Consider the following 144,179-nt stretch of genomic DNA (forward strand, 5'->3'; position numbering starts at 1 on the left):
AGGGGCCTATAAGACCATCGAGTTCAACCCCCTGCTCAGTGCAGGAATCCAAGTCAGAGCATCCCTGACAAATGGCTGTCCAGCCTCGTCTTGAATGCCTCCAGTGTGGGAGAGCCCACCACCTCCCTAGGGAATTGATTCCATTGTCGTATTGCTCTAACAGTCAGGAAGTTTTTCCTGATGTTCAGCTGGAATCTGGCTTCCTGGAATGTGAGCCCATTATTCTGTGTCCTGTCCTGCATTCTGGGATGATGGAGAAGATATCCTGGCCTTCGTCTCTGTGGCAACCTTTCAAGTACTTGAAGAGTGCTATCATATCTCCCCTCAGTCTTCTCAAGGCTAAACATGCCCAGTTCTTTCAGTCTCTCCTCATAGGGCTTTGTTTCCAGTCCCCTGATCATCTTCGTTGCCCTTTTCTGAACCCTCTCCAGTTTGTCTGCATCCTTCTTAAAGTGGGACATACATCCCTATATACATTCCTATATGTATATAGGAATATAAGGATCTCCCTTATTTCATGTCTGACTGTTGGCTCATCTAGCCCTGTATAATCTGGCAGTCCTCTCTAGGGTCTCTGGCAGACAATTTTTCATTATCAAAAAGCAACAGTCTTTATATATACACCAGGAGCAGTCAACCTGATGCTCTGGAGATGTTTTGGACTGCAACTCCCTTCAGCCTTGGCCAGAACGGTCAGGGCTTATAAGAATTGTAGTCCAAAACATTTGGAATGCTCTGAGTTACCTACCCTCACTTTATATAATAACACAAGATGGTTGTCTCCCGAAACCCATAGGCATCAGGTTCAATAAAAGCAAAAGGAAGTATTTCTTCACACAGAACCAGCTGCTACGGATGGACCCATTGATACAGGATGTTTGGACTCAACTAGCATTCAAGCTGTTACCTGAAGTGATACACTCTTCAAGTGATAAACACACACTAGGAACTGGTTTAATACCACAAGACCTCATGCTCTGCTCAAAGTCTGAGGCACTGTTCACTTTCCTATTCTGATCTCATTTGTCACAGTTGCTGGAAGGGTACGGTTGTTTCCGGATCCTGTGTGAGTCTATCGAGTCATTTTAAGTCTGCAATAGAAACTTCTTCAAACAATAAAACCCTGGACATGTGGAGTGATTGTCCACAGGGATTTAATGTTTCATCTTTGTATGAAAAAGCCTCATAGACTTCCTCCCAGCTCCTTTTTAAATCACTTCTTTAATGTAGCCCTTAATAGAGAGGACTGTAGTAATCTAAGCACATTTTTAGAAGCATTTAATTTAGATTTAATATGGGAATTAAAAAACACATTTTTGTAAAGAATGGAGTACTTACTATGGTGTAAGGAGTACATGGGACAAATCTGCTGGAAACAAAACTGAGTGTCTTTCTTGTTTCTAAGAAATGCACTTGAGTGATTTACTTTTATAATTACGCTGGCAAATGACACCATGTTCAAAATTCAGATTGGATCTGAAGACTCTAGTTCTGGGACATGGAGTTAATTCAAGCATTGCTGCTAATCCACATCATTGCTAATAGCTAAAAATGTACGAATCAGCAAAACCCCATCTGACCAAAGTTCTCCGAATTCAGAGCTCATTCTGACGTGTGACATTGTGAACTTATGGGGTTTTTCTTCTTTTCACATGGAACTTTGTGCATATTTTCAAATGTATTTTTCCAAATGCATGCATCAGTTCTGCACATTTTTTGAAATGCATGCATTTTTTCCCATTGATCAAATCATGTTTATATATATTTTTTCAAATGTATGCATTGTTAAAAGCGTTTGTTGTTGTTGTCTTGTGAATCACATCATGAGCTCAGAAATGAACTGGAATTAGTTTCTCATATGTCCCTACTAATGTAATCATTCACATTTCAAGCTCCTGAACAGACAAAAGATTCTTCATTAATTGCCATAAAAAATGTGCAAGCTTGCAAGATCTCCAGGTCTCCTCATCAGACAAGAGGTTACAAAAAGCAGGTGGGGAAATGAGGAAATAAGAGCGCGGGGAGAAAAAGTGTTTTTAGACATTCAGATTGTGCTCTCCTAGGTGATGTAATGGTTTCAAGTGTCACTGGAACTGCCCCTAGGGCTGCTGTGAACAAGAAATAAACTAACAATAGTTCTTCCCCCATTTCTGAACATATAAAATCCAGCTGTTACTCAGAACTAGGGTCAGGATTTATCTCCCAGACAAAATGCAGAGTCCAAAACAATCTGCGGTTGAAGTCCATACATTACCAACCTTGCAATGTGATTTGCAGACCCTCCAACATGCATTTGACAGCATGTGTACATTTCAAAAACATGCATGAAAAAAATATATAGAAAGATGTTTTAATGGGTCAGAGAAGAAAGTAGGGATGGCATGAGCATCCGGTTGGGGCTCGAAGCCCGGCAAGAAGTTGCCGGTTCGGCCTGCTGGACACCAGTTTGCAGACCTGAGGCTGAGCTCTTGCCTGACTCACAGCGTGCTGAGTTGGGCAAGAGCTCGGGAGCCTGCTCCCTCAGCAAGGAGAGGGGGAGAAGGCAGCGTCTCTCCTCCTTCCCGCATCCTTGCTACAGCGGCAGTGGCAGGGGAGAGGCTGGTAGTTTTCCATAAGTTTTCCTGGCCTTACGGAAATTGACCAGCTTGTCGCTTGCTGCGGCAGCTGTAGTAGGTGGGGGCAGAGGGAAGGAGGAGGCACCTATCCTCTTCTCCCCCCTCGCCCCCACCTGTTGGATGCCAGGGTGAGAGGCTGGGGACTGGCCACCTAGGCCCTTTTCCCCCGCACCGGCCCTCGACAGCCGGCGTGAGGAGGAGGGGCAATGGTGGCATCCCAGTGCTCTCACCCCGGCCTCCTCTAGAGAAGGTCAGGGCGAGAGGCTGGGGGTGGCTGCCGAGGCCCTTTTTCCCCATGCCAACTGTCAAGGGCCGGCGCAGGGAAGAGGGTCAGCTCGCACAGCTCGCGGGCAGGCGGGGCGAGCAAGGAAGCTTGCCGTGCTGGCCTGGGCTGAGCAAACTGCAGGGAGCAGTTCATTGAGCTCCCCCTTCCCAGATGGAGATGGGCTCGTCTGTCACTAGAAGAAAGTGTGTGCAATTTTGCATACAGTTGGAAAAATATGCATGAATGTCCATGCCAGAAGATAATAAAGACTGCAAGTCGATACTGACAGAAGTGGGCAGGTTCCTTGATGGGTGGACAACAGTGTACCCTCACATTCCTGTGCCCCTCCTTTGGACTCTTAGGCCTTTCCACTGTGGCAGGCAGAGGAGTGCCTGTGCAATGCATGATCATTACTCACTGGTTCGTTCCCATTGGCAAGGCAATTCACTCAACACTGGAGAGGGCTGGTCAAACAGGAGAAAACAATGACCAAGCTGGAATTATTTATGATCTAGAATGAGTCAGCATTCCGATTTTGTCACCCGAGCTGAGCCCATACAGGGGCTGCCCACCGTTCTTAGCCAGGTTGCTTAGCAATCCCTTGTCATATGTACAAATAAAGGTTCCATAGAGCAAAGTCTTTACATCTGTACAGTACTGGGACATTTGATTGATTCCGTGGAGGGCCAAAACCTGAAATGACAGAGTGCTTTTGAAAATAATACTTAGCATATGTGAAGGTGGCAGGTTATTTTACTTTTAAGAACATGTTCACAGAGGAGACATTTTGGCATGTTTCCGCTGTTCTATGCATTTCATGGATGTGTGAATTCTCTCGCAAGGTGAATCTGTTCCTATAAAAACTAAGTAGCAGAACTAATAAATATAATCACATTTACAGCAAAATGAAAGATGTGGATTATTCTACAGGTCTTATTAGTAAGGCATTGTTAACTTTAACCAGTGGTAAAAACAAACTAAATTATGTTTAGTGGCACTAACTGCATGTAGGGCAGAGTTAACACATAATGGTAGGGCAATTTAAAGTGTCAGAAAGCAATGAGATTGAAAATGGAACCATACCTGCCCAGCACATAACTTTTAACACAGTGCTATATGCTGTAAAAGGACGTACCACATTTAAGGTTCACAAAGTATTGAATAAAATCACAGCATGAAAATGTACATTTTATTCCCCTATAGATCGATGGTGTGACCACACTTAGAATACTGTGCACAGTTCTGGTTACCACACCTTAAAAAGGATATTGTAGAGTTGGAAACAGTGCAGAAAAGGGCAACTAAAATGCTCAAGGGGCTAGAACATTTTCCCTATGAGGGAAGGTTACAACACACAATGTACAACAACCCAAAGAGTCAAAAGTATGCCAGTATTTCCACAACTTTAATGTCACTAATACACTAAAGTGTAAATATTGAGCAAAAAATGTATTTAAACCATGGGTACAATCCCCAGTTATTTAAAAAGTGCAACACAAAAATCAAAGTCTGTACAATACAATGTAATGTATGGCAAATTCTCATAGCTCCTAGCACAGGCTACATAGGAATAAAAAAGGTCAATATATAGGTAACAGACCTGGATACACTGAATCTAGAACATGCAGTGAGCACTGTTGATATTGCTACACCAAAAAAAAAATAAAAATGGATAGCTGGTCTGCATATTAAGAATTGTATAAGCAGCATCTGGATCCAATCTGCCACTGAGGAGGGCCACACAGGCCGAAACGCATTTGGTTTGGTTTTGAGATCATTGAATATTTTTGTTGTTGTTGTTGTTCAGTCGTTAAGTCATGTCCAACTCTTCATGACCCCATTGACCATAGCACACCAGGCCTTCTTGTCCTCCGCTCACTCCCGGAGTGTGCTCAAGTTCATATTCATTGCATTGGTGATGCTATCTAGCCATCTCATCCTCTGCTGTCCCCTTCTCCTTTTGCTTTCAGTCTTTCCCAGCATCAGGATCTTTTCCAGGGAGTTTTCTCTTCGCATTAGGTGGCCAAAATATTTCAGCTTCAGCTTCAGTATCTGTCCTTCCAATGAGCACTCAGGGTTGATTTTCTTTAGGATGGACTGATTTGACCTCCTTGCAGTCCAGGGGACTTGTAAGAGTCTTCTCCAGCACCACAGTTCGAAGGCATCAATTCTTCGGCGCTCAGCCTTCCTTATAGTCCAGCTCTCACAGCCATACATTGCTACTGGGAAAACCATAGCTTTTATTATACGAATCTTTGTCGGCAAAGTGACGTCTCTGCTTCTTACTATGCTGTCTAGGCTTGCCATAGCTTTCCTCCCAAGGAGCAAGTGTCTTTTAATTCCATGGCTACAGTCACTGTCTGCAGTAATCTTGGAGCCCAAGAAAATAAAATCTGTCACTGCTTCCATTTCTTCCCTTTCTATATGCGAGGAAGTGATGGGGCCAGATGCCATGATCTGAGTTTTTTTAATGTTGAGTTTCAAACCAGCTTTTGCACTCTCCACTTTCACCCTCAACAAGAGGCTCTTTAGATCCTCTTCGCTTTCTGCCATTAGGGTGGTATCGTCTGGGTATCTGAGGTTGTTGATAATTCTCCTGGCAATCTTAATTCCGACCTGTGATTCATCCAACCCAGCGTTTCTCATGATGTACTCTGCATATAAGTTAAATAAGCAGGGCGACAATATGCAGCCTTGTCGTACTCCTTTCCCAATTTTGAACCAATCGGTTGTTCCATGTCTGGTTCTTACTGTTGCTTCTTGACCCTCGTACAGGTTTCTCAGGAGACAGGTAAGGTGGTCTGGTACTCCCATCTCTTTCAGAATTTGCCATGGTTTGTTGTGATCCACACAATCAAAGGCTTTAGTGTAGTCAATGAAACAGAAATAGACATTTTTCTGGAATTCTCTTGCTTTCTCCATGATCCAGTGAATGTTGGCGATTTGAACTCTAGTTCCTCTGCCTCTTCGAAACCCAGCTTGTACTTCTGGTAGTTCTCGGTTCACATGCTGCTCAAGCCTAGTTTGTAGGATTTTGAGCATCACCTTGTTGGCATGTGAAATGAACGCAACTGTGCGGTAGTTCGAACACTCTTTGGCATTGCCCTTCTTTGGAATTGGAATGTGAACTGACCTTTTCCAGACTTGTGGCTGCTGTTGAGTGTTCCAAATTTGCTGGCATATTGAGTGCACTTTAACAGCATCATCTTTTAGGATTTTAAATAGCTCAGCTGGAATACTGTCATCTCCACTAGCTTTGTTGTTAGTAATGCTTCCTAAGGCCCACTTGATTTCACTCTCTAGGATGTCCGGCTCAAGTTCAGTGACCGCAGTGTCATGGCTATCAGGGGCATTCAGATCTTTCCTGTATAGTTCTTCTGTGTATTCTTTCCACCTCTTCTTAATCTCATCTGTTTCTGTTAGGTCCCTGCCTTCTTTGTCCTTTATCATGCCCGTCTTTGCACAAAACGTTCCCTTGAAATCTCCGATTTTCTTGAAGAGATCTCTAGTCTTTCCCATTCTATTGTTTTCCTCAATTTCTTTGCATTGTTCATTTAAGAAGGCCTTCTTGTCTCTCCTTGCTATTCTCTGGAACTCTGCATTCAGTTGGATATATCTTCCCCTTTCTCCCTTGCTTGTCACTTCCCTTCTTTCCTCAGCTATTTGTAAAGCCTCCTCAGACAGCCACTTTGCTTTCTTGCATTTCTTTTTCTTTGGAATGGATTGAGTTGCTGCCTCCTGAACAATGTTACGGACCTCTGTCCATAGTTCCTCAGGCACTCTGTCTATCAGGTCTAATCCCTGAAATCTATTCCTCACCTCCACTGTATATTCGTAAGGGATATGATTGAGGTCATACCTGAATGGTTTAGTGGTTTTCCCTACATTCTTCAATTTAAGCCGAAATTTTGCAAGAAGCAGCTCATCATCTGAGCCACAGTCAGCTCCAGGGCTTGTTTTTACTGACTGTATGGAGCTTCTCCATCTTTGGCTGCAAAAGACATAATCAATCTGATTTCGATATTGACCATCTGGTGATGTCCATATGTAGAGTTGCCTCTTGTGCTGTTGGAAAAGAGTGTTTGCTATGATCAGCGTGTTCTCTTGACAAAATTCTATTAGCCTTTGCCCTGCTTCATTTTGTACACCAAGGCCATGCTTGCCTGTTATCCCAGTGATTTCTTGACTTCCTACTTTAGCATTTCAATCCCCTATGATGAAGATGACATCTTTTTTTGGTGTTAGTTCTAGAAGGTGTTGTAGGTCTTCATAGAACTGATCAGCCTCAGCTTCTTCGGCATCAGTGACTGGGGCATAGACTTGAATTACTGTGATGTTGAATGGTTTGCCTTGGATTCGTACTGAGATCATTCTGTCGTTTTTGAGATTGTACCCCAGTCCTGCTTTTCCCACCCTTTTATTGGCTATGAGTGCTACTCCATTTCTTCTAAGGGATTCTTGCCCACAGTAGTAGATATGATGGTCACCTGAATTAAATTCACCCATGCTTGTCCATTTTAGTTCACTGGTTCCCAAGATGTTGATGTTCAATCTTGCCATCTCATGTTTGACCACCTCCAGCTTACCTTGATTCACTGATCTTACATTCCTAGATTTTAGGATCTAGGTTCCTAAACAATATTGTTCTTTACAGCATCGGATTTTCTTTTCACCACCAAATACATCCACAGCTGAGTGTCCTTTCGGCTTTGGCCCAGCCACTTCACTCTTTCTGGCGCTACTTGGAAATTCCCTCTACTCTTCCCCAGTAGTATTTTGGACACCTTCCGACCTGAGGGGCTCATCTTGCGGCATCATATCTATTAGCCTTGTGATACGTTCCATGAGGTTTTCTTGGCAAGAATACTGGAGTGGGTTGCCATTTCCTTCTCCAGTGGACCACATTTTGTCAGAACTCTCTGCCATGACCTGTCCGTCTTGGGTGGCCCTGCATGGCATAGCTTATGGCTTCACTGAGTTATGCAAGCCCCTTCGCCACAACAAGGCAGTGATCCATGAAGGGGAGAATATTTTTCCTGTTTACCAATTCCATGAGCATCCAGCAAGGAGTGATATGAAAACCCTATATGGTTCCGGCCCAGCCTATCTTAAGGAGCGCCTCCAGCAACACCAGACAGGCCGCTTAACAAGATCAGCCTCGGATGGCCTTCTCTCTGTCCCATCAGCCAGGACAGCTAGACTGGTGGGGACGAGGGAGAGGGCCTTCTCTGTGGTGGCCCCCACTCTGTGGAACTCCCATCGGTAGTACATGCCCTGGTCTCCTCTCATTTAGACTACTGTAATGCGCTCTACGTGGGGGTACCCTTGAAGACGGTTCGGAAACTGCAGCTGGTACAGAACTCGGCGGCTCGCCTGATTAAAGGCAGCTGCCGGCGAGATCACATCACTCCAGTGCTGAAGGAGTTGCACTGGTTACCAGTTGTTTTCCGGGCCAAATTCAAGGTGTTGGTTTTGACCTTTAAAACCCTATATGGTTCCGGCCCAGCCTATCTTAAGGAGCGCCTCCAGCAGCACCAGACAGGCCGCTTAACAAGATCAGCCTCGGATGGCCTTCTCTCTGTCCCATCAGCCAGGACAGCTAGACTGGTGGGGACGAGGGAGAGGGCCTTCTCTGTGGTGGCCCCCACTCTGTGGAACTCCCTCCCTAGGGAACTCCGTCACGCCCCCTCTTTAATGAGCTTCCGTCGTGCATTAAAAACGTGGTTGTTCAGGCAGGCATTTGGGGTGGGTTAGGGTATTTTTTTTAAAAAAAAATTATGGTAAAATTTTATTGTTTTAAATTGTTTATGGTGAGTTGTACATCGCCCAGAGTGGCTGGGTGACCAGTCAGATGGGCGATTAATAAATTTAATAAATAAATAAATAAATATGAACCACTATTCCATCACTTTCAGCTTATGGACTACATATTGACTATATATTGACCTTTTCATTCCTATGTAGCCTGAGCTGGGCTCTATGAGAATTTGTCATACGTTACATTATATTGTACGTATTTTGATTTTTGTGTTGTGCTTTTTAAATAATTGGGGATTTTACCCATAGTTTAGATAAATTTTGTGCTCAATATTTACAGTTTATTGTATTGGCGACATTGAATGTGGATAGGGAGACATTTTTCTCCATCTCTCATAATACTAGAACCCAGGGTCAACCCATGAAACTGATTGGTGGAAGATTCAGAACAGATGAAAGGAGGAACTTCTTCACACTTGAGGATGCTGGAGAGATTCAAGATGAGCTAAAAGCAGCTTAGATTTCTAAGAATCCAACCTGCTGAATCCGCTGCGGAGCAGCTCCATGTGGAGCCTGTGGACTTTTGGATTTTTTTTTTTAACTTTCCTAAAATGTATTCATATTTATTTTTAGGAAAATATACAACTTTCTGCTGAGACTGGTGGGAAAAAAGTTGAATGGAATGGGGGATGGTGTGCTAAATGATACGTACAAAGGTAAATTATGTGAATTTTGTTGCCAACCCTGTTACGGAATGATTTGCATATTTTTCCACATAACAAAAAAGCCCTGAATCTGCCTGTGGATGGACGACAGAATAAAAGGTGCCTGACAATCTGTAAAACACAAACAGAGTGGATTTTACACAATTCATACATCCCTATTCACACAGCTCATAGTTAAATTATGGAATTCACTACCACAAGACGTAGTGATGGCCAACAGTTTGGATGGCTTTAAAAGGGGGTTGGACAAATTCCTGAAGGAAAAGGCTATTGATGGCTACTAGTCGTGTTGGCTATATGTGACCTCCAGTACTAGAGGCCATGAGCCTATGTACACCAGTTGCTGGGGAACGTGGGTGGGAGGGTGCTGTTGCACTCAGGTCCTGCTTGTGGGTTTCCTGGTTGAAAGCTGGCTAGCCACTGTGTGAATAAAATGCTGGAGTCGATGGACCTTTGGTCTGATCCAGCACACAAAATTATTATGTTCTTATATGGGATAAATGTTTTGCAAGTGGACTTCTGCTTGTGCAACAGGAGTTCCCCTTGCTTTCCTTCCCTGTGCACCTACCCATATGCCCCCAAATTTGTTCTGGAGGGTCCCCCAAACCACCAGAGCAGTTTTGGGGGCATGTGGGAGGTTGGAGAGGGGAGGGGGTTTCCATTCTGCTTGTAGATGGCCACTGTTGGATGCAACCCTTTACTTTTAATAATAATGTTTAGCATGCAGTGTTCAAAGCACTTCCTATACCTTACAACCCTGTAAGATAGGTCAGCATTATTATCCCCATTTTGTGGATTGTGGGTGATCAAGGGACTGAAGCTGAGAGATACTAGATTGCCTAAGGCTACCTAGGGAGTTCATGGGCACAGCTGAGATTTGTAACTAGGGGTGCACGAAAGTCACTTACCTGGTCTCGCAGCTTTTTGCAGTGGGGGGGAGGCGCTTCTCTGCTCTCCCCATGAAGTTCAGGCCGGGGAGGAGGTGCCTCGCCTCGCCCAGACGCGAAATTAAAAGTAAAAAACAAACAAACACGCCCCCGTGATAGGCTACGTGACGATTAACGTAGCCTATCATGGCTAGATCTGCAACGTCAGCTGTGATAGGCTACGTAAATCGTCACATAGCCTATCACGGGGGCATTATTATTTTCTTTTATTGGAAAGGCGGCGGCAGCAGCCGGTCGAAAGACCAGCTGCCGCTCCCGCCCCGGACGAAGACCCGACGAACCACCAGCCGGACCCGCCGCCGGGAGGGACATTTGGGAAAGGTAAGTCCCGTCCCGGGGGGGGCGGGGGCAGGGGGGCGGATAATTTCTCCCCAAAACTTGTTCGGGGGGCCAAACACGTTGGCGCTCGGCCCCCCGAAGTTTCGGGGAGAAATTCTCCACCATCCCTGTTTGTAACTCGATTCACAAATTAGTAGTTCAGCTCATAGCCATGTTGCCACAAAAAAATGTGAGTGGTATCCTTTGTACTAGGGGTGGACGAAAGTCACTTACCTATCCTCGAAGGACGTTCACGGTGGGGGGAAGGCGCTTCACTGCTCCCCCCGCGAAGTTCCGGCCGGGGGGGGGAGGCTTCCTGCCTCGGCCTGGCCGAAATTCAGGCCAGGGGGGAGGCTTCCCGCCTCGGCCCAGCCGAAATTCAGGTCGGGGAGGAGGCTTCCCGCCTCGCCCGGCCACGAACGTGAAAGTTAAAAAAAAAAAACGCCCCCTGATAGGCTACGTGACAATTCACGTAGCCTATCACGGCTAGATCTGCAAAGTCAGCCATGATAGGCTACGTCAATCATCACGTAGCCTATCACGGGTGACTTTAAAAAAAAAAAAACGCGTACGCTAATGGCGGCCCCCATAGGGAGCCGCCATTCGCGTTCCTTATTTAGTCGCTGTAGTCTACGTAAATGTTTACGTAGACTACGGCGAAAATAAGGGCAATGCAAATAGCGTTGCCCTTATTTTCGCCGTAGTCTACGTAAACATTTATGTAGACTACAGCGACCAAATAAGGAACGGGAATGGCGGCTCCCTATGGGGGCCGCCATTATCCGTACACACTTTTTTTTTTTTTTAAAGTCACCCGTGATAGGCTACGTGACGATTGACGTAGCCTATCACGGCTGACTTTGCAAATCTAGCCGTGATAGGCTACGTGAATCGTCACGTAACCTATCAGGGGGCGTTTTTTTTTTTCTTTTATTGCAATGGCGGCGGCGGCGGCAGCTGGTCAAAAGACCGGCTGCCGCTGCCGCCCCGCTCGAACACCCGCCGAACCGCCGGCCGGACCCGCCGCCGGGAGGGACATTCGGCGAAGGTAAGTCCCGTCCCAGGGTGGGTGCGGGGGGCGGGGGGGTTCGGAGGATTTCTCCCCGAAACTTGTTCGGGGGGCCGAACACGTTGGCGCTCGGCCCCCCGAAGTTTCGGGGAGAAATTCTCCACCAACCCTACTTTGTACATAAATCAGGTATCACCATATTCCCAAGTTTTTCACAGTGAAAAGCAGGGCTGCTCCTCAAGGTTGTCGAGTGCTAAACACCCATGTTTGCCTCTAGCTCTCCATCTGCAGCCAGAGACCGCAGTTCAATGGAAGAGCACCTGCTTTTCCTGCAGAAGGCTCCAGCCCAGGTTCAATCCCTGGCATCTCCAGTTCAAAGGATCAGGTAGTTGATGGGGAAGACCTCTGCTTAAAACTCTGGGTATCCTCTTTCAGTCAGAATATACAATACTGAGCTAGGTGGACAAAGAGCCTGACCCAAGCTGGACCTCAGGGTCAAAGTCCAGGGCACCGTAGCACAGGAGATGGGGCGAGTGACCACTCAGAGAATGGCAGGTGGTGAGGACAGTGGCAAAGAGACCTGGCATCATCACCTTGGCCAGCATGGGTATGCTGGGGTTGATGCTGGTTGCTCCAGCATCCATCCCTCTTTCCTCTCCTCACCTCGCCTCGCCTCGCCTCGCCTCTACTCGCCTCGCCTTTCTTTTCTTTTAAATAAAGTTGGGGTGTTGATACAGATTGTCATTTTTTTGTAAAAAAGAAAAGAAAAGAATAATGTTGTTTTCTATAAGGAGGGATGTCCGTTGCCAGGAAATCCTGACCATTTGGGGCTCGCCGGATGTCCATGGCACCTCCAACTCACCTTGCATTTGTGAGCTGAGCCATGTGTTTCTTCCCGAAATCCAGGATCTTTTTTTTAATTGAAAAATGCATAAAAGTAAATCATGCAAATTACAGCCACAATTTGTGCAAATTATATAAATTGTGGCCAAGATTTGCACAAATTGATTTTACACAAATTTTTTAAAAAAACCCAAAATCCATGAACTGGTCCATCTCAATGCAGATCAGATCAGAACAGCTCATGGAAAAGTGAGCTGAAGTCCGGGGGTGGGGGGAAGCTCATGAAAGCTCAGTGAGCTTCACCCCTCCGGACAGATTCCTTTGACATTTTTAGATTTAAGTCACTTTAAACTGCAAAACTGCACATACTCAGGGTATTTCTTTGATCAGGGTTGGAAAACCTGGTGTGTGTTTTTTGCTCTAATATATCAGGAATGTAGAAGCGGTTGTAAAGCATGGAATAGTAGTTGGTGGTGGAGGGAGAGAAACATTGGCTGTGTGCTTTATGATCAAAATACACATGGCTTTATAAAGGGAGGTCCCAGAAGACCATAAAATCAGGGTCAAAAATTATCTAGCTGCACATCTGGTCTGACCTAGTATAAGCTTCCTGTGCTTCTAGGAGATCTGGATGTGATTCTATGGTCTATGTAGGGATGTACAAATTTTGTTTAATCCATTCCATCTGTTTTTCGTGGATTGTCAAGTTTTCATTTAATTGTCCACTCATTGAGTTTTCCAAACTTTTCCATTTGGAAAAACTACATTTAAAAAAGTAACTGGAATTTACATAAATTTCACTGCTGCAGAATCCATGGGTTGGATCCATAGAAATATGGAGTCATTTGAATCCATTTCAGATTTCTCCAACATTACTTAGTCCTAGGACTAAGGTTTTCAGTTGGTCTCAAAATTTAGGGATGTACGGACTGTGTAAAATCTGCTCCATCTGTGTTTTGCAGATTGTCAGGTGTCTTTCATTTCGTCATCCACCCACAGACGGATGTGAATATTTTTTTTTCATCATGCGGAAAAATGGAATTACTTAAGTATTTACTTAAGTATTTACATAATTTACCCCAGTACGTAACATTGACTGTATTATCCCCTATTCCATCCTATGTTTCCTCGGCAGAAACTTATGTATTTTTCTATGGATTTATATGTGTAAATTTTGGGAAAGTAAAAAAATCATCCGAAAGTCCACGGACTCTGCAGGGCCTAAGGGGGTCACTCTGCAGCACATTCTGCAGGTTGGATTCTTAGAAATCCGAGCTCATTGTAATCTGTCTCAAATTTCTCCAGCATCCCTACCTCAAATGCCTTTGGAACATATTGGATGTGGAGGGATCACTAACAACAATAATAGCAATGAAGGCTTCAGTCATTAGATGCTGAGTAGCTACCAAAGTCAACAATTCTTTGACTTCTTATGTTAAGAAAGGGCCAGATGGCACCTGTTATAGCCCCTGCCATCCTGTCTCCACTGGAGGAATCATCCTCAAAAGAAGAGCTGAAACCTTTAGAGCCAGATATCCTCAGGGAACAAGTCACCTCAGGGGACCTTGGCACTCCCTAAGATGATCCTGGGACTTCAGGGGGTGAAGCCTTCACATCTGTCTCCTTGAGAGGAATGCTGAGTCACCATCTAGCCCCTGAGAATCCTGACACCTTATGATTCAGGCTAGGATGGTGGTCAGGCAAAGGAGTGCCTATTTGCTGAAGAAGACTCCTCAGGAGCAAAGGACTCCTCATGACTATGGCCCTTCTCATGAGGAGGACTTCTTACACAAACCTCTAATGTGATGCAACTGAGTCCAGGGTGGGGCTCTGGAAGTTCCTTCATATAGGCTTCCAGTTGGAAATTACAAGTTGCTGGAAATAATGTCTTACTGCCAGGTCCAGTGCCTTGAACCCTTGCTTCGTGACTCCTGCTTGACTCGGCTTCTTAGAACACTCCTTCTTGCTTGGTAATAGTGTGTTTCACCATTGCCTGTTTACTGACTGCTGTTGCCTTCAACTGCTCTCATGCTGGATGGATACTTCTGTGCTTGACCCTGTACCTGTTTACTGAATTGCCATTGGACTCACCCCTTAATTTGCCCTAGTACTAAGTCTGATCCAGCCACAGCAGGACAGCGCCATTGTCCCCATATGGTGCAGCATACTATTCGCAGTGGACACTGGGATGCTATGGCCTTGATGACCTTTAAGCCCTGATCACATTCTTCCTTCTCCCTTTAGTCTGACCTGGTGTAACATAAGTAGGGGCTCCCCCATTAAGAAATAATCAGGAATTACAATTTCTTTCCTAAATTGTAACTCCATGATGGTGTTTACAAAATCTATCTACAGCAGCTTGTGTTATGACTTTCCTGTCATAACAGTTGGGATCTGATTGAATCTTGTTTTTCCTGCTGCATATCATCAGCCTTCCTAATTTCCTTTCTGAAAATTATGGGCAAGAATAATATTAACCTGGGAGCATTAACATTCAGCCGACTACAGCTTTACATAATGCTGATCATCCTCCTTTGGAATGGGATTTTCAGTGGGGGCAGCAGAGTTCAGCACTGGCCTAATTCTGCTACCACTGCAGTCAAGATCAGTTTGAAAAAAAATATGATAGCTGTATTCCTTTCGGGGAACCCCTTTAGAGAAAGATCAGATAGCCTTTTAAGTTTCAATATGAGACTTGCTGGTTCAGTGCTTCCCTGATTTGCGGAAGTATGGGTAAATTTACCCATTAAGAACATAAGAGAAGCATTGCTGACTGTGCCTGAAGTAGGGATTCCTCAGAAATTTGACCTTTGTGAATTCGGATATGAACAGACTTAACGCTCACTGCTACAGACTTAATGCTCATCACCTCACTGCCTAGACTAAAGTGCAGATGGGAGCACTGGATTTTTCACTTCCTGAATTTTCCTGAGTTCTCGGGACTTGGCTCAAAACCGGTATCAAAATATCTTTAGAAATGCATGTTTTGTAAATATATTTAAATAATGCTGTCATGGACAACACCCTATTCTGTGAGTGGAGGGGAAAACAGTCAAAATAGTGTGCCCACACTCCTTTTTGCACTTTCCTTCCTATGACCTTTTCCGCTGCCACCAGGTGGAAACCTTTATTACTCCGGGTGCCTCCATCAGACCAGCCTCAAACTCCTTAGGTCTCAGGTAGTGTGGGTTGACTATTAGACATGGGGTGGTACCCCCAAAGAAAAACAAATTAGAAACAAATTAGCAAGCAGTGGAGCTGTTGCAGAATTGGTGTAATATGGGTGAACACCTACTAACATTCTAGCAGCTGCATTCTGGACCAGCTGCCATTTCTCAAGACTCTCCTTCCTTCCTTCCTTCCTTCCTTCCTTCCTTCCGTGGTATTTCTATGCCTCCTTTCTGAGACCAACTGAGGTGGTAAGCAAAAACCACCAGAAGATAGAACAATCAAATAATGAAATCAAAGCATAGTAAAATACAAAAAGTAACCTTTTAAAAAACAATACAACAATTTAAAAAGCCCAGTTAAAAAGATGTGTCTTGACTAAGGATGGCCTGGCTCACCCCCGTGCACAGCTGCCCATCTGCCGAACTGCTGCCAGCTGTTCTCCACGTGAGCCACTGCATGGGCCTTGAGTGCCTGGTGGCCACCTGTCCCCTCAACAAGCTGCCATTTTTAGCAAAATGGCAGCCCTTTATGGCTGCCATTTCCATAACATTACATTTACAGGAAAACCCAAGCCACCATTTTTTCACAAAATGGCAGCTTGCTGAGAGAATGTGTGGCTGCCGGGCGCTTGCAGACCACACAGTGGCTCAGCCAGCAGGTCTGGTAAGCATGGCAGCTTGGCAAGCTGGGTCCAGCAGGCTGAGTGGGGCATAGTCTGTCAGATTCCACCCCCTCTTGGACTCCCACAACATCCCTAGTGACCCCCTCCCTAAATACAGAGAGACCAGGGACCAGATGCAACTCCAAAGGGAGTGCTTCCCAGAATTTGGGAGCAAGACAGGCCTCTGCAAGTGAGGCATCTTCAAAAGGGCCTCTCCTACTGATCTTAGTAACTGAGCAGGTTCATACTGAGGGATTCCCCAGATAGCTGGCTCCTAAGCCATTTAGGATGCGATCCTATACATGTTTACAAAAAAAAACCCTCTTATCTCCCAGCATGCCCTAGCCAGCCATGGCTGGAGCATGCTGGGAGCTGTAGGACTTCTTTCTGCCTAAACGTGTATAGGATTGCACCCTTTAAAACCAACACCTTGAATTGGACCCAGAAACAATTGGCAACCAGTGGTGATCTTCCAGTACTGAGGTGACGCAATCATGATTCTGTGCACCGGTTAACAGACTAGCTGCCACATTTTGCACCAATTGAAGCTTCTGGATGCTCTTCAAGGGTAGCTCCATGTAGAGCACATTGCAATAGTCTAACCATGAAGTAACCAAGCCATGGATAATTGTTGCCAGATCAGACCAACTCAGGAATGGTTGCAGCTGGAGCACTAAATGCAGTTGTGCAAATGTGCTCGTCACCACCTCTGTCATCTGAAGTTTCGGGGGCAGCACAAGATCCAGAAGCACTCTCAAGCTACAAACCCCATCCAGAACAGGTTAGATCCCAATCCTCAAGTAGGGATGTCAGAGGAATGTGTGTGTGGTTGGGTACTCGGTGAGTTTTCACAGGCTCAGCCTCCCAGATTCCAGCTTGTTTGTCTGTGAGCTGCCCTGACTTGACATAGGTCAAGTCAAGCCAGCTCGTGAACATCCACCATTGTCGTGCTGTGTGCAAGTCTCTCCTTCTCCCTCCCTGGAAGGGAGAAGAAGACATTCACTCACAGCATCCCCACAGCTGTGTGCAAATGGCACCTTCTCCCTCCTTGGGTGCAAATGGCTCCCTTTCCTTCTGTGTGCAAATGGCTCCCTTTCCTCCCCGGAACATGAGAGGGAAAAGGAGCCATTTATGCACAGCAGCAGTGGGGTTGCTAAATGGCTCCTTTTCCCTCTCGAGTCCCAAGAGGGAAAAGAAGCCATTTATGCATAGCAGTGATGGGCTTGCTAAATGGCTCCTTTTCCATCTCAGGAGGGAAACACCATTTACACATAGCAGTGGCAGGGTTGCAGTGCCTGCATTTCTCCTTTTCCCTCCAGGGACCCAAGAGGGAAAAGGAACCATTTATGCAAATGGTTCCTTTTTCCCTCCAGGGACCCAAGAGGGAAACGGAGCCATTTAACCACCCTGCTGCCACCTTGCACAAAGGACCCATTTGGGCACAGCAGCACCCACACGTTCTGGCTCAGCTTGCTAACACAAGCCAAGCTGGGGGCTTGGGGGAAATCCATTGAGCCCCAAGAGGACTCTATTTCTCTGCACCAGACATCCCAGTCCTCAAGCCATGTTTCTTCTGTTCTGGCCAACATCCTGCACTCTGTGTAGTCTGGATTTAATCTCAGGTTGTTCACCCTCACCCAGCCCATTATTGAATTTAGGCAATGTTCAAGGTTGTTGACTGCTTCCTTTGAGTCAGGTAACAAAGAGCAATGGAGCTGAGCGTCATCAGCATCTTGATGGCATCTCATGCCAAAGCTCTGCATGACTTCTCCCAGCAGTTCCATATAAATATTCAGCAACATAGGAGACAAGATAGAACCCTGTGGGTGTTAAGCAGGAGTCCGCCAACACTATCTTCTGGACATGACCTGACAGGAGGGCCCAGAACCACTGACAAGATGTGAATGCCTTAAGTAGGTCCCCTCCCCCTGCCATCCTCTTCTGAAGAGGCTGCTTTTGTTTTTTTGTTTGTTTAAAGAAGATCAGGGGAAAACGCATGCAACAGAGTGTAAGACATACTTTGGGTATTACTGGATTGTGTTAAAACACAGACCAAAGAACCACCAGCTTAACATGTGACAGAATCATTTCCCAGTGACATGAACCCACCGGCCCTTGCTTTCTTGCTGTAATGAAGAGTAGTGAATCAAAGTACGAAAGTAGCATAGTGTTCTAACAGTGAGAAATGTTTTAATAGCATCTCCTCCTCTGTAATTTCTACTTTTCATTTTGGTGGGAGGATAAGGTATGGTGGGGGCTAGAAATCATAGCCTTTAGTTATCTTTACCACAGGCAATTTTTAAAAATTGGTTAAGGCTCTGAGCGCACCGGCCTGATAACAAAGGTTTACAGCTCTCTTGTGGCAATGATCATATATAACCGTGATACAGATTTACTTCTTTGCCATGGCTGCTACATCATCCACCCTGCATTCCTCATATCTTATTGGAACAAGCCCGTTATCTCTTGCCATGTAACTGAGTGATCCCACATGCGAGGCATTTTAAATCATAAGGCCATAGATCTTGCTCTTATTCATCTTGGGACAAATGAATTCTTCATGCTCATTAGCCACAAAGGTGGGAAGAACATAAAAAGGGAAGCACATTAAATTCAACAGGAGAGGTAGTGGAGAAGAACAACTTCCACAGTATAATTTAGGCAAACCACACCATCATTTCCAGTACCTCGATGCATGCATTAATTGCTTAATGCATTAATTACATTTCTATACTGTCCAATAGCTGAAACTGTCTGGGCATTTTGAAAAAATAGGGCTGCAGAATAGAGTACTAAGATCAGTTCTTAAGATGCCTGGGAGAATAAGAAGGTACCTGGCACTGAAAAGACGATAACATATGTGTCAGGTGAGCCTCTTGGGGGAGATATTCCATAAATGGGGTGCCGTCTCTCTTGCCTCATTTAGTGGGGCATCTTGAGGAGGGCCTCAGACAATTCTCTCAATGTCTGGGTAGTAGGGATGTACGAAAGTCACTTACCTTTCTGCGGATTCTGTTCATGGGGGGGAGGTGTTCTGTCCCTCCCCCCGGAATCTTTAATGGGGGGGAGGCGATCTGGTCCTCCCCCCCAGAATCCTCGATGGCTGGCTGTGCTCCACGGCAGCTCCGTGGAGCAGCCGGCCAGGCCCAGGCCAGGGCCGTCCACAGCTGGATTTCCGGCCGCAGAGGGCTCTGGGTAAAAAAACAAAAACAAAACATTTGCGTTCCTTATTTTTGGCCGTCTTAGTCTACATCAATATTTACGTAGGCTATTACGGCGAAAATAAAGGGGAACGCAAATAGCGTAGTGGGCACTATTTGCATTCCCCTTTATTTTCGCCATTAATAGTCTACGTAAATATTTACGTAGACTAAGACAGCGGAAAATAAGGAACGCAAATGGCGGCAGCCATAGCTGCCGCCATTTGCGTACGCATTTTTTTTTAAAAAAACCCAGACATGATAGGCTACGTAAGTCTTTACTTAGCCTATCACGTCTATGGGAAAAAGAAAGGAAAAAGACCAGACTGCAAATGACGGCAGCGGCAGCCGGTCGGAAGACCAGCCGCTGCTGCCGCCACCGCCAAAGCCGCCACTGGAGCCGCCGCCGTCCGGAACATCCTCCCCAGGTAAGTCTCGTCCACAGGAGGTGGCAAGCCATTCCGCGATGGATTTCGGGGGGCCGAATGCACTGGCATTTGTCCTCACCGAGATCCGTCATGGAATTCTCTGACATCCCTTCTGGGTAGGTAAAGATGGGAGAAGGTGGTCCTTCAGGTAACCTGACTCCAATCTGTTCAGAGTTTTAAAGGTCAGCACGAGCACTTTGAATTGGACCTGGAAATAGGCCAACAGCCCGTGCAGATCTGGAAGTACAGGTTGATCATTGGCCAGTCCCAGGTACAACGTGGTCCTCACCATGCATTTTATCGGGTGACCCTAAGCTCCGGTATTACAAAACAGGAAGAAAAACCTTTCTCAATCGGTGCTCTGGAGCATCTGTAAATCTGACCCAGTGTAGAACTCACACTTCAGCATGCTGCATGTTTTGATGCCGATTATCCAGGACTAACAAGGGGAATCAAGAGCATTTATATTGGACTCATGCCAGTTTCACAGAGCATTTTGCACATATCTTCTTACGGCTCTGTTTTGGGATCTTTGCAAGTAAGGATGTCGTGGGCACCCAACTGGGTCCAGAAATTCATCGGGCTCCCCCTGCCCACGACCCCCAGACTCCACCAGCTGAGACGCTGTCCTTGCTCACCTCCCGCTCGCGCCTATTCGTGCCCTCAAGGACTCACTGTGGTCCCATTCGGTGAGCGCCCGCCATTTCTACGCCTTTGATTGCTACGTAAAGCAGGAAGTTTTTAAAAAATGTGCATATTTAAATATGCACATTTTGGAGCTGGGAAAGCTAAATAAGTGCAATATTAGAGGGATTATACCTCTAATATTGTGCTTATTTAGCTTTCCCAGCTCCAAACTGTGCATATTTAAATATGCACATTTTTTAACTTCCTATTTTACATAGCAATCAAAGGCACAAAAATGGTGGGCACTCACCAAACGGAATTGCAGTGAGCCCGGGGAACTTGCTGAGCTTGTGGGTGACCCGAGCGCGGATCCAGGGGGGTGAGAGCAGGGGCACCGCTTCGGTGAGTGCTGAGAAAAACTAAGCTAGGGTGAGTTCTTACATCCCTATTTGCAAGATCAGTGTGCTAGGTTCATGGTGGCTAAGCTTCCTAGCTAGGGATGGAGTGGGTGCCTCATTCAGTCCAGGATCCTGGGGGAACTGCCCCTGCCTGCACCCCTGCGCCGTGCTTGCCGAGCCCCTGCCCCTGCTCGCCCCCAGCCTGCGCTCCACAAATGGCCTGTGCTCACCCCAATGGCCTCTTTGAGCTTTGCAGTCACCATTTTTTGAGAAATAAAATGGCTATTGCAAAAATGCGCATATTTGCACATCTGCAAAAACATGTATTTTGGGAACGTAGACATTCACATATGTGAAAATACACATTTTTGCAAATTTTGTGTCTGCGCAAAATGAACGTTTTTCAAAAATGTGCATTTTCGGGCAAACAAAAATGTGCATTTTTGCAATTGCCATTTAAAAAAAAGAAAAACAAGAATGGTGACCACGGGGCTCGATGAGGCCACTGGAGTGACTGTAGGCTGCTTGCTGAGCGTGTGAGGGGCTTGAGTGCAGTCTGGGGACCAGTGAGCAGGGGCAGGGGCTGGGTGGTCATCCAGAGAACCCAGACCGGGGGAGTTCTCACATCCCTATTCCTAGTATAATCAAGACTCAGGCAACATTGGCTGGCTTTCACCCAAATTAAAAATGAGACTGAAAGGATGTATAATTAGAATTCATCCCAAGCAAGCTTGCTCCCTGCCATTCCAATTTCTCGCCACCTTACCGTGTGTGAAAAACTATCTTCTGCCTTTGGTTTTGAATTTGCCATTAATATGGGGAATAGTGGTTGATATTCTAAGCATGATATATGTTTTCCTGTTATATCTTACTTTTTGATGAGATAAGGAAATGCATTCTGGTCTTCTGCTGTTTTGAATCAGTGCATATCTATGAGTCCCCATGCCCTTCACAATCAATTCTCTCATCTGAGGTTGCAATATCCCGTCTGTGATATCAACCATAAGAACGAGCAGCTGTTAGAAGGAGGTCCATCACATGAAGCATTTTCAGGTGAAAGTGAGCTAGCGATTCTTATAGCATCAGGGTTTCTGTCTTCTCCTGTTCAACTTCGAAAGTTCCCTGGCTGAGCAAGAGATGCATTGCTGTCACCTTGGCAATGGGGCAGTGTTCCCCATTGGCCACTGGCTTTCACATTGCCAGGGCAACTGCTGTGGCTGGTCCTGCCACCAGATCGGCCCAAGTTCTCCACTCCAGTGCTGGTGGGGCCTGCCATTAAGCAGGACTCCTGAAAGCATTATTAGCCCCATAATAACAATCTGTCAGGAGAAAAGAGAGGCCTACTTAAAGAGTTCATGGCCACCAGTGCCATGGCAGAGGTCACATTCAAACTGGCAACTTCCTGATTTGTAACCCAATGTGTTAGCTACATCAAATCTTTCAAGGTAAGAACCAGCACTTTTCGTTTGGTGCATTTTTCGTTTCGTGCTGAAGCTCTTGTAAGGTTGGTGTTATATGCTCTAGGGATGGGGGAGAATTTCTCCCCGGAACTTCGGGGGGCCGAGTGCCAATGTGTTCAGCCCCCCGAAGTAGTTTTGGGGAGAAATTCTCCGCACCCCCCTGCCCCCCACACACACACCCCCGGGACGGGACTTACCTTTCCCGAATGTCCCTCCTGGCGGCGGGTCCCGGTGGCGGTTCGTCAGGTCTTTGTCAGGGGCGGGGGCAGCAGCCGGTCTTTCGACCGGCTGCCGCCGCTGCCATTCCAATAATAAAAAAAAAAAACGCCCCCGTGATAGGCTACGTAACAATTAACGTAGCCTATCACGCCTAGATTTGCAAAGTCAGCCGTGATAGGCTACGTAAATCGTCACGTAGCCTATCACGGGTGACTTAAAAAAAAAAAAAAAGTGCATACGGCTAATGGCGGCCCCCATAGGGAGCCGCCATTCGCATTCCTTATTTGGTCGCTGTAGTCTACGTAAAGATTACGTAGACTATGGAGACCAAATAAGGAACGCGAATGGCGGTTCCCTATGGGGGCCGCCATTTGCGTACGCGCTTTTTTTTTTTTTTTTAAGTCACCCGTGATAGGCTATGTGACGATTAACGTAGCCTATCACGGCTGACTTTGCAGATCTAGCCATGATAGGCTACGTTAATCGTCACTTAGCCTATCACGGGGGCGTTTTTTTTTTACTTTTTATTTCGTGGCCGGGCGAGGCGACGCGCCTCCTCCCCGGCCTGAATTTTGGCCGGGCGAGGCGGGAAGCCTCCCCCCCGGCCTGAACTTCAGGGGGAGCAGTGAAGCGCCTCCCCCTCACCGCGAACAAGCTGCGAGACCAGGTAAGTGGCTTTTGTGTACTCCTAATATGCTCCCTGCAGCAAGCATCCCCCATCCATCTGGCTGGTGCATTTTTGGACAGCTGAAATTTCTAAGCTGTCTTCAAGGGCAGCCCCATGTAAATCACATTGCAGTAGTCATCAAACTGAAAGTTTAACAAGTGATGTATAACAGAGGTAAAGCCACTCTTCTTCGGGGATAGGTCAGACCCTCCAAAGCTCCGCTCAGATTGGCTTGGGGTTTTTCTGAGCCCTGCTCAATGATGGGGGACCAGAAGAGTTCCCCAAGTCAAACTAAGTGCTTAGAAGGGTGTTGTTCTCCCTGTCTTCACCCATTTCCATTACTGTTCGACATCCCTTCCCCTGCCCCTCCTTCTTTGAAGAGCAGGAACAGTAGCAGACAAATAGCAAATGGGAGAGTGTGTTTCTCTCCCTCTGCCTCTCCCCCTTCCATGCATCATCAACCAGTGTAAGTGATGCTGGGTGTGGAACATTCTGGGAGGGTAGTTTGTTCAAGGGCTCTTGTAGGTCATTAGCTAACAGCATGATGGGTCTTGGTGGATTCTAGGAGACATAGTTCATGCAAGCACTCTTGCAAGTGCATTACTTATGCTAAGCAATGGTAGGTGGGGAAAGAAGAGAAAGGAACAGGGAGAGGAAAAACCTTTCCTGTTGCTTCTCTTTTCTATTGGCACCACTGCTACTCCTGCTCTTCAAGGAAGAAGGGAGGGTGGGAAAAAAAGGGTCAGAGGGAGTGTTTGGAACATTAGGGTTGGCAGGGATGGCTTTAAAGGTGGTGGGAGTGTATGGGATTTCCTCCCCCATGCTGTACTATTTCAGGTCAGGGGCCCTGTTGATGCTCTGCTCTTCCTCAGTTGTGGTGAGGGCTTCATGTTGTTGTGTGTTACTGTAGCTCGGGTTACAAAGTTCTACTATAGGTCAGCTCTTTAGCAGAGGTCTTGGTAGCTTGCATTTCACAGGGAAGCAATACAGGAAGAGATTGGAAAGATCTGAGTGGGGCTGGAAGTTAAAGAGGTTTATTTGAATGTTGCTCCAGCAAGAAGCAGATTAAGACTTAGCTTTAAGTAGGAGTTTGACACCATCTAGACTGGTTAGCCCTGCCTCCACACTGACTGAGGCTTTGTCTCTTAAAGGGGCCTGGCTTGTTTTAGCAAACTCAAGCTGTGAGGTGGGAGTGGCTGTGGCATGCTAGCATCCTCTGTTTACTCTGGAGTCTCTTGTCTTCTGTTAACTCTGGAGTGTCTTCTTCAGAGGACAAGTGCCTGGGATCCTCAGGGGATGAGAGTTCAGTGTCCTGGTCCATGTCACAGCTGCTCCAACTTTGACTGCTTGAGAGAGGATGTTTGGAGCTTGAGAGACCCGATTCCCATTTTGAATCATGTCTTGTCCCCCAAACCACCAGGTCTTAGCTCTGTATCAGGCTCAGTGGTACTCTTGTGCTGCTTTCTAAGAAGAGGTACAGCAAAAAATGCAAAGTGGTAAGCTATAATTATGAAGCAGATTCATCGAATGAATGACAGACATTGAGATGGCCACCAGAAATTTCATATAACTTCTGCAATATGGACCTGCAATATTCAGCCTAAATTCTGCTTCCCCCATCCTCACAAATGCTTTTATTATTTATTCTTTATGTAGTTTGCAACACCAGCTATCATGCCCCTTTCATGATATTGACTTTCAGTTTGCATTCTTCCTCCCCTCCCCAATTGTTTTCAATGTGTTTTTTTTTAAAAAAAAACTTTAATACCTATCGACACAATTCAACCATATTAAGCACTTTTACATCTCATTGATTTCACAATAAGCTAACTCTCCCACTGAAATGTAATGGGACTTAAATGTGCTTAATTTTGACTGGATCCTGAGCAATGGCATGTATTTATTTATGCCATTTGTATGAATAAACTTTCTCCAACTTCCTCAGGACAGTATACATGGAAGTGATCCCATTTATCATCACACCAACCCTATGTGAGGTCAATAAGGCTCAACCAAGGTTACCCAATCAATCCAGGTCACCTTAGGCCATGGCTGATACCATATTCAATGTGCCACATCCACTCATTTGTATTTTAAGGATGTCTGTTGGTGTCTGTGAACTGCCCCTATCCTTTGAAAGCAAATCAAATGGAGATAAATCAAGTGATGCTCCTAGAGGACTGACCCAACACTGAGGCATCTTGACAGAGAGCGCTTTTTCAGGGGTTGTCTAGAGCAAACAACCAAGAAACAAGGTCATCCTCAGAATCCATGATAGCTGTATTAATGCACATGGCCATGTGTACCTGGATAGTGTCAGGAGCACCCTAGCGGCCTCTTTCAGTACACTCCAATAGCCAACTCAAGACACAGATGAAAGGATTCTTTTCAAGGCTTTAATCCTTTTACAACTTAATGACTCTTTCAGATGCTAATCACCAGCGACTAAGCAATGAACAGCAGAGTAGCCTATGCTCCGGGTAGGCAGTTGGTCCCCATTTGAAGGGGAATCACTTGAAGACCCTGAACTTATGGGCTAGGGAGAGATCCTCCCTCTTTCCCTTGGGTCCACGGGACGTGGCCGTTGCTTGCATGCCAAATGGGTGCTATGCCTCCTTTCCGTGCCCTCCATCACTCGTCGCTCCCTGCATCTGCATCGAGCATCTAGCAAGCCCCCCTCCCACACTCTCTCACTGCCAGGGTCACTACCTATCTCAGAAATGTCAGCAGGAGGAATCTCTGCTAGCTGCTGTGCCTGTGAGGGATGAGCTGGCTCTGCTCCCATGGATTGCTGTTCCTCCTCAGAATCAGAACTGCTCTGGGGTTCTATCGCCTCAGTTTCCACCCTGACAGATAACTTCAAACAGTAGCAATATTTGGACAGTATCAGAGTTAGAAACAGGAGACACAAAGAAACCCAAAGCACTAGTCATGATGCCAAAACACTGTGTTGCTCTTATTTTTAACCAAGGGAGTTTTTACATCACATACTAAGACTTTGTCTGTTCTTCTTTTAGTAGGGATATTTTTGTTTTGTCTTGATATTCCTGAATCTGCTTTATTTCTATCTGTTTCCTTTCATAAAGATCTTTATATTAACTTCCTAATAATTTTCCCATTTCCTTTTGTTCATATACTTTAATTCTTTTTTTTGTATTCAAAGCTAAAATTCTGTTCTTAGTCCTCTGGTCGCCAGCAATTTTGAGCTTTTCCCTGTAAACTCATAATACCTTTGCTTGACATATATCATGTAGGGATGTCAGAGAAATCTGCCCGAAAGTTAAATGAGATTGAATTCTGACACATCCAGTCCACGGAACCCTCCCTGGAATGGGGCACCCCGGTCTACTCGGACCGGAGCTCACGCAGACCCTTTTTTTTTTCTCCGCCAAAAATTTTATGGAAGTATTTATGAAAGAAACTCTGCAAATTGAAACAAAAGAAATAGACAGTGAAAGGGATTTTATGAAAGTATTTAATAAATACACAGTTTCCTGCAATGACGTGGCTTTCTTTCGCTGGGAGGGACGGGGTCACGAAGTGCACGTAGCCTGCCTGAGTCACGAAATGCACGTAGCAGCCTCATCTTTTTTTTAATTGTCTGTGAAGGTGAGGTCAGGTGAGGTCAGGTGAGCGAGATCCCTCCAGGCCACCCCCCCAGGAAGATAACGTGATGGAGGGGAGGGAACTCACCAACCATTTTTCCCGCCTTTACACATAGCATGGCGGTGTGTGAGTGTCCAGCAGCCTCAGTTGCTCCAGTCCAGACTAGAGACCAGAGGCGCCGCTGCTGCAGACAGAGTGTTCATGTCCAGCAGCTGCAAGGAGTGTGTTTCTGTGTGTCCCCATTCTACGGCACTGCAGTTCAACCTTTATTACAGTGAAGTTATGTTCTCTGATATGTTTACTTTACCTGAATGTGCACCTATGCTTAGTGATTTTGGGGTGGGGCGGGGTGGGGGGAACTGGGAAGGCATCCTCCAGCAGCCTGTGTTTAGGCTTGCTGAGAAGGACTCCATCCTCCATCGTCCTGGGCTTTCCAGGATTAATCAATGTGCTTTTCAACTCCAAGAGTCATGTGCCCCTATGTACTTAGTGTTTCTGAGTGATTCTGGGGAGGGCCTGCCTGGGCAGCCAGGCCAGGCCAGGCCAGCAGCCTGTGTTTAAGCCTGCTGAGAAGGACTCCATCCCCCAGCATCCTGTGTGTACTGTAGGCTTGTGTTTTTCAGGCCGCATGGATGGACTACATCCTCCATCCTGGGCTTTTCAGCCTAATCTGCTGTACAATATGCCCCTATTTAGTTAGCATTGGATGGCTGGATTGGTGGGGAACTACTTTTACACTGCACTATATCTGCAATTGTAGGCTGTTCACATGATTTCAGCTTTGCCACATGCACTTATGTCTCCTTCTGCCCAGAGACATGAACATGGAGAAAGGAGGAACCCGTAGTCAATCCAGCACTCAAAAGAGGTGTCGGCGCCCAGTGAGAACATACACCACTGACGTTGCATTTCAACGGTATTTTAAGAATGAGATGGAAGAGGAAGACCAAGGTGTGACCAGCAGCGACAGCAGCCCCAGCCCCAGTCCACCCCGCAACCGTAAGCAGCACACACCACCAATTACCACCACAGAAAGTGGCACAGGCACAGCCAGCCACAACTCCAGAGGAAGAGGAAGAAAGTTCATGGATGGTGAGTGGAAGGGCAGTGTCTCCAAAGCAGATGAAAATGTTCCCAAGGAGACTCTACAGTGGCAGAATGAAAGTCAAGATGTCTACATCATTCCAAAGGATGAATCTGGTAAGACTCTGTCATCACAGGTGCTTGTAAATATCTAGATACAAATAATCTTTGAATATTTGAATAGTCCCTACATTAGCCTTCTGCAACCTGCAGCCTTCCAGATGTTTTGGGCTACAACGACCAGCATTTTTGACCATTGGTCATGCTGGCTGGGGCTGATGGGAGCTGAAGTCCAAAACCTTTGGAGGGAACCATTTGGGGAAAACTACCCCACCGGATCTTCTTCTTCAACACCACAAAACATACACAACTGTTTTACATTCATTCATATTCAATGCTGTGAACATATTTCATATTATTTAAATGTTATATGGTACTCCAGTACTAAAGAAAACCCCAACTCTTTAAAAGAACTGCAATAATTTCTCAAACGATACACCTTTTCGGTGGGAAAACACTGCAGTGTTTTGTTCTTGCTTTGTTTCCAAAGCCATTCATCATAGTTTGCTGTCAAATTTGGCCTTGATCTCTTTTAACTAGAGCTGCAATGTGAATTGATTAAGCAATTACATTTCTGAGGATGGTTTTTAAAACAGGGCCTGACTAATCAGGCACTGCTCCCGGGGGACCACAAATACACTCCGGAAAAAGGCAGTGGGATTTGCCAAGTATGTGCTCCGGACCAGCCCTGTCATTAGGCAACAGTGAGGTGTTGGGGCACAGAACTGTAGGTGCTCCTCAGACTGCCTTGTACCTCCTCAGCCAGCTTGTTGTCCTCTGGTGTGGTGGAAGAAGCTCTCCCATTGTCGCTGTTCAAGTAAGATTCAGCTATCACTCTATGTAGGATGGAGGGGTGCCATTTTATCCTTTGCCTCAGGAAGCAAAATGCTTTGGGCCAGCCCTGTAGGTGCTGAGTCCCACACAGTGGTATAATAGAGCTGATGCAAAGGAGTGGACCTTGCAAGGGAGCCAGATATCTCCTCCCCCATGTTTTTCAGACTTTTACCAGTGAGGACATGTTTAGATAACTCTCATGGAGTTTTGAAGTCTGTACAGTACATTTTTTTTGCACCTTGTGACCTGTGTTGTTTTCTCAGTGCTAGCTAGTGCAGTAGTAGCTTACATCTGCACCTTGTGTCGTGTTGATTGATCGCAATTCCAAGCTATGTTTCATAGATTTCTACAAGTACACAGTTTTATTCTCTTGGCTATTACTCATGTGTAAAAGATGCATTTCTCATGAAACTCCGCTTCTATCTATTTTGAATCTTTACAGAGACGGCCACAACCATCCTCCCTGCGTCAGAGAGCGGAAGTGGGACAGATGAACCAGGTCCACAGCTGCCTGCTGATAATCACCTCGTGGGCAGCAGCTCACATGATTTGGCAAAAAAGGCCGGAGGACTTAGCGTCATCAGTGATCCGGACAGCAAAGATGATGAGGAGCCCTTCTATATCAATGTCCCTGCTGAGACTGGGTCTGACTCTGTGTTCCAGCCTGCTGGGTTCTTTGGGAGCAATCCCAAACCTCAGGAACAAACATCCCCTGCCAAGCGCTGGTCATTGCCATTAACAATGCCAACAACAACACCATCCACAGATAAATGGAAATGTGCAGCTCCCGATGCCACCTCATCTGAAACTGATACCCCCATTCCCCAAAGAAGAAATGGTGGTGGCAGGGTGAGCTCCTATGAGTGGCGCTTCTTCAAATATGCAGAGAAAGACCGCTATGTCGTGTTTTGTGATATTCGTAGAAGTCGTGTGCAGCTAGGAAAAGAAAGGGGCTGTGGACGAGTGGGCACGTCTGCCATGAGGCGACACATAGAGGTGCATCATGTGCTTCTTGTTCCCAAAGATAGCAACGGCAAGGAGGGTTGTACGAAACTCCCCTTACCTGGCTCCGCCGGGTTCCGCTGGGGGGGGAGGCGCTCTGTCCCTCCCCCCGGAATCCTCGCCGGGGGGGAAGGTGCTCCATCCCTCCCCCCCGGAATCCTGGCCGTCCGGTTCCGCTCCGCGACGATTCTGCAGAGCCACCGGCCGGCTCCACCAGCAGCCGGACATCCAGCCACTGGCTAGCAGGGACGCAAATGGCAGCGGCCATAGCCGCCGCCGTTTGCGTCCCTGTAGTCAGCCATGATAGGCTACATAAAGACTTATGTAGCCTATCACGACTGGCTTTAAAAAAAACAAAACACGCATGTACGCAAATGGCGGCGGCTATGGCCACCACCATTTGCGTTCCTTATTTTTGGCCATCTTAGTCTACGTAAATATTTACGTAGACTAAGACAGCGAAAATAAGGGGGAACACAAATAGCATCCATTACGCTATTTGCATTCCCCTTATTTTCGCCGTCTTAGTCTACGTAAATGTTTATGTAGACTAAGACATGCCAAAATAAGGAATGCAAATGGTGGAAGCCATGGCCACCGCCATTGCGTACGTGGTTTTTTTTTTTTTAAGTCAGCCGTGATAGGCTACGTAAACATTTACGTAGCCTATCACGGCTGACTGCAGGGATGCAAACGGCGGTGGCTACGGATGCCGCCATTTGCGTCCCTGCTAGCCAGTGGCCGGATGTCTGGCTGCTGGCTGAGCCGGCTGGCGGCTCCGCAGAATCGCTGCGGAGCACAGCCGGCCGGCCAGGATTACGGGGGGGGAAGGAACAGAGCGCCTCCCCCCCCAGCGAGGATTCCGGGGGGAGGGACGGAATGCCTCCCCCCCACCATCAGCATAATCCCTGAAAGGTACGTGATTTTCGTACATCCCTAGGTGGCAGGCCGTTCTGCCACAGATTTCAGGGGGCCGAATGCACTGGAATTCGGCCTCACTGAGATCCATGGTGAATTCTCTGCCATCCCTAACTAGGGATGTACGAAAGTCACTTACCTTGAATGAACTTTGATTCGCGGTGGGGGGGAGGCGCTCCGTCCCTCCCCCCGAAATTCTGGCTGGGGGGGAGGCGTCCCGTCCCTCCCCCCTGAAATTCTGGCCGGGGAGGAGGCGCCCCATCCCTCCCACCGCGAATCCTGGTCAGCTGGGTCTGCAAATGGCGGCGGCCATAGCCGCCGCCGCTTGTATCCCTGCAGTCAGCCGTGATAGGCTACGTAAATGTTTACATAGCCTATCATGTTAAAACAAAAACAAAAAATGCACGTACGCAAATGGCGGCGCCCATGGGCACCGCCATTTGCGTTCCTTATTTTGGCACATCTAGTCTACGTAAATATTTACGCAGACTACGGCGAAAATAAGGGGAACGCAAATAGCATAGCGTTCCCTTTATTTTCGCCGTAGTCTACGTAAATGTTTACATAGACTAGATGTGCCAAAATAAGGAACACAAATGGCGGCGCCCATGGGCGCCGCCATTTGTGTACGCTCGGTTTTTGTTTTTTTTTTAACTCAGCAATGATAGGCTATGTAAACATTTACGTAGCCTATCATGGTATTTTTAAAAAATCTAGCCGTCATAGGCTACGTAAATCTTTACGTAGCCTATCACTTTTTAAAAGAACAACAACTTGGAAATGGCAGCGGCAGCCGGTCGGAAGACTGGCCACCACCACCGCTGCTGCCAAACCGCTGCCGCCGCTGCCACCAGGGAGAGTCGCCCAAGGTAAGTCCCATCCCGGGGGGGTGGGGGGGCAGACCGTTTCACCACCAATTTCAGGGGGCCGAATGCGCTGGCATTCGGCCTCCCTGAGATTCGTGGCAAAATTCGCTGACATCCCTATCAGGGACACACACAGCAGAAAACATCACCAGTACCATCAGTGGTGGTGTTCAGTCCTGGTTGGCCCTAGGGATGTACGAAAGTCCCTTACCTGGTCTCGCAGCTTGCTTCGCGGTGGGGGGGAGGCACTTCGCTTCTCCCCCCGAAGTTCAGGCTGGGCGGGGAGTCTTCCCACCTCGCCCGGCCGAAATTCAGGCTGGGGGGGAGGCTTCCCTCCTCGCCCGGCCGAAATTCAGGCCAGGGAGAAGCGTCCCGTCTCCCCGGCTGCGAACTTCAAAAGAAAAGTAAAAAAAAAAAAAAAAGCCCCATGATAGGCTACGTAATGATTAATGTAGCCTAACACGGCTAGATCTGCAAAGTCAGCTGTGATAGGCTACGTTAATCGTCACGTAGCCTATCACGGGTGACTTTGAAAAAAAAAAAAGCACGTACACAAATGGCGGCCCCCATAGGGTGCCGCCATTCGCGTTCCTTATTTGGCCGCTGTAGTCTATGTAAAGATTTACGTAGACTACGGCGAAAATAAGGGCAACGCTATTTGCGTTGTCCTTATTTTCGCCGTAGTCTACGTAAATCTTTATGTAGACTACAGGGACCAAATAAGGAATGCGAAAGGTGGCTCCCTATGGGGGCCGCCATTAGCTGTACGCGCTTTTTTTTTTTTTTAAGTCACCCGTGATAGGCTATGTGACGATTAACGTAGCCTATCACAGCTGACTTTGCAAATGTAGCCGTGATAGGCTACGTTAATCATTACGTAGCCTATCAGAGGGGCGTTGTTGTTTTTTTTACTTTTCTTGTAATGGTGGCGGCGGCAGCCGGTCGAAAGACCGGCTGCCTCCCCCGCCCCTGATGAAGACCCGACGAACCGCCGCTGGGACCCGCCGCCGGGAGTGACATTCGTGAAAGGTAAGTCCCATCCCGGGGTGGGGCGGGGGGTGGGGGGGTGGAGAATTTCTCCCTGAACAACCTTCAGAGGACCGAATGCGTTGGCGCTCAGCCCCCCAAAGTTTCGAGGAGAAATTCTCCCCCATCCCTAGTTGGCCCCCTTACATCTAACAGTGGGCTGTGTCGCAACATACAATGTCTCCAACTTCATAAAAGCAGCCCGCATTGCACGGCTAAACCATGTTCAGTGCGTTGCTCACTCTTTGAACCTTGTGGTGCATTCCAGATTGAGCAACGCATCTCCTAAAATAGGCAAGCTACTTAAGGTGGCCTGATCCATTTGCACCCACTTCAGGCAGTCCTGCTTATCAATGGAGGCAATCGGCACTATCCAACGTAGCCGTGGCCTTCCAAAACACAAATTCATTATGGATGTGTGCACACGCTGGAACAGAATGTTGCATATGCTACAGAGCCTCTGTGAGCAGAGAGCAGCTATAAACGACTACATTACTGAGAAACAACACCACTCCAATTTTTTTGTCACACCTAGGGATGTCGGAGAATTTCTCCACGAATTTCCGGGAGGCTGAATGCCAATGCATTTGGCCCCCCGAAATTGGTGGAGAAATTCTCCAACACCCCTCCGCCCCCCCCCCAGAATGGGACTCACCTTTGGCGAATGTCCCTGGCGCTGGCAGCTCCCGATGGCGGTTCGGTGGCGGCGGCGGCCGGTCTTCCAACCGGCAGCCGCCACCGCCATTTCCCAGTAACAACAACAACAACAAACGTGATATGCTACGTAAAGATTTACGTAGCCTATCACAGCTAGATTTTCATAAAACACCATGATAGGCTACGTAAATCCTTACGTAGCCAATCACGGCTGACTTTGGGGGGGGGAAGCGTGTACGCAAATGGCAGCACCCATGGGTGCCACTATTTGCGTTCCTTATTTGGGCATGTGTAGTCTACGTAAACATTTATGTAGACTACGGCGAAAATAAGGGCAACGCTATTTTCTATTTGCTATTTGCGTTGCCCTTATTTTTGCCATAGTGTACGTAAAAGTTTATGTAGACTACATGTGCCGAAATAAGGAACACAAATGGCAGCGCCCATGGGTGCCACCATTTTCATACACGCTTCCCCCCCCCAAAGTCAGCCGTGATAGGCTACATAAGGATTTACATAGCCTATCATGGCTGACTGCAGGGATGCAAATGGCGGTGGCTACGGCCGCCGCCATTTGCATCCTGGCAGAAGAGATTCGTGGCCGGAGGGACGGGGCGCCTCCCCCCCAGCCAGAATTTTGGCCTGAGGGACAGAGCGCCTCCCCCCCACCGCAAAGCAAGCTGCGGGACCAGGTAAGGGACTTTCGTCCATCCCTAGTCACACCACATCAGTGGCTCTGGATGCAAGACCTGGTGGACATTTTAAACATATTCAATGAATGCACAATGCTACTGAGTGCAGACTATGCTACACTGGGCCAAGTTCTACCTGTGCTGAAGATTATAGAAGGGGTTCTGAAAAAACACCATGCTGAGTTTTGTGAGCGCACCAGTGCTGTAAGCAGTCAGGTACCCAATCCTGCAGTTAGGCTTGCGGAATTCCTTCTGCAGGAGCTGGGTACCAACTAACACATCACTTCAATGAGGGGGGACATGAAATACGTTGCTGCCACATTCCTTGAACCACAGTTCCAGCGTAGCACAACAAGGGCGGTGCTGCCAAACCAGAACCCTGACTTCCAAAGTGTAAAAACCTATTTGACAGAGAAAGTCATGGAGTGCAGCGAGAGAGATGTTGTGGATGAGAAGGAGCTGGGGAAGAGTGAGGCTAGTAGTACTACTACCTCCCCTGAAAATAATATCTGCAGCAGTAGCACCATCACCAGCAGGAGGGGCGATGATGACGCCACAGCAGCTGCACCACCAACACAACATACAGAGTCAGACATTGGGGCATCTTGTCTCAAGTTCAACTTGTACTCCTCAATGGCAGTGGAGCTCGGTGTAAGTGGGAGCAGGCAGGGGGAATGTGCCAAAGCAGCCAGGAAAGGATCAGCTTATGAAGTGGCTATCCAGGAACTGGGAGCTTATTCCAGAGAGAGTTTCTCGGGAACACAGAGCAGCCCAGAGAGTGATCCTCTCCTTTACTGGGAGACAAAACGTGGCATTTGGCCAAATCTGACCAAAGTCGCCATTTGGCATCTATCTTGCCCTCCCTCGAGTGTGGCCTCTGAAAGGCTTTTCTCCACCACTGGCAACATTGTCACCACCCACCGAAGCAGACTCACACCAGAACATGTCTCCACCCTTGCCTTCATACGCTCCAACAGGGGATGGATTCCCAAGGAGCACCTCCCCCCCCCAGCTGTCAGCAGAGTGGAGCAGTCATCAAGTGACGAGGAAGACCCCTGGGAAGATGATACTGCTGCTAATGTGAGCCAGAGTTCTGAGGGACAATGAGGCAGAATGATATAATTTTTGAGTGTGGTCACACTGAGGTGTCCCTCAGAACTTTGTCCAAACAAGCAGTCCCTGTCTGGCCTGGGCAGAGCCCAAAGCACTGGCGATATGTGGCAGAGCTTTATAATACCTCACATGCAGAGTCCAGTTGTGCTGCCCGACTGTGTGTGGCGGACTATGCAACAGCGTATATCCCCACTACATACACACACAATTTTCTATGCATCCCAGTGTACTTCACCATTGACTGTATATGTGTATCTTTACTGCTCTGAATGTTAGTATGATTCTGATTCCCCAAATGTATGTATAGTTCTAATTCTCTTGATGTGTGCTTTTAATTCATTTTAAATTCTTATTTCATAAATCAAGGAATTGCTTTCAAAGACCTTGTTGTGGTCTCTCTCTTGACTCCTTCAGCTTTTGGGTTTTCCTAAGCACCGAGAGTTCTATGTGAAAAGATCCCTCTGGTATGTTTTTAGTTTACATAGATGTGATATGCACCTCCACGTAAAATAAAGCATACTTCTAGGGATGTCAGAGAATTTCTCCACGAATCTCCGGGAGGCCGAATGCCAACGCATTCGGCCCCCCAAAATTGATGGAGAAACGGTCCACCCCCCCACGGAATGGGACTTACCTTTGGCGAATGTCCCTGGCGCTGGCGGCTCCTGGCAGCGGTTCGGCAGCAGCAGCGGTGGCGGCCGGTCTTCCGAACGGCCGTCACCACCGCCATTTCCAAGTAAAAAAAACCAAAAACACAATCAAATGTGATAGGCTACGTAAAGATTTACGTGGCCTATCACGGCTAGATTTTCAAAAAACACCGTGATAGGCTACGTAAATCCTTACGTAGCCTATCACGGCTGACTTTGGGGGGGGGGAAGCGCGTACGCAAATAGCGGTGCCCATGGGTGCCGCCATTTGCATTCCTTATTTGGGCACGTGTAGTCTACGTAAACATTTACGTAGACTACGGTGAAAATAAGGGCAATGCAAATAGCGTTGCCCTTATTTTCGCTGTAGTCTACGTAAATGTCTACGTAGACTACATGTGCCCAAATAAGGAACTCAAATGGCAGCGCCCATAGGTGCCACCATTTGCGTACGCGCTTTTTTTTTTCCCCCAAAGTCAGCCGTGATAGGCTACATAAGGATTTATGTAGCCTATCACGGCTGACTGCAGGGACGCAAACGGCGGCGGCTACAGCCGCCGCCATTTGAAACCCGGCAGGACAGCTGGATTCGTGGCCGGAGGGACGGGGCACCTCCCCCCTGGCCAGAATTTCGGCAGGGAGGTATGGGGCACCTCCCCCCACCAAGAATTTCGGGGGGAGGAATGGAGCACCACCACCCCACCGCAAAGCAAACTGCGGGACCAGGTAAGGGACTTTCGTCCATCCCTACATACTTCATAACATCAGGGATGCTGACTGACCATCTCCCTATGAGGGAAGCTTACAGCAGCTGGGCTTGTTTGGCTGGGAAAGCATTCTTGTTGTGGTTAACAGTAAGCAAATACAGAGATCATTGTGTAAAATGATCTAGATTTTAAAAATTATATCCGTGGACTTGAACCAAAGAATTGTTAACTTTTTTTAGAAAGAACTTTATATACAAACAGAACAGATCAAAACAAAACACAGAAACAATTGTAACATTGGGCTGGGCACTGGCTGGCTGCAGGCCTCAGTTCGGAGGAGGATGCAATTCCCGCTCTATGGCCTCCACCGTTCTTTGAAGGTCATCATCTGTGTGTAGAAAGAGAAGAATAAAGCACAATGTAATATGCATCTTGCAGGCAGAGTTGTTAGCTCAGGTGCCATTCTGTAGTACTACTTACAGGTCCTGCTGAGCCTCTGGACATCTCTCAAGAGACACCTCAGGAGCACAAGAGGAGGGGCTTCACCTGTGGAAGAAGGGTGGCCTTTCTCCACAGATGCTGCTTCTCTTGCTGCTGGCTCTAGCTGCAGTTGGGGCTCTTGGATCTCCTCCTCCTCCTCTTCCTCTTCCTCCTCCTCTTCCTCCTCTTCCTCTTCCTCCTCCTCTCTCCTCTCCCTCTCTGCGGCCCTCAGTGCCTCCTCCACCAGCAAGGCACGATGCGCAGCTGTGGGATGTCACAGTAACAGAATGAATGCATTTATATATGCAGTGAGTGAACAAAACCACAGTCATTCATTGATCTGTCTATCACCATCCCTACTACCATAAGAACCACTGATTCTGTCCTCCCACCACTAGGTCTAATGATGAGGTGATAATTAGCGATGCAGATTATACAGTACTAAGGATGGATGAAAGTCCCTTACACAGCTTGCTTCGCGGTGGGGGGAGAGGCACTTCAGTTCTCCCCCCGAAGTTCTTGGTGGGGGGGGAGGCGCCCCGCCCCTCACCGCCGAAATTCAGGCCGGGGGGGAGCGCCCCGTCTCCCCGGCCGCGAAATAAAAAAAAAAGTAAAAAAGAAAACGTGATAGGCTACGTAACGATTTACGTAGCCTATCATGGCTAGATTTTCAAAGTCAGCCATGATAGGCTACGTAAATCTTTACATAGCCTATCACGGGTGACTTTGAAAAAAAAAAGAAAAAGCACGTACGCAAATGGTGGCGCCCATGGGCACCGCCATTTGCGTTCCTTGTTTGGGCAGGGGTAGTCTACGTAAAGATTTACGTAGACTACGGTGAAAATAAGGGCAACGCAAAAAGCGTTGCCCTTATTTTCGCCGTAGCCTACATAAATCTTTACGTACACTACCCCTGCCCAAACAAGGAATGCAAATGGGCGCCGCCATTTGCGTACGCGCTTTTTTTTTTCAAAGTCACCCGTGAAAGGCTACGTAAAGATTTAGGTAGCCTATCATGGCTGACTTTGAAAATCTAGCCGTGATAGGCTATGTAAATCGTTACGTAGCCTATCACGTGGTTTTGTGTTTTTTTTACTTTATTTTGTAATGGCAGTGGCAGCAGCAGGTCGGAAGACCGGCCGCCACCCCCGCCCCCGCCGAAACACCGCCAAAACGCCGTTGGGACCCGCCACTGAGAGGGACATTCGAAGGAGGTAAGTCCCATCCCGGGGGGGGGGTGGCAGGGGGGTGGAGGAGAATTTCACCCCCAATTTTGGGGGGTCCAATGCGTTGGCATTCGGCCTCCCGGAGATTCATGGAGAAATTCTCTGCCATCCCTATCCAGTACTAGGGATGTCAGAGAATTCCGGTACAGATCTCGGTGAGGCTGAATGCCAGTGCATTCAGCCCCCCGAAATCCATGGTGGAACAGCTTGACCCCCCACCCCCTCACAGATCCCCCCCCGGGATGAGACTTACCTGGGGCAGATGTTCCAGATGGCGGAGGCTTACCTGGGGACTGTTGGACTTCTGTAAACATGCACAGGATTGCACTTCTAGTCACCCCATTTCTACATTTGCAATGCCATGGTATTTATTTATTCTGTTGATGCATTGCATAAATGCCACCTTTTTTCCTAGCTCAAGGAACCCAAGGCGACTCACATGATCCTCTTCCTCCCCTTTTAACGCTCACAACAACAACACTGAGTTAGGCTTAGGGGTGGACAAAAGTCACTTACCTTTTCTCGCAGCTTGTTCGCGGTGGGGGGGAGCGCTTCGCTGCTCCCCCCGCGAAGTTCAGGACGGGGGGGGAGGCTTCCCGCCTCGCCCGGCCGAAATTCAGGCCGAGGGGGAGGCTTCCTGCCTCGCCCGGCCGAAATTCAGGCTGGGGAGGAGGCTTGCTGCCTCGCCCGGCTGTGAACGCAAAAGTAAAAAAAAAAAAAAAAAAAAACGCCCCCTGATAGGCTACATGACGATTCACGTAGCCTATCACGGCTAGATCTGCAAAGTCAGCCGTGATAGGCTACGTCAATCGTCACGTAGCCTATCACGGGTGACATTACCAAAAAAAAAAAAAGCGCGTACGCGAATGGCGGCCCCCATAGGGAGCCGCCATTCGCGTTCCTTATTTAGTTGCTGTAGTCTACGTAAATGTTTACGTAGACTACGGCGAAAATAAGGGCAACGCAAATAGCGTCAGGGGACTTTTTTTTTTTTTCTTTCATTGCAATGGCGGTGGCAGCAGCCGGTCGAAAGACCGGCTGCCGCTCCCGCCCTGCTCGAACACCCGACGAACCACCAGCCGGACACGCCGCCGGGAGGGACATTCAGGGAAGGTAAGTCCCGTCCCGGGGGGAGTGCGGGGTGCAGGGGGGGTGCGGAGGATTTCTCCCCAAAACATGTTCGGGGGGCCAAACACGTTGGCGCTCAGCCCCCCGAAGTTTCGGGGGGAAATTCTCCGCCATCCCTAGTTAGGCTGGGGCTTTCTGACTGGGCCAAAGTCACCCAGTGAGGTTCCGTGGCTGAGTGGACTATACCCAGATCTCCAAGCTCTCAGATCAACACTTGCTCATGAGTTGACTTGAGTGGCAATGTCTTAGTAGAAAGGTGGGGTGGGTGGGGTGCAAAAGTTCAGCAATCGCTACATGAAGAAGGATGACGTGCACACATCGAGAGGCTGGTCCTGTTGCTGCTGGGCTGGTGCCAGTCCCCCTGTGTGCACTGTGCAGAGACCAGCAGCAGCATTTCCCTGGAAATGGACAGTGTGTCCATGTGTAATATGAGATGTAGCCAGGCCCGCATAATCCTATGCATGTGATTGTACAGGAAAAAGCAATGCAGTTCCCAGCATCCCTTCTTCAACCAGCCAAAGTGGCCAGAAGATGATGGGACCTTTTTCTGTCCATGTTCAACAGCAATAGGATTGCAGGCTAAATGTCAGGATTTGTTTGTTTCCACATGAGACCACAAAGAGATAGCTTCATTTTCGGTACACATCATTGTTTTCATCATTAGTTAAGCTTGATGATGGGATGGGATAAATCTAACTTACCAGGCATATGCCTCTGCGAAAATGGGTGCTGGCCTGCCTTGACCCACACTCTGTGGATGTGCCAGTAGTAGGCGGGGGGGGGTTCGACAGCGGTGCCCTCCTCTCAGCAGCAGCTATCCCCTCCCTGATGAAGAACTGCTTCAACACCTTGCATTTGGACCGTAATTGTCCTGTTGTCTGATGGTGGCCTGCTCGCTCCATCCTCCTCTTTATCCGTAGGGATGGCAGAGAATTTCTCCCCGAAACTTCGGGGGGCCGAGAACCAACGTGTTCGGCCCCCCGAACAAGTTTCGGGGATGACTCCTCCGCACCCCCCGCCCCCGCACACCCCCCGGGACAGGACTTACCTTCCCTGAATGTCCCTCCCGGCGGCGGGTCCGGCTGGCGGTTCGTCGGGTGTTCGAGCGGGGCGGCAGCGGCAGCCGGTCTTTCGACCGGCTGCCGCCCCCGCCATTGCAATCAAAGAAAAAAAAAAAACGTCCCCTGATAGGCTACGTGACGATTCACGTAGCCTATCACGGCTAGATTTGCAAAGTCAGCCATGATAGGCTACGTGAATCGTCACGTAGCCTATCACGGGTGACTTAAAAAAAAAAAAAAAAGTGTGTATGGATAATGGCGGCCCCCATAGGGAGCCGCCATTCCCATTCCTTATTTGGTCGCTGTAGTCTACGTAAATGTTTACGGAGACTACGGCGAAAATAAGGGCAACGCTATCAGGGGGTGTTTTTTTTTTTACTTCCGCGTTTGCGGCCGGGCGAAGCGAGGCGCCTCCTCCCCGGCCTGAATTTCGGCCGGGCGAGGCGGGAAGCCTCCTCCCCGGCCTGAATTTCGGCCGGGCGAGGCGGGAAGCCTCCCCCCCGGCCTGAACTTTGCGGGGGGAGCAGCGAAGCGCTCCCCCCCACCGCGAACAAGCTGCGATAAAAGGTAAGTGACTTTCGTCCACCCCTATTTATCCGGCCCAATAAACTTCATTGCAGCAGGAGCAGCTGCCAAACAGCGCTGCCACCGCCTCGCTGTTCCTAATGTTAATGAGGAGGGCCTTGGTCTCCTCATGGTCCCACCTCCTGCCAAGCACTGATGCAGCCATTTTAGTGCAGCCACACTACTACACACGAACACACACACACACCAGACAGCCACGCACAACCACCACTTAACTACACACACACAAAGACCAAGCCAGACAAAAACACCACAATGCACAACTACACACACACACAGACCAGACAAAAACACCACAATGCACGAACACAAGGAAATCCACTAAGTACCACCACTAACACACCACCACCACCATACAACAGAACTCCACCCACAAATCACCATGCAGATGCAAATGCAGATGCAGATGACATTCAGGAAGTTAGCAGGAAGTTGACGACAGATTTTGCAGAAGCGGAGCTGCAGCCCCATTTTTTTTTTATTTGGGAGATGGTTTTCTGAGGTTAACAAGACCAGTAAATGCGAGGAACATCAAGCACAAATACACAGAAATTAATAAAATCACAGTCCCTGTCCCTGTCCAAGAAAATAAGACAGCGGGGGAGTGCACAGAGGGCAGGAAACATTCCAGGCGCCAATGAAAAAAAATACGTAAACAATTAGGAAAATAGCAGGAAAGTTCCAGCCAAGGCAATCACAATAATGGCGAGTGTGGAGGAAGTTAAGGGGGGATTCCCCCCTAGGGAGAAAATATGTAAGCAATCACAGCAAACACTGGCGAGTGGGGCGGAAGTTATATAGGGTCAATTCTGGCCAACGGAAACTACATAAATATTTATGAAGAATAGTGTTTCACGGGATGGCGGAACGGGATGGGTGGCTGTTGGGAGGATTTTTGACTGATGGTGCGGATTTATTTACGTAACTTCTGAGGTGGAAAAAAAAACAGGATTTCAGGGGCTTGCGGCCAGCAGAACAAGACAGAGGATGCTAGGGATGTCAGGAAATTCCGCCATGGATCTAGGTGAGGCCGAATGCCAGTGCATTCGGCCCCCCAAAATCCATGGCGGAACGAAGCCCCCGCCCCCCTACCCCACGAAAGGCACGTGAAAGGGAGCATTTACCTGCTGCCATCCGCGCTGACTTGTGAATGGCGGCCGCGCTGCAGCTGCCATTCGCTTCCTCATCATAGCTGTGATAGGCTACATAAATAATTATATTAATAATAATTACATAGCCTATCACGGCTAATGCAGGGACGCCATTTGTGTCCCTGTGGAGGCCATGATAGGCTATGTAAGTATTTACATAGCCTATCACGGCAAGCTAAAAAAAAACAACAGCAGACGCAAATGGTGGCGACTACGGTGGCCGCCATTTGCCTTCCCTTTTTTACGTAAATATTTACGTCAGCTATTATGACGAAAAAATGGGGAATGCAAATAGTGTAGTAGGCACTATTTGCGTTCCTTTTTTTTCACCGTAATAGCTTACGTGAATATTTATGTAGGCTAGAACGGCAGGAAAAAAAGGAACACAAATGGTGCCCACTACGCTATTTGCGTTCCCCTTTTTTTCACCATAATAGCTAACGTAAATATTTATGTAGGCTAAAACAGCGAAAAAAAGGTAACGCAAATGGTGGCCACCGTAGCCGCCACCATTTGCGTACGCTGGGGGGGGTTGCCTGCAGGCTGCCCAGCGGCCGGATGTCCGGCTGCGGGTGGCCCCGGCCAGTGGCTCTGCAGAATCTCCTCAGAGCGGAGATTTAAATGAGTTAACATTCATTTAAATTTTATGGGTGATGGGTGAATTAAATTCACCCATGCTTGTCCATTTTAGTTCGCTGATTCCCAAGATGTCGATGTTCAATCTTGCCATCTCATGTTTGACCACCTCCAGCTTGCCTTGATTCATTGATCTTACATTCCAGGTTCCTAAACAATATTGTTCTTTACAGCATCGGACTTTCTTTTCACCACCAGACACATCCACAGCTGAGTGTCCTTTCGGCTTTGGCCCAGCCGCTTCACTCTTTCTGGCGCTACTTGGAAATTCCCTCTGCTCTTCCCCAGTAGTATATTGGACACCTTCCGACCTGAGGGGCTCATCTTCCGACGTCATCTCTTTTAGCCTTGTGATACGTTTTCTTGGCAAGAATACTGGAATGGGTTGCCATTTCCTTCTCCAGTGGACCACATTTTGTCAGAACTCTCCGCCATGACTGACAGGGTGGCCCTGCACGGCATAGCTTATGGCTTCACTGAGTTATGCAAGCCCCTTCAACCAACAACAAGGCAGTGATCCATGAAGGGGAGTATACTTGTACTGCTCCATTAATCTGCTAATTTCTTGATCCAGTGTCTCCTTCTTCTCTTAACCCTTTTCTTTATAAAACTTAGCTCTTTTATACATACCCCTCTTATTGTTGCCTTGCCCACTTCCCATCTAATTGTTTCTGCTGTTTCCCCTGTTTTATTTTCTTCAGAATATCTTTCTATATTCCTTTTTATTCTAGCTTTAATATATTCCTTAGTTAATAATATGAAATTCGATCTCCATATATAACCCCTTCTAATTTCTTGGTCCATCTCTACATACATTTTAATTGGGGCATGGTCTATTACTTTAATTTGTCCAATTTCTATTTTTTTAAGCCTTCGTAAAAAAGCTTCTGTTGTTAAAATTGTATCCAACCTACTGAAACTTGTATATACTTCTGAAAAATATGTATGATAGTCAAATAGTCAGCGTTGTGTAGTGGCTAGAGTGCTGGACTGGGAGTTGAGAGATCCGGGTTCTAGTCCCCACTTGGCCATGGAACCTCACTGGGTGACTTTGGGCCAGTCACAGACTCTCAGCCCAACCTACCTCACAGGTTTGTTGTTCTGAGGATAAAATGGAAGAGTAGGAGGAGGCTTATGTACATCTCCTCAAGTTCCTTGGAGAAAAAATATACAGGATATAAATGAAATAATAAATAAATACATACATACATACATAAGTCATACACATACTGAGACTTTCATCAGATCTGCACCATCCCTCCCCACCCCACCCCAGACTAGATCTTCTAAGCATATTGCCAAAGAGAATTTAGTAAGATGCTATCAAGCAATGGTTGGAAAGAGCATCCTGATGTGTAGATGGCCATTTTGTCAGATTTCCAATAGCTTGAATTAACTTGCGGAGTATTGTCATCCACAGTTTTGTGGTGAGCCTTGCTGGTGCCGCAGGAGATGGGCCTCTTGTCATTCTGACATTCACCTGCCGCATGCTTTGAATATGCATGAATCCATTAATTATAGCCAGACAATGATGCATGAACCCAAAGCGACTCTTTTATCCCATGGCTATCTGGAGTAATCCATGCATGTCAAGATGAAGGCCTTGTTGTGTCATCCAAGTCAACAGCCTTTAAATGCTGAATACCAACTTGGATGTTTGGAATGCCAAACCCAATAAGGCTTCTTACTGTGTGGATAAAGGAATGTGAGTCAAGTCTTCTCGGAGAGAATGTTTCTTTTCTTCTTTCTCAGAGGGTGCTATGTGGTGTCAGCTGAGTTTGGTAGTTTCCAAGAGTTAGATTTTAAAGACGACACAGCGATCAGAAGTAAAAGCTAACATTTACTTATGGAAGGATGACTCAGCTTACGTGACTTTTTTTTTTTTTCATTTCTGGAAAGCAAAAGCGTTCTACTGAAAGGAAGTCCGCACATGACGAGGTGATCATTTGGAATGCCATAGATATTTGAGCTGTTCATTTGCAGGAATGGAACTTGCATAATTGCAGTTGCAAATGCATGTCCTGAATTAGGCAATATGTTTTCAAAGAGTTAGTGCAGATCGGTGTGTGTGTGTGTGCATGTGCGTGTGCGTGTGCGTGTGCATGTTTATCATGGAAGGAAACTTGCTACACGAGAGGTTGTAAAATAAAGCCTATTGAGCAGAATAGAGAAGGAACCACAGCAGCCCTGTTTGTCAAGCAATAGTCTGGTATCTTGCAAAATAAGAAGCTGGTCAATGCTTTGAAAAGGAGAGGACGAGGAGGAGGAGGTGGAGGAGGAGGAGCAATATCTTGGCATAATGTCAAATAGAAAATTAATCAGCATGTGAACAAGAAAAGATGATGAGGAATAACCTGGAACCCCGTGAAATAGCACTTCTTTCACTACTTTAAATGGAGAAAAATGATCAGCAGTATGTCATCACCATGTGCAATAGCCAAGTGCAATAGCAAGGAGTTCAGGCACTGGATGGGGTAGGGCATACTGCTAAACTAATTCCCTCTCCAAATGGGGAAGTTATAATGGGGATCGTGCTTATTATATTCCATAAATTATAAACCTTAGGTCTGAGCCAAGAGTATTTAGGGTGGGGGAGGGCTTTGAGGATTTTCAGCAGCATCACAAAAGTGACCCCCTTTTGCTGATGTACTTGCAGAAATTTCAACAATGTCTTCAAGAGAGATTGCCACTTCAGTAGGCGTGGACGAAAGTCCCTTACCTGTCGTCGAAGGACGTTCGCGGTGGGGGGGAGGCGCTTTGCTGTTCCCCCCGCGAAGTTCAGGCCAGGGGGGGAGGCTTCCCGCCTCACCCCGGCTGAAATTCAGGCCGGGGGGGAGGCTTCCCGCCTCGCCCCGGCCGAAATTCAGGCCGGGGAGGAGGCTTCCCACCTCGCCCGGCCGCGAACGCGAAAGTTAAAAAAAAAAACAAAAACGCCCCCTGATAGGCTACGTGATGATTCACGTAGCCTATCACGGCTAGATCTGCAAAGACAGCCGTGATAGGCTACGTCAATCGTCACGTAGCCTATCACGGGTGACTTAAAAAAAAAAAAAAGCGCGTACGCTAATGGCGGCCCCCATAGGGAGCCACCATTCGCGTTCCTTATTTAGTCGCTGTAGTCTATGTAAATGTTTACGTAGACTACAGCGAAAATAAGGGCAACGCAAACAGCCCTTACGTAAATATTTACGTAGACTACAGCGACCAAATAAGGAATGGGAATGGCGGCTCCCTATGGGGGCTGCCATTATCCGTATGCGCTTTTTTTTTTAAAGTCACCCGTGATAGGCTACGTGACGATTGACGTAGCCTATCACGGCTGACTTTGCAGATCTAGCCGTGATAGGCTACGTGAATCGTCACGTAGCCTATCAGGGGGCTTTTTTTTTTTTCTTTCATTGCAATGGCGGGGGCGGCAGCCGGTCGAAAGACCGGCTGCCGCTCCCGCCCCGCTCGAACACCCGCCAAACCGCCGGCCGGACCAGCCACCGGGAGGTACATTCGGTGAAGGTAAGTCCCGTCCCGGGGGGGGGGGTGCGGGGGGCGGGGGGGGTTCAGAGGACTTCTCCCCGAAACTTGTTCAGGGAGAAATTCTCCGCCATCCCTACACTTCAGGAAGCATCACCACCATTCTGACTCAACTTAATTTGGCCTCATATCATCACATTGCCAAACTTTATGGCACACATAGCATTGTAGCTACTTCATGTTCATTACATGATCCCTTATTGGCTGGATACTCATCAGAGTTATGTAGGAAGGAAAAATAAATCCTAATTAGGAATGGAGGAGAAATTAGTAATGCAATAATACCTAATTTTGCACTTTCAGACCACTATGTGGTCTCACTTCTCACTTCTCCAAATTTTGCACTGGAGTTCTCCAATCAAAAATGCAGGCAAAAATGCATACACTAGGGGAAATAACATTCAAAAATTTATTTTATCAGGAAAATTGCTTGCAAAAATATGTATATGACATAGGGATGGCTGTCATGGGAAATTCTGACCCTTTGGGGATTCAACGGATTTCCCCCGGAGCCCCTGGTTTGGCTTGCATTTGTGACCTGAATTGCAGGCTTTTCCCCAGAATCCAGAAACTTCCTCATTCCCCCCACCCCTAAAATCTCCATTAATGCAAATTGTGGCTAAAATTTGCAACATTTGTTCAAATTACAGCTGTAATTTAATTCGCACAAACTGCGGCCTTAATTACTTAATTTTGTGCAAATTAAGCAATTTACAGCCACAGTTTTGCAAATTACGCAAATAAAGGCTGAATTTTTTGCAAGTTACACAAATTGTGGTAGCAGTAAATGGTAAATTACAAATTGCGGCAAATGGAGATTTTAGAAAGAAAGAAAAATGAGAAACTTCTCAGATAGAGAATGAGTTGGGCCAGCTCGTGGGTTAGGGTGCTGGAGTCCAGGGGGCCAAGCTGCTGAAAACTTGGTGAACTTCAACCCCCAGATGGACTTCCCTTATATTATGTGAAAAAAGTGATGCTGAGGCACTGTTCTGTTCTGCCTCTGTTCTAGTGAAGGCTGAGTTTCGTTGGGCACTGGTGAGGACAGTCTTACAGGTCCCACTATGGACAGGGTCTTTACAGGGCTTGGGGCAAGTCACATTTCCCATGAAGGCAGAAATGGGAAGAGGACAAAACTACAGAGAGCTCTGGGTGATGCTGGAGCTGGAAGCCAGACAGGTTTATCTGTATGTTGTTCCAAGAAGCAGCAGATTGTGACTTAAGTACGGGGCTTGGCTTCCTGAAGGCTGGTGAGCCACACCTCCATACTGACTAAGCCCTTTTCTGTTATAGCGGCCTGGTCTGTTTTAGCAGCCTGAGGCTATGATGACACAAGGCGGCTATGCCATGCTGGTGTCTTCATGGCTGTGGTCCTCAGAGTTGAAGAATGGCAATACAACTTCCTCTGGATGTCTGTGGGTGGGTGGGGTGGGGATAGTTCTCTGTGGTTTTCCTAGAGAACTGGGCCCTGGGGATGAGGAAGCCTAAAGATTCCTTTATGTTACCAAGTCCTCTCCCTCAAAGGAACCTCTTCTCCTGAGGAAGAGAGGTTAGGATCCTGCAAGGAAGAGGGTTCGTGCTCTTGGTCCATGACAAGCACCAGCATTCAGGAGAAACAAACAATGGCACTCAACAGGGTCATTCAAAAGTGACTATTCTCACAATTTCCAGGAATAATTTCAACTACCTTTCCCATGATAGCTAATTTCTGCCCAAAACTTTAAATGAGAGAATACTCAGCACAAGTGATCCCTCTGTTCTTTTATTATCAGAGTTCAACCTATGTCAGTAATGTATTGGACTCTAGGAACCCGCAGAGCATTTTAGCCTCTTCAGGGCTGCTGCCAACTCAGTTCTTGGCATGGTTATCATCATAATAGTCAATGCATCCACACTTCACTGAGCAAAGTTCTCCTCCATATGAATTAGGATGACAGTTTTTCACCCCAAGAGCATATTCAGATACTTCAGGTAATAAAGTACTGATGAAGCCTAACTATGTTTTTTAATGCATCCTGTGGTTTCATAGCAGTCATACAGAGCGTGGAGCAAATAGCCTTTGTCTTCAGATTCATGGCAGCTATGTTCAAAAGAAGCAATTCAAACTAAACAGGCACTTGGCATCCAACCGTCCTTGTTTGGCCTCAGTGAAAAAGAGTGGATATAAATAATTGCTAACAAGAGGTAGGGTAGTGAAATCCTGGGCAGGGATCCAAAGGGCCATTTCAGATTAATGCTCTGGGCATGCACCAAGGTTTTTCAGGTACCTCTTCAGATGACAGGCCCTCGTGCATCTTGAAAAGCAATGCCTAAAAGTCAGGGATCTTCCAGAGTGCCATTTGATTTGGTGCAGACAGCTGCAAAATAATGTCCCTCTAACCTGAGTGTGTTCCAAAACATCTTGCACACTCGCATGGGCTTCTTAGATTCCCAGCAATAGTCTTCTTCATTTTTCCTCCCCAAGCAAACGAGACAGATAGACAGAACTGGCTGTACAATATCCATGTCTTTTGTATATTAATGGTACCATTTTGGTTCAGTGTATGTAAACTAGTCCAGCCTTTCCCAACCTGGTGCTCTCCCAGATATTTTGCACTTCAACTCCCATCAGCCCCAGCCAGCATGGCCATTGGTCTGGAATGCTGGGAGTTGTTATCCAAAACATCTAGGTAATATTTTGGATTGGATCACAGTCATGCTTTGGATTTCACGCTTCTCAGAATGTTACAGTGCAGTGTATGGCTTGAAAAATGTACCTAGATGTATAGGGGCTGTGGTTTTTTTTAGGATAAAATGTGTTCAGAAATGTGCATTTGTGAAGAAAAAAATGCTCAAAACTGGACTTAAATATGTGTTTAATATGAAGTTTTGTGCAGATTCTTTTTTTAAAAATTGCAGATCAATACTGAAAATTGGGGTAGAATAGATGTAGGAATGAACAAAAATGACACAGACTGGGAATAGACAGGTCTGTCTATCCATAGCCACAAATTTGCCTACAGACTTACAATCTAATAACAACATCAACAAAGAAAACAAAGTTAAGAAAGAAAACAGATTGTATGAGCTTGTCATGCTATAGGATTAGTTTTGTATGCATTTTTCTACATATTCTCCTAATATACACATTTTTGCAAGCAGTTTTCATAATATTTGGAAAGTTATTTCTACATGTAAATGCTCTGTGTGTGCACTTTCTTGTAATACATGCATTTCTGTAACATTTTTTATTAGAGGACTCCACTGAAAAATACAGAGTAGTGTGAATTTTGAAAGATAACTGAGTTTTGATTCGCTTATTTGTTCAAAGAGGCAAAAGTTGGTATGTTCTCATCAAAATGTGAACCAAACAAACGTCTCCTCCATCCCTAGTTCAGATGCGGCAACATAAGATAGTAAGAGTTCTAGAAACTATACATGCCAGTACTTCCTACCTAATAAGCTGTATAAATGCAGGTGTCCTTTTCAATGATTACTTTAAACAATGCTATAGCAGTGTCACTTTAATGGGTAGACAGAAATTGCTACCTGTCAGGATTTTACAACTGAACAGCTATCTGCCTTTTCCCAACTAGGCACAGAAAAGTATGATAGACTGGGCCCTAAAAGTTGCATAGTTCAGCCTCCTCTAACCGTACGTAATCTCATTCTGTGTGAATAACAAAATGGGGAACGAGCTCCCTAGAGAGGTTCACCAGGTGCCTACGTTATTCTCCTTCCAGTGCCAAGTCAAGACCTTTTTATTCTCCCAGTATTTTAGCATTTTAGCTTCTTAATCTTTTAGTTCTGGTGTTTTAAATCTGTATTTTAAATCTCTGCATTGCTGCTAGGTTTTATACTGGTTGTATTGTTATATTGTGGTTTTAAGCTTTGATACTTTATATTGTTTTATGTTCCCCCTGTGGTTTTAATTTTGGTGAACTGCCCAGAGAGCTTTGGCTATTGGGCAGTATAGAAACAAACAAACAAACAAATAAATTAGGGTATGCTTGGGTTACTCTCTTGTATAGCCAGAAATTGCTACTTGTCCAGACTCTATACTGAGGAGACAGACTGCCTTTCCAATCAAGAAGGAGCTAATTGTGGTGGCTGGGCTTCTAAAAACACCTCCATACCAGAATTCTGGACCTGTACTTCATTTCTTTCCTAAGAACATAAGGTGAGCCATACTGGATCAGACTTGGGGTCCATCTAGTCCAGCATTCTGTTCACACAGTGGCCCATGGGAATCCACAAGCAGGACATGAATCCAAAAACATCCTCATGCCCACTTTCCCCAGCAACTGGGGTACATAGGCACAATGCCTCTGATGCTGGAGGTAGCATATAGCCATCAGGACTAGTAGCCACTGATAGCCTTCTCCTCCATGAATTTGACATCACTTGAGATATAGGAAGATGATTACAGTTGCCATCAAATTGCACCTAAAATAGCATTTCTAAGCAAAGTCAGAGGGAAGCCCAATCATGAGTAGGGATGTGCAAATCAGCTAGGAATGTCAGAGAATTCCACCATGGACTGAAATGGGATCGAATTCCCTTCAGTCCATGGCAGAATGGTACCATGAGGTCCTGCGGAGCCAGCAGTCATGCGGCTTTTTTTTTGTCATCCGCACAGAGTTGCGAAATTTTTGTAAATAAAAATGCAAGGTAGTATATTCCGATAATAAATATGTAAGTTTTTTTTTTAAATGAATTGTGCTCACTGCCTTGTTTGTGGGTGTTCTTTTTTAATTGAAATCCTCCATTTACTTTCAGCCAAAACACTTCCTCCTCCTCGGGGCTTCCCAAAACAAGGCTGCCCTAGGTGTGCCTGAGTGATGCACTCTTTGTTTAAAGCAACACTGTTGGAAAGAAAAAAAGAAAGAAAGAAAGAAAGAAAGAAAGAAAGAAAGAAAGAAAGAACCTTTTAAAATGATGGGACTTACCTGGGGCACCGCCATTTCCAGGCTTGTGGGGGGGAAAAAAACGTGATAGGCTATGTAAAGATTTACATAGCCTATCATGGCTAGGTTTAAAAAAAAAGAAAAAAAGACATGATAGGCTACGTAAATCTTTATGTAGCCTATCATGGTTGGGGGTGGGTTAAAAAAAGAAACACGTACGCTGCCACCATTTGTGTTCCTTCTTTTTACCATCTTAATCTACGTAAATATTTACGTAGACTATGACAGCGAAAATCAAGGGGAACACAAATAGCGTAGTGGGCGCTATTTGCATCCCCTTTTGATTCGCCGTTTTAGCCTACGTAAAGATTTATGTAGATTAAGATGGCCAAAAAGAAGGAACGCAAATGGTGCTGGCCGTAGCTGCCGCCATTTGCGTACGTGGGGGTTTTGTTTTGTTTTTTTACCCAGAGCCCTCTGCGGCCGGAAATCTGGCTGTGGATGGCTCTGGCCTGGCCTGGCTGGGCCTGGCCAGCTGTTCCGCGGAGCTGCCGCAGAGCACAGCTGGCCGTTCGAGGATTCCGGGGGGAGGAACAGAGCGCCTCCCCCCCAGCCAGGATTCCGGGGGGAGGGACAGAATGCTTCCCCCCCCACCATCAACATAATCTGTGAAAGGTAAGTCATTTTCGTACATCCTTAATTTTGAGAAAGGTGTGCATTTTGAGAAAGTTTGTGCATTTTTCGAGTACACATTTTCTGAATAGAAAGACATGTTAGGGAATTTGCAAGCATCTCTGGAGAAGATGCACTCCCATTCATTTGGGATTTTGAATGGGGCATTTTCAAGAGATTTGCAGACTGAAATGAAATTCTCATACAGCCCTAGGTTTAGGTTTAGTCATCAAAGTGGATAAGCTTTTTAATTATTGTTTTGTTTTAAAAACAGCCTCATTGCTGGTTTTACCAAGGATGAGGTGCTCTGCACCCCACCCTCCTGCTGCTAGGGATGTCAGAGAAATCCACTGTGGACTCAAGGCTGAATTCTCAAGAATCTGATCTGTGAAGTCCACAGAGCCTGGGGCTGCTGGATTCCCTGCGGGGTAGCCTTTCTCCATTCAAAATGTTGTGATAGACTAATGGCAGCCACCATTAGCCAATCATGGGAAAATTATAGCCATAAATTGCATAGTTTATGGCATTTGCAGCCGCAAAACACTTCATTTGATGTAAATTGCAGCATAAACAGCCGCAATTTACATAGAAGGAAGTGCTTTACGGCCACAAATGCCATAAATTATGCAATTTATGGCCATAATTTTCCAGCAAAGTTTAGAATGGAGGAGAGCCACCCCACAAAATCCAACAGATGCAATAAGGCTCTGGGGAAATTCACGGGGCCCCAAGTAGCCCAGATTTCCCCACTGCAGACCCCCCTGGACTGGGCATCAGGGGGTTTGTACATCCCTACATGCCGCTCACTGGACCCCTGCCACTTACCCAACCTTGCTTGTCATGCTGGGGGAGCTGCCAGACAGTCCCAGGTGCCTGGGGAGTGGAGAGTGGCTCCTCTGTGTCCCTCAAGCTGCCATTTTGCATAAAAATTGTGGGTAAACTACTTAAACAACTTATGTAAATTGCAGTTTCTGCGAAATGGCTGCCATAAATAGTGCCATATATGCAAAACCACAGGGGTAAATGATCTAATTAGACCATTTATGCCTGTAATTTTCCATTAAAAAAAAAGTAAAGGTGCCCCCAACCAGTTGTGTCCGACTCTAGGGTGCGGTGCTCATCCCCGTTTCTAAGCCGAAGAGCCAGCGCTATCCGAAGACGCTTCCGTGGTCATGTGGCCGGCATGACTGAACACCGAGGTGCACGGAACGCTGTTACCTTTCCCGCCGGGGCGGTACCTATTTATCTACTTGCAATTTCTTGCTTTCGAACTGCTAGGTTGGCAGAAGCTGGGACTGAAGATGGGAGCTCACTCCGTCAAGCGGCACTCGGGTCTCGAACTGCTGACCTGCTGACCTTCCAGTCTGCAGTTCAGCGTCTTAACCGGTGCTATTTACAGCCGCCATTTTGCAGAAATCGTGATGTATGTAAGTAGCTTACCTGCGATTTCTGGGCAAAATGGAACTCGTGGGTAAGTAGGGATCCCCATGCTTGCTGAACCTGGCACAAGCTGAGTCATCCAAGTGTGAGGATCCACAGACCAGCATCCAAGGGCCAAGCTGGTGAGAAATCACCAAGCTCAAGCCCCAATGGGATATCCTCCAACATCCCTATCTGCACCCTCTCCAGCTCTGTTTCCTGGATGTGAATTCCATGGGAATGACACGACACAGTGGTGCTCCCACTGCATTCTGGTCCAGGAAATATGGGGGTGGGGTGGAAATCCTCATGGTGAGTTTATCAGCACAAAACTGTTTTTAAAGTACAAAAAAAAAAAAAGAAAAGAAAAGAAAAGAAAGAAGTCTTTCTCCTGAGGCTGGACAGCCATCTGTCAGGGATGCTCTGACTTGGATTCCTGCATTGAGCAGGGGGTTGGACTCGATGGCCTTGTGGGCCCCTTCCAACCCTACGATTCTATGGTTCTATGGTTCTATAAGTCCAAGATAGTTTAAAACTAAAAGTGCAATCCTATGCATGTTTAGACAGAAAAAAGTCCTACAATTCCCAGCATGCCCCAGCCAGCATGGCTGCCTGGAGGGATGCTGGGAGTTGTAGGACCTTTTTCTTTTTAAACATGCATAGGATTGTGCCTTAAGAGAACTAAGACAAGCTAGACCCTCCAAAACTTTGAGGAAATTCACCTGCCCCCCAGAAATTAGCTGAATCCCCCCCCCATTGGTGAAGATGGAGGAGGTTTTTGGTCCACCATTATTTTCCAGTTCCCCACCTCCACAAGTAACAGCCACTGAGGTGGACTGGGGGTTCTTGAACAGTGATGATGTCACATCTTTAGGTGTTTTTGCATACTAGCTTCTAGAAAGGAGATGGGAGAAAGAGACTCAAGGCGCTGTTTTCAGTGGCAGCTGTACATTTATTATACCTTCTAGTTACCCTCATAGGCACATTTAAATCCATTGAGTCAATGCCCATTCCCCGCAGTACCGCCCCCCTCTTGAAACAAGGCTATGTCTGTCTTTCACCATAGCCAAGAAATTTTAGCTTGGAAAAAAAAAAGTTAGACTTTAATGGCTGGACAAAATATCTGCATTTCCACTTTATTTTCTATCTCCATTGTGCTGTAGGGATGTATGAAACAGTTACCTCGTTTCGTCTAGGGACATCCACGGTGGAGGGAAGGCGCTCCATCCCTCCCCCTGAAATCCTCGACGGAGGGTGAGGCGATCCGTTCCTCCCCCCGGAATCCTGCCCAGCCAGCTCCACTCCGCAGCAGCTCTGCGGAGCCACCGGCCAGGGCCATCCGCAGCCGGAGTTCTGGTCATGGACGGGCTGCGGCAGACGCAAATGGTGGCCGCCATACTGGCCGCCATTTGCGTCCAGCGGAGCTGCCATGATAGGCTACATAAGTATTTACGTAGCCTATCACAGCAAGCCAAAAAACACAAAAAAAACCAAAACAGTGTACACGAATGGCGGCAGCTACAGCGGCCGACATTTGCATTCCCTATTTTTAGCGTTTTAGCCTAGGCCTTTATGTAGGCTAAAACGGTGGGGGGGAAAGGAACGCAAATGGCGCCCACTACGCTATTTGCGTTCCCCTCTTTTTCACCGTAATAGCCTATGTAAATATTTACGTAGGCTAAAACAGCTAAAAATAGGGAATGCAAATGGCGGCCGCCGTAGCCACTGCCATTTATGTACGCTACTGTTGTTGTTTTTGCTTGCTGTGATAGGCTACGTAAATCCTTACATAGCCTATCACGGCTATGATGAAGAAGTGAATGGCGGCTGCAGGTAAGTCAGCATGGACAGCAGCAGGTAAGTGCTCCATTACGTACACCTTTCGTGAATTGGGGAGGCAGGGCTTCGTTCTGCCACAGATTTTGGGGGGGCGAATGCACTGGCATTTGGCCTCACCGAGATCCATGGCGGAATTCTCTGACATCCCTATTGTGCTGTTTGAAAAATACAACTTGCAAAAAAGTGCCATTAAGAACACCCAAAGCCAGGTGTTGAACTGACTGTATGTGTTTACACAGGTGGACCAAAAAAAATTATGTTTAACTTCTGCAGTGGAGAAGAGTGAGTGCAAATAAATCTAGGCGGAAATAAAAAAGATGTAAATGAGACTTATTTCCAAGTAGCGCCAGAAAGAGTGAAGCGGCTGGGCCAAAGCCGAAAGGACACTCAGCTGTGGATGTGTCTGGTGGTGAAAAGAAAGTCCGATGCTGTAAAGAACAATATTGTTTAGGAACCTGGAATGTAAGATCAATGCATCAAGGTAAGCTGGAGGTGGTCAAACATGAGATGGCAAGATTGAACATCGACATCTTGGGAATCAGCGAACTAAAATGGACAGGCATGGGCGAATTTAATTCAGGTGACCATCATATCTACTACTGTGGGCAAGAATCCCTTAGAAGAAATGGAGTAGCACTCATAGTCAACAAAAGGGTGGGAAAAGCAGTACTGGGGTACAATCTTAAAAATGATAGAATGATCTCAGTACGAATCCAAGGCAAACCATTCAACATCACAGTAATTCAAGTCTATGCCCCAACCACTGAGGCCAAAGAAGCTGAGGTTGATCGGTTTTATGAAGACCTAGAACACCTTCTAGAACTAACACCAAAAAAAGATGTCCTCTTCATCATAGGGGATTGGAATGCTAAAGTAGGAAATCAAGAAATCACCGGGATAACAGGCAAGCATGGCCTTGGTGTACAAAATGAAGCAGGACAAAGGCTAATAGAGTTTTGTCAAGAGAACACACTGATCATAGCAAACACTCCTTTCCAACAGCACAAGAGGCGACTCTACACATGGACATCACCAGATGGTCAATATCAAAATCAGATTGATTATGTCCTTTGCAGCCAAAGATGGAGAAGCTCTATACAGTCAGTAAAAATAAGCCCTGGAGCTGACTGTGGCTCAGATCATGAGCTGCTTCTTGCAAAATTTCGGCTTAAATTGAAGAACGTAGGGAAAACCACTAAACCATTCAGGTATGACCTCAATCATATCCCTTATGAATATACAGTGGAGGTGAGGAATAGATTTCAGGGATTAGACCTGATAGAGTGCCTGAGGAACTATGGACGGAGGTCCGTAACATTGTTCAGGAGGCAGCAGCTCAATCCATTCCAAAGAAAAAGAAATGCAAGAAAGCAAATTGGCTGTCTGAGGAGGCTTTACAAGTAGCTGAGGAAAGAAGGGAAGCGAAAAGCAAGGGAGAAAGGGGAAGATATACCCAACTGAATGCAGAGTTCCAGAGAATAGCAAGGAGAGACAAGAAGGCCTTCTTAAATGAACAATGCCAAGAAATTGAGGAAAACAACAGAATGGGAAAGACTAGAGATCTCGTCAAGAAAATCGGAGATCTCAAGGGAACGTTTTGTGCAAAGATGGGCATGATAAAGGACAAAGAAGGCAGGGACCTAACAGAAACAGATGAGATTAAGAAGAGGTGGAAAGAATACACAGAAAAACTATACAGGAGAGATCTGAATGTCCCTGATAGCCATGACACTGTGGTCACTGAACTTGAGCCGGACATCCTCGAGAGTGAAGTCAAGTGGGCCCTAGGAAGCATTAGTAACAACAAAGCTAGCAGAGATGACAGTCTTCCAGCTGAGCTATTTAAAATCCTAAGAGATGTTGCTGTTAAAATGCTGCACTCAATATGCCAACAAATCTGGAACACTCAACAGTGGCCACAAGACTGGAAAAGTTCAGTTTACATTCCAATTCCAAAGAAGGGCAATGCCAAAGAGTGTTCAAACTACCACACAATTGCGCTCATTTCACATGCCAGCAAGGTGATGCTCAAAATCCTACAAGCTAGGCTTCAGCAGTATGTGAACCAAGAACTACCGGAAGTACAAGCTGGGTTTCGAAGAGGCAGAGGAACTAGAGATCAAATCGCCAACTTTCGCTGGATCATGGAGAAAGCAAGAGAATTCTAGGGATGGCGGAGAATTTCTCCACGAATCTTCGGGAGGCCGAGCACCGAGGCATTCAGCACCTCGAAAGTGTTGTGGAAATTCTCTGCCGGCCCCCCGCCCCCCCCCCAGGATGGGACTTACCTTCAGCGAATGTCCCTCTCGGCAGCGGGTCCCGGCAGCGGTTCGGCAGCGTTTCATCGGGGGCAGGGGCGGCGGCCGGTCTCCCGACCGGCTGCCGCCGCCTCCATTACAAAATAAAAAAGTAAACACACACACACACACACCCGTGATAGGCTATGTTACGATTTACGTAGCCTATCACGGCTAGATTTCCAAAGTCAGCCGTGACAGGCTACGTAAATTGTCACGTAGCCTATCACAGGTGAATTTGGGGGGGGGGAAAGCACGTATGCAAATGGCGGCGGCCCATGGGCGCCCCCATTTGTGTTCCTTATTTTGGCATGTCTAGTCTACGTAAAGATTTACGTAGACTACGGCGAAAATAAGGGAACGCTATTTGCATTGCCCTTATTTTTGCCGTAGTGTACGTAAATCTTTACGTAGACTAGACGTGCCAAAACAAGGAACACAAATGGTGGTGCCCATGCGCCGCCGTCATGTGCGTACGCGCTTTTTTTTTTTTTCCAAAGTCACCCGTGGTAGGCTATGTGACGATTAATGTAGCCTAACATGGCTGACTTTGGAAATCTAGCCGTGATAGGCTACATTAATCGTTACGTAGCCTATCATGGGGTTTTTGTTTTTTGCTTTTTGTTTTACTTTTTCTTTCGCGGCCGGGGAGACGGGACGCTTCTCCCCGGCCTGAATTTCAGCCAGGTGAGGCGGGACGCCTCCCCCACCTCGTCTGAACTTCGGGGGGAGAAGCGAAGCGCCTCCTCCCCACCGCGAAAAAAGCTGCGGGACAAGGTAAGTCCCTTTCGTACATCCCTAGAGAATTCCAGAAAAACGTCTATTTCTGCTTCATTGACTACGCTAAAGCCTTTGATTGTGTGGATCACAACAAACTCTGGCAAATTCTGAAAGAGATGGGGGTACCACACCACCTTACCTGTCTCCTGAGAAACCTGTACGAGGGTCAAGAAGCAACAGTAAGAACCAGACATGGAACAACCAATTGGTTCAAAATTGGGAAAGGAGTACATATTGGGAAAGGAGTACAATAAGGCTGCATATTGTCGCCCTGCTTATTTAACTTATATGCAGAGTACATCATGAGAAACGCTGGGTTGGATGAATCACAGGTCAGAATTAAAATTGCCAGGAGAATTATCAACAACCTCAGATATGCAGATGATACCACCCTAATGGCAAAAAGCGAAGAGGATCTAAAGAGCCTCTTGTTCAGGGTGAAAGAGGAGAGTGCAAAAGCTGGTTTGAAACTCAACATTAAAAAATGAAGATCATGGCATCTGGCCCCATCACTTCCTGGCATATAGAAGGGGAAGAAATGGAAGCAGTGACAGATTTTATTTTCTTGGGCTCCAAGATCACCGCAGATGGTGACTGTAGCCATGAAATTAAAAGACACTTGCTCCTTGGGAAGAAAGCTATGGCAAACCTAGACAGCATAGTTAGAAGCAGAGACATCACCTTGCCAACAAAGGTCCATCTAATGAAAGCTATGGTTTTCCCAGTAGTAACGTATGGCTGTGAGAGCTGGACTATAAGGAAGGCTGAGCGCCGAAGAATTGATGCTTTCAAACTGTGGTGCTGGAGAAGACTCTTACGAGTCCCCTGGACTGCAAGGAGGTCAAATCAGTCCATCCTAAAGGAAATCAACCCTGAGTGCTCATTGGAAGGACAGATACTGAAGCTGAAGCTCAAATATTTTGGCCACCTAATGCGAAGAGAAAACTCTCTGGAAAAGACGGTGATGCTGGGAAAGACTGAAGGCAAAAGGAGAAGGGGACAGCAGAGGATGAGATGGCTAGATAGCATCACTGATGCAATGAATATGGACTTGAGCACGCTCCGGGAGAGAGTGCAGGACAGGAAGACCTGGCATGCTATGGTCCATGGGGTCACGAAAAGTCGGACACGACTGAACGACTGAACAACAACAACACACACACCCACAGAGAAAAAAAAAAAAAACTACTGCTAAGGATAAATAGGAAATGTACTCTTGAGTGTAAACACAAATTTATTTTGAAATCAATAGCTGTTTTATTTATTTATTTATTTATTTATTTAAAACATTTGCCCCCTTCAGTAGCTTGGTAGGATATTTATTTATTTATTTATTTATTTATTTATTGCATTTATATCTCACCTTTTTCCCTCCTCCAAGGAACCCAAAGAGCTTATATTATCCTCCTCCTCTCCATTTTGTCCTCACAACAACAACCCTGAGAGGTAGGTTGGGCTGAGATTCTGTGACTGGCCCAAAGTCACCCAATGAGCTTCCATGGCCGAGTGGGGTCTAGAACCCGGATCTCCTGGCCCCCAGTCCAATAGTTCCTACCCTCAGGCTTGTAATCTAAAAGTCATGGCACCCAAGGAAAAAGGGATGGTGAGAGAGGTGGAAAAAAGTGAGCTCAGGCAACAGCTTAAAGAGGAAACATCATCAAGGTGTATAAAATTATGCATGATCTTGAGAAAGTACATAGGGAGACTTTTTTCCCCTTCTTTCATAATACTATAGCCCTTTGGGGTCATCCCATTAGGGATGTATGAATCCCTTACCTTGCTCCTCTGAGGGGCATCTGCGGTGAGGGGGAGGCGCTCTGTCCCTCTCCCTGGAATCCTCGATGGGGGGGAGGTGCTCCGTCCCTCCCCCCGGAATCCTGCCTGGCCGGCTCCGCTCTGTGGCCAAGCCACGGAGCCGCTGGCCAGCTCGAGCCGCCCACAGCCGGACATCTGGGATGCAAATGGTGGCTGTCGTAGCTGCTGCTATTTGCGTCCCTGTATTGAGCCGTGATAGGCTACGTAAATATTTACATAGCCTATCACGGCAGGGGGAACAACCCCAGCGTACGCAAATGGCGGTAGCTGCCACCATTTACATATGCTGGGTTCCCCCCCCACGCCGTGATAGGCTACGTAAATACTTACGTAGCCTATCACAGCCTCCACAGGGATGCAAATGGCATCCCTGCATTAGCCGTGATAAGCTACGTAAGTATTTACATAGCCTATCACGGCTTGAAGTAGGGATGTATGAAAGTCACTTAACTGTTCGCGGATTATGTTGATGGTGGGGGGGAGGCGTTCCGTCCCTCCCCCTGAAATCCTCGCCAGGGGGGAGGCACTCCATTCCTCCCCCCCGGAATTCTCCGCGGCCGGCTTTGCTCCGCAGCAGCTCCACGGAGCAGCCGGCCAGGCCCGGCCAGGCCAGAGCCATCCGCAGACGGATTTCCAGCCGCAGAGGGCTCTGGGTAAAAAAAATATTAAATATTAATATTTGAATAAATATTTAAATATTAATATTAAATATTTAATATTTTAATATTAAATTAAATATTTATGTAGGCTAAAACGGGGAATCAAAAAGGGTCACAAATAGCGCCCGCTACCAAGATGCGTCGCAGAATTCTCTGACATCCCTACCTTATGAGGCTGATTAGTGGGAGATTCAGGACAGATAAAAGGAAGTACTTCATCACACAGAACATAGTTAAACCATGGAATTTGCTACCCCAAAATGATTGCTATCATTTTGGATGGCTTTAGAAGGGGAGGAGAGAAATGCATGGTTATCAACTGCTACTAGTCCTGATGGCTATATGCTACCTCCAGTATCAAAAGCGTTGTGAATCCAATCAGAAAATGTACACAAACATGCATATATTAGTGAAAAGGTAAAAAAATAGATATTTGCATATTAGGCAAAATTTCATTAAAAATTGAATAGCGTTGCCCTTATTTTCGCCGTAGTCTACGTAATCTTTACGTAGACTACAGCGACCAAATAAGGAACGGGAATGGCGGCTCCCTATGGGGGCCGCCATTATCCGTACGTGCTTTTTTTTTTTTTTTTTTTAAGTCACCCGTGATAGGCTACGTGACGATTTACATAGCCTATCACGGCTGACTTTGCAAATCTAGCCGTGATAGGGTACGTTAATCGTCACGTAGCCTATCACGGGGGCGTTTTTTTTTTTTCTTTTATTGGAATGGCGGCGGCGGCAGCCGGTTGAAAGTCCGGCTGCCGCTCCCATCCCGGACGAAGACCCGACGAACCGCTGGCCAGACCCGCTGCCGGGAGGGACATTCGCCAAAAGTAAGTCCCATCCCGGGGGGGGGTGCGGGGGGTGGGGGGGTGGAGAATTTCCCCCTGAAACTTGTTCGGGGGGCCGAACACATTGGCGCTCGGCCCCCCGAAGTTTCGGGGAGAAATTCTCCGCCATCCCTAATAGATTCATCCATTCCTGTTTGGAGGCAATACTCCATGGAATAGCATTTGTTGGGAGCAACAATACATTATGAGGGTATTGCCTTTATTCCCCTCTTGTGGGCTTCCTAGAGGCATCTGGTTGGCCATTGTGGGAATAGGAGGCAGGACCAGATGAACCTTCTCATAAGAATCTCATGTGCGTTTTGACACTGAGGCTTTGGGAAGAAACCATTTTGGCATCACCACAAGGTCAAAAGATCATTAGAGGCTATAAGAGGGGGTCTAACAAGAAGTATGTAAAGGGACTTTGCCTAAGTGATAGGCCAATCAGGATGAAATGGTCAGAGAAAGCTCAGTGACTGCAGAGTTCCTTCGTAGGAACCTATGGTTTCCCTGAGCTTATCCACAGTTCCCTGTGGCCTTTTGACAACAACCTTTTGGGATCGTTTGTTATCTCTGCCTGAACTGTGGTTACCTTCTCTGGCTTGGACAAAATGCCCTCTTGAGCTGCAATCCTGAAACCCTGTACAAGGGAGCAAGCCCCATTGAACACAGTGAGATTTAGTTAGAGTAGACTGCATGGGATTGCAGTGTTAAACTCAAAGTACTCTGGAGAAAGTTTGTTGTTGTTGTTGCTGCTGCTGTTGTTTCTGTTGTTGTTATCTTAACATTCCAATCTGTAAAAGAAATTCATATGAACGTGACAAGCTGGCCAAATCTGTATTCCAAACTAAGCAATTATGAGTTTGGCAACATCTGTAGAAGACAGAACTTTGAATTTCCTGTACTATAATGAAATGAAAAGTGAAAACCTATCCAGATCCTCAGTGAATAATGTGATTAGGGATGGGCAAACCCATCTCATCCCATGCTGTGCACTGCTCTCTGGCCCCTGCTGGACACCCGACTCTGCTCGCCGTGTGCAGTGAGCCTCTGAGAAGTCAGAGGGCACCCGGGAAGTGACAAGTGGCCAGACGGTCCCTTGTCAAGCTGCCATTTTGCATAAAAATGGTGGCTCGCCCTTTTTTAAAAATAACCATTTACACACATTGTGGCCTTAAAGGGGCCATTTATGCAGCGTTACAGGCATACATTGTCTATTTATGCCTGTAATGTTGTGTAAATGGGCCCTTTATGGATGCCATTTGCATAAATGGTTATTTGCAAAAAAGGACAAGCCCCCATTTTTATGCAAAATGGCGTCTCAGCAAGGGAGCGGGCAGCTGCGCACTTGCCTGACTTGACGCATGCCAAATCAGGCAAGCGGAGGGATCTGTGGACTTGTGTCCAGGGGGCTGAGCCTGTGAGAAATGACTGAGCTTTGAGCTCCAACCAGACACCCACACCATCCCTAAGTGTGATTCCCTAAAAAGAAGGGAAATGAATTTCACCTTCTTCACAAATATTGAAGCTGTTAAAAGCACTGTGTATACCTGGTAGGGTAGTATACTTAGGACAACCTGAAAACATTGTAATGAAATTGTAGTTACAAAAAATGTGGCAGAGAAAGAGAAAGAATGTACACACACAAACGTACACCCAACACACACATACACACAAAGATACAGAGTAATTACAGAGGGGAAAGACTCCGTTCTACCCAAACAGTTATGGAATATTAACAGCGGCTGCCTGACTAGACAAAGTGCAGCAGGTGGCCCCAAAGTCAGTAATTTAATAAATTGAAAATGATGGGAAGTAGAAACCAGGCCCTGAAAGTGCACAGCAAAAATGCATGTGGAGAAATCTCATAGCTGTGCCACGAAGAACCTTAAAATGGAAAGGAAGAAACAATTGACCAAAAAAAGCAGGGCAGAATTGAGTTTTTGTGTGATAGCAGTCTGAGTGATTCTTGACAGCTGAATCGTTCACCATGTCATGTTACAGTCAGCCAGCCATCACCAGCATAACACACTGCATTTTCGTCCTGAAGGAACGGATGGCACTCTGCTTTACCAAATTGATGTCATGCATTATTTTTTCTTTTATAACCCATCCTCAGCCTTTGAATTGAGGCAGAAAAATTGTATATAGCAAGCTAGATACACAAAGACACACCCTTACGTTTCTAAACTGTTTTATATTCATTTCACCTAACCTCAGATCAACCATGGAAGTTTTCCAACTTTTTCAGGTGGTTTCAAATCTTTTACTTTGGGATCCCCAGGAAATGGAGGATACTTGGAAACCCACCGTGGCTATGGATGGGGGTGAAATGTATTCCCCTCACATTTCAATGCGAGCTTACCTAGTTTTGCTGGGGGTGTACGAAACCCCGCTTACCTGGCTCCTCCGGGTTCCGCAGGTGGGGGGAGGTGATCTGTTCCTCCCCTTGGAATCCTCAACAGGGGGGGAGGTGATCCATTCCTCCCCCCTGGAATCCTGCCCGGCTGGCTCCGCTCCGCGGCCAGTAAGGATGGACGAAAGTCCCTTACCTGGTCCCACAGCTTGCTTCGCGGTGGGGGGGAGGCACTTCGGTTCTCCCCCCGAAGTTCAGGCTGGGGGGTAGGTGCCCCGCCCCGTCCAGCCAAACTTCAGGCTGGGGTGGAGGCGCCCCATCCCTCGCCACCGAAATTCAGGCTGGGGAGGAGCGCCCCGTCTCCCCGGCCGCGAAATAAAAAAGTAAATGTAAAACAACACACACGCACATACGTGATAGGCTACGTAATGATTTACATAGCCTATCACGGCTAGATTTCCAAAGTCAGCCATGATAGACTACGTAAATCGTTACGTAGCCTATCACGGGTGACTTTGAAAAAAAAATAAGCGCGTATGCAAATGGCGGCACCCATGAGCGCCGCCATTTGTGTTCCTTATTTGGGCCCGGGTAGTCTACATAAAGATTATGTAGACTACGGCAAAAATAAGGGCAACCCAAATAGCGTTGCCCTTATTTTCGCTGTAGTCTACATAATCTTTATGTAGACTACCCGGGCCCAAATACGGAATGCAAATGGCGGTGCCCATGGGCGCCGCCATTTGTGTACGCACTTTTTTTTTTTTTCAAAGTCACCCATGATAGGCTACATAATGATTTACATAGCCTATCATGGCTGACTTTGGAAATCTAGCCGTGATAGGCTACGTAAATCGTTACATATCCTATCACGTGTGTGTGTGGGGGGTTTTTTACATTTACTTTGTAATGGTGGCGGCGGCAGCCGGTCGGAAGTCCAGCCGCCGCCCCCGCCCCCGCCCCTGCCGAACCGCCACCGAACCACCGCCAAACCGCCGCCGGGACCCGCCGCTGAGAGGGACATTGGAAGGAGGTAAGTCCCATCCTGGGGGGGGCGCGGCGGGGCAGAGAATTTCACTGCCAATTTCGGGGAGCCGAATGCGTTGGCATTCGGCCTCCCTGAGATTCATGGAGAAATTCTCCGCCATCCCTAGCGACCAGCGACCAGGCTGCGGAGCGCCAGCCGGGCCAACCGCAGCAGGACCTCCAGCCGCTGCCGGGCTGCTACGGACACAAATGGCATGCTGTGTAGGGGATGCCATTTGTGTCCCTACGCCGGCCCTTGATAGGCTACATAAATATTTACGTAGCCTATCACGGCTAAAGCAGGGAAGCAAATAGTGGTGACCAGCACATAGAATCCAAGATTTCCTGGATGAAACTAGATTATCTGGACCTATTTCTGTCTCTGGCTCATTTCCTGTGAGCTGGCCCAACTTGATCTGCATCGAGTCAGGCCAGATAGTGGATTTTCCATTGTCATGGTTTTATTTGCATGAATAGAAATTTGTGCAAACCGGGGCTGCAATTTGCATAATTTGCACAACCTGGGGGCAAAATTTCTGCAAATCATGCAAATTGTGCAAATTTCTATTCATGCAATTTTTAGAAAAAAGCGGGGAAAGTTCCTAGATTTTGGGGAAGAAACACAGCTGGGTTTGCGAATGCAAGTTGAGTCAGGGGCAGTGTGGAAATCTGGTAAGCCCCAAAGGGGCAGGATTTCCTGGCAAAGGGGACACTCAAGAATCACTTATTTGTACAGCAAATAGAGAGTCAAAAGTAGGGATGCTGCTGAAAGTCAAAATTAGCTGGCTAGTTGGCAGAATCTATTATGTTCATAATGTCCATATGTATACCAAGCCTGGGTGGCTATCTTAACCATCTTCAGTATTTTTGTAATTCAAACTGAGATTGATTATGGGTTCATAGCTATGTTCTGTGCCTACAGTCTTCATAACTAAGCATCTAAGCTCCACCCTGCCCTGAGGTTAATTAGTTTAACACTTTACCTCTGAAGTACATTAGAGACCTATGGATTTTGTTACATCCGTCTCTCTTTCACTGATTGTCATGCATCTTTCGTTTCATCGTTGATGGAATTGGGATGTATGAGAATTACATTCCACTTGTGCAAGTAGGACATGTGGAGATTCCACATGTACAATATGTGAATAGTAAAGGTTTGTAATACATGTATGGTGGCTGGTAGGTATCTGGAATGATTGACAGGTGAGTGTGAAGCAGAGTTTGGCAGAGTGTGGGCAGGAAGGACAGTTTGGCAAGTGGAAGGACCAGGGAGTGGCTAAGTGAGAATGGACTGGTTAGAATATACAGTGCATATTCCTACAAGTGCACATTTTTCATCCCCCCCCCACACACACACACACCAAGTAGAAAGAAAACAACCTAAAAAACAAAAGGGATCCACTGTGATGTAGTGGCGAGAGTGCTGGACTGGGAGCTGGGAGATCTGGGTTCTAGTTCCCACTCGGCCGTGGAAGCTTATTGGGTGACTTTGGGCCAGTCACAGACTCTCAGCCCAACCTACCTCACAGGGTTGTTGTTGTGAGGATAAAATGGAGAGGAGGAGGAGGTGGGATATAAATGCAATGAATGAATGAATTAATGAATGAATGAGTCTACAAGTCTGTGAAATCCACATGTCTCGAAAAAAGCTGGTCTGCTGTGGAATCCACATGCCAGATTCATAGAAATTCAAGCTCATTTGAATCCGTTGTAGATTTCTCTGACTTCCCTATTTAAAATAAAAGAATTCTGAGCCCAGGAATTAGTTCTGAGTACCAGAACTGAGCAGAGCTCACAGTCCTTCCACACAAAAATCCACTCCCAGTCAACTCTAGGGATGTCTGAGGAATCTGGTTGTGGGATGAAGCTTGACCAGCTTTCATTAGCTTCCCCCCCCCCCCGGACTTTAGCTTGCCTTCCACCAGGTGGCCCGACACGGTCTGCAGCAAGGCAGGCCAGCTGGCAGATTTCCTGAATTAATTTGCAGAAATAGACATTTGCACAAATTGCAACAGTGATTTGTGTAATTTGCGTAAATGCCTACTTCTGCAAATTAAAAGATGCATGTAAAAAGTCCTCACACTGGCTAGCAAATGCAAGCAGAGTCGGGTGAACCGCAGAAGTCCAGTGAGCCCCCAAAGGGCCAGATTTCCCAGTAATGCACATCCCTAATCACCTCAAGCTTTCTTCATTTCAGTGGAATAATTGCGTGCGGGGGGCGGGGGGAGGTAATTTTGCTGCTATTGTAAAAAAATGGGGGAGCCAAAAATCCTTGTTGATCCACTGCAAATCATGCAGGAATCCATCAGTAAAGCCAGATCTACCTTCTGCCTACCCCTGGCTTGGAGCACTCCCCCAGCCTACCTATGGAGAGGCGGTAGAGGAGTTGCCCTTGTTGTTCTTTGAATGGAAGGCTTTCAATTAAGTGGCAATGACACCAGCAGTATAATGTTCCAAAAGCTGGGGACAAACTAGTTTCCATGGTATGGGAGTGGGAGGGAAATAAAAGAGGTAATTTGAAGCAATAGAGGTCAGTTTGGGGGCTACCCAGAAACCACACTGAAATGATTCCACTGATTTTCACTCTGCCTACACAGGGGACATCCTGACTTGCAGCTCAGTCTCTTAGCTGCTGCACTAGGTCTCAATTTCTTAATAAGTTTCAGTTCTATGCTGTCCTTTGCCAACCTTGAAGTTTGATATTGCTGTGTAATGGTTATTTCCCTATATTGTTAGACCAGGTTCCTGTGCACTTGAGACCATGGCAAAACAGAGGCAGAGAGGGAACTAGGCAAAAGTGGTCTGTATCTGGCTTCACTAACCTTGTGGCCTCCAGAAGTTTTGGCCAGCAGCTCCCAGCGGCCCCTGCCAGCATGGCCAATGGTCAGGGGTTATGGGAATCATTGTCCAAAACATCTGGAGGGCTCCAGGTTGGGGGGAGGGTGGTATACACTATGAGTAGATCTCCTAGTTGCCCAACCCAGTGAAGAAGCCTGACTCAGAAGCCCCTATGGATCAAGGAGAACCACCTGATCCTCTACAGGTGGGCAACTTGTAGCCCTCCAGATGTTTTGGCCTGCAACACCCATCAGCACTAGCCAGCATAGCCAAATGTGAGGGATGATGAGGTTCTAGGCCAAAACATCTGGAGGGCCACAAGTTGCCCACCCCTGCTTTATTTGTTTATTTAATTGTCCCCCCCACCTTTCTTCCAAAGAATGGCACTCTAAGGCACATGAACATATGAAGCAGCCTTAGATGAAGTTCAACCATTGGTTCATCAATCCTAGATAAACTCTGATTGGCGGAAGCTATGGACAGCCAGTGGATCCTTCAACTGGAGATACCAGGGACTGAACCTGGGACCTTCTGAATGCAAAGGATGTGCTGTGCCACAGAGATATCAGATCTCTTTGGTGTCAGGGAAATGTCATTGTCCAGCTTCTTATTTGCATTCCTTTAACTAGAAGTATGAGTAATGGAACTGAGGGCCCTGTGTATGCTAAACAGCCACTCCACTACTAGGCTACTGTGGGCCCTCTCCATTCTGGTGTATTGGAGCAAGGAGGCCTGTGCAGATGCCATGGCCAATCTCACTTCAACACCCTCCCAACCATGTCTGGGTCATAGCATGTAGCCTAATCCCCACCTGGTAACCCTCAGTTAGCAGCACAAGGGCCTCTGCTGTGTTGAGGCCCAGCACATGGGAACTTTAAGGTCAGAGGAAGAGGCCCAGAAACAAGACACTTTTAGGTGCACCATATTGAACCTAGCAGTTGTGGAGTTTGGGTAGGGATGTACGAATCCCTTACCTGCCAGTCCGGGGGGGGGGGTCCGCAGGGGGGGAGGTGATCCGTTCCTCCCCCTGGAATCCTCTTTGGCTGGCTCCACTCCATGGTGATTCTGCGGAGCCGCCAGCCAGCTCCGAAGGGCTAGCAATACTGCCGCCATGCCGTTTCGCTGACCGAAGGGGACTACTGACTGCGGACACAAATGGCGTCCGGGAGGTCATTTGCAGCCGTAAAGGCCTTAGGTTAAGGTAAATGCAGCTGTAAATGGCATAGTGGATGCCATTTGCATCCGCAGTCCATCCACCCAGCCAGTGATACAGCAATGGCAGCCATACCGCTGGCACTCCAGAACCGTGTGGCAGGGAGGATCCGGCCAGCGAGGTTTCCTCCAGGAAGCAGAGGTAAGTCTTCCAATCCTCCACAGACTCTGGGGGGCTGGATTCTTTTGAATCCAGCCTCACTGGGGTCCATGGAGGATTTCTTCCCCATCCCTAAGTTTTGGCAAAGATTTTGATTGGGGACATGTAGGAGTGCACGAAAGCCACTTACCTGGTCTCGCAGCTTGCTTCGCGGTGGCGGGGAGGCGCTTTGCTGCTCCCCCCGAAGTTCAGGCCAGGGGGAGGAGGCTTCCCGCCTCGCCCGGCCAAAATTCAGGCCGGGGGGGAGACTTCCCGCCTCGCCCGGCCGAAATTCAGGCCGGGGAGGAGGCGCCTCGCCCCGCCCGGCCGCGAAATAAAAAGTTAAAAAAAAAACGCCCCCGTGATAGGCTACATGACGATTAACGTAGCCTATCATGACTAGATCTGCAAAGCCAGCCATGACAGGCTACGTTAATCGTCACGTAGCCTATCACGGGTGACTTTGAAAAAAAAAAAAGCGCGTATGCAAATGGCACCCCCATAGGGAGCCGCCATTCGCGTTCCTTATTTGGTCGCTGTAGTCTACGTAAAGATTTACGTAGACTACGGCGAAAATAAGGGCAATGCAAATAGCGTTGCCTTTATTTTTGCCGTAGTCTACGTAAATCTTTACGTAGACTACAGTGACCAAATAAGAAACGTGAATGGCGGCTCCCTATGGGGGCCGCCATTAGCCGTACGCGCTTTTTTTTTTTTTTTAAGTCACCCGTGATAGGCTACGTGACGATTTACGTAGCCTATCACGGCTGACTTTGCAAATCTAGCCGTGATAGGCTATGTTAATCATCACGTAGCCTATCACCGGGGCGTTTTTTTTTTTTTTACTTTTATTGGGATGGCGGCGGCGGCAGCCGGTCAAAAGACCGGCTGCCGCCTCTGCCCCTGTCAAAGACCTGACGAACCGCCACCGGGACCCGCCACCAGGAGGGACATTCGGGAAAGGTAAGTCCCATCCCGGGGGGGGCGGGGGGGCGGAGAATTTCTCCCTGAAACTACTTCGGGGGGCCGAACACATTGGCACTTGGCCCCCCGAAGTTTCAGGGAGAAATTCTCCCCCATCCCTAGGGACATGGCGAGTGGAGGTGAATGGGGCAAGCCCCCTTTCCCACTGCTACTTCCCTGAGTGCCTTGCAGGCAGTGCAAATAGAGCTGCTTTAATTTACTTACTTACTTACTTACTTACTTATTTTTAAGTTAGGGAATGCATGTTGTGATCTTGTAACATGTATCAAGAGGATCTACTAATTAAATTATTATTATTATTATTATTATTATTTTAATTGCTATGGATTACCATCTCCTTGGATTATTGGGGATGGGAGGAACTCTAGTAATAATATACTGTACAATCTAAACATATCTCAATATGTCAAGAAGAATTGTCAGCCTAACATAGATATGTAGATGCATAGATATGTCATGATTATGAATATAAAAGCCTCCAGTCCTGCTAACAAAATAACATCATTAGTAACAAAAAAGACTGAACTCTTTCCTTTTCAGAAAGTGGGTTGAATGTTGGATTTGTGAACATTTGCCTGCCTTGTTTTATGAACAATGGTTTCTTGTTATAACCTCCTAGTGGTCCTTGTTTCCATGTAGGATTTTAATTGATGCTCCCTATATGAAAGGAATAGCTCTTTTCTCTCAGGGTCCCTTTGAAAGCCATTTTTGTCCTTTTGTTCAGCTGCCAACTCTTGTCTTCTAATTCTCTTCCTACCATGCCTCCTTTGCTGTTGCCATCCTGGTGGCTTTTTAGTACAGCCACACAATTACACAGCAGATTGAAACACATCTGGGTTTCAGCTGCTGTTTCCTCAGTGTCACCTTATCCTCCACAATTTAGGGATGTCAGTAAATTTTAACTCATTCATTCTCCTTTCTGCTATTCAATTTTGTAGTGATTAAAACCAGCAGAGGTTTAAGAGAACAAGTCCATCAGGGAACCGAGTACTTATTAACAAGCCAAACTGATTCTCCAGTAAATATTCATTACTTAGTAATGGGAGTCACGATTAGGGATGCAATAAGTATCCAAGGGCCTAGACTGATGAAGCAAAACAAGCATATTCACAGCTATAGATAAGTGAACTAATTAAAGCAACAGTTATCATACATAACTGGAAGGGAGGGAGGGAGGAAGGACAGAAGGACAGATGGAAGGAAGGAAGGAAGGAAGGAAGGAAGGAAGGAAGGAAGGAAAGAAGGAAGGAAGGAAGGAAAGTTGGCAGGACAGACGGAAGGATGGATGAAAGATGGAAGGAACTGGTTACCAGTTGTTTTCCGGGCCAAATTCAAGGTGTTGGTTTTGACCTTTAAAACCCTATATGGTTCCGGCCCAGCCTATCTTAAGGAGCGCCTCCAGCAACACCAGACAGGCCACTTAACAAGATCAGCCTCGGATGGCCTTCTCTCTGTCCCATCAGCCAGGACAGCTAGACTGGTGGGGACGAGGGAGAGGGCCTTTTCTGTGGTGGCCCCCACTCTGTGGAACTCCCTCCCTTGGGAACTCCGTCATGCCCCCTCTTTAATGAGCTTCCGTCATGCATTAAAAAAGTGGTTGTTCAGGCAGGCATTTTGGGTGGGTTACGGTATTTAAAAAAAAAATTATGGTAAAATTTTATTGTTTTAAATTGTTTTATGGTGGGTTGTACATCGCCCAGAGTGGCTGGGTGACCAGTCAGATGGGCGATTAATAAATTTAATAAATAAAATAAATAAAATAAAGGAAGGAATAACAACGCGTTCAAGACACCTCTGCAATTAAGACTATTTCATATTTTATTTATTTATTTGGGGCAGTTGTATACCTCTGAATATAATAAAATTCCTCAGCAGTTCACAATATCTATGTATTCATTTATTTCTATACTGCGTAATAGCCAAAGCTCTCTGGGCAGTTCACAAAAATTAAAACCAAAGAGCACACAGTAAAACAATATCAAATATATAAAACATTAAAACCACAGTATAACAATACAACCAGAATAAAACCAGAATAAAACCTAGCAGCAATACAGGGATTTAAAATACAGATTTAAAACAGCAAAGCTAAAAGTCTAGAAAGCTAAAATGCTAAGATATCTGGAAAAATAAAAAGTTCTTCATGTGGCGCTGGAAGGAATACAATGTAGGTGCCAGGTGAACCTCACTAGGGAGCTAATTCTGCAGCCGGGGTGCCACAGCAGAAAAGGCCCTCCTCCTAGCAGCCACCCGGCCCTCCTTCTAGTAGCCCCCCGACCCGCCTCACTTCCTTTGGCAGGGGCTCATGAAGAAGGGCCACTGAGGATGATCTTAAGGTCCAGGCAGGCACATATGGGAGGAGGCAGTCCTTCAGATAACCTGGCCCCAAGCCGTGTATGTTAACAATACATATTAAAATATATTTAAATACAATATTTAAAACACAACATTAAACACACAACATTGAAACATATTGAGGAAGGATGTGCAATAGCCAGTCAGCGATTAGGTGGTGGAGGAGGGAGTTTAAGAAACAGCAGTCTGAATGGGAGACAATGTTCGGTTATGCTAGGCTGGGAACTAACAAGGGAACCAACCATTTGTAAAATCCCAGCCTCACAAAAATGACTCATCTGCTTTTGTGAATAAATGGCATGAATATGCAGTGTTTCATTTCAGCAGGGCAGAAATCTCTGAAAAAACAATAGGGAACAATTCACACATCCCTGGTCGCAGTACACCAGAGACATCTCTTGTGCAGATGTCATGTTCACAAAAAATGTTGCTCCATTAGTGAAATTAATGTCATGTTCACAAGAAATGTTGCTAGGTTGTGTCCAACGTACGGATGTTGGAGAACTCTGCAATGGCTTCAGATGAGTTTTGATTTCTATGGATTTGATCTGTGGATTCCACTGCAGATCGGCTTTTTCAGAGCCATGTGGCTTCTGCAGATTTGAGGAACAATTTTTCACTTTGGCTGGGGGGGGGAAGGGGGGTGTTGCAGTAATTTGCATGAGCACTAATGTGCACTTGTGCTAATGCAGATTAGTTAATGTGAATTAATGCTGATGCAAATTAGTGCAAGTAGAAAAACACTCTGGTTTAAAAAAAAATCAGATTCTGTCAGTGAGTGGATGATGGAATGAAAGACCCCTGACAATCTGTGAAACACAGATGGAACAGATTAAAGAAAATCTGTGCATCTCTAGTCCAAGGTTGCAGTGAAACTAGAACATATTCATAGACAAATGGGTAACACACCAACAGCTATACATTGTACGTAACCCTTAAATGACTATGATTTTCTCAAAAGGTGGGGAAAGGTCATACACCCCTAAGTGGGCAACATATCACTCCCTCTAATAGTAAATTCAGGTGGTGAGTGCCAACTAGGGATGTACAGATTTCGTAAAATCCATTCCGTCTGCATTTCACAGATTGTCAGGTGCCTTTCATTCCGTCATCCACTCACTGTCGGAATGGTTTTTTTTCCAATTTCTCGAATGTGCACAAATTCACATTTGTGAAAATACCCCCCAATGTGAAAATCCCCCCCATGTGCATTTTCATTTTTAGCCGGGGGGGGGGGGATGTACATTTTTGGCTGGTGTTTTTTTTTTTACATATTTTTCCAAGACTTAATTTTCCTTAAAAACAACAACAACAAAAACACAGCCCACAAGTGGGGATGTGTGAACCCACCACCATCTGGGTTAGCCTTGCCCCTGCTCGCCAGTCCCTGGACCGGACTTGACTTCCTCCTGTTCTCAGCAAGCAGCCTGCACTCACTCTGGCAGCCTCATCGAGTTCTGTAGTCACCATTTTTTGAAAAATAAAATGCCAATCGCAAAAATGCACATGTTTGCTTATGTGCAAAAATGCACATTTTTGCACTATGCAGACATGTGTATTTGCAAAAATATGCATTTTCACATACACAAAAAAATGAAAAAATGCATATTTTTGTGCATACACAAATATGTGCATTTTTGCAATTGCCTTTTTTTTAAAAAATGGTGGCTGTGGAGCTTGACAAAGCTGCCAGGGTGAGTGCAGGACACTTGCTGAGCACAGACAGGGGGTGAGCAGGGTCAGGGGCTCGGCAAGTGGGGCTTGGAGGTGTGAGAACTGGGGTTTCCACTGGATTTGCAGACAGAATTGAGTGCCCACACTATCCCTACCCACAAGTCCATGGAATCTGTTTGAATCAGGAAAAGCTATTCTGTGGTAGAATCTGTGGGTCAGATTCATAGAAATCCAAACTCATTTGATTCCCTTTCAGATTTCTCTGACAACCTTAGTGCCAACAGGATTGGAGCCAAAACAATACAACTGAGAATCAAGGAGGAGGAATCAGCATACTTGGAGAGCCTCCAACTTTGCAGAAGCATCAAAAAAAAAATGGAGGGAAAAAACATGAGGGAGCCACCTCACCCCCAAACACACACACAATAACCCATTGTGGACTGAGCATGCTCAGTAGCCATAAAAAAAGAAAAACAGAAAACTGGTGAGGTGGGAAGTGAAATGTCCATACAGCTCATAGTATCGGAGGAGGAGGGCATGGCTGGCTGTCAGGAAAGCTGAACACTCCTGCAAGGAGGTCAGGATGCACTGCACCATTTTGTTGCAGTGCTCCACTTGCTTTATCTAAAGTAAAACTTGTGGTTAATTTACAACTTCCCACTCAGACAAAATAGCAGTGGTGATTCTGGTGGAACTTAAAATTTATCCTGGTGAGATGAAAACAGGGTTTCAGGGATAATCTTCATCACTTTGCCTGAACCAAAAAAGCCAAAGTCATAAGAAATGTCAGTTAGAATAGAAGACTGTGGTTGTTTAGTCCACTTTGGCTGCAACCCTATGCATGTTTAGACAGAAAAAGTCCTACATCTCCCAGCTGGTTGGGGAATGCTGGGAATTGTCGCACTTTAAATAGACAAAAATCCAACATGCATTGGACTGCACCCTTTATATAGTATAATCATGGTTTTTCACCTCTTATTCACCCTGAAGCCATAACTAACAGAAGGGGTGAAAGGGTTACATACCAGAAGGAAGGGTGGTTTGAATTTCTGGCATGACTTCCAAATAAATCCAGTGGGAGTAACTAGGTAGATTGTGTAGAATAAATCTTTACCATATCATAATGGTATCTGGTGGTTGAGAGTTTACATTCCTTTGGGATTAGCAACATCCTCCTTATACATAAGTTGGCCCAATTTCTCAAGTGAACATTATATCATAGAATCATAGAATAGTAGGGTTGGAAGGGGCCTATAAGACCATCGAGTCTTGCAAGGAAAACCCTTGTGTATTGTACTCCTATATATACACATGCAACTTATTCTAACCAGACAGAATTTATACTGTACGTATGGCAAGATTCCAACTATTTGTATTTTGCTTTTTGTAAGTCTTCCCAATCCCCTGCGGTCATCACTGAAGTCTGCATCACCCCCTATCTCACAAAGGAATTCTTTTATTCCGCCTTTCTGCAAAAATGATATAAGCCTCATCTCACTGCTTCCTGCATTGGACTAGGCAAAGGGGCCTGAGTGGGGGCTTTCGGGTAACCACACTGTTTTCCCTTCCCGCAGAAAAATAAAAAAGGGCAATGCATAAATGCATAACAACAAGAAACAATGCTGATTCATTTAACACTTAGAAACTGCAACTGAAAAAAATGCAAATACAGCCTAGAACTCGGCCGCTCTTGATAGTCCATTTGAGCCGCCTGTGAAAGCAACAGGTGCAGGTACTTTACACCATCTGTAATGGTTTTGTATCCCACTTTCCTTCCATGCTGGAAGTGAGTGAGAACTTACAATGGTCCTAGGCAATATGCCATCCAAGCAGTGGCCAGACCTCAGCTTTAACAAGGTTGCTCCATCATATACCTTCAAGCTTGTAACGGTTTTATTCAGGGTCTCTAAAGGGACTAACAGCGAATGCCTTGTACAGGGCCAATTAACATATATCATTTTAATTCCTTAATTAAAAACAGTAATAATGCACATGTAATAATTTTACATGCAGAACAATTCACTTATCACCGAAACAATGAAAAAGAGCAGAGCCCTCCCAAAGTTCTGTCTTTCAGCTTGAGTCCACAACAAAAATATAAATAAAACTTCTCTCTGAAGCTTGAGCATTCTGCTGGATAAAGAAGGAACACAGTCTCTATTCAGTTCATGCCAGCTCTCTAGCAATCTTCTTGAAATGGACCAGGATCCGGCAACACAGGAACAACTTTGTAAGCAGCCCTTTATATCATATAAAAGAACATAAACAACAAAGAATGCATAGTGTTTGTAAAAAATCATGAGTCTTTAAAAAACAAAGTCCAAAAGGAAACATCCCTACTAATCTGTCTCAAGGGTTCAGGGCCATACAGAGAGGAGAAACTAAGCTTCTTCCATATTGCATTTTGGTAACTACCTAAAATAGTGGCCACTCCCTATCTCACTCAGAATATGCCCACTCAGAATTCTTAAAGAATAATATACCAGTGGGTTACACATTCACTTTAGATGAAGCCTGAATCCAGAACTGAAACTGGCAACTTTAGACTGGGTCAGGATTCCTCAAAAGGGAACCAAGAAGAGGGATCTACGAAACTCACTTACCTTTTTGCGGAATCTTTCGCGGTGGGGGGGGATGGGGGGATGGGAGAGAGGCGATCCGGTCCTCCCCCCTGGAATCCTTGACAGCCGGCTCCGCTCCACGGCCAAGCCACGGAGCAGCTGGCCAGGGCTGTCCACAGCCAGATTTCCGGCTGTGGACGGGCTGCTGCAGATGCAAATGGCGGCCGCCATAGCGGCCGCCATAGCGGCCGCCATTTGCATCCAGCCAGGCAGCCATGATAGGCTACGTAAGAATTTACATAGGCTATCACTGCTAACCTCCCCCCCAAAAACCCCAGCATACGCAAATGGCGGCGGCTACGGCGGCCGCCATTTGCGTTCCCTATTTTTCGCTGATTTATCTTACGTAAATATTTATGTAAGATAAAACAGCAAAAAAAGGGGAATGCAAATAGCGTAGTGGGTGCTATTTGCATTCCTTTTTGATTCACCGTTTTAGCCTACATAAATATTTACGTAGGCTAGAACGGCAAAAAATAAAGGAATGCAAATAGCGCCCACTACGCTATTTGCATTCCCCTTTTTTTGCCGTTTTACCTTACGTAAATATTTATGTAAAAATATCAGCAAAAAATAGGGAACACAAATGGCGGCTGCCGTAGCCGCCACCATTTGCGTACGCTGGGTTTTTTTTGGGGGGGGGTTAGCCATGATAGGCTACATAAATTCTTACATAGCCTATCATGGCTGTAAGGACTGCAATGGCGATGGCAGCAGCATGGCCACGGCCGGCCAGAAGGCCAGCCGCTGGAGCCGCCGCCGCCGCATCCGCCGCATCCACCCCAGGTAAGTGCCGTCCCGGGGGGGATTCCGCGGGGTGGGCGGGGGGGCAGGAGGCCATTAGAATCCAGCCTCACTGGAATCCATGACGGAATTCTCTGCCATCTCTAACCAAGAATCCTCTGAAGTCAGGATGCTGGCAAAATCTGCTGCAGACCCGAACAAGGTCAGATTCCTGGGATCCAACCTGCAGTGACTGCAGCGTACCTGTGCAACTTCCAGATTTTTCACTTTTTTTCTTTAAACAGAGCAAACCAACCAGTCAATTGCAGGCACAATTTACACATAGCTAAGCACTTTACAGCCACAAATGGTGTAAAGTATGTTAATTATGGCTATATTTTGCCCAAAATACACCAATTGCGGCCACAATTGAAATAGCTTGTCCTGTTTAAAGAAAAAAAAGGTGCAAATGGTCTGGAGAATGTGCAGGGGCTCCAGGAAAATGCATTAAGCCCGAAGAGGACCAAATTTCCCCATGAAGGACCCCACCCGGATGGGATGTTGGGGGGTTCATACAGCCCTACTCTAATGTGGTCCAAAGTGCAACTGGAATCCCAATGGTTTAGGAGCGGTTCTGTCAAAAAGCCAAAAGAAGAGACCCTCCTGGTGGTATCCAAGATTTTGGAGGTCCGTTCCATGATAGGACTCAGGATAGGTCTTTAATATCATAATGCCCTGTCTCTGGAACTCCCTACCACCACAAATGAGACATGCATCAACCCTTCTGAGTATTCAGCACCTACTGATAACATATTTTTTTTCCAGCCAGCATTCCCAGGAAGGTAATACTATCTTCTGTATACAGTAATAATATACTGTAATCTTGCATGTATGGGCAATTCATGGCGCCATTTTGTGTATAAGCCTATGTGTGCATTTTTGTGATGGCCATGTTTTCTCGCAACATGGTGATCGTGGCACAGGAGGAGGGGGCCTAGGTGAGTGTGGGCAGCTCGGTGAGTGGGTGTGAGGACTGAGCTTGGGTCTGGGGGCACAAACAGGGGCAGGGGCTGAGTGGGCACCTGGAGAACCCATCCGTCCTTGCCAAAAGCTAAAGCTCTCTGGGTAGTTCACGAAAATGGAAACCAGAAAATGTTGATGGCCATCCCCAAGAAAGGGTGTGTGATGCTTTAGTGTTTGGTGTGGAAGGAGGCATTGGAGGCTGGTGGCTCCAATGCCACTGGGGCAGTGAATCCACTTCGGGTTTCAGTCAGAACCAATCAGAACTCCCTGGTGCTTTGGGTAGCTCCTTTAGAGTTCCAACTGGTTCAAACTGAAACCAGAAGTTGATTCACTGCCCCACTGACATCGGAGTCACCAGCCTCCACTGGAAGGAGGGGTGCTGAGGTGGTAGAGGCTGGAATGCTGGCAAGAAAGAGAAAGAGGGGGAGATAAATAAGGAGGGGCTCTCAGGGCTCTCATTAAGCTGTATGAGCAATGGTGTGTTGTCTTGCTTGAACTGAGAAGGGGAGGAGATTAGGCTTTATTAAGTCCAAGAGTTCCCAGGCCACTTCAACAGAGGGTAGCCGCAGGAGCTAGCACAAACACATTCTGTCCTAAGGGACTAGACCTTGCCAGCTAATGTTTCCAGACAAAATGGAGACATCTGAGCCAAGGTTAAAATGTGGGGACCAGACATGGGGGTGGAATGGTGCTCTTTAGGCTAGCAGCATATTACCTTACAAACTGAAAATGCCAAGCAGGAGAGGTAAAACTGCTTTGCTTTGCTCAGCTAAGAACCAAGTCAGTACATAACCAGCAAACCTTCTGTCTCCTACCATGGCTGTCCATAGGGTCTCATCTTCTACAGATTCCACCTTAAACAAATCAAATGCATCTGCTCTTCCAGAAATCTCAAGTGAAAAGATCAATCATAAAGGAGTCAAGAGGCGTGCTGTGAGAACTCGTCTCTGCTTCTGTTATGCCTGCCAAGTCTGACTTCTCAACTGAATCATTGTCCCCATTGATTAGAAAAGAGGGAGGGAGGGAGGGAGAGGGAGGGAGGACCCAACATTTCTGGCTAAATCAGCCTCTGATTGAATCATGAATATATATTTGGGGCCAGATATATCTGAACACTGTGTTCCTCCTTCCTGCTCAGAATTATCCCTGGAATTTTCTGAGTTTGCGAGGGACGATGTTGCATTTAGTTGGATGTATTCTTAGAAGCAAAGCTGTAGCTATCTAGCATCTGGCGAATAGTTCACACTACATAAGGTTAGAGATGAAACCTTTCTGTTGTAAATGGTGGTCCTATTGGCTATGTGTCTATGGGCAGATACAGCCCTTGGGCCACCAGCCTCACACTAAGGTTTATTGTCTACCAAAAAGAAAGAAAAAGGTGCTTGGGTAGATTCAGTTATGCACTGAACAGGCTGCCTTCCCACCTTCCTTCCACCATCTATCTATCTATCTATCTATCTATCTATCTATCTATCTATCTATCTATCTATCTATCTCTATACTGCCCAATAGCAGAAGCAGGGCAGTTCACAAAAATTAAAACCACAAGTGCAATATAAAACAATATGAAATATGAAAACTTAAAACTACAGTACAAAAGCACAACCAGAATAAAACCGAGCAGCAATGCAGAGATTTAAAATACAGATTTAAAACAGCAGAGCTAAAAGACTAGAATGCTAAAATGCCTGGGGAAATATAACGGTCTCCACCAGGTGCTGAAAGGAGTACAACATAGGTGCCAGACAAACTTCTCTAGGGACCTTATTCCACAGCTGGGGTGCCAAAGCAGAAAAGGCCCTCTTCCTGGTAGCCACCCACCTCACTTCCGTTGACATTGGCTACCTGAAGATCATGATCTCACTCAGCTGCACCTCCACCGTTATTCCAAGGCTGACCAGGAAAGAGCTTGCAGTGATGTTGTTGGTGGCTTCTCCACTGCGTGGAGACCCCTTCCCCTTGAAAGAATGGGGAAGGTTTCAAGGTTGTCAAGTTTTAGTACAGTTGTTTGCTTTTGATCAGGGACGGAGGGAAGATGCGGGGGGGGGGGATAGTTGTCCTTTCTCTGTGTTTTAGACCACAGTTGGTAGAACGCAGGAAGACTTGTATGGCCAGCCAGCTCATTGGCTTCTACACACTGTAGGTCTGGCATCAGCATGTGGCATAACTGGGCAAATCAAATGCCAGGGCCTCCTCGATTCAGGGGTAGGTATGTACGAAAGTCACTTACCTTTTTGAAGGGTGACATTTGTGGTGGGGGGGAGACGCTCCATCCCTCCCCCTGAAATTCTGGCTGGGGGGGAGGTGCTCCGTCCCTCCCCCCCGAAATTCTGGCCGGGGGGGAGCCGCTCCGTCCCTCCCTCCCTGAATCCTGACCAGCCGGCTCAGCAAATGGCGGTGGCCGTAGCTGCCGCCGTTTGCGTCCCTGAAGTCAGCTGTGATAGGCTACGTAAATGTTTACGTAGCCTATCACGGCTGATTTAAAAGGAAAAAAACGCGTGTATGCAAATGGCGGCACCCATGGGCGCCGCCATTTGCGTTCCTTATTTTGGCACGTCTTCGTCTAAATAAACATTTATGTAGACTAAGACAGCGAAAATAAGGGGAACGCAAATAGTGTAGACGCTACACTATTTGCGTTCCCCTTATTTTCGCCGTCTTAGTCTACGTAAATGTTTACATAGACGAATACGTGCCAAAATAAGGAACGCAAATGGCAGCGCCCATGGGCGCTGCCATTTGCATATGCGCTGGGTTTTTTTTCTTTTAAATCAGCCGTGATAGGCTACGTAAACATTTATGTAGCCTATCATGGTGTTTTTTAAAAATCTAGCCGTGATAGGCTACGTAAATCTTTACATAGCCTATCACGTGTTTTTTTTTTTAAAACTGGAAATGGCAGCGGTGGCAGCCGGTCGGAAGACCGGCCACCACAGCCGCCACTGCCGAACCACCGCTGAACCGCCGCTGGAGCCGCCGCCGCCAGGAAGATTCGCTGAAGGTAAGTCCTGTCCCGTGGGGGCGGGGGGGTGGCAGACCATTTTGCCACCGATTTCAGGGGGCCAAATGCTCTGGCATTCGGCCTCCCCAAGATTCGTGGCGAAATTCTCTGACATCCCTATTCTGGGGGGCCACCAGGACTGATGCCAGCCTCCACTTCAAATAAATACATAAATAAACCACCCAGCTCTGGAGAGAAATGTTGGGGGAGGCATTGCCACAGCCACACTCTTCTCTCCGATGCCTCTGGGCTCTGCCCCTGCTGTGTACATCTGGGGTGGGCCCAGGGGCACTGGAGAGAAGGAACAAGGCAGTGGCAGCACCCATGGTGCCTTGCCAGCAGCTGTAACCAAGCAGAAGTGTCTGGCTTTGGTTCTGCCACCCAGGATGGCAGAAGCAAGCCAGGGAGGCCAGAGTGGCACAAGTGCCATTGCTTCTCTGTTGCTAACCACCAGCCGCTGCTCCTTCTGCCACCAGCCACCGCTCCTTTGCCCTTTCCCGTAAACAGGGAAAAACTGTAGGGATGTTAGAGAATTCCACCAAGGGTCCCAGGTGGGCTGAATTCCAGTGAATTTGGCCCCCTGGAATCCATGGCAGAATGGAGCCCCCCGCCCCTCCACCCCGCGAAAACCCCGCGAAACAGAGCCTACCTGCCTGCGGCTCCAGCTGCGGCTTCAGCTCCAGCAGTGGCGGCGGTAGTGGCGGCAGAGGCGGTGGCTCCAGCTGCTGCCAGGCTGGTGCAGACGCAAATGGCATCCTGAGTAGGGGATGCCATTTGCGTCCCCATGGTAGCTCGTGATAGGCTACGTAAATATTTATGTAGCCTATCATGGCTAAAGCAGGGATGCAAATGGCATCCCCTGTGCCATTTGCATTCCCGTTTTATCCGGGATACGCTACGTAAATATTTACGTAGCCTATCACGGGCTACCATAGGGACGCAAATGGCATCCCCTACTCAGGACACCATTTGCATCCGCAGCAGCCCGGCAGTGGCTGGAGGCCCCGCTGCAGGTTGACTTGGCTGGCGGCTCCGTGGCCTGGCCGCGGAGCGGAGCCGGACAGGCAGGATTCCGGGGGAGAGGAACGGATCGCCTCCCCCCACCTGCGGAACCCGGCAGAGCCAGGTAAGCGGGGTTTCGTAAACCCCTAGGAAAAAGTCAAGCTGCTTCAGTGGAGCCCAGAACACCACTAATGGCAAAGTGTTCCTCCACCTCACCCGCTAGTGCCCGGTTGCTGCTGCTGCTGTTGTTGTTATATTTATATCCTGCCTTTTTCCCAATACTGGGACTCAAGGCGGCTTTACAACATTAAAACTTTACAACATACAACAGTAAGGCTGCAGTGGGGAGGGGAGCCAGTCGGGGGGGGGGGCTACAAAGACACCCAGCCCAGCCTCTCCCCCCACAACCTGGAGCTGGTGCTGAAAGACTGTATGTGACTGTTGTGACAGTAATGAAATTGTGATAGTGACTGAATCGGTTACCTCAAATCCCGGCCTTACATTTAGATCAACATCAGAGGCCCTTTCCATTTTCCCTCACTATCTGAGGTTTGACGGGTGACTGTGAGAGTCTGAGCCCTTTTGGTCATGGCACTCCCTCAGGAAGCCCACCTGGTTTCATCCCCAATGCTCGTTTGTCGTCACGTGGTGAGCAACTGGCTCCCCCCCCGCGATTTTCTTTTTTGAAGGCTTTTAGTGGTGACCAGTTCTCTTTCCTGCTGTAGTTTTGTGGCATGCATAATGTAATTTTTTATGCAATTCCTTTAATTTGTTGTGCTTTTAATGATAATTTTAATGATTTGTTAGCTGACTTGAATTCATCTCTCCCTGAAGATATGCGTGCCAGAAACACATCATTTTGCTTCAGAAGTGGGGTGCCCAGCATTGAAAGCATTGGTAAAGGAAGCAGCACAAGTGCATTTCAAACCATATATGTATTTTAAATTCCTCTCTTCCAAGCACTTTTCCCATTCTCCCCAAAAGTCCTGTTTCTGATTCAAGGCCTTTGGTCATGTTTTGCCTGATGAACCTTGATTATTCTTTCAGATTCCATGTCGATCTTGGCAACGTAACAGGGTTAAAAGGGGGCTGGACAAATTCATGGAAGAGAAGGCTATCGATGGCTGCTAGTCCTGATGGCTATGTGCTACCTCCAGCACCAGAGGCAGTGAACCTATGTACACCAGTTGCTGGGGAACATGGGTGGGAGGGTGTTGTGCTTATGCCCTGCTTGTGGGTTTCTGTGGGCAGCTGGTTGATTTCCAAAGTCAACCATGATAGGCTATGTAAATCATCACGTAGCCTATCACGGGTGACTTTGGAAAAAAAAAAGCGCGTACACAAATGGCGGCACCCATGGGGTTCCTTATTTGGGCCCGGGTAGTCTACGTAAAGATTTACATAGGCTATTTGCATTGCCCTTATTTTTGCCATAGTGTACGTAAATCTTTACATAGACTAGACGTGCCAAACTAAGGAACGTAAATGGCGGCGCCCCATGGGCGCCGCCATTTGCATACGCGCTTTTTTTTCCCCCCAAAGTCACCCGTGATAGGCTACGTGACGATTTATGTAGCCTATCACGGCTGACTTTGGAAATCTAGCCATGATAGGCTACGTAAATTGTCACGTAGCCTATCACGGGTGTGTGTTTGTTTTTTTTTACTTTCCTTTTTTATTTTGCAATGGCGGCGGCGGCAGCCGGTCAGAAGACCAGCCGCCGCCCCCGCCCCCGCTGAAATGCCGCTGAACCGCCACCGGGACCCGCCGCCGAGAGGGACATTCGCACGAGGTAAGTCCCATCCCGGGGGGGCGGGGGGCTGGCGGAGAATTTCACCACCAATTTCGGGGGGCCGAATGCATTGGCATTCGGCCTCCTGGAGATTCGTGGAGAAATTCTCCGCCATCCTAGTCTTCTTATGTTCTTATGTTTATTAACAAGGTTATATACAGCCCCTTGGAAGCACTCTTAACACAACCCTGCAGTAGAGTTTCTTCTAGGTCAAGGTTGGGCAATTTGTGGCCCTCCAGATATTTTCACCTACAATTTCCATTAGGGATGTATGAGAAATTTGTTTCAATTCGGATTGAATATGGACCCCATTGCAATATGATCTGTACATTTCTGAGCTTGCCACATGATTCATGGACCCAAAGCATGTGTTCAACAGCATGTGCACATTTGAAAAATGCACATGAAACAAATGTGTACTTTTGAAAAAAAGCACATAAACATGCTTTAATAAATGGGAGAAGAATGTGTACATTTTAAGGACTTGCACAACATATGCTTATGCTTGGAAAAAATACACAAAAATATGCATAGATTTGCATGCAAAAAGAGAAAAACAAAGCTTGCAATCTGATATGGACTCGAGTTGGAATGAGCTTCAAGTTGGAATTCAGAGATCTTCGGAGAACTCGAGTTTTGCTGATTCGCACATCCTTAACTTCCATCAGCTCTCGCCAGCATAGCCTGTGATCAGAGATGGTGGGAGTTGCAGGCCAAATATCTGGAAGTCCACAAGTTGCCCACCCCTGGCCTAGGACAAAAGTCAAGGGAGAAGTGAGAGTATGAAGGCTGTCTGATATTTAATGCTATAATACACAATTAATTCACTGCGCTTGGATGCAACATCGATCCCAAGGCAAATTTGTTGTAGTACCTGAATTCATCTCAGCACTAGAGGCCCACAAAATTTCTCTCCCATCCTATGGAAATGCCCTAGATCTCAATCAGTGTACATGGATATAACCAGTTGTGCCTGCTACGAGGTAAGAGATAGGCTTGCACAACTGATGGCTCTCCCAGGCCAAATAAGGTCCACCAGCATATGTGTTTTGGCATGGCTATAAAGTAAACCATCATCACTTTAATGTTTGAATGGAGCTTTATGATTACCTAACTGGATGCACACTTCAACGTTGACTGTATAGTAGCTTGCTAAATTTAAGTACCCCTTGTTTTTGCAGTCCCAGGCAGGTACTGTAAACAGATGGCCTGTTGAGTTCCAGCCTGGAGGGGCACTGTTTGGGTAGGTCTAGCATTTATTCCAATCCTTTTTTGAACAACAACATCAACATGCAGGTTCTTTTCTTATTGTCAGTAGATCTGTGTGAAGATTTCAAAGCACCTCCGAATTCAACTTATGTCATGCATAAAGAAACACATTTCCCTTGTAGCTGTGGTAACAAGCACTGGAGAAGATTCATCTGAGCACCAGCTGCTTGAAAGATAACAATAATAACTGAAGAGCTGGAGGCAATATACACACACACACACACCCTGCTTTCATACCTCTGACTTCTCCTGACTTCAGTTGCTTTTCTAAATGAAAGGTTTGCATTTTTTAGGGATGTACGAAAGTCACTTACCTTTTCGAAGGGTGACATTCGCGGTGGGGGGGAGGCGCTCCATCCCTCCCCCTGAAATTCTGGCCGGGGGGGAGGCGTTCCATCCCTCCCCCCCCCGAATCCTGGCTGGCCGGCTCCGCAAATGGCGGCGGCCATAGCTGCCGCCGTTTGCGTCCCTGCAGTCAGCCATGATAGGCTACGTAAATGTTTACATAGCCTATCATGGCTGATTTAAAAAAAAAAACACGCACGTACGCAAATGGCACGCCCATGGCCGCCGCCATTTGCGTTCCTCATTTTGGCACGTCTTAGTCTACGTAAACATTTACGTAGACTAAGATGGCGAAAACAAGGGGAACGCAAATAACGTAGACGCTACGCTATTTGCGTTCCCCTTATTTTCGCCGTCTTAGTCTACGTAAATGTTTACGTAGACTAAGACGTGCCAAAATAAGGAATGCAAATGGCGGTGCCCATTGGCACCGCCATTTGCGTACGCGTGGGTTTTTTTTTCTTTTAAATCAGCCGTGATAGGCTACGTAAACATTTACGTAGCCTATCACGGTGTTTTTTAAAAATCTAGCCATGATAGGCTACGTAAATCTTTACATAGCCTGACATATTTTTTTTGTTTTCTTTTGTTTTTTTACTGGAAATGGCGGCGGTGGGGTCAGAAGACCGGCTGCCACAGCCGCTGCCACCAAACCGCCGCCGAACCGCTGCTGAACCGCTGCCGGAGCCACCGCCGCCGCCACCAGGAACATTCACCCAAGGTAAGTCCCATCCCGGGGGGGGCAGACCGTTCCACCACCGATTTCGGGGGGCCGAATGCACTGGCATTCAGCCTCCCTGAGATTCGTGGCAAAATTCTCTGACATCCCTACCATTTTTATTTGTGCATGGTGGCCTTAAAAACTCTGAAACCAAAGATACCTTGGCTTTATTATTATACATCACTTTGTGCCTTTTTTAAAGATTTCTGTTGCTGGGAAATCCATTTCTTTTTGGCTCAATGGAGTTCTGTGGCATGCCTGACTTGGTTTGCGTTTGTGGGCCAAGCTGCGGCTTTCCCCCCAAACTCCAGGAAATTTTTGTATATTTTTCTGTGATAAGTCGTCATTTGAGCAAATAGAGATTTGCGCAAATCACCACCAAGATTTATGCAAATTTGCATGATTTCCTCAAACTGAAGCAAAAATGTGTGCAAATTTGCACAAAATTTAGCCATAATTTGTGCAAATTAAAAACCACAGAAAATCTGCATACTGTCCCAGCTCTCTGCAGACTGAGTCTGACTCCACAGTGGAAAATGGACCAAATCCAGGGGGCAAACCTGTCAGGGTGCCCCTCTGCCTACTGAATCCTCCAATAGCCAGAATCAACACTCAGACAAAAGGGCTGCTTTCCATTCATCCTAATGAAGCATACAGATGCTAATTGCCTGAGACTCAGAGGAACTACAAAGGAACAGCCATCTAGGGGTTTCTAAGGGTTAGGATGTCAGTTGATCTCCGTTTGGGGAAAACGCAGCAACTCTTTGAACTTAAGGGCTGGGAGGGGAAGATCTCCCCCTCTCCCGTGATGCTTCTGGGCATAGCTGTTGATGCCAAGCCAATTGGGCTGAGCACCTAAGCTCGGCTCCTGCAATCTCTTGCTTGTGTCTGTGCCTGCACCTTGCATCTAAAAGCTCAAGTTGTCTCTCCCTCTCCATGCCTGGGTCACTGTCGCTCCTAGGGATGTGAGCAGGGGGGGCTCCCCCTCTAGCTGTGCCTCTGAAGTCTGAGAGAGTTCCTCCCCCATGAATTGTATCTCCTCCTCAGAATCAGAGCTGCCTTGGGACTCTATGGGCTCAGATACAACCCTGTCATCATTGCCGCTCCCATGAGGCCTCCCTCTTGCTCCCCCCCTGGGGCCCTGGGCTTGTGGGGGTATTATTGGTGGAAGCATCTCAGCAGCAAAGGGGCATGCACATGTTCAGTGGGTTCCCAGGAGCATTCATCTGGGCCATACCCCTTCCAGTCCACCAAGTATTGTAGGCACCCACAGGAAAGGCGTGAGGCCAGGATGTCAGCGACTTCAAACTCCTCCTCCCCCCCACTAGTACCAGAGGCTTGGTGGTGCAGACTGAGCAATAGGGATTGCCAGAGACCAGTGGGGAAAGCAAGGAACAATGAAAAACAGGATACCCCTTCATAGAGGGGGGAAGAGCTAGGCAAAAAGTGACAGGGTTAATCTGGGCCATAATCTGGAAAGGACCCATCTGACGGGCTGCAAGCTTCTTTGTGGGTGAGTGAGAGGAGAGGTATCGGGTGGACAACCAAACCCAGTCCTCCATCTGCAGGGCCGGGCCTGGCTGGCAACGCCGGTCTGCAGTTTCTTTGTATGCTGCTTTCACTTGTTCAATGGAGTCCTGTAAAAGGTGGTGCACCAAGCGCATCTCCTCTAAAAACTCATGGGCTGCGGGTACTGAGGCCGGACCAAGCGAGGAGGGGAATCCCTTGGGATGGTACCCAAAATTGGCAAATTAAGGGGTTTGGTGGGTTGAGGCATGACATACATTGTTGTAAGCAAATTCTGCCAGAGGCAGCAAGGAAACCCAGTCGTCTTGTTAGTAGTTTAAGTAACAGCATAAGTATTGTTCTAGAATTGCATTGGTGCGTTCGGTCCGACCATCTGTCTGTGGGTGGTGAGCAGAGGAAAGCTTTAGCATCACATTGAGTAGCCCAAGCAACTCCCACCAGAAATGAGCTGTGAATTGGGCCCCCCGATCCGAAATAAGTCCCTCCAGCCATCTATGGAGCTGGAAAACATGTGACAAAAAGAGCTCTGCCATCTCCCTGGCTGTGGGCTGCCCGGAGCATGGGATGAAGTGAGCCATCTTAGAAAATAAATCCACTACCACCAGAATGGTGGTCTTATCTTGGGAGCGAGGCAAGTCGGTGATGAAGTCGAGGGAGAGCAGCTTCCAAGGGCCTGAGGAGGTAAGCAGGGAGTGACGTAAGCCCATGGGTTTGCCCGAGGGGCCTTTTGCCCCGCTGACAGGTCATGCAGGAGCCTTTTAAAAGCCTTTTAAGCTCTTTGAAAGACTGTTGGGCAGAGGCAGTCCAATGAAAAGGGGATTTTCTGCCTTTAAGGAGCTATTTACGTTGCCCTTATTTTCGCCATAGTCTACGTAAAGATTTACGTAGACTACAGTGACCAAATAAGGAATGGGAATGGCGGCTCCCTATGGGGGCCACCATTATCCATACGCGCTTTTTTTTTTTTTTTTTAAGTCACCCGTGATAGGCTACATGACGATTTACGTAGCCTATCACGGCTGACTTTGCAAATCTAGCCGTGATAGGCTACGTTAATCGTCATGTAGCCTATCACGGGGGCGTTTTTTTGTTTTTGTTTTTCTTGGAATGGTGGCGGCGGCAGCCGGTCGAAAGACCGGCTGCCGCTCCCGCCCCGGAGGAAGACCAGCCGAACCGCCGTCCGGACCCGCCGCCGGGAGGGACATTCGCCAAAGGTAAGTCCCGTCCCGGGGGGGTGCGGGGGGCGCGGGGGTGTGGAGAATTTCTCCCCGAAACATGTTCGGGGGGCCGAACACATTGGCACTCGGCCCCCCAAAGTTTCGGGGAGAAATTCTCCGCCAACCCTAAGCCTATCACGGGGCTTTTTTTTTTTTTCTTTTGAAGTTCGCGGCCGGGGAGACAGGGTGCTTCTCCCCGGCCTGAATTTTGGCCTTGCGAGGCGGGAAGCCTCCCCCCCAGCCTGAATTTCGGCTGGGCGAGGCAGGAAGCCTCCCCCCCCGGCCTGAACTTCGGGGGGAGAAGCGAAGCGCCTCCCCGCCACCGCGAAGCAAGCTGCGAGACCAGGTAAGTGACTTTCTTACATCCCTAATCTCCGCGGAGCGGAGCTGATCAGAGAGAATTTGGGGGGGAGGGACGGAGTGCCTCCCCCCCAACGTGAATGTCACCCTTCAAAAAGGTAAGTGACTTTTGTACATCCCTACTGAATATGAAGAAACGTGTGAATATATTTTTATTTATTTATTTTATTTACAATATTTGTATAACGGTAACATCTAAACAGATTCCAGAGTGGTGAAAAACAAGAGATATAATGAACAAGAGATAAAAAGACTAAAACGTGATACTAAAATTATTCTTTAAAGAACAGAGTGCCAATAAAACCAAGGCTGGTTAACCAAGAAAGGCTTCCTGGAAAAGAGCTGTTTTTGGGAGGCTTCAAAAACAACCCAGTGTTGGTGTCTGCCTGGCATCCAGAGGCAGGGAATGCCATAAGAGAGGAGCCACCACACTGAAGGCTCTTCACTGGTTGGACTCCAGTGAGGCCATAGGCCCATGCGGAACCATCAGGAGCATGCCCTCTGAGGACCTCAGTGATTGGGTAGGTTGGTAAGGGGAAGGCACTCTCTCAGGTATAATGATCCCAAGTTCTTTAAGGCTTTGTACACTAGTACCAAAACCCTAAACCTGACCTGATAGTGAATAGGCAGAGAATTTTGATAAATTCTGATCAAAAACAAACTGAAAAACATCTGCACCACTGAAATTGAATAGGCATAGCTATTCCTAGCATGGAGAGGACCATGTTATGTGTGTCTGCCATATAGCTGTTAAAGATGAGGACCCTTATTGAATACAAAGGGATTCAAACCCAGACTATTTATTTATTTATTTATTTATTTTATTTCTATACCACCCAATAGCCGAAGCTCTCTGTGTGGTTCACAAAAATTAAAACCAGAGCTAAGCACTCAAAGCCCTGGGCCTAGACAGACAAATCTGTCTATTTTTGCTTCTTCTTGCATTGGATTTTTTAAAATCTCAGGTTCTTTCCATCCAAAATATGAACAAATATGTGTATATTGAAAAATTTGTATCAAAAACAAAGTAAAACCCATCTCACCTGTCCCCATCTACAATTGCATAGCAGATTTGCACCTGCCTCTGGTGAGAGCTAATGAAAAGCTCTGTGTGCCACTTTTTTACCCTTAAAGGCAGCCTAAAAATAATTTTAAATAAATTAAATCAATAAATACATTTTGGTAACTCTTCCCTACTCTCCTTAATTGCATATTGCAATTAATTGGTTCTTTTTATGAGTTGCAAGCTTTAATTGGTTTAGTCGGCAGTTCAGCCAACTAGAGCTACTGCTGATTAACTGATGTGGGACAATTTTAATAGGAAATTCTAATCAGTAAGAGCATATTTTATTCAGTGGGCCTGAGAGTTAAGGGTAGACTTACTTATCTTTTTGAGGCCATTCTGGTAAGTAACTTAAAAAGAGGCAAAGAGAGAGAAATAGGGGAGTTGTTCTTCCTTTCTTAAGAAGTTCAAACTAAGGTAGGGATGTACGAAAGTCACTTACCTTTTCGCGGATTGATTCGCGGTGGGGGGAGGCACTCTGTCCCTCTCCCAGAATCCTTGATGGGGGGAGGCGATCCGGTCCTCCCCCCCAGAATTCTGCCCGGCCGGCTTTGCTCCGTGGTGGCTCCATGGTAAATACGTAGGTATTTACGTAGCCTATCATGGCTGGGAAAAAAAAAAACAGCGTACACAAATGGCAGCGGCTACGGCGGCCACCATTTACATTCCCTATTTTTCGCCATTCTAGCCTACATAAATATTTACGTAGGCTATTATGGCGAAAAAAAGGGGAACGCAAATAGCTTAGTGGGTACGCAAATAGCGTAGTAGCATACGCTACGCAAATAGCGTAGTAGCTACACCATTTGCATTCCTACTCTTTGCCGTGATAGGCTATGTAAGTATTTATGTAGCCTATCACAGTAAAGGCAGCCATGCAAACGATGGCCGCTACACCATTTGCGTGGCTACCTTTACCGTGATAGGCTACGTAAATACTTACGTAGCCCATCAAGGCAAAGAGCAGGGGCACAAATGGCGTAGCAGCTGCCATTTCTGCCCCTGCTCTTTGCCGTGATAGGCTATGTAAATACTTATATTGTCTATCATGGCAGCCTGGAAGGACGCAAATGGCGGCCGCTACGACGGCCGCCATTTGCGGCCGCAGCAGCCCAGCCACGGCCGGAACTCCAGCTGCGGCTGGCCCCGGACGGTGGCTCTGCGGACCTGCCGCAGAGTGGAGCAGGTCAGGGAGGATTCCAGGGGGAGGGATGGAGGACCTCCACCCCACCGTGGATGCCCCAGCACGGAACCAGGTAGGTGTTTCGTACATCCCTAGGTCTATTGGACTTCAACCCCATATTAGGCACCCAAGGCATCCCTACCTAGGGATGTATGAGAATTTCATTTCAGTTCATAGATCACCAAAAAATGCTGCACACATTGTGGCACAAAGTGGCGGCTCAGGGAAGGAGTAGGTGGGCCCACAGGGGTGGGTCCATCCATCCCTTTCCCTCAGCTGAGCTAGATATTACAGTAAGCAGGAAGCTGCTGCAGAAAATGGAATCAGAATTAAAATTAAAACAAACCATTAAAGCAGCAAATAAAACAAGTATAAAAACAAAACAGATCATAGTACAGCAGATATCTAGGGATTCTACAATGTGACGGGAACAATCAATTCATACAGCGAGCTGAAGGAATTGATCCCAAATGGGTCATAAATTTTTCAAGGGGGAGGGGGGTTATTTGTACTTTCACTCCCTCCTCAGTTTGACAACTCAACTTGTCCATGGCAGTTTACAGATTTACAGTTCATCCCTGTGCATGTATGGGTATGCTTAGCTTGGTGAAGGGGTCATTAAGAGACAATATCGTAGCCATCTTTAAATATCTGAAGGACCGTCACATATCAGGGATACTCTAGCAGCACATTTCCTGCATCGGTAGGGGATTAGACTAGATTATCTTTTAGGTCTCTTCCAATTCTATGTTCTACTCAAAAGTAAGCCCCATTGAGTTCAGTGCACTTTACTCCCAGGTAAAAGAGCATACGACTGCAGCCCTAGGCTGCAGTCCTATACATCAGATGTTGGCAACCTTTGTGACACAATGTGATTTTATTTTTCCTAGTTTTTCATGTTGTCTTCCCTTATCTCCTCACATCTACATATATTTCCCTTAAATAATTAAGTTTATACCTTACTTCTAATATCTTATCAGTTGTATTAATTTCTCTCATTTCTTAAAGCCACTCTTACTTGATTTTTGTCAATAAAGATTGCTTCTTTCTATAAGTTCTCCTTCTGCTCCTAGTTAACAACCTTGTAGACTTCAGGTGCCACAGTGTACTTTGTTCTCTTTTGCAATGTAACTAGGGATATACGAAACTCACTTACCTTTGCTCCATCCCTCCCTGCGGAATCCTCAACGGGGGGGAGGTGATCCTGTCCTCCTCCTGGAATCCTCGATGGCTGGCTCTGCTCCGCGGCCAGGCCACGGAGCAGACGGCCTGGTGCGGATGCAAATGGCGGCCACTGTAGCGGCCGTCATTTGCGTCCAGCTAGACAGCTGTGATAGGCTATGTAAGAATTTACATAACCTATCACGGCTAACTTCAAAAAAACACAAACCCACACAGCGTACGCAAATGGCAGCAGCTACGGCGGCTGCCATTTGCGTTCCCTATTTTTCGCTGACTTATCTTACGTAAATATTTACGTAGACTATTACGGCAAAAAATAAAGGAATGCAAATAGCGTCCACTACGCTATTTGCGTTCCCCTTTTTTTCCGCTGTTTTATCTTATGTAAATATTTACGTAAGATAAGTCGGAGAAATAGAGGGAACGCAAATGGTGGCTGCCATAGCCGCCGCCATTTGCGTACGCTGCGTGGTTTTGTTTTGTTTTTTGACATTAGTCGTGATAGGCAATGTAAATTCTTATGTAGCCTATCATGGTCCAAGGATGGCAATGGCAGCAGCAGCAGCCCTGCCATGGCCAGCCAGGAGACCAGCCAGCACCACCGCAAATGGCGTCCCTGCGTTAGCCATGATAGGCTACATAAGTATTTATGTAGCCTATCACAGCTATATGGACGAAGCTAATGGCGGCCGCAGACGTGGCCACCATTCGCTATGCATTTGCATTCGGTCTCATCGAGATCCATGGTGGAATTCTCCGCCATGCCTACCTATAGCCCCTTAAGCCTCAGAGAAGGGCACAACTTCTTGAGGATTGTTAATCTTGGGCTCTTATCTAAGAGGCGTGCAACCTCTTGAGCTTCAGAGAGCCTGAAACTCTTTGAGATTTCTTTGTAACTAAGTTTGTACCTAGGAGGTGTGCAACCTCTTAAGCTTCAGAGAGTGTGCAACTCTCTGGGGAGGTTCTACTTTTGCTTATTTCTTTTATTTAAATAAATCTCCTTCTCTTTCATCCACATTGGTTGTGTGTGTGTTCTTCTCCCCCTCATAAGATCCCAAATGTCTTAGCCTGATCAACTGAGTGGTCCTGGGTAAATTGAAATCCATATTTCACATTTGTTCTATCAAGAGATGCCCTTGAAGGTAATCTCTTGAGGGGCTCAGATTAGGGGTGAGTGGGGCTGAAGCCAATGGTGGGCAGAGCCAGAGCAAAAAGTGGGTATCTCACCCCATTTCTCTTTCGGACACCTCCATTTCTTTCCCTCTTCCTTCCCACCCAGCAGTCTGCCAGGGTAGGTCTGAACTGATAGCATGCAGAGGTCTTTTGAAATTCAGCTGAGGGCAACATAAAATTAAGCTACAGCCCTATCAGGGTTCCACCATTGACTTGAGCAACTCCTTAAGGATCTCTTGCCTCCTTAAGAGTCCCATCTTCCTTCTTTTACCTTCCCCTTTCCAATAAGGTGTGGTTCAGGCTGTAGATGTGGGGTGACTGTCACTCTAGGCACAGAGTTTAACCTCACCAATTTACTGGTAAATTAAAGCAAGCAAATCAAAACTAAAGGCATTTACGCAATAGAGTGATACAAAAGGACTTAAGAAAAAATAAACGTTGTGAAACACAAGTTCCTTTATCCTAGCTGTACTTAGACTTCTCCAAGCTGCTTCTTCCTGCTCCTTCTTCAGGCTCTGGTCTCCCCGACTCTGCCTCTACTGGCTCTCTTGGTGTTTTTATATACCCTCCTTCATCAAAACTGAAAGTACTGTTTCAAACCTAAAGAGATGAAATTCAACTGGGGAAATGAAAATGAAACTTAACCGGGGAACTGAAACTACTTCTCTCAGGGATACCCACTCCCAACAAAAAAACTCCAAGCCCCTAGGCCTGACCTTTTTCTTTTCCTTTCCTCTGTAGGCCTCAAACCTTCACAGGCCCATATGTAGGGATGTCAGACAATTCCACCATGGATCTCAGTGAGGCCAAATGCCAGTGCATTCGGCCCCCCGAAATCCATGGCAGAACGAAGCCCACCGCCTCACCACCCTGTAAAAGGCGCACGAAATGGAGCACTTACCTGGTGCTGTTTGCGTTGCTTTGCGAATGGCGGCCGCATCTGCGGCCGCCATTCGCTTCCCCATTTTTGCCATGATAGGCTATGTAAATACTTATGTAGCCTATCACAGCTAGCGCAGGGACGCCATTTGTGTCCCTGCAGAGGCTGTGATAGGCTACGTAAATATTTACGTAGCCTATCACAGCAAAAAAAGGAAACACAAATGGCGGCCACCGTAGCTGCCGCCATTTGCGTCTGCAGGCTCCGCATGCCTGCGAATGCACCTGGGTGGTGGCTTCGCGGAGTTGCCGCAGAACGGAGCTGGCCAGGTTAGGATTTTGTAAAAAGGTAAGTGACTTTCTCACAACCCATATGCAGCTGTAAGGACACAGGTTACTAGGGTTGGTGCAGGAGGAGGGGGTGGAGTTCAACAGACTCCCCCTCGTCTGGCCTCCTGGACCCTGTTCTCTGGGCTGCACAGGCCTCGCTTCCCCACTTAGCCACTGGCAGGAAGCACTGCAGGGCTGCCCATCCCCTCACTGAGCCGCAATTGAGCACACACTCACGGCTCGGTTAGTTCCGCATATATAAAGTTAAGTGTATGGTTGCCTTAAAGGGGCAATGACTCAAGATTACAGCATAAAGGACCCTTTATGTCTGTAATCTTGAGCCACTGACACTTTAAGGCAGCCATAGACTAAACATTACATGTGTGGAATAACCCGAGCAGCGATTTCTGCACACAACTGCGGCTCAGTAAGATGTCAGGCAGATTCGCGGCACTTCTGGGGCAATCGCTGAGCTGTCCTGAAACTCCTGCAACACTAGAGATGGCGGAGAATTCTTCCATGGATTCCAGTGAGAATTCTGCCACAGATTCCCTCAGAATCCGTGGCGGAACGGCCTCCTGCCCCCCCGCCCCCCGGGGAATCCCCCCAGGACGGGACTTACCTGGGGCGGATGCGACGGCGGCTCTGGCGACGGTGGCTGGTCTCCTGGCCAGCCGTGGCAGGGCTACTGCCACTGCCATTGCCATCCTTGCACTGTGATAGGCTATGTAAGAATTTATGTAGCCTATCACGGCTAATGTAAAAAAAAAAAACGCAGCGTACGCAAATGGCGGCAGCTACGGCGGCTGCCATTTGTGTGGCCTATTTTTCGCTGACTTATCTTACGTAAATATTTACGTAAGATAAAATGGCGAAAAAAAAGGGAACGCAAATAGCGTAGTGGGCGCTATTTGAGTTCCTTTTTGATTCACCGTTTTAGCCTATGTAAATATTTACATAGGCTAGAACGGCAAAAAATAAAGGAACGCAAATAGTGTCCACTATGCTATTTGCGTTCCCCTTTTTTTTCACCGTTTTATCTTACGTAAATATTTACATAAGATAAGTCGGCGAAAAATAGGCCACGCAAATGGCGGCCGCCATAGCCACCACCATTTGCGTACACTGCGTTTTTTCCCCCTTTACATTAGCCATGATAGGCTATGTAAATTCCTACGTAGCCTATCATGGCTGTCTAGCTGGACGCAAATGGCGACCGCTATGGCGGCTGCCATTTGCATCCGCACCAGGCCATCCGCGGCCTGGCCGCGGAGCCAGCCATCGAGGATTCCGGGGGGGAGGACCGGTTCCCCTCCCCTGCCCCTGTCGAGGATTCTGTGAGGAGGGACAGAGCAAAGGTAAGTGAGTTTCATATATCCCTATCAGCAGCACATCTTGCATGGTGTATGCCCCTGCAGTGGGCTTCCAGAATTTAGTGGTGCCGAGATAATGATAAGCCAGATCCAGGTTTGCTTATTATAAGGAGACTTTATTGAGTACTTGCAGCACACAAGCGTACCCAATGGTTGGATCAGACAGCTTCTCTGAACCCAGAGCCAAGGGGTAAGATGGGTTTTATACTGTACATGTTAGCAGTGAGGCAGCATGACAGCAGCAAGAGTTAATTAGCATTCATCTGCAACTTTCCCAGCATAGACTAGCAGTGCTTGGTGAGGAGGAAAGCAATCAGAACTTTCCCAGCACAGACACCTATAGCTTAGCACAAACAGAGCTCCACTCCCCAGGTGCATCCTAGGCCCTGATAAGAGAAACGGTTCAGAGCTCATTAGCATGGAATGTGGTGGTGGTGATATCGACCTTTGATTCATCTTACCAGCCAAGAGGCCCACTAGCAAGGAAATTGCACTTAATAATGAACCAAAGCAGAAAGCATTATAGGTCTCTATGCCCCTCTAAAACTACTGGTGACTTGGTTACAGGTAGGGGTGCACGAAAGCCACTTACCTGGTCTCGCAGCTTGCTTCGCGGTGGGGGGGAGGCGCTTCGCTTCTCCCCCCGAAGTTCAGGCCGAGGGGGGGAGGCTTCCCGCCTCGCCCAGCCGAAATTCAGGCCGGGGGGGAGGCTTCCCGCCTCGCCCAGCCGAAATTCAGGCCGGGGAGGAGGCGCCTCGCCTCGCCCGGCCGCGAAATAAAAAGTTAAAAAAAAATGCCCCCGTGATAGGCTATGTGATGATTAACGTAGCCTATCACGGCTAGATCTGCAAAGTCAGCCGTGATAGGCTACATCAATCGTCACGTAGCCTATCACGGGTGACTTAAAAAAAAAAAAAGCGCGTACGCAAATGGCGGCCCCCATAGGGAGCCACCATTCGCGTTCCTTATTTGGTCGCTGTAGTCTACGTAAATCTTTACGTAGACTACAGCGACCAAATAAGGAACGTGAATGGCGGCTCCCTATGGGGGCCGCCACTAGCCATACGCGCTTTTTTTTTTTTTAAAGTCACCCGTGATAGGCTACGTGACGATTTACGTAGCCTATCACAGCTGACTTTGCAAATCTAGCCATGATAGGCTACGTTAATCGTCACGTAGCCTATCACGGGGGGGGGTTACTTTTATTGGAATGGCGGCGGTGGCAGCCAGTCAAAAGACCGGCTGCCGCCTCTGCCCCTGTCGAAGACTTGACGAACCGCCACCGGGACCCGCTGCCGGGAGGGACATTCGGGAAAGGTAAGTCCCGTCCCGGGGGGGGGTGCGGGGGGTGGGGGGGTGGAGAATTTCTCCCCGAAACTACTTCGGGGGGCCGAACACGTTGGCACTCGGCCCCCCGAAGTTTCAGGGAGAAATTCTCCCCCATCCCTAGTTACAGGCCTGGGGCCATTACACTTGGGCGGGCAGTGAGAACGGCTTGTCCTCCACCCAAAGGAAGCAGACAGAGGTGCGTCCATCCATCCCTATAGGTTGCTCACCCCTGTACATGTACCTGGGGTTAGGTCCCATTGAACTCAGTGGGGCTTACTTCTGAGCAGACATGTATGCACTGTTTGTGTAAGGTCTAGTCTGTCCCTGACTGGTAGCTTTTGTTTATTCAATTATATAGGAACTTACACTTCCTTCAATACTTCAAAAATGTAGACATGAGGGTTGCTAATATGTAGATGTCTTTAAATTGAATCCATTAGTGAAGCAATTAATCAGTTAAAGGCAGACAGTCAAATAAAGATTATTTAATTGGCTGACAGCCCTTTCTTTTTTCTTCTCTAAAGTAAACATCCTTTATTCTTCTTCCCCTTTTGTAGCATCCTACAAAGTCAAGTACTGGTCATGCAATATAACTTTTATGGAATGATCCCGAGGCTTTGATAGAAATACATTTTCACTGCTTCTTTCATTGTCCTTCATTTTCAGCAACTCATTTGCCTTCACTTTTAAAACAGAACATGAAATGGGAATGGTGTATCCTTTTATTTCCATTAATTGGCTTGGAGATCATCCATTTCTTTTAATAATGTCCTAGTATCCAGTATACCGGAATATGCCACACAGCTTTAAGATTATGAGGCCTCCAAAGGCCACTCTACATAAATTACCCTCACACCATTTGGTGCAGTGCGAGGAAGCCATTGAAAGATATTACCCCTCTCCAGTCTTGTGAATCTATTAAGGGAAACAACCATGTGGAGTTGACTACAGTCCTACGGCAGTGCTGCTTGGAAGACCTCATGGTGGGAGGCATGGTATTGCCATTTGGCTCCACTTTACCCAGGCAGGGCAGAGTTGAAGTATATTAGCACTGAGATGTGAAATTAGCAGACACCACCTGTTCAGATGTCATTTGAAAGAGATGCTGGAATACAAGACTGTAATGAAGGGAATAGCAATTGGGGAATATATTTTGCCTCAAACAGCTGCCCGTTCAGTCCACCTACCATACTGGTGGATATTCAATATAGCTTCGGGAAAATGTAGGGTTAGCTAATGCATTGGTCCTGGAGTATCTGAAGGCCATTTAGGCTACTTTAGAAACAAAATGTGCAATGAACAAGGTAGCTTATGCCAGGGAGTCTTGCCATTAATTACATTTTCCCCCACCTTCCTTCTAAGTAGCTTAGGACAGTGTACATGATCCTCCCTCCCCAATTTTATCATCACAACAACCCTGTGAGGTGGGTTAGATATAGAGACTGTGACAGTCCCAAGATCACCCACGGAGTTTAATGGATGAGTGGGGAACCCTGCTCTCCTCAGTCCCCAAGCAGCACTCTAACCACTCCACCCCAATGTCTTTCTACCCTATGCTGGCAGTTTAAAGACAGTGTGCCTTGGTACCAGAATTGATGTATATCCAGCAAGCCAGCTGGAATTAAACCTAGGTTAGATAAAGACGAGTGCCAATTTGTATTTCTCATTTCTGAGCAGACTCAATTCTAACATCATTCCATGAGAAAATTGACTCCAAATGAGTAGGGCATCCTAGTCTATTAAGAACCTATCATCAGTGTTCAAGGGACAAAAAAAGAATCATGAATCCTTATTAAAAATGCAGAAGGGCTTTAAGAACAAATGTCACCTTTCTATGTATTATCATAATTGTTAAATAATGACCGAAAGAGATTTGTTTCCAATTTTCCTAATATTCATGAAGCCAGACTTAATGAGATGGTTCATCCAAAGGGTCATGATCCATTGCCACACTCATTGTCGGATGCTCTTTTTCTCCTTCTTCAAATTAATGACACAGCAGTTCACAGTTGCCAATTGAAGAGCTCGTGCTACTAATGCCTGATCCATCTGCCCCTAAGTCAGGGGCATGACACTTGAGGAGCGGTTTGAAGGCATATGATGTGACAACTTTGCTGAAGAACATTTGAGCACAGGGCTGGATGCACCTGATCTCGTCTGAGCTCGGAAGCTAAGCAGGGTCAGCCCTGGTTAGTACTTGGATGGGAGACCGCCTGGGAATCAGGGCTCCTGCATTGAGCAGGGGGGTTGGACTCGATGGTCTTGTAGGCCCCTTCCAACCCTGTGGGTCTATGTCTATTTGGAACTGATCAGTACTTGGATGGGAGATTGTTCAGTCGAGATGACAGTCAGTCATGGATCATTTTCAATAAGAGAATGCATATAGATAAAGGTGCAGGAACAGGCTATTAATGTATGCCTCTGCCATTGCAAAAGCAGTATTTTAAACATCACACTGAGCCAACAGTAGACACAGATGAATTTGAGTGTGTCATTTTCTATAACATTCTCATTTTTTCAAGCACAAGCTAGTTCCATCCCATTTCTGCATCAGTATGTCAATGTGTGTGCGTGCGCGTTTTTATTCTACACAAAAATCATGTATACAGTCCCTAATATATATCGTTTGTATGCTATTTTCCCTACTGTATGCATTTGCGTACACAATTTTCCCTAATGACTTTCTTTGGGAGAGAAATGGGCAGAAAGCAACTCTGTTGTTTCTCCTGGACCTCTTGATGGCTTTTGAGACTGTTGACTAGGGATGGGCAAACCCCCGACATCCAGTCAGGGCGCATCCACCGTGGGGAAATCCAGGCCACTTAGGGTCCCGTGAATTTCCACAGAACCCTGGGGCATCTGCCAGATTTCACATGGCAGCTCTCCAGCTTTATAAAAGGTGAGATAGGCTAGTGGAGGCTGCTGTTAGCCTATCGTGTGAAAATTACAGCCATAATTGGCGTATTTTATGTAGGGATGGTGGAGAATTTCTCCACGAATCTCCGGGAGGCCGAATACCAACGCATTCGGCCCCCTGAAATTGGTGGTGAAATTCTCCGCCACCCCCCCCCCGGGATGGGACTTACCTCGTGTGAATGTCCCTCTTGGCAGCGGGTCCCAGCGGCGGTTCTGCGGCGGTTCAGTGGAGGCGGCGGCGGCGGCAGCCAGTCTTCTGACCGGCTGCCGCAGCCGCCATTGCAAAATAAAAAAGGAAAGTAAAAAAAAAAAACACCACACACCCGTGATAGGCTACGTAACGATTTACGTAGCCTATCATGGCTAGATTTCCAAAGTCAGCCATGATAGGCTACGTAAATCGTCACGTAGCCTATCACGGGTGACTTTGGGGGGGAAAAAAGCACGTACGCAAATGGCGGCGCCCATGGGGCGCCGCCATTTGCGTTCCTTAGTTTGGCATGTCTAGTCTACGTAAAGATTTACGTAGACTACGGCGAAAATAAGGGCAACGCAAATAGCGTTCCCTTATTTTCGCCGTAGTCCACGTAAATCTTTAAGTAGACTAGACGTGCCAAACTAAGGTACGCAAATGGCGGCACCCCATGGGCGCCGCCATTTGCATACGTGCTTTTTTTTTTTCCAAAGTCACCCATGATAGGCTACGTGATAATTTACATAGCCTATCACGGCTGACTTTGGAAATCTAGCCGTGATAGGCTACGTAAATTGTTACGTAGCCTATCACGGGTGTTTGGGTTTTTTTACTTTACTTTTTTTTTCGCGGCCGGGTAGATGGGGCGCTCCTTCCTGGCCTGAATTTTGTTGGTGAGGGATTGGGCGCCTCCCCCCCCGGCCTGAATTTCGGCCGGGCGAGGCAGGGCACCTCCCCCCCCCTTGCCTGAACTTCGGGGGGAGAACCGAAGCGCCTCCCCCCCACCGCAAAGCAAGCTGCGGGACCAGGTAAGTCCCTTTTGTCCATCCCTAATTTTATGCCATTTGCAGCTGTAAAGCACTTACTTCTATCTACATTGCACCCGTTTACGGGCACAATTTAGGTAGAAGTAAATGCTTTATGTCTCCGACTGACATAGAATACGCCAATTATGGCCGTAATTTACCCATGATAGTCTAATGGCAGCCACCATTAGCCTATCTTACCTTTTATAAAGCCAGAGAGCCATCCCATGTGGAATCCAGAGGATGCACAACTAAGGAGGACCTGTCTGCTGTGGACTCCACACATTGGATTTTTGGGAATCTGGCCTCATTGTAGTCCAAAGTGGATTTATCTAGCATCCCTACTATTGAGCATGGTATCCTCATAGAATGGCTCAGTTGATTGGGAGTAGTAGGAGGCACTGTAGTTGAGTGGTTCCAGTCCTACCTACAGGGTCACTATGAGATAGTGACCCTGTAGAAGTCATCCAAGTCATTGGATGACTTCTACTTGCCTCCATGGCAGTTGTGCTATGGGGTCCTGAAAGGTTCTATCTTGCCTCCCATGATATTTAACATCTATATGAAACCATGGGGTGGGGATCATGTGGGAATATGGAGTGCAGTGTCACCAACATGCGAATGACACCCAGCTCAATCTCCATTCCATCTGAATCAAGTGTCGGAACAGTGCCTGGAAGCAGTGGTGGGCTGGATGAGGGCCAATAAACTCAAGCAAAATGCTGATAAGATGGAGGCTCTGTGAATAGGTGGTTCCTAGGTTGAGGAATTAGGTAAACAACCTGACCTGGCTGGGGTACCACTCCCCTTGATGGATCAGGTATGCAGTCTGGGAGTATTCCTTGATTCAAATCTGTCACTGGAGGCCCAGGTGGCCTCAGTGGTGAGGAGTACTTATGGCCTGCTACGGCTGGTTCACCAGCTAGAGCTCTTCCTAGACTGGGATAGCCTGGCAGCTGTAGTCCATATTCTGATAACTTTCCAACTGGAATATTGCAATGCTCTCAGGAGGTTGCTGCCCCATTACCAGCATTGAAGTAAAATTTAGCTACCACTCCAGTCAACTTTTGTACATGGAATGGAGAGAGGTGCCATTTTGTACATGGAATGGGGAGAGGTGCCATTTTGTCCTTCACCTTAAATCTCTTGGGCCAGCCCTGCTTCTGATTGAAGTGGACGAATTACATCCCTCAAATGTTTCCTGAAATTAATCCTCAGAGAACCAGTATTTATGATACCTTCAAGTCTGGTACTTTGGTATCTCAGAATTCAGGGATTTTCATGTGCAAACTCTATTTTCTGAAATGGAAAACTGAAGTGGAAGACCAAGTAGCATGATTCCCTGATACTTGATCATTACCAATTGACTGTGTAGGAGTTTTTATGACTTGGAGAATATACCCCTCCCTTAATAGTCATGTTTGATTGCAAATTTAGAAGGAAAACATTTTAATAGCCTATACAGGAGACAGTGGTCTCCTATGGCCAATAACTGGGAGAGAACATTGCAATGTGTTAGTAGTAAACATTCCTTTCTGAACAGCTGGAGAACGAAAATGTGCTTCAGAGGTTTTCACACAATTTTCTGTCCTCTCACCAGTTAGATATCTGATTTAGTGGCCTTAAAACTTTTAGGTTGCTATTTCCATGAGAGCCTAGGTATGTATCTATTCATAAGATTTTATTTTTAAACCCACCTTACACGATCAAAGGAATTTCATTGTGGATTTGGCATATCTAGTCTTTCCTTGGATTGTGCCCGTGTGTGTGTGTGTGCGCACACACACGTGGGCGTGCATGCTTAAGAATACATATGGGTGAGGGAACAAAAAAAATATATAAGAAATGTTGTTTACTCAGCTTGCGGAAAGTCTTTCCACCCAATTCTTGGGGATGTCTTTTCCACCCCACACTAGGGATGTACTAACTATGTAAAATCCACTCGTCTGTGTTTTGCGGATTGTCAGATGCCTTTTGTTCCGTCATCCACCCACAGACGGATGTGAATATTTTTTCCCCATCATGCAGAAAAATATACAAATAATTACGTATGTATTTATGTAAGTATTTACAGAATTTACCTTAGTATGTACCATTTAGCATATTGTCCCCCATTCTGTTCAACATTTCCTCAGCAAAAGCTTACGTATTTTCCTACGAATGTATATGCATAAATTTCAGGACAGTTAAAAAATCATCCGGAAGTCCACACACTCTGTGCAGCCTGAGGGGGTCGCTCCACAGAGGATTCCACAGGTCGGATTCTTAGAAATCTGAGCTCACTTTAGTTCGCCTCAAATTTCCCCAGCATCCCTACCCCACACTACAGCTTACCCAGTTCATCAAGGTGTCCTGCTTCTCTGTGTAGCATTTCCAGGGAGCCAGAGGGGCTGCTCTGGGAAGGAGCAGTCAGGGAAGCCCACTTTTCCCAGCCCAGTTGATCCAGCATAAATCTGCATCCAGTGCCTTAACTGCAGCAGCTGCCTCCTGTTACCTTTGATTTCCCCGAAAGGTTGTGGATGTTGCATTTTTAAAGCGTATTCTGTGAAAAATTGCAGGGACCACAAAAACATGCCCCCCACACACACACACATACACACACACAAATGTCCTGGAATGACACAGTGTTTGGGGGAATTCTGTGGAGGAAACAGTGATTGCGAGGAGACGGCCAACAAGAGGACTTTCACCACCACGGAAAAAGTCTCCCGCTCCCTAATGAGTGATGAATAGGTAGAGATATGTACTCATAGCCATTTGTTGCTCTTAGCATTTGTTTTGAAACAAATGAAAATTGAAATGTATAGGCTACAATTTCTCATTTGTTACAATATGAACTCACAGCCTAGTCAACATCTAAGCTCAGCATTCCATGGTAGCTATGTTTGCTCACTTATCAATCAAGGGAGTGTTTTTAACTCAAGAATCACAGAGGCAGTGAATTTTCTGCATAAACAGAAGCAAATCTGCCCTCATGCAAAAAGGGGGCATCTCCAAGAAAACAGACACAAATGAATGGGGGAAAATAATAATGACGGCTGAGAAAACTCAAGATGGTCTAGAAAGCATCTGTGTGTGTGTGTGTGCATGGAAGTATATTGTTGTTGTTCAGTCGTGTCCGGCTCTTCGTGACCCCATGGACCATAGCACACCAGGCCTTCCTGTCCTGCGCTCTCTCCCGGAGCGTGCTCAAGTTCATATTCATTGCATCAGTGATGCTATCTAGCCATCTCATCCTCTGCCGTCCCCTTCTCCTTTTGCCTTCAGTCTTTCCCAGCATCAGGGTCTTTTCCAGAGAGTTTTCTCTTCGCATTTGTTGTTGTTGTTCAGTCGTTCAGTCATGTCCGACTCTTCATGACCCCATGGACCATAGCACGCCAGGCCTTCCTGTCCTCCGCTCTCTCCCGGAGTGTGCTCAAGTTCATATTCATTGCATCAGTGATGCTATCTAGCCATCTCATCCTCTGCCGTCCCCTTCTCCTTTTGCCTTCAGTCTTTCCCAGCATCAGGGTCTTTTCCAGGGAGTTTTCTCTTCGCATTAGGTGGCCAAAATATTGGAGCTTCAGCTTCAGTATCTGTCCTTCCAATGAGCACTCAGGGTTGATTTCCTTTAGGATGGACTCGTATGAGTCTTCTCCAGCACCACAGTTCGAAAGCATCCATTCTTCGGCGCTCAGCCTTCCTTATAGTCCAGCTCTCACAGCCATACATTACTACTGGGAAAACCATAGCTTTGATTAGACGGACCTTTGTCGGCAAGGTGATGTCTCTGCTTCTTACTATGCTGTCTAGGTTTGCCATAGCTTTCCTCCCAAGGAGCAAGCGTCTTTTAATTTCATGGCTACAGTCACCATCTGCGGTGATCTTGGAGCCCAAGAAAATAAAATCTGTCACAGCTTCTATTTCTTCCCCTTCTATATGCCAGGAAGTGATGGGGCCAGATGCCATGATCTTAGTTTTTTTAATGTTGAGTTTCAAACCAGCTTTTGCACTCTCCTCTTTCACCCTCAACAAGAGGCTCTTTAGATCCTCTTCACTTTCTGCCATTAGGGTGGTATCATCTGCATATCGGAGGTTGTTGATAATTCTCCCAGCAATCTTAATTCCGACCTGTGATTCATCCAACCCGGCGTTTCTCATGATGTACTCTGCATATAAGTTAAATAAGCAGGGTGACAGTATGCAGCCTTGTCGTACTCCTTTCCCAATAGGACAAAGAAGGCAGGGACCTTACAGAAGCAGATGAGATTAAGAAGAGGTGGAAAGAATACACAGAAGAACTATACAGGAAAGATCTTAATGTCCCTGATAGCCATGATAGTGCGGTCACTGAACTTGAGCCGGACATCCTCGAGAGTGAAGTCAAGTGGGCCTTAGGAAGCATTAGTAACAACAAAGCTAGCGGAGATGACAGTATTCCAGCTGACCTATTTAAAATCCTAAAAGATGATGCTGTTAAAGTGCTGCACTCAATATGCCAACAAATTTGGAACACTCAACACTGGCCGCAAGACTGGAAAACGTCAGTTTACATTCCAATTCCAAAGAAGGGCAATGCCAAAGAGTGTTCAAACTACCGCACAATTGCGCTCATTTCACATGCCAGCAAGGTGATGCTCAAAATCCTACAAGCTAGGCTTCAGCAGTATGCGAACCAAGAACTACCGGAAGTACAAGCTGAGTTTCGAAGAGGCAGAGGAACTAGAGATCAAATCGCCAACATTCGCTGGATCATGGAGAAAGCAAGAGAATTCCAGAAAAACGTCTATTTCTGCTTCATTGACTACGCTAAAGCCTTTGATTGTGTGGATCACAACAAACTGTGGCAAATTCTGAAAGTGATGGGAGTACCAGACCACCTTACCTGTCTCCTGAGAAACCTGTACGAGGGTCAAGAAGCAACAGTAAGAACCAGACATGGAAGTATATATACTGGAAGAAATCAAAGGGCTAAACTGAAGATGACTGTCTGAAACCTTAAAGTGTAGTCAAACCTCATACTAGCTCTAAAAACCTCTACTGGAGCCCAAACAATGTACGTTATATAGTGTCCATGTCCATGTATCTAAATGTGGCGTGAGCAGTGGATCTGAAAATTGCGGCTTCTATTTGAAGTAAACCAGTCATGAATACCCCACCCCACCCCCAAATATGCATTGTCTTCTCAAAACCCATGTGCCTCCCTTCAGATGCCTGGGATAAGGGATATAAGGACTGTGTACAATCATCCACCCATTGATGGAACTGGTTTTTTTTTAAGTTTCTAAATTTGCACAGATCCACAAGTGCAAACATGCACAAATTCCCCCCAAATGCGCATGTTTGCACTATAGCCTATCGGGGAAGTGTGCATTTTTGGATTTAAAAAAAAAAAATGCATATTTTTCTACGACCAAATGTGCGCAAAATTTCCAAATGTTAGAAAAATGGTCCACAAATCCTCAGAATCCACCCAACAGGGGAAAAGCTGGTTCACTGCAGAATCCATGGGGCAGATTCATAAAAATCCTAACTCATTTGATTCCACTGCAGATTTCTCTGACATCCATACCTGGGATCTCTTTCTTGAGGACTGGTGGTCCGGAGTAGTGATGCATAACCTCTGACTTACAGTTGGCCTACCTCAGTTGGGCTCGATTTGACTTGGGTCTGCTTTAATGCACTCAAGATCAGGGTAATTACAAATTGAGCCTGAGGGAGTTCTTTATCACCCCCACCTCTTTCCCAAAGTTACGATGGGGAGGGGGTATGGCAACTGAGGCCCAACCCAGGTCCCTGTGCCTCTAGCTGAATTTTCTCACTAAAATTCAGTGATGCAGTGGTGGCAAAAAACAAACAAACAAAACAAAACACAATTTTGCTGTAAAACAAGGTACATCTTGTTTTAAAGCAAAATTGCTGGAAGGAATGGGTGAACAAGCAATTCTTGAGATATCCCTGACGCTCTGAACACCACTTTAATGTTTGTCTCACCTTGTTTCCCATGTTGGTTGGTGTGCTTTTCTAATTTCGGGCGAAAGGAAAACGTGTGTATTTTGAATGGGGAAAATGCACATTTTCACAAGAGCACACCAAAAATGTGCAAGGCCCCCCATAGAGTAAAGTGTAAAAATGCACATTGTTTTGAGCACGAATGCAAGTTCAGGAATTTGTGAGCATTTTCAGAGGACATGCTCATCTGCTTGCATTTGCACTTGGTGTTGCAATCATGCCATGATTTTTGAACATTAACAAAATTCTCATGCATCCCTATTGCTGGAGCGTTTTGCTGCCATGTGGCGGCAGCAGTGGGAGAGGCTGCATGAGATGAGGATCACACAAAAGGCTTGGGGGGCTGCATGCAGTCCATGGGACATATGTTGCCTACCCCTGATTTAACACAAAGAAGTATGGGGAATGTAGCTACCAAAGCTTCCTGGAACATTGGGAATTACATTTCCCATGCTTCTTGGCATTCATCACCATCTTATGCCTGAGGTCTCCATTGCCAAGTGCCATATCCAATACTATCCCTGCCCTCAAACAGTGAGAATTCTGGGGGGAAAGAAAGATATGATGTGGAGGAGAGATGGCAGCAGCAAACTCGTTCATTACAAATTAAGTCTGAAACTGAGAGGAGTTTATGCCCAATTCATGAGTGGCTTGGGAGAGGGGAACCCTTGAGTTAGGGTGAATGAGTGATGTTTCATATTGCAAGGATTCTCCAAAGATCATCTTGGAGCTCATCTTGTGCCCAATTCCCATTCGCCTTTGTGATCACTGGTCATTCTGTGCAAACGGGAAACTTGAGCAAATTGAGCAGTGATCAAACAGGAGATTTCCACAGGTTTCCCTAAATTTGCACACATTTCCTAATTTGCACAACTTCTCTCCATAGACTAAAGCAGGCATAATTCAGTCTATGGAGGAAGGAAGTTTGCATGGACTGAACTGGGAATCAGGAACGAGATGAACAGAAGCATGTGTTTGACCATTTACGAATATTTTTGGCAGACATGTGCTCATGCTTGCGCTCAAACAAGGCATGTTCACATGTTTTGCAAGCAAAAATGAAATTCTCATGCATCTTTACCTTGAGTTTACCATTATGGATCCCCAGTTGCAAGACCTGACAACATCACTAGTCTGGAGGAAGAGGAGCAAGTAGGGATGGACGAAACCTCCCCTGTCTGCCTCACATGCTGCTCGCTGAATCCCTGCTACTTACCCAACCCAGTAAGCAGTGTGGGGCAAGCCACTGGGCTGTCCAGGAGCTCTCATCTCTTCAATGAGCCTCCATTTTTGCACAAGATGGGTCTCTGTATTTTCGTAGATTTACTGTTTGCAGAGTAGATCTACACAACGGTGGCTGTAAAGGTTAATTTCTATGGCTGAAAATTCAGAGCCCCCATCTTGCCCCAAAATGGCCGCTAGCATGGACGCTGAGCGGCTGTGGTGAGTCCTGGCTAGGGATGTACGAAAGTCACTTACCTGGTCCCGCAGCTTGCTTCGCGGTGGGGGGGAGGCGCTTCGGTTCTCCCCCCAAAGTTCAGGCCGGGGGGGAGGCGCCCCGCCTCGCCCGGCCGAAATTCAGGCCGGGGAGAAGCACCCCATCTCCCCGGCCACGAAATAAAAAAGTGAATGTAAAAAAACACACACACACACGTGATAGGCTACGTAACGATTTACGTAGATTTCCAAAGTCAGCCGTGATAGGCTACGTAAATCGTTACGTAGCCTATCATGGGTGACATTGAAAAAAAAAAGAAAAAGCGCGTACGCAAATGGTGGCGCCCATGGGCGCCGCCATTTGCGTTCCTTATTTGGGCCCGGGTAGTCTACGTAAAGATTTACGTAGACTACGGCGAAAATAAGGGCAAAGCAAATAGCTGTTAGATGGGGAGCTTTATTTATATAGTGATCTTAACCCAAACAAGACATTGTTCAGACTGAAAAGTATGACTACAGTCTGAGGATTTATAGAGCCCAAGGAAACCCTTTTGGCCCCTTCTGCCACTTGACCACTTCTGAGCTTGTGGCTACAGTACCAACCTCTGTGGTACTAAGGCACCTGAATGCCAAGAGAGAATTCCATTAGCTCCCTGGTCTGGCAATCTGGCAAGGTGACCCAAGGTTGTTGGGTGCCTTGGAAGCCTACATGAAATTATTTTGGCCAGGTGCTCATAATAGAAATGCCTTGAGAACCACGGCTGAAGTCCTTACATCCTACATTGGAATGACACTTGAAGGGATTGACCTGAAGCAAGTTGGCTTCCCAGTCTCCAAGATCTATTATGTAAAGCTGTGTTAGGTAGAACCCTGCAGGTGTCATTCCAAATCACGATTTACATCAGTATGATGATTGTCTTTTGCAGAAGCACTCAACATATTAGAACACCATTCCCTGGTACTGTAAAAGCGAAATGATTTTGACATATACAATCATTAAACTATAGTTTACCTCTGGTCTGCACTAAAATAAAGAAATCTCTCCTTTTAATAATACTGCATAGGAAACATCTATTGGTAAGAACTAGGAATGGTGCAGGTGCCTGATTCCATCTGGGAATCTGGCAGAACCCCCTGCCTGCACCCTGAGCCACAATCCCCGAGCCCCTGCCACCGCTCGCCCCCTGCCCACGCTCGCCAAGCTGCCCACACTCACCTGGGTGGCTTTGTGCAATCACCCATTTTCAATTATTTGAAAAATAAAATGGTGATTGCGAAAATGCACATATTTGGAGTTTGCAAATATGTACATTTCCATGATTGCCACTTTATTTTTTAAAAAATGGCAGTCACAGAACTCGTTGAGGCTGCTTGGGTGAGTGTGGGTGACTTGGAGAACAGCGGAGAGCTCGAGGGTGGATCCAGGTACATATGAGCAGGGGCAGGGGCTGGGCAGGCACCTAGAGAACCCAGATGGGGGATAGCCTACCCATCCCCACTGAGAATCTGATTCCAGGGAGGGACTTGAACCTGGGACCTCTTGAGGAATAGGCAGGGATTCAAGCTGGGGCACTATCAGCCAGGTCTGGCTAAGGACAGGATATAGAGGAAAACCATCTGGAAACCTCCTAACAGTAACAGTCCAGAGTGGGTGAGGACTAGAACTGAGGTGAAATTTCTCAGAACAGAAGACAGTTTTCTGGGGGAAATTCAGTGAGTTTTCTTTTTCTCATCCCCCTCCTTCCCTGAAAAAGAAGGCCACTTTGCAAACTTTTGTCTGAATATTCTCCACCATTCTTTTGCATGTTTGTGCACATGCACGCGCACACACACTGACCTGGAATTATGCTAGGTCTGGGACACTGTGGACAATGCACAATGGTGGCCAGGCTGCTAATACAGTTGACAGCCATAAAATATCTTAGGAATAAAGAAAGAAGCAAAGTTATTGCCAGTGCTAATGGTGAGCCCCACCCCTGAGAAACTGCTGGAGAAATTTCCCTCCCCTGGGCAAATTCAGAACAATGCTCTCTCCTCCCAAATCTAGCCATTTGGGGGCTTGCCAGATTTCCACAGCGCCCCCAGCTCAGCCTGCATTTGTGAGCTGAGCCATGGGTTTTCCCAGGATCTGGGAACTTTGGTGTTGCTGTTTTTTAATGCAATTTCCACAGCCACAATTTCTGTAAATGTCTATTTATTGAGATGGCACCCGCCCAGCCCCTGCCCTGGTTTGCACACTCTCGGACCTGTGCTCGAGCCCCACGCCTGCGAAATGAGCCACCCGTACTCACCCAGGCCCATCCTCCTGGGCTATTTACACCTGTAATCCTGCTCATATGCGCGGTTCAAGCTGCCATTTCCCATATACGTCAATGTGCACATTTCTGCGATCGCCTCTTCTTCTTTTTTTTGCATCATGGTGATTGCGGCACAGGAGGACAAGGGCCAGTTGCGTGCTGGTGGCTTGGTGAGTGTGTGTGTGGGGGTCAAGCAGGGGCAGAGGCTTGGCAGGAATGGCTCAGGGAGCACAGGGGAAGGTGGTCTGCTGGACCCCCGCACTGCCACAGGCACCTACACCATCCCTGCTATTTATGCATTTTTTTTAAAAAAAAGACAGAAAATCTGCCAGCTGTCCTGTCTCGCTGCACACAAAGTCAGGCCAGCTGGAACTTGGAGCAGAGTCTGGGGGGCCAAGCCAATGAAAGCTCATTCAGCTCCACCCACCCACCCCAGCTGGATTCCTCTGCCACTCCTAGCTGTATCCAGGCTCTGGAACTCCCTTTCCAGGGAGGCCTATCTGTCCCCCTTTCTGAAGGTCTTTGGCTGGAAATATTTTCTCTTCAGGCCTTTAGCTGACTGAAATGTTGGATTTTTGCTCCATAGCACTCACATATATTTGTCGGCTTCAGCAGGCTGTGGGTTTCTATCTCTGTTCTTTCTTCTTGGTGTTGTGTAGGGGGCTTGTATTGCATTTGATTGTATTCTGTATGTTTTGTGATTTTAATATTGCCACCTGCCTTGGGCATCATGTATGGAGATGATGGATGCAAACTGTAAGAAATCAATCAATAAACTGTAGGGGACTCTGCTGTTCAGTACAGATGTGTGTGCTCTGAAAAGAAAAGGAAAAGACCGATAAGAGCCTTGGGCTGCAATTCTATGCCTATGTGCCTGAACTCAGTGGGGCCAGCCTTTGAGCAGGCATGTGTAGGTTTGCATAATTAATAGTTTTTGGGATCCCTCACCCTATTCTGGAATATAATCACTGGCAGAACCAGCAAATACATTAAATAAAAGACAATCAAATAGCGCTCCAAGTATTGATGTGTGACACCCACCTGAGAATTTTTGCTACACTGTGATTTTTTTTTTTTTAAAGTAGCCTCAAAATTCCTGGCAATATGTCACCTGAGCAGCACCTTCGAGATTTGCTTGAAGCACAATGTGCAGCATACTCTGAACAATTCCATTACTCTGGCTGAAATGATGTTGCCTTCCCCCACACCTCAAAATTCCATGGGAACTCCATACCCAACCACCTTCTCATAATAGAACATGGAAGCATGCAAAGATGGACTACAATTAGCCGGGCCAGGTGGAAAGCAAGAAGGGGCTCCTGAACCTTTAATAGGTGCAGGAATGGGGCAGATTAGAGAGAACTCTGTTGAACATGCAGAGAAAAGGGAGCAAGGCAGGGTGCACAGAAAGACCCATGAGTGTAGGGGAGATGGGGAAACATAGCAGCAAAGGATAGATAAAGACGGGATTTTACAGAGACACTAGTGCTATTGGGGAGAGAGAGAGAGAGAGAGAGCAGGAAGTGCTATGGGGTACTGGAAAAAGAGAAGCATGTGAGAATGGGGTGGCAGAGAGATTTGTGGATAGGGAAGCAGAGGAAGAGGTTGGCAATAGAAAAGGGGGTGATATAAGTACAGATCTCCAGCAAAGGAGATCGTTACCTTGTGGTGCTGGAGCTTGAGCACCTCAGTGACGTCATGAGCTAAACCGTGAAGGGACACCCAAGATGGGAAGGTCATGGCAGAGAGGTCAGACTAAATATGATCCCTGGGGAAGGAAACGGCAACCCACCCCAGTATTCTTGCCATGAAAACTAAATGGATCAGTACAACCAGAGATATGTCGGTATACCATCGGAAGATGGGACTCCCAGGTCGGAAAATATTCTGGAGGTGATGGACTCAACCTTGGGGGAGCTGGGGGTGGCGACGGCCGACAGGAAGTTCTGGAGTAGGCTGGTCCATGAAGTCACAAAGAGTCGGAAGCGACTGACCAAATAAACAACAACAAATAAGTACAAAAGGCAAAGCATACCCTAAGGGGCAAACTCCATGTTATGCTAATTGTGTAGCTGATGCCTATCTTATTTTTTACTAGGGATGGGGGAGAATTTCTCCCCGAAACTTCGGGGGGCCGAGTGCCAACGTATTTGGCCCCCCGAAGTAGTTTCGGGGAGAAATTCTCCGCCCCCCCGCCCCCCCCGGGATGGGACTTACCTTTCCCGAATGTCCCTCCCAGCGGCGGGTCCCGGCGGCGGTTCGGCAGGTCTTCGACAGGGGCAGGGGCGGCAGCCGGTCTTTCGACCGGCTGCTGCCGCCGCCATTCCAATAAAAGTAAAAACAAAAAAACGCCCCCATGATAGGCTACGTGACGATTAACGTAGCCTATCACAGCTAGATTTGCAAAGTCAGCCGTGATAGGCTACGTAAATCGTCACGTAGCCTATCACGGGTGACTTTAAAAAAAAAAAAAGCGCGTACGGCTAATGGCGGCCCCCATAGGGAGCCGCCATTCATGTTCCTTATTTGGTCGCTGTAGTCTACGTAAAGATTACATAGACCACAGCGAAAATAAGGGCAATGCTATTTGCGTTGCCCTTATTTTCACCATAGTCTATGTAAAGATTTACGTAGACTACAGCGACCAAATAAGGAACGCGAATGGCGGCTCCCTATGGGGGCCGCCATTTGCGTACGTGCTTTTTTTTTTTTTAAAGTCACCCGTGATAGGCTACGTGACGATTAACGTAGCCTATCACGGCTGACTTTGCAGATCTAGCCGTGATAGGCTACGTAAATCGTCACGTAGCCTATCACGGGGGCGTTTTTGTTTTTGTTTTAACTTTTTATTTTGCTGCCGGGCAAGGCGAGGCGCCTCCCCCCCGGCCTGAATTTCGGCCAGGTGAGGAGGGAAGCCTCCCCCCCTGGCCTGAACTTCGGGGGGAGCAGCAAAGCGCCTCCCCCCACTGCGAAAAGCTGCGAGACCAGGTAAGTGACTTTCGTGCACCCCTATTTTTTACAAGTGTTGTGCCGAATACTTCCCCTTATTTTGGGGAACGTTTTCTCTCTCTGCAGAAGAGGCATTGTTTTTCTGTTTCTTTTGCAGGGAGGGGGAGAATTTCAGAGAAGTTTCTCCCTGGGGAGGGGGACAGGGTTTCCACTGCCTTTTTTCCCCCCTTTAAAGTGTAGGAGATTCTTCTGGGCTCTTCTGTCTATGCTTTATTTTTTTAAAAAAAAACACCCCTGCACTTGCAGGACCCACCCCAGAACACTTCTCCAGCCAGGAGTTCTTCCTGAACGCCTATCAGAGAGGGCAAGGTCACATGGTTTCCTGGGAGTTCAGAAAGAACTGCCAGGCTAGAGAGAAGTCTTGGGTTCCTGCAAGTGCAAGGGGGTGTTAAAAAAAAAAAAAAAAGGAATAAGACCCCTCAAGAATTGCCTACAGTTAAAAACATATGTGGAAACCCTGTCTCCCTCCCTGTCTCCCTCCCCCAGAGATCTCCAAAACTCTCACCTCTCCCAGCCTCTTTCACCAGAGCTTTCACCACACACACACTACCCAAAATGGAAGAATCGAAATTTTCAGCATAGCGCTATTTTTTACTTTTGTGTAGGCATCTATGGCCCCGAATCAGATCAGGACCATGGTGCTCTGGGAGGGTAGGCTTAAACTTTCCACCCCTCTGAAATCCCCCCCTCCCAGTCCAAACATACACACAGGAAGGGTTAAAAAAAGGGGGGAAAGTCTCAATTTACTCCAATAGATATGTTTTTCCTCTTTTTTTAACCTCCGGGGGGGGGGGGGTATGGTGGAATCTTAGGGAAAAGGTTGGATGGGAGGTTTAACCTTGTCTTCCTGGAGTGCCATGGTCCTTATCCAAAGTGCAGCTGCATGTGCTTACACGAAAGTAAAAAAAATAAGACAAACCTCAGCTACACAATTAGCTAATGTCCAATTTGGACCTAAGGGGTGTGGAGAGACAATGCTATGGAATACAGGCATGCAGAGAGAAAAGGGGGGGCATAAGAGAGAGAGATTGAAAGAGGGGTGCAGAGAGAGAAGATAGAGCATGCCATGAGCATGCCATGAGGTGGTAGGAGTAGCAGAAAACTCACCATCACAGAGAATGACCTGGTTCACACATTACAAGAAGCCATCATTGGGGAATATCCCTGTATGTGGGGCTTCTCAGTACTAGGGGTGTACAAAACCCCATTACCTGGACTCCATTGGGGTCCACAGGGGTGGGGAGGCGATCCATCCCTCCCCACCAGATTCCTCGCTGGCCGGCTTCGCTCCACAGTGAGTCCACGGAGCCGCCAGCCGGTTCCGAAGTGCCAGCGATATGGCCACCATTGCCATATCACTGGTGGGCCAGATTGACTACAGCCACAAATGGCATCCCAGATGCCATTTGCGACCGTAAATGCCTTAGTTTAAGGTAAATGCAGCCATAAATGGCTGCATTTACCTTACACTGAGGCCTTTACGGCTGCGAATGATGTCCTGGAAACCATTTGCATCCGTGCTTTTAATTAATGCAATAGGCTACGCAGATATCATGTAAAAGCAGGGATTCTTTTGAATCCGGCCTCACTGGGGTCCGTGGAATATTTCTCCCCCATCCCTACTCAGTACAGTCACAGCTGACATTTTCAATATTCAAGCCACCACATGGGCACACTGCAGCTTGTTGTTGCAGGCACACCCAGTGAGAGTGGGTTGTTCATGTACATGGAAAGCCACCCAGAACTAGGGATGTACGAAAGTCACTTACCTTTTCGCAGCTTGGATTTGCGGTGGGGGGGGAGGTGCTCCATCCTTCCTCCCGGAATCCTCCCTGGGCTGGCTCTGCTCCACGGTGGCTCCGCAAAGCCGCCGGCCAGGGCCATCCGCAGCCGGAGTTCCGGTCATGGCTGGCTGCTGTGGACGCAAATGGTGGCCACCGTAGCAGCCGCCATTTGCGTCCTGCCAGGCTGCCATGATAGGCTACATAAGTATTTATGTAGCCTATCACGGCAAAGAGCAGGGGAGCAAACGGTGGCCGCTATGCCGTTTGCGCCACTGCTCTTTCCGTGATAGGCTACATAAGTATTTATGTAGCCTAACACGGTAAAGGCAGCTACGCAAATGGTGTAGTGGCCGCTGTTTGCGTCCCTGCTCTTTGCCGTGATAGGCTACGTAAATACTTACATAGCCTATCATGGCAGCTTGGCAGGACGCAAATGGCGGCCACAGCAGCCGGCTGAAAGACCAGCTGCTGCCGCCGCCGGCAGAACCCCAGGTAAGTTTTGTTCCGGGGGGATTCTGCAGTGTGGCGGGGGGTGGGAGGCCATTCCGCCAGGGATTTTGGGGGGCCGAATGCCAGTGCATTCAGCCTCACTGAAATCCATGGCGGAATTCTCCACCATCGCTACCCAGAACCCACAGTCTGTTTCAGAGTTGTGTGTGGCTTGTCAAGCACTCCAACAACCCACCCTCACCAGGTTCTCATGTAATGACAAGCTGTGGTGCACCCCCGCCATGGCTTGAATATTCAAAATGGCAGCCACCACTCAACTAAGAAACCCTATAGGGAAATTCCCCCTGGTGTCTCCTCATTATGTGCAAACTGGGCAAATGAGTTAACAAGAAAACACCAAATTAAAAAGCTGGAACAAAATTAATGTGGCCTTCTTGAGTTAGCACCACAAACTCTAAAAGTGATTGGAGTTGTGGCACCTCTGGCATAGGTCATAAGACGGACTGTCACTTTCCAACTATGTCCTTACAAAACTTTAGCTCTGTCCTTTGTCATCTCAGTTTTATCAATGAGTTGAGCTTCATCAATGCATCTATTTTAAATCAAGATAAGAAACTGTGTGGGTGATTGAGGAGAAGGCAAGGAAGGGCATTGATTAAAATTATTGTCTCTACACTCCCCTAACTTGGCTAAATCTAAATTTTTTTTCTGATGCATGTGGATGCACACCAGCCTTTCTTCAATCTTATGTAGACCTCCCTACCCATTGCCCAACAAACATTTGTTGTGTTCAGTATTAAAGAGATGCTGGATTATGCACATGCTCTAATCAATGTAAGGAGACACTTTGGATACAAATGCCTATCCTTCCTAAATGGCACTCACTAAATCTTTGATTTAGCTGTCCTTCAAAAGCAGAGGATCATTTTGCCAGGGCTATTAGGTGTCTCAGGAAGGAAACAAAGATTTATAAAAGGCAAAACTTGGATCTCCTCCATCAGAACCAGAGTGGCGCACTGAATAGGGTGTTGAATTAGGATTGGGGAGACCTGTCTTTGCTATTCAGGCATGAAGGGGAACTTGGGCCCATCAGCCTCTCTCTCACAGCCTATCCAATGTCACAGGGTTATTGATTATTTATTTATGTATATTGAGAGCACGTGCGGTGTCATGGTTAGAGTGTTGGTCTGGGACTCAGGTGTCCCGGATTCAAGTTACCACTTTGGACCACTCACTGGCTCTCAGCCTAACCTACTTAACAGGGTTGTTGTGAGGATAAAATGATGAGCAGGAAGACCGTGTAAGCCACATTGGGTTCCTTGCAAGAGGAAGACAGCCAGGATATAATAATAATAATAATAATAATAATAATAATAATAATAATAATAATAATAATAATAATGCGCAATCCTACAGAAATAGAAGGGGAACCTCTGACCTCCCCTGAAGTCCAGTGCAAGTGGAAGCAGCAAGGAGGAGAGGGTTCCCTCTGTGTTGCAGCTGCCCTGCCCTTGGCCTTAGTGCGGCTTCAGGGTGCAGCTTCGGGGAGGGGGCAGGAACAGGGCTGGAGACCACATAGGAAGCTGTCTAAAACAGCTTCTGTGGTCTCCTCCCATCCCCACCCCCAGGAACGCCAGATTTTCACCCCTCTGTGTTCCATCTGAGGAGCACAGAGACGGTGGCAGTGCGGTTCTCTCCGTGTGAGCTATGAGGGGGCGGGGGCAGGGAGCACGGCTTCCAAGCCATGAGCTCGTAGCACTGTCTATGAGCTTAGAGCTGGGAAACCGGAAAATCCAATCTGCCCAGATGCTGTCTAGGGGACATAGGATTGCTCTCTAAATATTTTAATCCATCTAATAACAAGCTTTCTCTGGACCTATGATGCATAGTTCCAAGAATAATATACAATACAACTTACTGGGCAGAATGCCATGCTGCCACAGCACGAGTGGCACAGATCCCTGGAGTAACAGGAAGCTAGCACATCCCAATAGAGGTGGCAGAGAAATCCTCCGCAGACTCCAATGAGGCCGGATTCCAAAGAATCTGACCTCCAGAGTCTGCAGCAGAGTGGCTCCACTTACCTCCTGCTCCAGAGGATTTCGTGCATAGCGGCTCCCTGGCTCCCTAGACCAGGAGATAAGCTAATGGCGGCTGCCATTAGCCTATCGCTGGGAGAAATACAGACGTAAATAGAATCATAGAATCATAGAACAGTAGGGTTGGAAGGAGCGTGTGAGACCGTTGAGTCCAACCCCCTGCTCAAGGCAGGAATCCAAGTCAGAGCATCCCTGACAGATATGCCCTACCCTACGCCAGCTAGTCTGGCTGAAGGGGGGGGGCATTGTGGGCGGGTGGTGTGACAAGACGTAGGGGCCTCTGATTGGTGCATCCCAGTGGCACCACCATGCAAGGAGGGGCAGGCTGAGTTGCCTTAAACTCAGCCCTCCTCCCAATCTCAGTTCTCTGGCTCGACGCAGCTAGAGAGAACTACAGTTTCACCAAGAAACAACGAAGGACACCTGCCTGCTGGAGACCAGCTTCATCGTCTTCCCAGCCACATGAGCTCGGCGTGCAATCTGCGCACCCAAAGCCTCGCTGACGTTGAGGCCTAACCAGTGCTGAGTAGAGGGGAACTAGTACTTCCCGGCGGGGCGCGCGTGCTCCGGCGCAGCTCCATCGTGGCCGGTGCCTCCCCTGCCTGCAGAGGTGCCGGCATTGGTGACGGAGCACGTTCGGGCGCTACGCCTATGGGCCTCGGCGGTTGAGGCTGCAGCGCGCCCGTCCCCCCTCCTTCCTCAGCTGGCACTTGCCGCCCTGGTCAGAGCGCCTGCAGCTGTGCCAGCGTGCGTCTGGGAGTGGCGCTGTCGTTCCGCTCTCCTGCAGGGGCGCAGGCGCTTGCGGAGGCCAAACGCCCGCCCCTCCCTCTCGCCAGTTGCGACATGCCCGTGCCGTCGCGCCCCCTGGGTTGCTGGCCCTCACAGCGGCGCGCATGTGTGTGGGCGCCGCCCTCCATCAACCAGCGCTTGGCCTCGGCGGGTGCGCCAGCAGCTGTGCCCGCGCGTGCCCGGGTACCACGCAATTGTTCCCTCCCCTGCAGGGGTGCCGGCACTCGCGGAGGCCGAGCACCCGCCCCTCCTTCTCCCCAGCTGTGGCGTGCCTGCGCCGCCGTGACCCCAGGGTTGCAGGCCCTCGCGGCGGGGCACTTGTGTTTGGGCGCCGCCCCCCCATCAACTGGCGCTTGCCGCCTGGGTGGGTGCGCCGGCGGCCGTGCAGGCACGTGCCCGGGTGCCGCGCCATCTTTCCCTGCCCTGCTGGGGCGCCGCTGCTCACGGAGGCTGAGTGCCCGCCCCTCCCTCTCCGGCTGCAGCGTGCCTGCGCTGACGCGGCCCCAGGATTGCTGGCCCTCGTGGGATTGCTGGCCTGCAGCGGGAGCGCGGGCGCCTGTGCCGGCGCGTGCTCGGGTGCGGCGCCGGTTGGCCCATTCCCCTGCGTGGCGTCGGCAATTGCGGCGGCTGCGTGCCCCCCCTTACCGCGGCCCCGAGTCCCCAGCGCTCTTGGTGGGGCGTGCGTCTTTGTGCGCCGCTCCTCCTGGCTGCAGTTGCAGGCTGGTGTGAGTGCCGCGTGGCACGAGTGTGCGCGCGGTGCCGGTGGCTGCTGGCGCTTTCTGGCCTTGGGGGGGGCAGCGCTTAGAGCGGCGGCATGCTCGCCCAGCTTGCTTTCTCGCGAGCACTCGTCCACCCCCCCACCAAAAAAAACAAAAAACACAATCATGCGCCCCCCACACAATTAAAATAAAATAATAATAATTTTAAAAAATGAAAAGTAAAGAAAAGAAAAGAAAAGAAAAGAAAAGAAGAATAAATAAATAAATAAATAGTTATTAAAAATAATTATGATAATAATAATAATAAAAATAAAGAAATAAAATAATAATAATAAAAAATAAAATAAAAATAAAATAATGATTAGAAAACTCACACAGACACCCCCGGCAGCCGCTGCTCCCCGTTGCATGCCCACCGTGACTCCTGGGTCGCAGGCTCTTTTGGCAGGGGGCGCCTGTTCTCAGGCGCGGTTTCCGTGGCCATCGGCCCTGGCCGCGCCTCTTGGGCACCAGGCTTTCAGCGGGCAGCAACCCTTTAAAGACACTGTGGCCTAGTGGCTGCAGTGTTGAACCGGGGCTTGAGAGACCCTGGTTCTAGTCTCCTTTCCAGGGGTTTAGTTCAGTGCTAGTCCCCTGCTGGACATGCAGAAGGTGCCAGGTCCTGTCCCTGGCATCTCCAGGTAGGGCTAGAAAAACCCCTACCTGAACCCCTGGCAGAGTCATTGGGGAGGCCACAGATTCTTCACCCCTGCCCTATAAATGAATAAAAGTTAAGGGCTAGACACAGGGTGTCTTAAATGTGAACACACAGAGCCATACAGGAAGAGGATGAACGTTGTGCGCTCACCTATCTAACCGCTGCCAGATGCAGAGGGTTCCCCTCCTGTCTAGCGGTAATGGAGGCACTGCTGCCTGTTGTCCTGGGTGCACTGTGAGTAGCCCACTGGAACCTCCTGCTGGCTGCTCTGACCCCTGCAACTTTTACTGTTATGGTTGGTGGTTTGAGTGTTGGACTGGGTCCAGGGACCCGGGCCCTTCCTTTTTCTTGCCAATATTGTGCCAACCTTATCTCACTTTCTACAGCATGCCCCCCCAAGAATGGCCAAGGTTGAAAGAATGGGAATGGTAGGGCTCTGCCTCCCCTCCCCAACAGATTGAGGCCTAGGCCGGAGTCCGAGTCTGATGATGAAGCAGACCCGGAAGTGGCGTCAATTCTTCTCGTCTGGAAACTGCTGAGCATTCTCCAGGGATCCCTTCCCCCTCCCCCGGCCAGGCCTAAGAAACCCTCGGTGGTCCAGCTTAAGTGTTCGTGACAGCCGACCCAACACTCGCTACTTATTTCTATTTCAGCTCATCTGGACCCTGTTGAAGCCTCCATCTCCTCTTCCTCGGCTTCCGGATGGCTCACTGCCTTCGGTGGAGCTCCTCCATTCTTCGGCCTCCTCTTCCCCGAGTGCACAAGCAACATCAATTTTCCAGTCAGGGATCAGAGCACGGCCACAATGGATTCAGTCCCGCCTGCTCGGGCATCCACGTAAGTGGCATATCAGATCCCTATGCTAATCTGGCGAGTTGCAAGGCCACTGGCGCTACTCCTTCTTGTAATGGCTTTCACCTGAGGAGGTGTGCGGCTGGCTTATGTCGAGGCCTTCCACAGGAGGGCCGCCATTGACCCTTCTCTGCACAGGGACCTGATGGACCAGGACTTTTCGCTCCAATTTGACTCCTTCCCGGCCGTGTTTCGGTGACAGATCTGACAGTGGCCACATTCCCCAGGCTGTCTCCCGCACTGGCCCTCGGCCTATGGCAGGTCCGCTGCTTCAGCACCGCTGTCTGTAATGGGAATACAGCCCCCGGGCACATACTCCCAGAACCTGTGCCTTTCTGTCATGAGTGCTGCCTTGTTGCAGTCAGCACTCATGCACCTGTTGTCCAATGCCTGGGGACTGTAGGGTCCCCCTTGGAAAGGCCGAGGCAATAGAAAGCCAGGGGGGCGGGCTACAGCTCCCTCCAGTGGGCCCAGGCCTGGTTAGGTTGGCCCCGCTACTCCGGCTTTAAGATGCTACCCCAACTAGGGGAACACATTTTAACTTAGAACATGATTTCATTCTAGGTTCTAGGACCCCTCCCCCTTTTTTCTAGGTCAACATAAGCCATCCTTACTTAGTAAGCAACATTTCCCCTCGCCAGGCGTCGACATGTTTGTGAGAGGTTTTAAGGCAATACTGGCAGAAGGGTTATAGCCCCCACCCCCGTTTTTCCACACCCGGTATCTATGCTAGGGATTTCCCTTCTCCAAACGGTGCCCAGGAAATCCTCGAAGGGTTTTATCCTGATTTGTAACCTATCTTCCCTGAGGGCCAGTCTGTTAAGGACAAGATCCCGGATCATCTGTGTTCAGTGCGATACACCTCGTCGATGTGGCAGTTGTCTTGGTTTGGGATCCTGGCCATGGGTTCCTGTTGGCATATGCTACATGGAGTCCAAAGATGGTGGTCAATGTTCTGACCTAATGCAAACATTGCTTCCCCTTCCTTGTACCTTGGGGTCCCTTAGCTCACAAAAGGCTGAGGGCCCATCTCCCACATCAACATTCAGTGAAGCCAATCTGATACCCTGAGGCATTATTCTCGCCTCCCTCAGGACAACGTTCAGGTCTTTTGGGCACAGCTCCAAGCAGTTATACATCTAGGGTTTCCCGTGGTGGACCATGAAAGATACGGTTGGGCATCTTCTTTTCACAGTTAGAGTAGCGTCCCCTGGCCGTGCCTTCTCACGCTGGCTCAGTTTGGGCAGTGCAGGGACTGCGGCTGCCGCATCATTGACCCAGGGTCACTTCTGCTGTGTGCATGTATCCATGGGCAGGGATTCAACTTAATAGGGCTTCAATGGCACCTCCTTCCGGAGGCGTGAGCTGCCCCTCAAAGCCAGCCTGCAGATTCGCAGGGTTCCGCCGCTACTCCGGGGGGGGGGGTTCAGACTCATGGGGCAGGTCCGATCGTGCTGTGGGTATTGCCCTGTAGAGTGGAGGTTGCTGCTGCCAAGCACATTCTGATTTGACCTCATAGCCAAATCAGTAACCCCCCCCCTTTGGTATGACAACGTGATGACATTATTCATTCCCCGTCCTCCTGAAATCAGAGGGTCATGTCATGTGTCAGTGTTTTCGCGCTCCAGCGTCGGTGTTACAATATCTGGTTCTGGGTCCGCCATGTGCTGGGTTAGGCAAACCCAATTGTCGATACTTTGTCACGAAATTAGGTCAACGACTTCTAGGCCTTAGCCCCGTTGGTGCGTACCTTCCCAGATCCCATACTACAGTACTATGGGAGACTGGGATACCGAAGCCAAGCATGCCATCCTGCATTCCATGGCTCTCAGTACACGAGCCGCCTGCGACAGAGCAGGTATGGCATGCTGCGCAATAGGAAAAGCTTCGGCAACAGGAATCATGGCCCTTACCTATAGATCATTGGCCACGATTTCGCGCCTCCTTAAGGAACAACAGAATATCTGGGACCATAAGTTGCAAGATGGCCATTTAGCCTTCCAGCCCACAACGCTGGGAATTACTGTTTCCCACATCAGATTTTAGGGTTCGGAATGCAATAGGGTTGGGCACAGTTGTCGCCTGTTTTAATAAATTTAGCCACCCTATCTCCCCGGACACCTCCCTTTTGGGCTCTGGCGGTAATGGCCCTCCATTTGTCCTTTTCATTAAGACGTTTCCCTGTTCCACGCAGCAACCTTAATGGTCATCTGCAAGCCCCCCCCTTGGGAATTCAGGGTTGGTCTGGGATCTCAAGTCCGATTTGTTCCGGAGGGCCTTGAGATACTTCACGGTACAGGTCTGGCCCAATGTAACCCACTTACGTATTTGGTGATCAAGCTGATCGGTATGGCAAGGGCACGGCAGGGGCCCACGGCCAAACAGAAGTCAATGGGTTATGCCACTGGAGGTTTCTCTCACAGGCATGTTATGGCAGTTTGAAAATGGGGCTTCACAGCATTCCGGCCTGCGTTCGTGAGTTGTCTGCTTCTTCCTGACACGATTCTCGCTTTGCTTACCCTAATGTGTTTACCCCTTAGACCAGCAGACTTGTCGTACACCGGAACGGGTGCTCTTACATGGGCACGTTATGATGTCTTGAGCTGCACGAAGGGCTTGTAGGTCGTCTTCGGACTTCAGCTTCTGTCACTCCAACACATTTCGATCCAGTGGCTTCACAGATGAGGCATACGGTGGGAGTCCCCTCCTCACACTGCTCCACCAAAGTTTGTTAAGTCTTCCTCCACAGGTACAGGTGCTGCACATTGAGAGGAATGACTTCAGCTGTAAGCCAGGCAAGGACCTGATCGAACAGGCCTTGGTTGAGATGCAGGTGGTCCGGCATACCTGGCCGGAAGTAGCCTATTGCAGTCCTCACCACTCCCATGGATCAATGGGAAGGCATGGAATGACGTTGCTGTCAAGGGCTCCTTGGAGGCCTCTCTCAGTCTAACCCAGTAGCCAAGTCCAGACACAGACAAAGGGATTCCTTTCAAAGCTTTATTCTTCTTTTACAACTTAACAACCCTATAGGTAGCAACTAGATCTGAGCAGCACAGTACCTATGCCCTAAGTTGAAACAGTTGGTCCCCGCTTGAAAGGGAATTACTGGCAGACCCCTGAACTTAAGGACTAGGGAGAGTCCCTCCCCTTTTCCCTTGGATCCTCGGGGCGCAGCCGTTGTTTGCGCGCCAACCGGGCACTGCGCCTCCTTTCCACACCCTCCATCTGGCGCCGCTCTCTGTGTCTGCGTCGCGCATCCACCAGGTCTGCTATCTCTGCTAGGTCACTCCCTGGACTGCTTTCTAATCTCGGAATGCTGGTGGGAGGAATCTGCATCAGCTGTGGGCCCTGGGAAAGAGGAGTGCACTCCTCTCCCAGGAGCGACTGCTCTTCCTCAGAATCAGAACTACTCTGGGATTCTATGGGCTCAGTGTCCACCCTGACAGTTACCAGTGGGAGGGCACGTTGGAAAGCGCATAGAGAAATGGCTTATGGCCTATGCGAATGTGGCGATGGACGCACCATCTGCCAGGAAATTCTGTGGACATGGAGGGAGCGTTACAGGTAGGACAGTGTCTGCCTGTCTCATGTAGTAAATACCATATTTCTGTTTGATCTGCAAAGGGGCCTGCGGGAAGTTCTTCTGCGCAGGTGGGGGGAGTTTCACAAGCTCTAGGCTTGTGACTCCTGTGGCGGCTAGGACGGGCAAAACAGGAAAGTAGGGATGGTGTGCATGCAGAGGCACCTTATGGTGACAGGTGATGCCTGAGGCCCCCTGAACGGGTTGTGCAGCTCGGCGGGGGGATAAGGGTTGCCTGGGAGACCAACCCTACTCACTCACCCTCACCCAGGTGTTGTGCGGCACTGGGTTGGGGGTAACACCGGAAGGTCTACCTCCCCCAGAAGGGGCAGTCCGGAGGGATAGTGAGATCACCGCCACCCCTCAGGCTGGGTGTGTTTTCGCCCAAGAAGTGCCAGCTAGCTTTGCAGGTATTTCAATAAATGTGGCCCAATTTTCAACCCAGGCTTGTTGTCTGCGTCTTCTTTAACTCCTCTCCGCTCGCAAGGCTGTCCAGCCTCATCTTGGACAGCCTGTTTAGGGCTGTATTTGGGTCAAAAACAGTGCTTTACAGCTGCAAGTGGCATACAATATGCCATTTGTGTCTGTATTTCTCCCAGCGATAGGCTAATGGTAGCTGCCATTACCCTATTGCCTGGTATAGTAGGGATGGCGGAGAATTTCTCCCCGAAACTTCGGGGGGCCGAGCGCCAATGTGTTCGGCCCCCCGAACAAGTTTCGGGGAGAAATCCTCTGCACCCCCCGCCCCCCGCCCCCCCCCCCCCGGGACGGGACTTACCTTCCCTGAATGTCCCTCCCGGCGGCGGGTCCGGCTGGCGGTTCATCCGGTGTTCGAGCGGGGCGGGAGCGGCAGCCGGTCTTTCAACCGGCTGCCGCCCCCGCCATTGCAATGAAAGAAAGAAAAAACACACGTCCCCTGATAGGCTACGTGACGATTCATGTAGCCTATCACGGCTGACTTTCCAGATCTAGCTGTGATAGGCTACGTGAATCGTCACGTAGCCTATCAGGGGACGTTGTTTTTTTTTTTTTTTACTTTCGTGTTCGCGGCCGGGCGAGGCGGGAAGCCTCCCCCCCCGGCCTGAATTTCGGCCGGGCGAGGCGGGAAGCCTCCCCCCCCGGCCTGAACTTCGCGGGGGGAGCAGCGAAGCGCTCCCCCCCACCGTGAACAAGCTGCGAGAAAAGGTAAGTGACTTTCGTCCACCCCTATGGTATAGGGAGCCAGAGTGCTGCTCCATGAAATCCTCCAGATGCAGAGCCACTCTGGAGGATTTTGAGGGGCCATGAGCAGCATGAATGGCCCCTCTATGAACCCCCCCATGGACTGGAAAGTGGGGGTTTCCTAAAGCAACTGGAAATGAGCATGGACAGAGAGCCCTTCCCTGAACTATTACATAGCCACAGGTCTCCACCTTCTCCTACTTGCACAGAGAACTCCTGCATGGATCTGATGAATTTTAATGATGTTTCATGGGGCAAATGCAACTATTTACTAATGGGTGCAGATACTTAAATCTGCATATTGCTGAAATTTTAAGCATCACTAATTCAATATAAACAATTAGAAATCCATTGGCTGATTGCAATTATTTACTAATGAGGTTTGCTTGGTATTGTAACTAAATACTAATTGCTTATTAGCTGTAGTATTAGCTGGTGTAGTGCCTCCAATCATCAGAATAAATATGATATAATTCCTCCTATCAGCAACCCAGTGTTCGGCGACATTCCCAAAATTAACATGGATATATGCCTTGAATATCAATATCTAAGAGGATGATTTGTTTTCCATTCAGAAAGAAGTTCTCTGCACAGTGTGCCAGATTTTATTACTAAAGTGATTAAAACCACACACTGTCAAGCATTGTGGGCAGGGGCAGGGGCAGGGTCCTATCACAGGCAAATAAGATCCAAAGGACCATATAGTTAAACTATGAAACTCACTACCACAGGATGTAGTGATGGCCACCCATTTGGATGGCTTTCAAAGGAGTTAGACAAATTCCTGCAGGAAAAGGTTATCAGTGGCTACTAGTCTTGATGGCTATGTGCTACCTCCAGTACCAGAGGCAGTGCACCTATGTCCATCAGTTGCTGGGGAACATGGGTGGGAGGGAGCTGTTGTGCTCATATCCTACTTGCAGGTTCCTGGTCAACAGCTGGTTGGCCACTGCGTGAACAAAATGCTGGATTAGATGGACCCTTGGTCTGATCCAGCATAGCTCTTCTTATGTTCTTATGTTCTTACATTTAATAAACAATAAATAGGATAGAATGCAGACAAAAATGTGTGTTTTCTGGGGGGGGGGACATATCCAAAAATAATCCAAAATTGTTGTGTTGTTGTTTTAAAAAAATCTCAGATTGCTGTAGAAATGGGCCAGAACAGACTTATGAAAGAACACATGTGGAACTGGTAGGGTCCAATCCTCCTCCCGGTGTGCTGCAGACTTGTTGAAAGGAGGAAGTGCTTCTTCACACAGCGCAGAGTTAAACTATGGAATTCGCTACTACAAGATGCAGTGATGGCCACCAATTTGGATGGCTTTACAAGGGGGTCTGACAAATTCCTAGAGGAGAAGGCTATAGGGATGTAAGAACTCACCCTAGTTTGGTTCTCTGTGCACTCGCCGAAGCAATGTCCCTGCTTGCTTCTCCCCGAACCTGTGCTTAAGCCACCCACAACTTCGGTGAATTCCCCAGCACTCACCATGAACCCGTTCGGTGAGCACCACCATTTTCACACCTTTGCTTTCTAGGAAAAACAGGAAGTTTTTTTTAAATGTGCATGTTCAAATATGCACAGTTTGGAGCTGGGAAAGCTCTAAATAAGTGCACTATTAGAGGGATTATACCGCTAATATTGCACTTATTTAGCTTTCCCAGCTCCAAACTGTGCATATTTAAATATGCACATTTTTTAAACTTCCTGTTTTTCCTAGAAAGCAAAGTCATGAAAAAGGCGGTGCTCACAGAACGGGTTTGCAGTGAGTATTTTGCAGTGCGAGCGGAGGCGAGTGGGGGGCGAACAAGGACAGCGTCTTGGCGGGCGCAGTTCAGGGGTTGCAGGCAGGGGTTGCTCAACGAATTCCCAAACCCAAACTGTGCTTGTGGCATCCCTAGAAGGCTATCAATGGCTACTAGTCTTGATGGCTATGTGCAACCTCCAGTACCAGAGTGAGTGAGCCTTTGTATACCAGTTGCTGGAGAACATGGGTGGGAGGGTGCTGTTGCACTCATGCCCTGCTTGTGGGTTCCTGGTCAACAGCTGGTTGGCCACTGTGTGAACAGAGTGCTGGACTAGATAGACCCTGGGTCAGATCCAGCATGGCTCTTCTTATGGCTCTTCTTATCGGAGTTGGTTGGCAGTGTACACAAGGAGTGTTGAAGTTGTTTCAGCCTGATGGCCAAATTCCATTTCGGATAAGTTCTTGGGGACCTCATTCCAGTGGTGAGTGGGGTCAAAGTCAAAAGAGGAGGGGACAAAAGCGAACAGGTGGTGCCAAAACTGGCAAGAGCATATATTAGCTGAAAGCTCTTAGTGCCAGTAAATAAGCCGTAGGAGAGATATGTGTGCAGTGGAGGTTGGTGGCTCCGGTGTCAGTGGGGCGGTGAATCTGTTCTTTGTTTCAGTCGGAACTCTCCAGGACCTGTCCAAGGTTCTGAATTCATTTAAGGGATAGGGTTCAGCAACTTGGATAGGTGCAGTCCTTGGCCCAGTTCAAGGGTGGGCAACTGCCAGTCTTGCCAGGATTCAGTGGGTACCAGGTCAATTAGTAGGTACCAGGTCAATTAGATCAGCCTAGAAGGATGACCAATGCACAATGACATATAAGGAGGAAAAGCAGATACACGACTAAGCTAATTTCATTGCAAATAAGGTGACAAGTGCCCTGCTTAAAGAATCCGATTTCCAGCACTTCCTCAAGGCTTTTGAATAAAATAAGAGACACTTAAGAATTAGCCTAATCCATCAGTCGAAAGCAACAGGATTTAAAAGTGCTTGATCTTGGTTGGAATGTGCCCAGTGTTTTTAGTTTGCTATTATTCTCTCCTGCACTCCCACCCCCTGTATTTTGTCATCAGTCATTGTGTTTGTTGGTATGTATGCTTGTTTATTCAAATGACCTAGGGGAAGGCAGAACATCCATAGAAGCCCAAGAGAAGCTTGCTAATTCCTGAAAGAGAGCAGAAGTCATAGAGTCTCTGCTCATCCATCAAAACAGAGTTTAAGCTTCCTTAGCATAATCATTTATCCCTGCAGCCTGCAGCCCTGCAATAAGTTCCTGAACTATTTCTCAACATTTGTGAATTGAGGGGGGGGGGGAGCTATATTATATATATATTATTTATGGATCTCTTCCATGGTTAGATAATTTCTCTATGGGGCTATAAATTCTTTGTTATTTGAGGGGTGTTGGGCAAAGTACCTGCTGAACCTTTCACTGCCATTGTGAAGTTACTGCTAATATATCCTCTCAAAATTCTGATGTAAAATCTCAGTGGAGTATATCATGTTCACTCCATTGACTTCAATAAATGGATGTTTACAGTTGAAAACACCACTACCTGCACCTCTGTTATCCTAATCCCCTTGTTATGAATAGTAAATGAATAACCAGGTATTATGACAGTCTAGGATTGTGGGATGGAAGGAGGGGCTGTATGTTGAAAGGATCCTTGGCTAACTTCTCTGTGCAAAGAGAGGCATAGCAGTTGCCTACAGGTAAGTATGTGCAAATTAGCAAAGCTTGAACTCACTGTTCTCCAGATTCCAACTCAAAGCTTGTTCCGACTCAAGTCCATATCAGACGGCAAACTTTGTTTTGTTTTTTTCACAAGAAAATCCGTGCATATTTTTGTGTGCATTTTTCCAAATGTATGCATCGCTTGTGTGCATCTTTGAAATGTATGCAATCTTCTCCCATGGATCGAAGCATATTTGTGTGCATTTTCCAAAAGTGCGCATTTTTTCATGCACATTTTTCAAATGTATCCATGCTGTCGGATGCATTTTTTTGATCCATGGATCACATTACGAGCTTGGAAATGTATGGACTTCGACCAGAGACTGTGTCTGAGTCTCCGTTCGATCTGGAAGGTGAGGCCTGGGTAAAATCCTGACCAAAAACAAACTGAAACAAATTTCTTATACATTCCAACCCACAGGATCCTTGCATTAGGAACTGCTGACCACTGCCCCAAATGGTGAGCCATGATATTGCAGTCACTCCGGAAAGACCCTTCCACATCTGCCTTCACTGCCTTTCGGCCTAACTTCATACAGCCCTTGGCCTCGTTCAGGGACGGGCAACTGTCAGAGGTACAGGTAGGGATGTTAGAGAAATCCACCACAGACTCCAATGAGGCCAGATTCTTTGGAATCCGGCCTCCAGAGTTTGCGGTGGGACAGCCCCACTTACCTCTGCTCCAGGAGGATTCTGGCCAGACTGGTACGTCTGCTCCGGATCTTCAGCCAATATGGCAGTGGCAGCCACCATTGCTGTTTTGCTTGGAGAAAGACAGCCGCAAATGGTATTGTGGACACCACTTGCGGCCATAAAGCCCTGAGTTTGATGTAAATAGAGTCGTAAATGGCTGCGATTAGGTAAAACTCAGGGTTTATGGCCGGAAGTGGCTGATGTGCAGAAAGACGTTCAACAGGCTAGCCTATAGCGGGGAAAAACACAGACACAAATGGCATATTGGACACCACTTGGGGCCGTAAAGCCCTAATCACAGCCATTTACAGCTCTATTTACATCAAACTCAGGGCTTTATGGCCGCAAGTGGCGTCCACAAAACCATTTGCACCTGTCTTTCTCCAAGCAAAACAGCAACGGCTGCCGCCATTGCTGTATCGGCTGAGGATCTGGAGCAGGCGTGCCAGTCCGCGGAATCCAGCAGATGCGGAGCTGCTCCATAGGATCCTAGGGGGTGGAAGAAGGGATCACCTCCCCCCCCATGGAACCCACCCCGGAACAAAAGGTAGGTGTTCCGCACATCCCTAGGTACAGGGGCCATTTTTGCCTCCACATTCTCCCCTCACAGGCCACACTCCACGTGGCAGTTCACAGTCCACAGGCAGTGGAGGCTGGTGGATCTAATTCTGGTGGGGCTGTAAATCCATTCTGGGTTTTAGTCAGAACCAGCAAGGATTCTAAAGGAGATATCCAAGATGCTGAACCCAATCCCCCAAAATAGGTTCAGCACTGTGGAGAGTTCCTTTAGAGTACTGGCTAGTTCTGACTGAAACCCAGAATGGATTTTTACTCCTGCAATTTATGTAGGTGCAAAATACACAATTCATGGCCTTGATTTTCCCAAGGACAGATAGCCGCCATTAGCAGACCTTTCCTTTTTAAGACTGGAAAGGCACCCTGCAAAATCTAGTGGGTGCATGCAAGGCTCTGGAGAAATCTGGTGAGCTGAAGCAGCCTGGATTTCTCTGCGGTGGACCACCCCCACAGACCAGACTGGGGGGGGGGGGATCACTAACTGTGAACGGCAAGAGCTTTCTCTCAGGCCGTGGCCCTTCCTAGAATTTGCTACCTGATTCTTTAACTGGAGAGATGCCAAAGATTTAACTGGGGACATTTAGCATGCAAAAAATGATGCCTGATGTGGAGAAGTGGATACGGAGACATTTGTCTCCCTCTCTCATAATACTAGACCCCAAAGGAGTCAACCCATGAAGCTGATTGGTGTAAGGATGTACGAAAGTGACTTACCTGTTCATGGATGTGATTTACAGTGGGGGGGGAGGTGCTCCATCCCTCCCCCCAGAATCCTCGACAGGGGGGGAGGCGATCCGGTCCTGCCCCCCGGAATCCTACCTGGCCGGCTCCATGGAGCAGCTGGCCAGGGCCGTCCGCAGGCAGATTTCCAGCCGCAGACTGGCTGGTGTGGATGCAAATGCCATGCTGTATCGCTGGGGTAGGGTAGGGATGTACGAAAGTCGCTTACCTTTCGCAGATTATGTTGATGGTGGGGGGGAGGAGTTCCATCCCTCCCCCTGGAATCCTGGATGGGGGGGAGGCGCTCCGTTCCTCCTCCCTGGAATCCTCCATGGCCGGCTGTGCTCCGCGGCAGCTACGCACAGCAGCCGGCCAGGCCCAGCCAGACCAGAGCCTTCCGCAGCCGGATTTCCGGCCGTGGAGGGCTCTGGGGAAAAAAAAAACGCATACGCAAATGGCGGCGGCTATGGCTGCCGCCATTTGTGTTCCTTATTTTTGCCATCTTAATCTATGTAAATATTTACGTAGACTAAGACGGCAAAAATAAGGGGAATGCAAATAGTGTAGTGGACGCTAATTGCGTTCCCCTTATTTTCACTGTCTTAGTCTACGTAAATATTTACACAGACTAAGACGGCCCAAAATAAGGAACGCAAATGGCGGCGGCCATAGCCGCCGCCATTTGTGTACACCTTTTTCTTTTTCTTTTACCCAGTCGTTTTAGGCTACGTAAGTTTTTACGTAGCCTATCACATCTGTGTAAAAAAAAAAAAAACTGCAAATGGCGGTGGCGGCAGCCGGTCAGAAGACCAGCCGCCACCGCTGAAGACGCCGTCGGAGCCGCCACCGCCCGGAAGATCCGCCCCAGGTAAGTCTCATCCCAGGGGGGATCCACGGGGGGGCGGGGGGTAGCAGGCTGTTCCACCACAGATTTTGGGGGGCCAAATGCACTGGCATTCAGCCTCACCGAGATCCGTGGTGGAATTCTCTGCCATCCCTAGGATAGGGTAAGTGAGTCTCCAGATGCAAATGGCACTGTGGATGCCATTTGTAGCCGTAAAGCTGGTAGATTAGCCTAAATGCAGCCATAAATGGCTAATAAATGGCTAAAGCTGGTAGCTAATCTACCAGCTTTACGGCTGCAAATGGCGTCCACTATGCCATTTGCCTCCCTGTTTTTTGACACGATAGGCTACACAAATATTTGCATAGCCTATTGCATGAACAAGGACGCAAATGGCGCCCACTATGCCATTTGCGTCCGGAGACTTACCGTATCCCAGTGCTATGAGGGACGGCCGGCTCCGTAGGATCAACACGATGAGGGAGCTGACCCGCACGGCTTCCGGGGGGAGGCAGAGGTGAGTGCTCCATTCCACCACGGGCCCCAATGGGGCCATATTCTTGGAATCCAGCCTCACTGGGGTCTGTGGTGGAATTTTCCCCCATCCCTAATCAATGGCTACTGGTCCTGATGGTTCCAGTTGCTGGGAGAGTGCTGTTACACTCATGTCCTGCTTGTGATTTTACTGTGGGCAGCTGGTTGGCCACTGTGTGAACAGAATGCTGGACTAATGGACCCTTGGTCTGATCCAGCAGGGCTCTTCCTATGTTCTCATGTTCAGGTGTTCTACTGCTGAGCTATGGTTCCAATCCCTTGTTTTGCATAGAGACATGCAGTTCTAGCTATGCGTGGCTACTGGGGTTTGGCGGCTATGCTAACCAGGTGCAATTGTTAGTGCATTTTTGTGCTCATTTAGAGCTTCATTTTCATTACTATTGATTTTTTAAATGCTTGCTGAAGTGAATGATAACATTTTCTTCAGACTTTTTAATCCACTTTGAAGATCTGCTACTTGGTACCAGAGGTATTTCTCCCCACTCATTTGAATCTTGATTCATGCAAATGAGATGTTTCAGCAGAGAGGTTCCAGAGCTAAGGAATCAGATGCAAATTTACATTTGTAGGGATTAAGTTGAGTTGATAGCTGTGGAATGGATTATTAGCATTGCTGAGAGGGAATGAGGAAGAAGAGTGCTTTAATGTGCTCATCCTCCAAGACTTGCCTGTATCTGTGAGGATTAGATACTGCACAGGAATTGTGGACAGGAAGCTATAAATGCCAGGAAGGCTTCATTACAGACTTGCAAACAGCCACTTGCCTTGTCACCTGTGGTGAGTTAAGAATTGCTGTCAGGTGACCAATCAGAGAAGCTTATGTGTATGGGACAAGAGTTGGATCTTTTTCTCCCTTAAGGATTCCACAGTGCCACAAAAATGACCAAGAAAGGTACATGGAGGTTAGAAAAATGTTTGAGGACTAGTATATTGTCAAGGTTTATGCACTATTGTCAAGGTTCCTGGACAACCTAAGCAACTGCTTAAGGTTCTCTTGCCTCCTTAAGAGTCCCACCTTCCCTCTTTTAAACTTCCCCTTCCCAGTAACATCGGGTTTAGGCTGTAGACATGGGTGACTGACACTCTAGACACAGGGTATAATCACAGCAGTTTAGTAGTAGATTTAAAGCAAACAAATTACAACTGAAGGTATTTACACAATAGAGCTGAGTGATACAAAAGTCATTAAAAGCCAAGACAATTTCCAAAATGCAAGTTCCTTTACCCTAGCTCTTAGACTTTTCTAGACTGCTCTCACTTCAGGCTCTGGCTATCTCTGCCCTTACTGGCTCTCTAATTCTCTTTATACACCCTCCTTCCTCAAAACTGAAAGTACTGTTTCAGACCTGAAGAAATGAAACACTTAATGGGAGAAATGAAACTACTCTTCTCAGGGTTACCCCCTCCCAACAGAAAACTCCAGGCCTGGCCTCCCCCCACCCGCTTTGCCTCTGTAGGCTTCAAACTTTCACAACAGTATTCTTTCTAAGTGAGGTCACACCATAGATTTGTATTAAGGTGGTATGATATTGGCAATATTATTATCAATTCCTTTTCTAATTATGCCTTCCATGGAGTTTTGACTTCTTTTTTACAGTGGCTGTGCCCCGAATTGTCATTTCCACCACTGCTTCAAACCTGAAGAAATGAAACTTAACTGGGGAAATGAAACTGACACTGAACTGGAGAAATGAAGCTACTCCTCTCAGAGATACCTCCTCCCAACAGAAAACTTCAGGCCTCCAGGCCTGGCCTTTTCCCCCTTTGCCTCTGTAGGCCTCAAACCTTCACAACTATAATGCTTTATTTGGGCATATCCCTGCTTATGGTTACCAGGCAACAACCAGAAGAATATGTGTTTCACCTTTAAACACACTGATAACATGAGGAAGGCATGGTCACTCCTGCCCTTTCCTCCCTTGCTCTTGTTGTCTTCCTGTATCCACCATCTGAAGTAATGGCTGGACCCACCTTTGCCCCATTGTGGGTGGCAGACACAAGGAACCGATTTGCACCTTTCCTGGTTGCCACTTCCATGGATTTCAAAGAGGAATGTGGAAATTAATATGCAAAAGATGGCACTGGATCAACTACTCCCCCATACTATGATCACCCTGGTTCTTAAACACTTTCAGACATTCGTCTAAGGCATTGGTGCAGAACCTCAGGCCTGGGAGCCAAATCTGGTCAAGCTGGACTCTGAACCTGGCCCTCCAGGAGTCCCAGATGACCACACCCCATTCTCCTGGCCCTGCCCCCTTTCCCAAACCACCAACCATTCAGTGGTCTCCCAGCTTTTGTGCAGTTTTCCCCCCTCCATTCTCAAAGGTTGAAATGCCTCTCCTAAGGCTGTAAGCTAAAACATGATGGCATTTTTGGCCCCACCCTCTTTGCCTTCAGCTACCAGAATGCACCCCATGAAGAGAATCTGTCCCTCAGACTGAAAGAGGTTCAATAACCCTGGTCTATATGCTGCCGGGCCAAAGACTGATATGGTGGTGACAGACTCCTCCTTTGACCTGCACACTTTAAGTTGAGTGTTTGGGATTGGACAGAGGGAGCATTCTCAATTATAGCACCTTATGCGTGGAACAGAGGCTCACCCGCAACCAACTCTAATGTAATTTTGACCCCAAGGAAAGGCCTTTTTTATTTCCCCAGGTATCTTTAATCATCTAACATAAGTTGGCCGTGTTGCTGTTTATTCAGTCAGTCGCTTCCGACTCTTCTTGACTTCATGGACCAGCCCACGTCAGAGCTTCCTGTCATCCGTCGCCACCCCAGCTCCCCCAAGGTTGAGTCCGTCACCTCCAGAATATCATCCATCCACCTTGCCCTTGGTCGGCCCCTCTTCCTTTTGCCTTCCACTTTCCCTAGCATCAGCATCTTCTCCAGGGTATCCTGTCTTCTCATGATGTGGCCAAAATACTTCAGTTTTGCCTGTAATATCATTCCCTCAAGTGAGCAGTCTGGCTTTATTTCCTGGAGTATGGACTGGTTTGATCTTCTTGCAGTCCAAGGCACTCTCAGAATTTTCCTCCAGCACCACAGTTCAAAAGCATCTATCTTCCTTCGCTCAGCCTTCCTTATGGTCCAGCTCTCGCAGTCATAGGTTACTACGGATGGCCATAGCTTTCGGTTTATCTGTTTTGCTGAACTTGATGGGCCATTTTGTTCACCGCTTTTTACTGTTCTACCAATTTGATTGTTGTCATTTTTATTTTTTTTTACCTGAAGGATTGTCACAGAGAAGGCAGGCAGCTAAGATGGTTCAGAATATGGAAAACATGTCCTGTGAGGAAAGATTGAAGGACATAAATATGTTTAGCCTGGAGGAAAGAAGATGGGATGGGAGTAGGGATGTACAGACTGTGTACGATCCTCTTTGTCTGTGTTTTGTAAATTGTCAGATGCCTTTTGTTCTTTTGTCCACTCACAGATGGATGCGAATTTTTGTTTTTCATCATGCGGAAAAATACGCAAATAATGACTTAAGAGGTTTCATAAGAATTTACATAATTTACCTTAGTACGTAATATTTAGCGTATTATCCCCCATTCCATTCAACTTTTCCTCTGCAGGAACTTGCATATTTTCCTATTAATAAATATGTGTAAATTTCAGGAAAGTAAAAAAAATCATCTGAAAGTCCACAGACTCTGCGTGGCAGCAGATTCTGCGGGTCGGATTTTTAGAAATCTGAGCTCATTTTAGTCCGTCTCAAATTTATCCAGCATCCCTAGGTGGGAGTGATGACAATAGGATAGCTTTCTTCAAACGTTTGAAGCATTGTCACACGGAAGAGAGCAAAAACTTGTTCTCTGCTGCCCCAGAGGGCAGGACAAGATGTAATGGGCTTAAGTAACAGGAGGGTAGATTGTTGTTGAACATTGGGAGAAACATCTGGATGGTAAGAGCAGTTTGACAGTGGACCAAATTACCCACAGGGCTGCTGGGCTCTCCCTCACTGGAAGTCTTCGCCTGGGATGTGCAAATCAGCAAAACTCAAACTCGCTGAAGTTCTCCAAATTCCAGATCGGAATTTATGAGATTTGTTTTTTTCTTTTCGCAATTAAATCCATGGATATTTTCATAACGGATTTTTCAAAAGATAAATGTCGATTGTGTGCATTTTTGAAATGTACATATTCTTGTCCCATAGATTCAAGTGTATTTGTGCACATTTTCCAGAAGTCCATTTTTTTGTGCGCATTTTTCAAATGTATGCATGATAGGGATATTGCAGGTGTCCATTTGGGGGCTTGAGCTTGGTGGGTTCCTGCCAGTATGGCCCCCTGGGTGCCAGTCCTCACCCCCCCTTCATCTTGCCCAACTGGCAGCTTTGCCTGTTTTGTAAGGGCCCGATTTTAAGTAAAAATCAGCCTTTACTGGAAAGGGCCCCTGCACCTGGGTTCTTAACCCTTTGTGCTCTCCTTGCAAGGAAGGAGAGCACGAGGGGAACTGCCACCTGAGTAACTGCCTCCGGTGCTTCCCTCTCGGTTCCCATTCTGCTGCCTCCACTGCCACGGCCACTGAGCAACTCCACCTCCCTCTGCCAGTGTGCAGCAGAGAGGGGCACACTTGCTCTCAGATAACCGAATGGGAAGGGGCTCCTGGAGGAAGTGGGTGGCAGCTTGCTGGGCTCCTGATAACCACTGGACAGCTTGCATCCCGGTGTGAGCAGGGGTGGGCAGCTGGCAGGGGGCTGGCCTGGCATGTGGGGTGCGGGGCGGACTCTGGTGACTTTGCCATCTCTAATGCATGATGTCAAAAGCATTTCTTTATGGTCTGTGAAACAAAGGTCTTATAGCTGGTTACATGACCAATTGTAAAGGTAATTTAAGAAAGCAGAATATACACAAAACATAGGTTATCACAAGGAAATCTGATTCGTAGTAGATATGAAGTACTTGAATGTGGTTTTTCTAAAAAACTACAAATTAGATTTCTGTCATGTGAAAATTGTATTTATAATATAAATCCATACCTCCCTTTTATTCAACTTGGTTTTCTGTGTTTAAAAAAATGTTTATTACTGGGCAGAATTTAAAGAAGTACTGGAGACATTCTGAACATTTTACTGAACTTCTGTAGAATATGCTTCCTGCCATGTGTAGCATTTGTTTTTGAGGTTATATTCTCCCCTGGCAAGATCTCAGTTGTTCAGCACAACTAATTATGCTTAAGAATTACAAATGCATTTAAAGTTTAACTCACCACCCTCTCAATACACTCAGAAATGCATGGACTTCAACCTCGGATTGTGTCTGAGTGTTCAGTCTGGAGGTTGTGAACTGGGTAAAATCCTGACAAAAATGAACTGAAATGAATTTATCATGCATCCCTAGTGTTCAGCCAGAGGCTGGATGATCTGGTGGGAATGCTTAGGACTAGCCTACCTGAAGAGCAGCTTTTCCCATATGTTCCTGCCCAATTGCTAAGATCCTCTTCAGATGCTCTTCTCTGGGTCTTGCCACCCACAATAGTGCAATGTATGTGTGGCTACCAGGGAAAAAGCCCTCTCTGTAGTGGCCCCCTATCCTTGGAATGCCATTCTCAGGGAGATCCAGCTGGCATGTGTACTGTGTACATTTAGATGCCAGGTTAAGACCTTCCTCTTCAAGCAGGCATTTCATATTTAATCTGTTGCTTTATTAATTTAAATAATTTTATTAATTTTACTGCTGGGTCCTCAGTGTTTTTAAGATCTTTTAATGTTTTTAATGTTTAATACTGTTTTATTTTGGTGCTTGTATTATTGTATTTTTATTTTTTTCCTTTTATTTATTTTATTTTTTGGTCATTTTGTTGTTTGGTTTTATGATTGTAAACCACCCAGAAAGGCATTTGCCAGTTGGGCAGTGTACTAATCCCCAATGGAAGTGAGGCAGGTGGCTACCAGAAAGAGGGCCTTTTCTCCTGTGGCACCCTGGCAGTGGAATGAGCTCCCTGGAGAGGTTCACCTGGCATCTACGTTGTACTGTTTTCGGTGCCAGGTGAAGACCTTTTTATTCTCCCAGTATTTTAGCATTTTACCTTCCTAACCATTTAGCTCTGGTGTTTTAAGTCTGTTTTTTAAATCTCTCCATTGCTGCTAGGTTTTATTTGGTTGTATTTTTTATACTGTAATTTTAAGCTTTCATGTTTTATATTGTTTTGTGTGGAACTTGGTGGTTTTAATTTTTGTGAACCATCCAGAGAGCTTCAGCTGTTCGGCGGCATAGAAATGAAATAAATAAATACTAAATAATACATATATACATATGTACATACATACATACATAAAATGGTCTAGCTCTGGATTCCATGCATCATGTCTAGACTACTGTTATGCGCTCTACGTGGCGTTACCCTTGAAGATGGTTTGGAAGCTGCAGCTGGTGCAGAATGCAGTGGCTTGCCTGATTAAAGGCAGCCGCCGGCGTGATCACATCACTCCGATGCTGAAGGAGTTGCACTGGATGCCAGTTGTTTTCCAGGCCAAATTCAAGGTGTTGGTTTTGACCTTTAAAACCCTATATGGTTCTGGCCTGGCCTATCTTAAGGAGCACCTCCAGCAACACCAGACAGGCCGCTCTACAAGTTCAGCCCCAGATTGCCTTCTCTCTATCCCATCATCCCGGACAGCTAGGCTGAAGGAGAGGGCCTTCTCTGTGGTGGCCCCCACTCTGTGGAACTCCCTCCCTAGGGAACTCCGCCATGCCCCCTTTTCATGAGCTTCTGCCATGCATTGAAAACATGGTTGTTCAGGCAGGCATTTGGGTTGGGTTAGGGTATTTTTAGAAATACGATGTTTTACTGTGGAATTATATTGTGTAAAACTGTTTGTACTGTTTTACACCACCCAGAGTGGCCAGATGGGCGATTAAGAAATTTTATAAGTAAATAAATTTAATAAATAAATCACATTTCACCATGGACCTGATGTTCTACAAGACTCGCTCCAACTCTGTGATCCTATAGTTCTATTTATGATTGTAATCATATTGCTTTGTTGTATTATTCTCTTGTAACTGGAGATGTTGGAGAAATTTGAGAGGGACTCAAATGAGCTCAAATTTCTAAGAATCTGAGCTGTGGAATCCTCTGCAGAGTAACCCTCTCAGGCCATGTGGGGTCTGTGAACTTTCAGATCTTTTTTTTTTTTTTTTTTTTAACTTTCCTGAAATTTATGCATATTTATTTGTAGGGAAATATGCACGTTTCTGCTGAAGAAATGTTGAATGGAATAGGGGAAAATGCGCTAAATGTTACATACTAAGGTAAATTATGCAAATACTTATGAAACCCCTTATGGAATTATTTATGTATTTTTCAGCTTGATGAAAACAATTGCATCTGTCCGTGAGAGGATGATGGAACAAAAGGCACCTGACTATCCGCAAAACACAGACGGAGCGGATTTTACACAGTCCATACATCCCTACTTGTAACATGCCCTGGAGGTTCCTCTGAAGGGTGGCATAAAAATATTTGGGCAGAGCCATCTGATCTGCCAGGGTGTTGGGGCAGGGGCATCCACAGTGGAGTATCTGCCACATCCAAGTCATGCCGGCTCCCTGTGGACAGGATGGGAGGGAGGGGGGAATTCTTTTTCTGTTCCTTTCATTGTTTGTTGTTTCCCTCCTATGGGGTGCAATGGAAGTGAATTAACTACTCTGGATCAGGGGAATGGGAAATGGGATCCTACACATCCATCCCCCCCCCCCAATGCCCCATTCCTGGTCCCACTACTGGTGGAAGATGGCCAACAATGTCACACAATGGGACTTCTGCTCAGGCAGTGGGGCTTCTGTGTGCCCACAAATCTTCTGTAGAGAGTCCCCAAACCCAATGGAGTGGATTTGGGGGACATACTGGGGGCATCAGGTGGAAGGGGAAATTTGTTCTTCCAGCAGTTTTCCTTCTGCTGGCAGAACAAGACAATGGGACACAACCCCCTGTGCATGCATGCAGCTGTAGAGAGACACCAAAATACCTGTCCCCTCTACGCACATTCATTTAGCCCTAGATTAATGTCTGAAAGGGCTCTTGCATTGGTACTTCAAGGACCAGTATTTCCAATTGAGAAGCCTTATTCTGTAGAATTGTCATAAGGGAAATATAATACCTAACCTGACCCCCTTTGAATTAATTATTTTTTGATATCAAAGGGCAAAGAGGCTTACCTTGAATTTACCAGCTGTCATTAAATTTTGAGGCTGTAAAATGTAATGCTCTTAAGCATAAATGGGTGAGGTTGAATGTTTACAATGCCAGTCAAGGATTGTGTTGGCAGTCAGTGTTCACAAAGGGTCCTGCATATTCCCCGATGTGCTCATATAAAGGAGAACCACTACAAAATCCCAGTGGTTCCAGTGGTATTTAATCTAGCATTTTATCAAGTAATTTAGATACTTACAGCAAATAAAATGATGCACGATCAGAAGGTGATTTCTTGCATCACTTCTGGAATTGTCCAAAGACGTAGGAATTATGGGGTGAATTTGTGTGGATCAAGGGGCAAATGTTAAAAATGCTATTCCCCTCTGGTGCCCTGGTCTTGTCTTTATGAGGGCTAGATACAATTCTGATATTGACAGATAGAAATGTTTTTCCTTGTTCTATTCTGACCAAGAGCTGTAGTTGACCCATTTTTGACAAACTGTTTAATTGGTTTTGCTTTCTCAGCTGTTTAATAACATACTGACTATCTGTTTGGAATGATACTTGCAGTGATGTTAAGTAATGTTGATGCTTGTTTTTTGTATAAATGTTATATTGTTTTTCTGCCAACCTAGCAGTTTGAAAGCAAGAAATTGCAAGTAGATAAATAGGCACCGCCCTGGCGGGAAAGGTAATAGCGTTCCGTGCACCTCGGTGTTGAGTCATGCCTGCCACATGACCACGGAAGCGTCTTCGGACAGCGCTGGCTCTTCGGCTTAGAAACGGGGATGAGCACCGCACCCTAGAGTCGGGCACGACTGGTTGGGGACACCTTTACCTTTTACTTTTATATTGTTTATAGTATGTATTACATTTGTGTGTGTGTGTGTGACCATTCCCATGTGGCCACTCTTGGTTCTGCATGAATATCTGTAAGATACTGTTCATAAAGAGCATTATGAATGGATGTGGAATCTCTTGACAGTGGCAAAACTGTTGGTTGCAAAGAAGTGGCATGATTCAGGTATTCCTAACCTGGAAGATGGTTGGGAAAGAAGATATGGAAAGTATCAGAAAAATCAAAACTAATCATATATGTCCATCTAAGTAAAGTCAGACATTTATAAGAGGCTTTTAGAGAGGTGACATCCTTTTACGGGCTTGGCTCATGAGTTCGCTCGCACTGGTGAAAGGGGGGAGATGACATTAACTGATTATTCCCCCTTCCTCTGGCAGCTCATTCTGCCCCTCAAAAATCTGCTCCAGGGGGTTGGAGAATCCTCTGGAGCAAGGGGAGTTGCAGGGGAAGGGGGAATTGGCAAAAAGTGATCTCCCTTTTCCACCAGCAGGATCCTCCACTAGATGTAAAACTTTCCATGAATGGGGCAAGCCCTTCCATTTGTAGAAGGCCCCCTTAGGCAACAAACCACTAAAGGTATGATTCAAATTGTCCAGTATTATCAACACCAACTGACTGTAGCAATCCAGGGTTTCAGGAAGGAGTCTTTCCTAGCTCTACCTGGGGGTAGAACCTGGGACCTTTGGCATGCACAGCATGTGCTCTACCAACTGAGCTCCGGCCCTTCTCCAAACTACAGCTCCTGGTCATAAATTGGTCTGCACATGACTTGTAACTTCTGAATAGGGTTAATATTTGACAGATATTCAGGTCCTCAGGATTTCAAAATGACCAAAGCAAAACAAAATGAGGCATTTCTTTTTTATGGATCGCTTGAAATATCATGATGCATTTGTCCTTCAAACTGGAATGGTCTTTGGCATTTGACACAAGCAGTCTTTGCCATCCATTATTATTATTGCTTCCCCTCCCCACAATAAGATGAGATTTGCAGGCTTCCCCCACCCTCAAATAGCATGAGCTAGCAAGACCGAATGTGCAGATTTTAGACTTTGCCTCCTGTTACTGAATTAAGCAGAACTGGAGCCTTTGTTTGCCAATAATAATTTCTGGGGCCTAAAATGAAGCATCAGCTCCCTCTTCTGTAAGCATGGGGAAATGCATAGATGAGCTTGTTGCTGTTCAGTCCTTAAGTCATGTC

The 144,179-nt window shown here is 47.3% G+C and overlaps 1 protein-coding gene across 1 annotated transcript; it reads left to right on the plus strand.

Annotated features, from left to right (window-relative positions):
* The first annotated feature begins 10,523 nt into the window (after window positions 1–10,523).
* LOC146360284 (uncharacterized) lies at window positions 10,524–61,843 on the plus strand. Its single transcript, XM_084823143.1, has 5 exons — window positions 10,524–10,630; window positions 11,914–12,021; window positions 27,731–28,116; window positions 29,336–29,889; window positions 61,766–61,843. The coding sequence occupies exons 2-5, from the start codon at window positions 11,945–11,947 to the stop codon at window positions 61,841–61,843; spliced, it is 1,095 nt and encodes a 364-aa protein (XP_084679269.1). The 5' UTR covers window positions 10,524–10,630; window positions 11,914–11,944.
* The last annotated feature ends 82,336 nt before the right edge of the window (window positions 61,844–144,179 follow it).

The sequence above is a fragment of the Heloderma suspectum genome, chromosome 1 (genome assembly GCF_057233095.1).
Source record: "Heloderma suspectum isolate Gila_16-S chromosome 1, 16-S_ref, whole genome shotgun sequence".
NCBI lineage: Eukaryota > Metazoa > Chordata > Lepidosauria > Squamata > Helodermatidae > Heloderma > Heloderma suspectum.

Coding starts and splice junctions, on each gene's coding strand:
- LOC146360284 (XM_084823143.1), top strand. CDS start 11,945: ATGGAAGAGCACCTGCTTTTCCTGCAGAAGGCTCCAGCCCAGGTTCAA. Junction 28,117..29,335: donor CATTCCAAAGGATGAATCTG/GTAAGACTCTGT, acceptor GAATCTTTACAG/AGACGGCCACAACCATCCTC. Junction 29,890..61,765: donor CCATGAGGCGACACATAGAG/GTGCATCATGTG, acceptor TGGGCTTCCTAG/AGGCATCTGGTTGGCCATTG.